This window comes from Crinia signifera, chromosome 6, assembly GCF_055691185.1.
Source record: "Crinia signifera chromosome 6, ASM5569118v1, whole genome shotgun sequence".
Taxonomy (NCBI): domain Eukaryota; kingdom Metazoa; phylum Chordata; class Amphibia; order Anura; family Myobatrachidae; genus Crinia; species Crinia signifera.
In genome coordinates this window covers 206886397-207024999 of record NC_139222.1, presented here as the reverse complement: position 1 = coordinate 207024999, position 138603 = coordinate 206886397, and the positions used below count along the sequence as shown (strand labels likewise).

At 45.8% G+C, this 138603-nt stretch overlaps 1 protein-coding gene across 2 annotated transcripts; it reads right to left on the bottom strand.

Moving 5' to 3' along the window:
- Positions 1-34246: 34246 nt before the first annotated feature.
- Positions 34247-134160, bottom strand: CCDC57 (coiled-coil domain containing 57). Of its 2 annotated transcripts, none has more exons than XM_083148677.1 (20): positions 134084-134160; positions 107713-108114; positions 103905-104013; positions 82726-82827; positions 80976-81133; positions 79151-79225; positions 65854-66054; positions 64481-64639; positions 62443-62605; positions 60977-61105; positions 51279-51468; positions 50995-51177; positions 50045-50145; positions 49728-49928; positions 48289-48345; positions 47883-48090; positions 46868-46989; positions 45382-45492; positions 42127-42328; positions 34247-34672 (listed from the first exon to the last, which is right to left on the bottom strand). In XM_083148677.1, the coding sequence occupies exons 2-20, from the start codon at positions 108111-108113 to the stop codon at positions 34533-34535; spliced, it is 3012 nt and encodes a 1003-aa protein (XP_083004803.1). In that variant the 5' UTR covers position 108114; positions 134084-134160; the 3' UTR covers positions 34247-34532. The 2 variants fall into 2 exon arrangements, with proteins under 2 accessions (XP_083004803.1, XP_083004801.1); XM_083148675.1 differs by lacking the exon at positions 134084-134160 and adding an exon at positions 114542-114960.
- Between the last annotated feature and the right edge of the window lie 4443 nt (positions 134161-138603).

Below are 138603 nucleotides of genomic sequence, written 5' to 3'. Positions count from 1 at the left end.
TGCAAGTAAAGTAAACATCAGAAAACCTTAAAAGTTTCCCTTTTAGATGTACTGTATTAGGGGACTAAGTAAAAACTGGACCCAGACTGACCCGGAACGCCGGGCCGGACATCATTGCGGAGCTTGTAGTGTCCGGGGGGGGGTGTCCCATCCAGGGGGTGTCTTGTCCATGGGGATGCCTGGGATAGCTTTCACCAAGGACATGGGGAAGAGGAAATTACAGCCTCCCCGTGTGGTCCGGACTGTTCCGGTTTTTGCTACATGCCCAGACCATACAGGGAGGCTTTATTCTCCCCCTCCTCCTCTTCCAGGTGACAGCTGTCACAGGCAGCACCCTGGACCAGACACCCTCTGGACCGGACACTACAAGCTCCGGAATGCAGTTGATGTCTGGTCCGTCATTCTGGGGTCTTGTCCGGGTGTTACCCATACCCCCAGTGGCGTAGCTTGGTTTGGGGCGCCCCAACATTAACGGCGGGGTGCCCCCCCTCCCCGCCGCCCCCCCCCCCCCCCCCCACATCGTCGCAGGCTTACCTGTCTGCGCGTCCCGGCTCCCCTCCTGGCTTCAATTAATAATTCTATGACAGACAGTTTCAGAGAACGGTCTGCTTTATGGGGCGGCCATTTTATCGTGGTCCGGCACACTATTCTATTCTCCCTCAACGACCTAGTGGATGGTAGGGCATAAAATACCGCCTGTCGGCTAAAAAAAAAAAAATGTTTTGTCGACTTCCAACCCTATCAACCTTAGCTATAGCTTTGTCAACCTATTTCAGACATTGACCTAACTGGTCAAGTGGTCAACACCTAATGCACATAGATGGTGGCCATTGCTGGGAAGGTTTCTGGGAGAACCCTTGACAGCTAAATTTGTGATGTAGCCCATTGTATACAATGGGCCCTACTCCATCTTCACATTTTCAGATGAACTTCACTGTGGGGTACAAATTCCAGATAAATCTGACAGCATTACATCAAATATAAACTTATCGGAGTTGCAACTACTGATGTAAAAGTTAGAGAATCGGTAAAAACCGGAACCAGACTGTACTCCAGAACACCAGACCGGACCATTCATTAAAATGTGCCATCCCAGAGCTTGCAGTGTCTGGTCCAGGGGGTGTTAGTGACACCTGTCACCAGAGAGAGCGGGACGGGAGAGAGTGAATGCTCCCCGTATGGTTTGGGGATGTAGTAAAACCAGAACATCTGAACTATACTGGGAGGCATACTTGCCTACTTTGAAAACTAGTTTCAGGGAGATTATAGTTGGTAGTAGAATATTCAACAGCGCCCCATTGTGGGGGTCATGTCTAGTTCCATAAATGGGGAGATTGTGAAAAGAGATTGTGAACACCTAGAAGCGTGGGTGTGTACTGCTACATCTGAGAGAAATCTTGTAAAATGATATATACAAATGTGGATGAGCCCCAAAGCAGTTAGTAAGAGCTACTATACTTGGTAATGTGCTGGGAAATGGTGACGATGATTCAATGTAAATGTATCTATCTCTCATTACATTTTTCCCCAAAAATGTAACAGTGTAATGTCAGCTAGGTGACATGGGGGAGATTGATAGACTAATGAGGGAGAGAGGGAGATTGCAGCTATTTCAGGGAGTCTCCTGCAGAATGCAGGAGGGTAGGCAACTATGATGGGAGGCTGTAATCTCAACGCCCAGTTCCGTGGTTTTCCAGAAAACACAAGTAAAATTATTTATTCCACCTCTGGATCTTTTAAAATGTGTAATTGCACTTGATGGGTGACCTGGAAAACGTGAACTGTTGGGGGTACTTGCATGACCTTTTATTGACCGGATACTGTTGGAAATGGAGGGATTACATGGCGGACATGCGGTCATGCATTTAGATGATACTATGGGGGAAATTTACTAAGATGTGTATTCTACTTCACATGTTATGTTGCTATAAGCAACCAATCAGATCCTGTCTACTATCTTCTAGAGGGTGCTAAATAAATAAATAAGAAGTAGATTCTGATGGGTTGCCCATAGCAACATCCTATGTGAAGTAGAATACACATCTTAGTAAATTTCCCCCTATGTGTTTGCGGTTATTCTCTGAAAAAGTGTGTTCATATATTATTTCAATGATACCCCTTGGTGTTTGCAGCTACTTAAGCTTTGAAATGAGGAACTGGGCAGGGAAAGGCTGTTCAAACACATCCCATGTATGGTAAAAGTTGGCGCTACCCTACAGAAGCATATGGGCTTCTTTCTGCAGCAGTGCTGTAGAAGGATCCCTCTCAGCATCCCCTGCAATTGCAACATCACTCTGCCCATGTGCAGCGGAGCTCCCAGGTCATAAACCCAAAAGTCCAGGAACTGATGCTCCTTGCAAAGGGCAGCTGTTATAGGGAGAGCATATGCGCTTAGTATCTGTGCGATGTGGCGGGATGTGAGACTACAGTGTGAGCTGAGGGAGAGTCTGGCTGAATGAAAATAGTGAGTGGAAATCTAAAGACTTGGTAATACATGATGTTCGGTGTCTGCCAATTCTTTCAGCCTCTCAGGAATTCTCAAAGTTTGTTAAAATTGTTAAAGGTGTAGATCCTTAGGGCCTTATTCAGGGATTTACGCAAATGTCGTCACAGTTGTGATTTATTATGTAGTGGCTGTTTGAAAATATGCAAATGTTGTAGTCATGAAGACACAGGGGCGTCTTAAGAGAGGAGTAGGCCCGTGTGCAGCCTCCTCGGCTGGGGCCTCTCTTTCTACCGGGAGCGGTGCCAGGAGCAGAAGTGTATGAGCGCTCTAGTGCTCAGATCCTACTGCGCATGCGTGAACTGCTGCTGTGTTGTGGAGTCTGAGGACTAGAGCGCTCAGACTCCACTGTGCATGTGTAGATTGCTGGGAAAATGGCCACCATGCCATTTTTCCTGCAATTTCTGCAGCGCTCCTGCTGATGGACTCCAGAGGGTAAATATTACAAAAATGGGTGCAATGTGTGCAGTTTGGGACCCACTGGGACTCAGGTGCCCAGGTGCACAACACACACTGCACCCATCATAGATACGCCACTGTAATGACAACCACTGGAAGCATATCAAACCACTCGCGGAAGCAAAATGTGCGCAGTGCACACGGCCCCTGAGTCCCAGGGGTGCCCACAATGCACCAATTTTTTAATACTTACCCTCCAGAGTCTGGTGATGAAGGCAGCAACATAATTTTTCCTGTCTGCACATGTGCAATAGAGTCTGAGCAATAGAGTGCTCAGACTCTGTTTTGCTGGGCAGCATGACGCTGCAGCCGGCAGAGAGGAGGGGGCCCAAAGGGAGGGGGCTGCACACTCCTCTCTTAAAGTGCCACTGCATATCGTTCAATATAAACAACCTTCTGAGTAACCCAAATGTGGCACAGTAGGACTGCTGGAAGTGAAATGCCAGAGTGCATGTAGCTGCTTACGGGATCACAGTCGCAAGCTGACACACCCCCTGAAATTAATTTTGATTTGCCACTTCCCGTTACCGCCTATAAACACTTCCTAACAGTCTCTCACTTTGCATATAAACCCTCTCTGAGACCACTGTTGTAAGACCATAGCGGCACATGCACAGTGTCACTCCGCAGTATGCGCAGTTGTAAAAACTCATTCCTCTGCATATATCAACATTGTGTCCATCTCTGAATCAGTGCAGTACGTGAAAATAAATTATGCATCATACGGGAAGGTGAATTAAGGCACAAAACTGTACAGAAAGCCAACTTAGTAGGGGGATTCAATTAGCCCCACTGATGCAGTAATTTAATGCATACTTGTCTACTTTTGAAAACTAGTTTCAGGGAGATTATAGTTGGAAATAGAATTTTGCACAGCACCCCATTGAGGGGGTGTGTCATGCTCCACCCAAAGGGTGTGTCTTGCTCCATATATGAAGAGATTGTGAACGTGGCACCTAAAAGCGTGGGTGTGTAAACTATGGTTTAATGTGATCAGACTTTTTCCAGATATCGCCAAAAAGTTACTGAAAAAAGTAGGCTTATTGTGGGTATGCGCACTCCTGCAATTCAAACTATCCTATCTTAGTGCAAATTCATGAAAATGGGTTACTTCACTTGTAATAATTTTTGCTGTCAGTACAAGAGAAAAGTGTATGACAAAATGGGGAAATCTGTCTGTACCCCCAAAAACCCAAACTAGAATAGGAAAACAGTATAGGAGTCTATTAGTGGTCATAAAATAAAAATTTGAGGTACTTAAATTGGGTCAAATGGCTAAGTAAACAGAAAGATAACCAGCGCTGGCTTTGTTTCTCAAATAATTCAAAAGATGACTGTTTCTTAGCAATGTAAAAATTTATTTAATACAAATTAAAAACATACATATACAGGTTACCTGCAGCTCTCCGTTAAGCGATGGCCGTCATCTGATGCCCCATCTGGCGTCCCGCTGTTGCCCTTGCGGCATTCAGCCCCAGCGACCTGGCCAGCTGCTACAAATCCCTGCAGGCCCACCATGCCAGCCTTGGTGCCATTCTCCTTAAAAGGCAGTGCCATGACTCTTCCTGGTCATCTGACACTGCAAGGCCCAGTCAGGTCTCACTTCCCAGCAGCCAATCAGCCCAGAGCAGGATGCATAAAGCCCAGCTCTGGGAACAGAGAACTGTCAGTGCTTTATTGTCTTTCAGCCTGGAGTGGGCTCCTGCTTAACGCTACTTCCAAAGACACAGTGCAGTTACCAGGTTCAGCACTCTCTGACCTCCAGGTGTTCATTAAAGCCAGCTCCTGCTAGTCTCAGATCCTTAAAGAGACAGTGCAGTTTCTTGCTTCAGCACCACCTGGCTCTCAGTTATCCAGCTAACCTGCAGTGCTGGGGATGCAGTTAAAATCCCGGCGGTCGGGATCCCGGCATTCAGAATCCCGACACATTCTCCCTCCGTGGGTGTCCACGACACCCCTGGAGGGAGAATAAATTAGTGTAGCGAGCGCAGCGAGCCCGCAAGGGGGGGCGATCCACTTCCCCCCCTTGTCGGGATTTTGGCTGTCGGGATTCCGGCGTCGGGATTCTGAACGCCGGGATCCCGACCGCCGGGATTCAGTACTGAATCCCAGTGCTGGTATCCCCAACTTTAAGAATTCCTGCTTCCTGTATTGCTGGATTCTCTAGCTTCAAGCAAGCCTGCACTCCTATATTGTTGGTGCTCCCAACTTCAAGCAAGCCTGGCTACTGCAGTGCTGGTGTCCCCAGCTTCAAGCAATCCTGCTTTCTGCATTGCTGGTGTCCCCAGCTTCAAGTAATCTTGTCTCCTGCATTGCTGGTGTCCCCAGATTCAAGCAAGCCTACCTTTCTGCATCGCTGGTACTCCCAGCTTGAAACAACTCAGACTTTACTCCTTCAGTCATAGACTTTATTTGTAAACGTCATCTGCATGAATTAATGTTATATTAACCCCTTCACGACATTTGACGTATATATACGTCATGGCCGGGAAGTACTTCCCGACCGTTGACGTATATATACGTCATGGCTTAAAACTGTCACTGCGTCTAGAGACGCAGTGACAGAGGGACGATGTCTGCTGTCCCTGACAGCAGACATGTCCGTGCATGCCCAGGGGGGGCGGCGATGCCGCCCCCCCGTCGGCGATCGCTGTGATTGGCTGTTCATTGTGAACAGTCATTCACAGCGTTTTCTGTGTCACCGGCGAATAACGTTCGCCGGTGACACGGGATCGGAGGTGATTGGTGCTGTAAAGTACAGCACCAATCACCGCGGGGTGTAAGGGTGACACTGGTGTCACCCCACCTCACCCCTCCCGCCCCCAAAGGCCGTGATTGGTTCGTCGGACCGACGGACCAATCACAGCCATGGAGGGGGGTTTAAACTAACGGTGACTGCACTGCAGACGCCATTCCGGTCTGGAATAGCGTGCAGTGCGGTCACCGTGCCCAGCTGCCGCCTATACTGACCAGAACCCATCCAAAATACTTACCTGATCATTGAGATTGCTTATGCTTGTGACATCTTGTGACATCCTGTGACATCTTGTGCTGCTGCGATTTATTAGATAGAGAGAGAGTTAGAGAGAGAGAGATAGAGAGAGATAGAGAGAGATAGAGAGGCCTAGTGCTATATTTTGTGCTGCTGCAGTGTGATAGAGCTATAGATAGAGAGATAGAGAGAGATAGAGAGAGATAGAGAGAGAGATAGAGAGAGAGATAGTGACAGATTGTGCTATATATTTTTTATATAACTGAAAGAGATAGAGAGAGATAGAGAGAGATAGAGAGGCCTAGTGCTATATTTTGTGCTGCTGCAGTGTGATAGAGCTATAGATAGATAGAGAGAGATAGAGAGATAGAGAGAGAGAGAGATAGAGAGATAGTGACAGATTGTGCTATATATTTTTTTTATAACTGACTGCTGCCCCCCCTTTTGTGCTGATCAGTATAAATTAACTGATCAGCAACTTTTTGGGGGCGCAGGTTTTTTTTTATATATAGATATACCTGTCAGTGCTGCTGCTGCAGTGTCATAGAGTGATAGATAGTGAGAGATAGAGAGATAGAGAGAGATAGTGACAGAGAGTGATAGAGAGTGCTAAATTTTGTGTCTGCTGCCCCCGCCTTTTGTGCTGATCACTATATCTGAGGTGATCAGCAACTTTTTAGGGGTGCAGAGGTTTTTTTTTTTATATATACCTGTCAGTACCACCAAAGGTTGTGCACCTGCTGCCCCTCACTGGTAATCAGTGTCGCATCACTGATCACCTTTTTTTATTTTTTGTGAGTGCTGTGGGGTCTTTTTTACATTTTTTTTTTTACACACACTGTGATTTTGTGTGTGTCCTGTGGCCACTGTGCGCTGATCAGTGACGTACATCACTGATCAGCTTTTTCGGCACAGGGTTGATCTATTTTATTTATTTTTTTAATCAAATTCCTGTTGCCTTTGAGCGCTGTTCAGTGACGGACGTTACTGACCAACATCTGTGCTCAATTTTTGGCGCAGGACCTTTTTTTTTTTTAACCCCTTCCATTTTTTTTTTTTAACCCCTTCCATTTTTTTTTTAACCCCTTCCATTTTTTTTTTTTAACCCCTTCCATTTTTTTTTTTTTGAACCCTTCAATTTTTTTTTTTTTTTATTTTTTTTTTTTGCACTACATACATACACACTACATACCCCCCGGGTTGAAATAAAGTTTGTACCCCCCCCTACACTATACACGTGTTGAAACATTTCACTACCAGTAACACAAAAATATAAATGGCATCCCAAATGTCATCCCAAATGTCGTCCCAGTCATCCAGGATAATGTATTCGGTGGAGGAGGCATATGCCATGCTTGGCTCTGACTCTGACACAGCCAGTGAGGCAAGCGGGGAATTTGAAGGATTTGTCTTAAGCTCCTCTTCCTCCTCTGATGATGAGGGACCCCCTCAAAGACGCCCCCGTAGAGCAGCTGAGACCCCCCCCCCAATAATTGATCTCGTATGGACCCCACCACCAGACAATTTTGAGCCCCAGGTTCCTGAGTTTTTGGCCATCCCAGGAATCCAATTTGATTCAACAGGTCTCAGAGAAATTGACATTTTTAAATTATTTTTCTCTGATGATTTTATAAATTTAATGGTGGACCAAACTAATTTATATGCCCAGCAGTTTATTGCTCAAAACCCCACGTCATCATTTGCTAGGTGGACCCCTGTAGATGCAGTAGAGATGATGACGTTTTGGGGTCTGGTGTTACATATGGGCATAGTAAAAAAGCCACAAATTAGGCAATATTGGAGTACAGATGTTCTGTACAGCACCCCATTTCACCGTATGGCCATGCCCCGGGCTCGTTTTGAGGCAATCCATAAATTTATACATTACACCGATAATGCACAGTGCCCACCCAGAGATGATCCCACCTTTGACAGGCTATTCAAAGTCAGGCCGGTCATTGATCATTTCAGTGCCAAATTTGCAGAGCTATACATCCCTGATAAATGTATTAGTATCGACGAGTCCCTTATACATTTTAAAGGAAGGGTTAAATTCCGCCAGTACCTTCCCAGTAAGAGGGCAAGGTATGGGATAAAAATGTATAAGCTGTGTGAAAGCACCACAGGGTACACCCACAAGTTTAGGGTATATGAAGGGAAGGATTCAAGAATTGAACCACCAGAATGCCCCCCCTCCCTCGTAGGTGTTAGTGGAAAAATTGTCTGGGATTTAATGCACCCCTTCCTGGATAAGGGTTATCACCTCTATGTGGATAACTTTTACACCAGCATCCCCCTGTTTAAGGCCCTTGGTTCAAGAGGTACAGCAGCTTGCGGTACTGTGCGCAAGAACCAAAGAGGCCTCCCCAAAACGCACATTGCCCAAGTAATGAGAAGGGGTGAAAGCAGGGGAATATGCACCGAAAATATGTTGTTGGTCAAATATAAGGACAAGAGGGATGTCCTTATACTGACAACAATTCATGGAGACAGTACCACCTCCATCCCTGTACGAGGTACCAGTACCCACACCTCAAAACCAAATTGTATCCTAGATTACAATAAGTACATGGGTGGAGTGGATCTTTCAGATCAGGTACTGAAGCCGTACAGTGCCCTGCGGAAAACAAATATCTGGTACAAGAAGCTGGCCGTGTATATCATCCAGATGGCACTGTATAACGCTTACGTGCTATTCCGTTCTACCGGCCAGAGGGGGACATTTATGCACTTTCAAGAGGAAGTCATAAAGAGCCTAACATTTGGGAATCAGCAGGCAGAGGGCCCCAGTACTTCTAGTACTGGCCCCCGTATTGTACCAGGGCAGCATTTTCCCAACGAAATCCCCTCCACTGCAAGAAAGGGCAGGACACAAAAAAGGTGCAAAGTTTGCTATAAAAAGGGAATAAGAAAGGAAACTATTTTCCACTGTGAAACTTGCCCCGACAAACCCGGCCTATGTATAAAGGAGTGTTTCAAAATATACCACACATCTATGGATTATTAGGTTCATCATTTCACCGTGCTTCGGGGGTCTTGCTAATGCCACATAGCACCCACCATTCATTCCACCAGAATCTGAGCTGCAAAAACCAAAAATCACTCCTTCCCTTCTGAGTCCTGCCATGCACCCAACTGGTATTTTTTGGTCACATGTGAGGCATTGCCGTACTCTGGAGAAATGGGGGCACAGATTTTGGGGTGCTTTGTCTCCTTCATTCCTTGTGAAAATGAAAAATTTTGAGCCAGAAGTACATTTTTGTGTAAAAAAATGTATTTTTTTCATTTTCACTGCCCAGTTGTACCAAAATTGATGAAACCCCTGGGGGTTTGAAATGTACACTATACCCCTAGATGAATTCCCTGAGGGGTGTAGTTTGCAAAATGGCGTCACTTGTGGGGGGGTTCCACTGTATTGGTAATGCAACATAGCACCCACCATTCATTCCACCAAAATCTGTGCTGCAAAATCCAAAAATCACTCCTTCCCTTCTGAGTCCTGCCATGCACCCAACTGGTATTTTTTGGTCACATGTGAGGCATTGCCGTACTCGGGAGAAATGGGGGCACAGATTTTGGGGTGCTTTGTCTCCTTCATTCCTTGTGAAAATGAAAAATTTTGAGCCAGAACTGCATGTTTGTGTAAAAAAATGTAATTTTCCATTTTCACATCCCAGTTGTACCAAAATTGGTGAAACCCCTGGGGGTTTGAAATGTACACTATACCCCTAGATGAATTCCCTGAGGGGTGTACTTTGCAAAATGGGGTGACTTGTGGGGGGGTTCCACTGTATTGGTGCTTTGGGAGTCTTGCTAATGCAACATAGCACCCACCATTCATTCCACCAAAATCTTTGCTGCAAAATCCAAAAATCACTCCTTCCCTTCTAAGTCCTGCCATGCACCCAACTGGTATTTTTTGGTCACATGTGAGGCATTGCCGTACTCGGGAGAAATTGGGGCACAGATTTTGGGGTGCTTTGTCTCCTTCATTCCTTGTGAAAATGAAAAATTTTGAGCCAGAACTGCATGTTTGTGTAAAAAAATGTAATTTTCCATTTTCACATCCCAGTTGTACCAAAATTGGTGAAACCCCTGGGGGTTTGAAATGTACACTATACCCCTAGATGAATTCCCTGAGGGGTGTACTTTGCAAAATGGGGTGACTTGTGGGGGGGTTCCACTGTATTGGTGCTGTGGGAGTCTTGCTAATGCAACATAGCACCCACCATTCATTCCACCAAAATCTTTGCTGCAAAATCCAAAAATCACTCCTTCCCTTCTAAGTCCTGCCATGCACCCAACTGGTATTTTTTGGTCACATGTGAGGCATTGCCGTACTCGGGAGAAATTGGGGCACAGATTTTGGGGTGCTTTGTCTCCTTCATTCCTTGTGAAAATGAAAAATTTTGAGCCAGAACTGCATGTTTGTGTAAAAAAATGTAATTTTCCATTTTCACATCCCAGTTGTACCAAAATTGGTGAAACCCCTGGGGGTTTGAAATGTACACTATACCCCTAGATGAATTCCCTGAGGGGTGTAGATTGCAAAATGGGGTGACTTGTGGGGGAGGTTCCTAACTTTTAGCACTTATGGTGCCTAGAAACCTACATGGTGCCTAAAAAAAAATCTCATAAAAAGGAGGCTCCAAAATCAAGTAGGTGCTCCTTCTATTATGAAGCCTGTGGTTTGGTCAACGTGCACACTAGGGCCACATATAGGATATTTTTGAAAACAAAAGAATTGGGGGAATCAATTTTTAGTCACATTTCTCTAGTAAAATCTACTGTATTCGTTAGAAAAATGTATTAAAATTGAAACTCTGCAAAAAAAAAGAAATTTTGAAATTTCACCTACACTTTGTTTTAATTCCTGTGAAACACCTAAAGGGTTAACAAACTTCCAAAATGCTGTTTTGAATACTGTGAGGGGTGCAGTTTTTGAAATGGCATCATTTATGGGGGTGTCTCACATACAAGTCCCTCAAAGTCACATCAGAACTGAACTGGTCCCTAAAAAAATCAGTGTTTGAAATTTTCATGAAAATTTGAGAATTTGCTATTCATATTGTAAGCCTCCTAGTGTCCAAAAAAATTAAAAGGAAGTTGAAATAATGATGGAAACATAAAGTAGACATATGGTCTATGTTAGTTATTAACTATTTTGAGTGGTATGATTATTTGTCTCACAAGCAGAAAATTTAACATTTTGCAAATTGCTAAATTTTCCATTTTTTCACGATATTTTGGTATTTTTCACAAAAAAACACAGACTGTATCGACGAAAATTTACCACTAACTTGAAGTACAATGTGTCACGAGAAAACAATCTCAAAATCACTGGGATAAGTAAAAGCAAAAAAAAGTTATCCCCACTTAAGTGAGACATGTCAGATTTGAAAAAAAGGGCTCTGTCATGAAGGCACAAACTGGCTCTGTCATGAAGGGGTTAAACCTGCTCCTGCTAGCTTCCATCCTTGTACATGCAGCCAACTGGGAATCTGCTCTTGTCCAGATTCACAAACAACCTCACCCCTGACAATATCTGGGTGATTGCAAGCCTAAAAACACTTATCCTACTCATAAAGCGCCCCAATATAGTTGTCCCATACCTTATACCCCATCTTGCATTTTTGACCACATTATTATATTATTATTATTATTATTATAATTTTATTTATAAGGCGCCACAAGTGTTTCGCAGCGCCGTACAAAGGAACAATACAGGGAGACAAAGCTTGGCATAACATTGAATAAATAACAAAAATACAGTACAAATAAAGAGCGCCACAGATCAATACACATTACAGCTTAAATGTAAGTAGTGAGGACTCAATCAACATAAAACTAGAGGCTTGAGGCCAATGATGGAGATGAGTATGCAGACGAAGATGGTCACTGAGTCATTATTGGCTATTTAAAAACAATGAAAGCTTCGAAGTGCCTAATCAGTGGGGTGTCCCAGGGGTTCTGAAACAAATTTTGAAATTTCTTCTTAAAATAGGGATTTTCTCTAAACTTATTAGCTACTCAGAGGCGGTGAAGTGAAAAATCGCATGTAAATTCTATGGAGATTTATTACCATGAATTTACTGCGGACAATTTAATAGAGGCGTATCGCAATTTTGCATCAGTTTTTAGTGCAAAAATGGGCTATCCCGGCTAGTTGAATTCTCCCCTAAAGTCAGAGATTGATAAGAGATCAGATGGGACATTGAGGTTTAGCAGCAAGTAATGCTGTGTACACATGGGGGAGATATATTGCTCAGCCATATATTGCTCAGTTTCTACTTTACATCAGCGACCAGAGATGGTCGCTGATGAAAAAGAAACTGCCGGGGGGAGCCCGGCAGTGGTAATCAGCTGGTCGCAGGAGCATGTTCCTGCGACCAGCGATCACCACAGGGGCAAAAACGGGAGCGCGCACCCGGCGATATATCGCCGGTGCACACTCCCATTGCGGGCAATATGGTCGCTCAGCGACCATATTTCCTGCGATTTTGCACAAAATCGCCCCTCTGTGTACGCACCTTTAGAGTTTTTCCCCCTATGTGTTGGGTATGGGATCCTAATGCTTACCATGTCACCAGTCATAAGACCATACGTGCCTACCTGACCCTCTCTATGCGGGAGAAAATGCTCTGTTCCTGGACTTCCCTGGTAATGTATGATTGCCATCACCTGTGGGGAGCTAGGTAAAAGGTGTTTCACCACAGGTGATGGCAATCATACATTACCAGGGAAGTCCAGAAACAGAGCATTTTCTCCCGCATGGAGAGGGTCAGGTAGGCAAGTTTGCATAAGACTGACCGTGGCAGAGGCGTAAGATCATCCCAGTCCTCCGGAGGCAACTTGGAAATTGGTGCCCCCCCCCCCCCTTACAAAAAGGTGTGACTTTTGGGTCATCTCATAGCGGTGGGTGCACCATTGCTTGCTGCAGCACTGGCCAAGTGGTGCTAGCAGGAGCCATCTTGTCCCCTATAACAGGTGTTAGCAGGGCTTCTGTGACTTGCACCACAATGCTCCATTGGAAGAGCTGTGGTCCTGCTATGAACCACACATGTGCTGCGTTACTATAGGCAGGTGCCCCTTTAAGGCTTGGAGCCCAGAGGTAGACGACTCCATTGCCTTCGGGTGTTACGCCCCTGGACAGTAGCATTCCAATGCTTATGATCACTACACCTAATAGGTAATTATTCAAGCTCTCCCCCTACTTCCCTAATCTTACACACATGCAGCCTAGCCCTAACTATCCACATTCAGTGCATAACTGGGAGCCTATCCCAAACCCTCCCTTCTTAGTTGCGATTCCCGCATCAATATTGTGAGCGGTGTCAGAATTCCGACACTGGTCTTCGTCTTCTTACCAGAGTCAGGATTCTGGCACCGATTTATTGACTGTGGGCATCCTGAGTGCCGAGATGCCAATTACATTCCTCCCCTATACATTATGGCATGGATCATAGGATCAACAGTAATTGCATTACATGGGGAAAAAGTTTAACACAAGCAAAATGTCAACACAAAAATGTCACTTCTTTTGGTGCCAACTATTAGAAGTTTATTCTTCTTGCTTAATTGATAACCCTATGAATTACCTGCATTGATGGTACAGCCAGTGTGATTTGAATTTTGCTATTAGCTATTTCTAACTGCACATATGAAGCATCACACGGTTTGGTCATGCCCTGCTGGTCTCTATATACTGTACTGCTGCCGCCTCTTACTCTGTGTGGTTACAATTCTAGTGCTCAACAACATTCTAAAAAAAAAAAAAAAAAATTATATATATATACACACATATATACACACACACACATACATATAATTAAATACAAAAATAAGCTCATTTTATACACCTGAGGAAGAATTAATCAGCCCATGATTGCAACAGCTTGGGAACATAGAGGGTGATTCAGTCACTGTGTGCATACATATTATTGTATGCAGGTGCTTATAGATCGAGAGATACCTGTACTCAACAATTATTTAAACTAAATCTATTCTAAACCAATCAATTCTGTTAAGTAAACAGTGCAGGCCCTGGTGTATAGTCACCACGGGGCACTGAACTCTGGTAACCCTGTGTCACTGGCTTCTCCCTACAGTCCTGCAGCTCTTCTGAACCAATGTACTGCCGTGATGACCCAATTTACATATATCACCGTCACTGGTCCAGGAAACCACATTATATTCAAACATATAGGATTGCCCTCTGAATAGATATGATATATCGCTAAGGAGTGCTTGTATGCCGCTTCACATGACTATTATTGTTTGCTGTTTGTTACTGTACGGCAGATCACTAGGGATCCCTGCTAACAAGGTAAATCGATCACTCTTGCTAGGTATTTTGTTAATGAAACATCCCTCATTCAGTTTGAGGTGTGCAGCAGTGGGTGTTTCCTAACCAATCAGCAGAGATGTGTGGGTGTTGCTAGGAGATAGGGTGATGTGATGACCGGGTACAAGTGGGCTGGCTTAGCTGCAGAAATGAAGCCAGCAGTGATGCAATATAAGCCTCTCTCCGCTGAGTTTTATTCCAGGTCATTCACCTCCAGCATCAGAGCCTTAAAGGGTTACTACAGTTCACATTTACAGGGGTTTTGTACAAAAACATAGTCTGATATCCACCAGTTCAATGACACAATATTAGCTGAATCTGCAACATTTCATCACAGTTTTCAATGTACATTACGATCCTGGGTAAAGAGCAATATTAAATAGCACGACTGTTGAGGGGAACACAGGCTGGCTTTGTTATCTCACCAGTGGACGAGCTGGCAGTGTGATGCATGTCACTATAGGCTGCTATAACTGAGCTGCACAGCACAGCTCTCAAGCAGAATAAGCCAATATTGGGCAATGGGCTGCTCTTCAGCAGCTGGGGAACAAGTCCCAAGTTGAACTAACCAAAATGTTTCAGCAGCCTGAGAGGCACAGGTTGACTTAGCATACCACAGCTAGTGAAGTGTTAAAGGTTGATGTGCCATTTTATATATGGTTACCCATATACGGATTCAGTATTAAATCCCGGCCCGGGCCCGGTGCCTCGCTACGCTCGGCACACTAATTTATTCTCCCTCCGGGAGGTGTCGTGGACACCCCCGGAGGGAGAAAGTGTCGGGATTTCGGCGGTCGGGATTCCAGCGTCGGGATTCTGAACGCCGGGATCCCGACCACCGGGATTTACACTGCATCCCCCATATACAACATCCATTTTAAGAGCTTAGTACATTTTTGCAGATAAGTCTATGATTTATAGTTTAACAGCAGTTATAGAGCCACAGTGTATCTAAGCATGCAAAATAAAAATAAATTAAACTGGCATTATACTTGTAAACGGATTCAGTATAAAATCACGACGGTCAAAATACCAACAGCTATTGACCGACGGTTAAAATACCGAAAAGGTAAAAATACCGACATATAGAAGGTAGACAAGTGAAAAAGTCAACATGACTTTCGGTCGACAGGTCACAAGGTCAACATGGTTTTTTCACAGTTTTTTTACCCGAATGTCGACACAGTCAACATGGACACAGTTGGAAGTCAACCACTGCGCTCGGCACACTATTTTATTCTCCCACCACGCCCTAGTGGATGGAAGGGCATGAAATACCGCCTGTCGGGTCAATAAACAGTGAAAAAACTGTCGACCGAAAGTCACCTGTCTACATTCTATATGTCGATATTTTGACCTTGTCGGGCTTTTAAATGTCAGTATTTTGACCTTGTCCGGATTTTAAATGTCGGTACTTTGACCCTGTCGGGATTTTAAATGTCGGGATTTTGACCTTGTTGGGATTTTGACCGTCGGTCAATGGTTGTCGGGATTTTGACTGCATCCCTTGTATACTACTCATTTTGAACGTGATGTAAGCAGTGTAACTCCTAGAGGCAATGGCTTTGCCTGCTTCAGGCTCCAAGCTCTGAAGGGGCACCTGTGTGGTTTTACAACAAAACCCATGTGTGACTAGTGCTCTTCAAATGGAGCATTGCAAGCATTCCAAACCAGGGCCGGCAACAGAAATCGGTACTTATGTAGTATCTGGGCGTCTGATTTAGAAATCGGGTCAGATCGGTAGCATCGCATCGCATCGCATGCGACCAAATCGTATGCAATGCGATGCGATGGTCCCGATTTTTCCATAGGATTCAATGTTAAAATAGTCCATTTTAACATAGATTTCAATGGGAAAAAGGGGTCCTTTTCCTTTCCCCACTATCCAAGTGGGCATGGAGTTGGATATAAACCTGTGGCGGGCGTAGCGAGCCACCGAGCCCGAAGCGCGGCGAGCGTAGCGTGCCCCGCGAGGGGATACAGAATACTTTTTAAAAAATCTGCGTCCGCTCCCCACAGGTTTATATCCAACTCCATGCCCACTTGGATAGTGGGGAAATGAACAGGACCTTGTTAACATTGAGTCCTATGCAAAATCGCATCGCTTGCGATATCGCATGCGATTCGATGCGATTTTGCCGAAAATCGCGTCAAATCGCATCTGATTGTATGCCTTAAGGTAAGGCATACAATCAGAAAATCGGCAGCCCAGATACTACATAAGTACCCAGAAATCTTGGGGTCCCATACAATGATATTTCTGGGGGCCCCCAAACGCCGTCAACCCCCCATGATAGTGCATAAACTGGACACATTGTGGCCAGCATTCTATCACACTGACACGCTCCCTCACCCCACGCACACCGCCTGCGTTCTATCTTACTGATGAACTCCCTCACCCTCGCAGGCGGGCCTCTATCACACTGATGTTACCTTACGCTGCGGCCTGCACTCTATTGCACCAAAGCGTTCCCTTACCCCGTGGCCGGCAAGCTGTATTACACTGACGTGCTCCCCTACCCTGCGCTCTATTACTCTGATGTGCCCCCTTACCCTGCAGTCTGCGCTCTGTTACACTGTGGTCTATTACACTTACTTGTTCCCTCATCCCACGGGTTACGCTCTCTCACACGGACACCCTCCCTCACCAGCGGCCTGTGCTCTATCACATTGACGCACTCCCTCACCAGCGGCCTGTGCTCTTTCACACTGACGCACTCCCTCACCAGCGGCCTGTGCTCTTTCACACTGACGCACTCCCTCACCAGCGGCCTGTGCTCTTTCACACTGACGCACTCCCTCACCAGCGGCCTGTGCTCTTTCACACTGACGCACTCCCTCACCAGCGGCCTGTGCTCTTTCACACTGACGCACTCCCTCACCAGCGGCCTGTGCTCTTTCACACTGATGCACTCCCTCACCAGCGGCCTGTGCTCTTTCACACTGACGCACTCCCTCACCAGCGGCCTGTGCTCTTTCACACTGACGCACTCCCTCACCAGCGGCCTGTGCTCTTTCACACTGACGCACTCCCTCACCAGCGGCCTGTGCTCTTTCACACTGACGCACTCCCTCACCAGCGGCCTGTGCTCTTTCACATTGACGCACTCCCTCACCAGCGGCCTGTGCTCTTTCACACTGACGCACTCCCTCACCAGCGGCCTGTGCTCTTTCACACTGACGCACTCCCTCATCAGCGGCCTGTGCTCTTTCACACTGACGCACTCCCTCACCAGCGGCCTGTGCTCTTTCACACTGACGCACTCCCTCACCAGCGGCCTGTGCTCTTTTACACTGGGGCCCTCCCTCACCCATGGCCTGTGTTCTTTTACACTGGGGCCCTCCCTCACCCGCGGCCTGCGCTCTATCACACTGATGCGAACCCTCACCTTACCCTACCCACGCAGCCTAATTCTAATCCTCACTCACTGCAGCTACACTCTTACCTCACCCCCAAAACTGCAGTCTAACCCACACACATATATATATATATATATATATATATATATATACACACACACACTAAACTAGCGGATTTGGAAGACAGGTCCAGACGAAACAATATCAAAATTAGAGGCATCCCTGATTCAGTAGCCAACTCGGCGCTAGAGGGCTACGCCAGCACTCTATTCCGCAAGCTTCTGCCCTCTGCCGACTCAAGAGATCTCCTAATTGACCGCATTCATCGCCTCCCAAGACCCAAAAGAAGTCCCAGCCGACCTACCCAGGGACACCCTACTACGGGTACACTTCTTTACAATCAAAGAAAAAATACTGAGAGCGGCCAGGGAATCAAGCAACACAGACACTCTGGGCGGCCTTCAGATATTCCAGGATCTCTCCCCCGCGACCATAGCAAGTAGGAGAGCATTTGCACCTATCACAACGGCACTCCGTTCCCACGATATCCGGTACCGCTGGGGGTTCCCGGTCAAACTTATTGTCTACCATGAGGACACCACCTACACCATTTCTACTCTGGATGCAGGAGTTAAACTCCTGATGGACTGGGACATATCGGTCTTGAGACCCCCAGACCCGAAACGCCCACGCACCTTTCAACAGGAATGGTCCGCTACTTGAGGACCTGACGAAGAGCCGGGCGACCTTGAAGTTCTGCTATGTGAACTCTGCTGTTACCACCCTTGCTTCCCCTTCCACCGCGATGGGGGACATGCGATAAGTATTGTCTATGTTGTTACTTACTCAAGCAAGGCCTTAAGCAGTTGCTTCACCTGATTATAACTTACTGTCTCAGTTTACCATAAAGTTTTAGTTAATTATGTTCCTATAGTATCTGGTTCTGGTTTCTAAGTTTGTTGCTAGTTCCTATTTTTGGTTTACTATACATTGCATGTGTATCAGTGAGTGGCAGCTCTCTCACCTTTAGGGAGCCGAGCCACCCCCTAACTTTATACATACTACTGCAAGAAATCCCCCTTCTCTTTCCCTAGCAGTAGTCATGCAGGTCCTATATACCGGACCTTTTTGTTTTACCTCTCCCTTTGTCCCTCCCCCTTTTTATTATGCCCATGTCTCCCCCCTTTATTACTCACTACTTCCCCCCCCTCCCCAGCCCTCCAGATGGGCAGCAGATGCCGATACTTTCTCACCAACACAGCATTCTCCCTTTGTCCAATATCAAGCTTCCTCTATCGCTCTATTACACCCTAGAATGCCTAACCTGTTTTCTCTAAACGTTAAAGGGCTAAATTCTCCAAATAAACGGAGATTAGCCCTGTCCTACTTTTATAAACAGAAGGCAGACGTGATCGCCCTGCAGGAAACTCATTTCGCTGCCTCTAACCCCCCCATTCTTAAGGACTCGAACTTCCCTATAGGATATTTTGCAAATGGTCCATTTAAACGGAATGGAGTCGCTATCCTAATCAATAAACATACTTCCTTCACTCTCCACTCCCAAATCTCGGACAAAAATGGCAGGTACCTAATATTGACCGGCCTTCTCGACGACAGATTGACTAACATAGTATCCCTATATGCGCCTAACTCAAATCAAATTCCCTTCCTACGTAAACTGTTCCTCCTTATACGGAAATCCTCTAAGGGCTCACTGGTGATCCTTGGAGACTTCAACCTACCCCTAGACCCCAAAGTAGATAAATCCCAACAACCTACCACCCACCGAACCCCTATGTCCGACCCATCCTTGGCTTTCCGAAACCTCCTCTCAGAATTTGACTTATATGATACCTGGCGTTCTACCTATCCAACTGGTCGAGAGTATACTTTTTATTCCCCGGTGTACAATACATATTCCAGGATAGACTATATCCTATGCGATAAATGGATCCTACAACACACGAAAGATGTCACTATTCTCCCAATCACCTGGTCTGACCACGCCCCTGTTATGTGGAAATACAATTTGAACCCACCCAACCCCACCACAAGACCGTGGCGACTCTTCCCGCACCTCTTAAAAGACCCCATCGCAAAAGACACTATATTGAACTCCATTAACTCCTACATGGCCTCCAACTCTCCCCAAGATACATCCATTATCAACCACTGGTGTGCCTTTAAAGCAGTCACGAGAGGAGCAGCTATACAAGCCGGGGCCAATCTAAAACGTAGAGCCCTTAAAACCCAAAAGGACCTAGAGGCCAAATTGACTGACCTCGAATCCCAAAATAAACACTCACCCTCAAGATCTTTGAAAAAAGAGATTGCAACAGTGCGCAGCCAGCTCCAAAAACTCTTCCTAGCCCATACCCAATTAGCTTTAAATAGACTACGACACAAATTTTACCTGTCAGGTAACAGATCCGGTAGACTGCTTGCCAGGAAACTACGCGCCCAACAAGCTAGAAATAGAATCAAATGTATTATTAGCCCCAATAAAGAAAAAATTCTTAACCCTAAAGCCATAGCGGACCAATTCGCACAGTACTATTCCCAACTTTACAACCTATCCTCTGATCCGTCCACACCACAGCCCACCACAGAGTCCATCTCCTCCTTCCTAGACAAACTACAGATACCATCCCTCACGCCAGACCAATTAGCCTCCCTGAACGCCCTATGGTCGCAAACAGAAATACAGCTGGCCATCAAATCACTTCCCAGGAACAAAGCTCCCGGACCAGACGGGGTTATTACTGACTTTTATATTACTTTCAGCGACCTATTATCCCCACACCTAACAAACCTTTTCAATGAACTCTCTTCAACAGGCTCTTCCCCCCCAGAACTACTAGAAGCCCGCATAGTGACCATTCCTAAACCAGGCAAGGACCCTGCCCTTTGCCAAAACTATCGTCCAATTGCGCTGCTAAACTGTGACATTAAACTTTTCGCCAAATTGATGGCACTCCGCATCAACCAATTTCTGCCGTTGCTGGTGCACCCGGACCAGACGGGTTTCGTGCCTGGTAGACAGGCGTCTGACAATACCAGGAGAGTGTTTAACTTAATTGACTCCCTGTCGTGAGAGCAAGATCTCCTCCTCTTGTCCCTTGACGCCGAAAAAGCGTTCGATAGGCTCAATTGGCATTACATGCAGGAAGTACTTACCCGATTCGGCTTCAGAGACCGTATCCTCACATCGATTCTAACGCTCTACAGCTCTCCCACGGCCAGGGTGTTCAGCAACGGCTTCCTATCAGACCCTTTCAAGATTTCTAACGGCACTAGACAGGGATGCCCCTTATCCCCCCTAATCTTTGTCCTCTCTATTGAACCATTAGCTATCACCATTCGTAACGACACCAATTTTCCCGACCTCCAAATGGGCTCAATTAATCATAAACTCAGTCTCTTTGCTGATGATGTGCTGCTTTTTGTTACAAATCCCACTAGAACCCTACCCTGCTTACATACCATACTTACATCCTACAGCGCAGCTTCCTTCTATAAACTTAATACCACTAAAACGGACACCCTCCCGATCAACCTCACCGGATCCTTAGCCCACCTACAAACACTCTACAAATATAACTGGCAGACAGACTCCATAAAGTATCTGGGCATCCACATCCCCCCAAACACAGCGAAGGTATTTGATGCTAATCTCTCCCCACTCCTCAGCACCTTGTCCACCCTTTCCAAATCCTGGTCAGGATATGATATCTCCTGGCTGGGTCGTATGGCTGCTTTTAAAATGTCCCTTCTACCCAAACTGATGTACCTATTCCGCACCATCCCCTACACTTTCCCTAAGAAATCCCTACGACTAGCCACTTCCATTATGACTAAGTATGTCTATGCATCTAAACCTCCAACCATGGCCCGCACCAAAATGTCACTTTCTAGGGCCTTTGGCGGACTGAACTTACCTGACCTATCCCACTACCAATCGGCATGCCTTTTGGCCCCGATTAAACAGTACGCCGAGCCTACTTCCCCCACTGCATGGGTAATTATTGAGCAACTCCGATCCCCCTCCATCCCATTATCTGAACTGATTAGAATCCCGAAACATGTCAGACCCCCACAACCAAACTTATTACCAACCACCAAAGCAACTCTGCAAACATGGGACTACCTATTATCTACCCTACCCTCTTCGATTACCTCCATCTCTAGTATATCCATAAACACAGTAGCGAAACTAATCCCCAACCTTAATCTCAGTACATGGAGAACCCGAGGTATAAACTCTTTAGGAGACGTGATTAATGCCCACCACATGCTCCCCTTTGACACTTTATGACAGCAATTCTCACTCCCACCGTCTGCATATCTCCAATACCTGCAAGTCAGACACTGGTGGAAAACCCATTTTGCTACATACTCCCCACCCCGGATGCTACATCCCAGATAGTACTCTCTAGACCCTTCTTGACTTCCTCCAAAGGCGATATTTCCTTTTGGTATAACATATTGATCACCCCTACTCTTTTTTCCAAAATGCCTTCCCATGTGAAATGGGAAACAGACCTAGGCAGGACATTCACTCCAGCACAATGGCGCCAGATTTTCCTATCCTCATACACTATGTCCAGGTGCCTGAATCACACAGAAATGCATATCAAGCTCACCAATAGACTTTACCTGACCCCAGATCGTCTACACACGTTCTGGCCTTCCTGCTCCAACCAATGCTGGAGGCTGTGTGGTAACATAGGTAATATCTACCACATCTTTTGGTCCTGCCCTAAAGTTTTGAATTAGTGGTCTGAAGTTTTCAATCTGATTGCAACTGTCCTTGACTGCCCTATTACGCCTGACCCATCCACGGCTCTGTTTCATATATACCCCCATGAGGTTCCATCAGAGAAAAGATACGTCTTAGGCCATATACTCATTGCCGCCCGAGCGAACCTGGCCCAACACTGGAAGCAAACTGCCCCCCCACCCTTCCTGCAAGTTAGTCTCAAAACAAACTATCATTTCCTCATGGAAACTAATCATATGCCATTTTCAGCTGTACCTTCTTCCCCTCACATCCCCTGGCTCCCCTGGCATGTATATGTGACAGAGGGGGAAGGGTATAAGTACTTTCCATCCACTTCCCACAGTGCCCTACCTCAATTCGGCCTGAACGAACCCCCAGAAGACCAACAATGAGGATCGCCCCCATATATGTTTGTATATATACATGTGTTCGTGGTTGTTTGGATACATAGAAATTTAACCTATTACAACTAGTGATATTTGAATAGTGACCTGCGTTATGCCATATAATCACTGTATTTAATATATGTACCACCATCCATCGCTCTGCGTAGCGATTTGTTTTCTGTTACATATTATTATGTCTCTTGTTTATATTGGACAGCTGCCCTCCCCCCCATTGTCCCCTCTTTCTTTCTGTACCCTATTTGAAAAAAACTGTTCTAATAAAAATTTATTGATGGGAAAAAAAAAAGTTACATGCTCATTGCCAGGGTGTTCTTGCAAAATTCCATGGGAGTACATGCTTGTGGCCCTATGCCCCACAACTAACACCCATACTATACCTCCTGTATACCCATCACACATCCCTCCTGTGCCCCACAATCACACAGGTGTAGGTGGTGTAGGAGTATCTGACCTGATACAGGAAAGAAGAAGATTGCTTGTCAGCACTCAGCTAATTCAGTCTGTGGCAGACTTTATAATCAATCTAAGCAGACTTTATAATCAATCTAAAAACCTCCTGGCAATGTAAGCAGTGTTTTCCTGTGAGAATTTTAGATTAAATATAAAGCCTGCCACAGACTTGATTTGTTGAGTGGGGTCTGTGCTCGGGGCTGCAGTGGAGGGACCAGGTGCTGCCCGCTCTTCATGCTGCCATAGCCGCTGCCTGTGTCATAGCTAGAGACGCGGAGGTTGGCAGCAGCAGTCCACATCAGCACATAGTTGCCGACTTTGGAGCTGTCAGCCAGCTCTGTTAGGCAGGGGGGCGGGGCCATCACCGGGAGGAAAAAGATGGCTTGGAGGCGGAGCCACAGATGGGTTATCCTGTTGAGGGCGTACCTAGGGTGACCAACTCATCCCTTTAATCCGGGACACATATTAATTACACAGGTTCTGTGGCAGTTTAAAACCAGGTGAAATGGAGTCTTGAGGTGTGGCAGTTTAAAACCAGGTGAAAGCCAGCCACAGAACCTGTGTAATTAATATGTGTCCCGGATCAAAGGGATGAGTTGGTCACCCTAGGCGTGCCTATGGTAACTGCGTCATTTTAGCCCCGCCCCCGCCAGACAATCGCGTCATTTTACCTGCGGACACCCCCGCTGAGGGGCGATTCACGGGAGATGGGGGAATATGCAGGAGGGTTGCCCCCCTGTCCGGGGGCCGGGAGGGGGACCCGATTTCCAGGACCCTTCCGGCCATTCCACGAGGGTAGGCAACCCTGCATCAGCAATGTAGCCGAGAAGTGAAAGCACCTATCCAGCTGGGTGCCTCCCTGCTTTACAGGACTTGCTGAGCAGATAGCGCCGGTTCGGATGCCAACCTTTTGTCTGTGTCAACCTACTACATGGTGAACTTGTTACTGTGTTGACCTTGTCAATGACGACCTTCTTGCTGTCTACCTAGACACTGTAGACCTTGCAATCTACACCTGGGCCATATCATCACTTCCATGACTTATTGTTCTTCTTTACACTTAATATACTTCTTAATTAGCTGTATGTTTGAGGTCATTATCCCGTTGTATGGGTTTTTGTCCACAATTCTTCCCATGAAGACCACTTCTGGACAGTCTATTCCGAACAATAGATGGATGTTTCTGGGTCCCACTGGTTTCTGCTATTTATGAGCTGATGGCATAACTGGACATTCAAAGGAAGTTAGCATGATGAGTCTTTCATCTGATGCACTATTTATCAATAGAGACCTTGTTGATGCAGTATACCTTCCTTTGTTGGGAGGGGGGGGGGGGATTTAATTAGTTAAGTTTTTTTGAATAGCTGAAAAAACTGAACTACTTCCATGTCCGACTATTCGGTTGTGGCCATTTTCACTGCTAATGAAGCCATTTTTCAGCTATGCCTTTTCACTTTTTTGGGGAAGTGAAAAATGCTGCAAAAAGCTGTAAAACGTAAAAAATCTCACCCGGAAAGTGGGAAAGACACATGGATCGGAGGCTACTAAGCCGATGCAGTGACTGTGTTTCAACCTATATAAGAAGATGATAATAATTGTCACCTGTTTGATATGATAAATTAATCATACACCTGACTAAAATCCTACAAAATCCCAGACTTCATGCAAGTGGACCTAGAAGAATTGATGCTGTTTTGAAGGCAAAGTGTGGTCACACCAAATATTGATTTAATTAAGATTTCTCATCTGTTCATTCACTGCATATTGTTAGTTGATAAAAATAAACTATTAACACTTCTATTTTTGAAAGCAATCTTACTTTTTAGCATTTTTTGACACCTGCCTAAAATTTTTGCACAGTATTGTATTGCATTGTTAATATACAGTAATTGCAGGATATCACAGTTCCTATTTTTTGAATGGGTGCTACTGTTTTCTCTGATATTGTCAAACTCAGGTTCTAATTCAGCATGGATCGCTAATGTGAGAATTTGCAGATGACTGTTTGGAATACGCCGCCACCCAGACAGAAAGAAAAAACACCCGTTGCAAAATTGTGAGAGAATTGAAAATAAATAGTGATAAGCGAGTCCATACACAATTCCCGAACCACTGAAGAGTTTTTGCTGTCTGTGCAAATGTGAGTAGGTCTGAGGTTTCCATTAATCAGTGACTCAGGCAGGCTGGAAGTGGTCATCGTTGATGTCACAGACCCTCCTCATAAACGCCTGGGCAGGCCTGCGTTATTTTTTAGACACACCAGGAAAATGTCAGGTTTCCATCCCCAAACACCAGCTTCCTGTAAGTCACTATCCACATTCCTGCTGAGTCCACATTACATTTATAATACATACACATTTTGATGATAATTCCCCATTGTGATGCGCAATGTGTATGTACCATACACATTGCACATGCCCGAGGGGAATTCGCGTCAAAATGCATATAGATTGTAAATGCAATGTGGATGGAGCTTGACTGTCAGAAAGCTGGTGTTTTGGGTAGAAATGCACAGTCATTGTATTATTGTTCAATTTGCAAATTGTCTAATTAGCGATCAATGCTAATTATGCCCTCAGTCTGCTGAGTGTGGATTCCATATTGAGATTATGGAAGCCTTTGTGGCCTAGGAACATGTTGCAAAGACTTAAAAATGTCAGATCCTCTAACCTTATCTCGCCTTGGTACATTAGTTTCAGAGGCAGAACCATTGGCGCAGCAGGTGCTAAGGGGCCCACTGCTGCCCATGTCACTCACTGTTTTTCCCTGTCACACTCTGCTTCCCCCTGTCACCCACTGCCGATTTGCATATTGGGAACTTGGGTTGCGATGGAGATGGGGGGCCTAAATCCTATTTTTTGCACCTGAGCTCACCACACACAGGTTCAATCACTGAGCAACTTCTGTCTGGTTGTTGCAAAAGATCTGAAAGTGAAGATGGAAGAGCTGGTATCTGCAGTGGCGTAGCTACGTTTTGGGCGCCCCCCCCCCCCCTGTCGCCGCCCCACCAAGCACCCCTACCCCGCCGCCCATGCAAACCCCCCTCAATCCCCCACAGCCTTACCTATCGTGCTGGTCCCGGCGGCTCCGTTCTTCTGCTGAGGACCACCAGAAAATGGCCGCCCCCATACAGCAGACAGTTTCAGAGAACTGTGTGCTATATGGGGGCGGCCATTTTGTGGTGGTCCTCAGCAGAAGAACGGAGCCGCCGGGACCAGCGCGATAGGTAAGTCTGCGGGGGATTGAGGGGGGGTTTAACTATAGCACCGCAGCCCCCGGCGCCCCCACATGCACAGCGCCCCCCCCCGCGGTGGCGGGGGCTGCGGTGCTATAGTTACGCCGCTGGGTATCTGGTTACCAATAGTAACATGCCCTAATTCAAAGATGTGTGCACACCTCTGATGTTTGTTAAACTGTGCATGTGCAGATCGGGTCTGTAATGTTACCTTTTGTACTTGATGAATTCATGTTTAGTTAAACTAAGCCAACCTTTATTATTTTTATGGGAGTCCTTTTGTTGCCCCTTTGATCCTTGGCTGTATACTCCATTGCCTTCCTGATACATTGGAATAGTTGCACCAATGTTTTTCTAATTGTAAAGTAGTGGGCATTGGCTAATCTAGAAATATGACAACTCAACATGGTGTAGGGACCCTTGCGCAGTAAAAAATGTGCATGGCCTCACAAAAAGGGGGTGTGGCATTACACATTATACCACACACCATAATACCCATTATAGCAAATGCCGTAATGACCGTTACACATTATTCTGCAAGCTGTAATATTACAGCGTACATCTACATATTATGTCACACACCATAATGCCCATTATACATAAGGCCACACACTGAAATGCCAATTACACATAAGGCCACACACCGTGATGCCCATTACATATTATGTAACATAAGTGCCGCTTACCTACACGATCAATTCCAGGGATTTCATGCCCGTTGTCAAGGTGTTTCATGCTCATCGCCAAGCGGGATTGCATATTTGTTGCCACAGGGGAGTAAAATGCCCGTTGCCAAGGGGGAGTGAAATTCTCGTTGTTAAGGGTGACTGAAATTCTCATTGCCAAGGGGGCTGAAATCCTGCTCGGCGACAGCCAGGCAGAGAGTTGTTGGCTGCCCGGCTGTCAGACTCAGAGCAGGACAGTCCGACAGGTCAGCGCCACGGCTATTTTGAAATTTTGCACTGCTTCGTGAGCCAATAGAAGCTTGCGATCCGGCAGCCAATCAGGAGTGGCAAAGGTGGCCGGACTGCGAGCTTTAAATGACTGGAGGCAGCGCAAAATGTAAAAAAAAAACAAAAAAACGTGACAAAATAGTTGAGGCATCGCACAGGTCTCTGCCCGGCCGTCAGCGCTTATAGATAGGCGTGGTCGGGTGCACCCCCGGACCACCCCTTAGATTCACCTATGGTAGTGGGGTTATTTGGAGATCCATATATGAAGTGAGTTTGAGGAATGGTGATATAAGGTGGGGGCTGGCACTGTAGTTACACTTTTATATTATAGTGTCCATGTTCCAGAAGGAATGGCTCTATCATCTTTATTTGATACTAATTATTAAGTTTTCATTAGACTGGATTGCTGGACATAGGAACCTGCACATGGGCCACCTCTTCTCTTAAAAACACACCTGCACGATAGGATCCTCACTTTGGTCTTTATTCAGATCTGATCACAGTACAAATTTGTTTGGAAAATTGGCAAAACCATGTGCACTGCAGGTGGGGCAGATGTAACATGTGCAGAGAGAGTTATACCCCTTTTACACCTCCGAAAAATCAGGGTCAGCGGCGTGTCATACCCGGATCATCGGCGGTGTAAATGGGGTATATCCGTGTCCATTTACACGCGTCCTTTACCCAGGTCCTGACCCGTGTAAATGCCGGTGTAAATGGTCCAACTGCGGGTCCAGGCACCCGCAGTGGGTCCACAGCGTGCAGCGCTGGGGAATCTGTCCCCAGGTGCTGCGGGAGGAGGTGGGTACCTGTCAGACTGAGGTCGGAGCCAGAGGGGATGATGTGCGCCGCCGCTGTCCCCGGGTGCTTAGAGGAGGCGGGTGGGTACTTATGTAATATCTGGGCTCCCGTTTTTCTTATGAGACCTCGTCCGCTCGCCACACTATATAAAATCAACTCCATGCGTAGTTGGATAGTAGGGGTATGAAAAAATGGGGTGCATTTAACATGGGAGCCCAGATAATACATAAGTACCGGCGGGTGTCTGCAACTGCTGAGGGGAGGTGGGGGTACCTGTCAGACTGAGGTCGGAGTCAGAGGGGATGATGTGCGCCGCCGCTGTCCCTGGGTGCTGAGAGGAGGCGGGTGTCTGCAACTGCTGAGGGGAGGTGGGGGTACCTGTCAGACTGAGGTTGGAGCCAGAGGGGATGATGTGCGCCGCCGCTGCTGTACCTCCCCCCGCAGCCGCGAAGTTCCAGTCAGCATCGGGGGTCCCTCCGGCGCATGGGAACTAGTACTAGTTCCCATGCGCCGGAGGGACCCCCGACACTGTCTATTCGCCACAGGAACTTTGCGGCTGCGGGGGAGGTACAGCAGCGGCGGCGAACATCATTCTCTCTGGCTCCGACCTCAGTCTGACACGTACCCCCACCTCCCCTCAGCAGCCGCAGACACTCCCCTCCTCCCAGCACCCGGGGACAGCTTCCCCCCCTCTACCCCCCAACATTTTTATTTAAGCAGTAGTAATAATATATATATAAAATTATAAATATTTATATAAATATATAATATATTATAAATATTTATATAAATATATAATATATTATAAACATTTATAGGTACTCATGTAATATCTGGGCTCCCGTTTTTCTTATGAGGCCACGCTTCGGGCACGGTGGCTCGCTGCGCTCGCCACACTATATAAAATCAACTCCATGCGTAGTTGGATAGTAGGGGTATGAAAAAATGTGGTGCATTTAACATGGGAGCCCAGATAATACATAAGTACCCATTTATATAAATATATTATAAATATTTATATAACTATATAATATATTATAAAAAAATATAAATATATATATATATATATATATAATGTGTGTGTGTGTGTGTGTTGCCTCCTGGCAACAAGCAATTTCACCCCCCTTGGCAACAAGCAAGCATTTTTAACGACATCCACAAGGAAAGGCAGGGCTGACCCAGGTTCATTGTAAATGGTGCAGACCCAGGTCGAAGTGCTGTTTAAATGGGGTATAAAGCAGGGTCAGACCCTGGAAACTCCAGCGTTCAAAGACCAGGGTGCGACCAGGGTTTTTGGTGTAAAAGGGGTATTAGATTTGTGTGAGTTATTTTGTTTCTGTGCAGGGTAAATACTGGCTGCATTATTTTTACACTGCAATTTAGATTTCAGTTTCAACACAAGCCACAAAACTTTAACTCTTTCTGCACATGTTACATCTGCCAACAGGAACATGGTTTAAAGCATTACTTTGCATTTATCTGCCCTAGGGCATTTTAAACTTACTCCAGCTAAAAAGGCAAATGCGTCATACCAGTGGCGTAGCTACGTTTTGAGCGCCCCCCCGCCCCGCTAAGCACCCCTACCCCCCCTGCCCCGCCGCCGCCCATGCAAACCCCCCCTCAATCCCCCACAGCCTTACCTATCGCGCTGGTCCCGGCTGCTCCGTTCTTCTGCTGAGGACCACCAGAAAATGGCCGCCCCCATACAGCAGTTTCAGAGAACTGTGTGCTATATGGGGGCGGCCATTTTCTGGTGGTCCTCAGCAGAAGAACGGAGCCGCTGGGACCCGCGATAGGTAAGTCTGCGGGGGATTGGGGGGGGATAACTATAGCACCGCAGCCCCCGGCGCCCCCACATGCACAGCGCCCCCCCGCGGTGGCGGGGGCTGCGGTGCTATAGTTACGCCCCTGCGTCATACACACAGGGCAATTGTAGCCTTATTTACAATAACCCTTTAACATTGCAGATGCCTGATCACACCTGGGATTTTAACATGGGTCTATCCCGGGAGCGACCCATCCTTTGTGAGGTGAAACTCACCACAGCAACCCGGCAATATGGATGATGATTTCATCAGGGGGTGGGGTGGTGATGGTGTGGGGGAGGAGGCAGCACTTGGAGCTGACACTTCCTCCTCCCTCTAGTGTGAACGGGAACCGGGTCTTCCATTCACAGTGCACTGCGACCTGGGTAAAACCTTTCTTTTAACCCAAGTCAGAATGCCATGCTGGAACCGGGATTTTTCTGTTATTCTTGCTTTTAAAACATAAATTTATCAAGTCTTGTTTTTTGTATGTACTCAAAATGTCAACACTTACAATGTCGACATTCACAATGTTGCCATCACAATGTTGCTGTGTGCAGACTGTCTACCCTTATTATCCTGGCAGGTTTTCCAGCAGTTTATGGAATGAATTACTTGTCAGTTTGTATTTGTTATATATATTAAAACAGTGATGGTGCAAACGGTGGTTCAAAAGCAATTTTGCTTAAATTAAAACATCAGTTTCCAACCTGCCCCCACTCATGCCAAAAAGTGGGAATTTTGCTTGATAATGTTGCCCATAATATCAGCTTTGTTAGCCAATGTAGGTTTCAGGCAACAGACAGTTGGTAACTGTAATGTTGACAGACCTGGCACTGTTTTCCCAGCAGAAATAAAAGCTTATCTACTGTACACACACTAGACTGAGAATTAGGGAGGTCAAAGGGGTAAGCGGTTATAAAGGTTTACAGCAGGGGTGGCCAAACAGGTCCTCGAGATCTACCAATGGTCCATGTTTTGCAAATCGCCTAGCTGGTGCACAGCTGGAGTCATTACTAACCAGGGCTGCCACTAGAAATTGTGATTGACAGATTTCTAGTCCAGGCTCCCCCTCACTTACCGTTAGGGTTGCCACCTCTCCCGGATTTCCTGGATTCTCCCGTTTTTGGTGGCAACCCTCAAGGAGGCTTTTCCAGTCTCCCGGATTCCGGGATTCTCCCGGAATCCGGGTGACTGAAAAAGCCTCCAGCCCTATTTGCCGCCTCTCCCCTGTCCCCAGCCGTCACTTTCAGCGCCACTGCACTTGCCAGGCCTGGCTCCGCAGCCTTACAGACGCAATCACGAGATGATGATATCATCTCATGAGTATTAACCTGTAGCCTGCTGCCCGCTGTCTGGTGATGATGTGCTGCTAGCCTCTGGGAAATGTGGACCTCCCAGCATGCCCTGCCTCCGCCCTCCGCTGCTGCCTGCATGCCGGACTGGACACCACGCTACTGCTGGCCTCCTGCTTGTAAGACGACCACTGGTGAGTTGACAGTGGACTTCAGCCTCCCTGCCAGCTGCCCCCCTGCCCACCCCCGGCCTGCCAGCGTTGCCCACCCCCGGCCTGCCCGATTCATAGACCATGCCCACTTTTGGAATAAGCCACGCCCCTTTTCCGGAGCGCGCGCATTACAATTATAGGGTTGAATCTCCAGGAATCGATAAACAGTAAGGTGGCAACCCTACTTACCGCCCTCCCCCCTCACATACCGCCTGGCTCTGCTTTGGGGGCGCAAAGCAAAACGCAGGCTCCCCCACCCCCCTTTCCACTGTGCTGCATGCCCTGCATGAAGCCCACTCCTGGAGCGTAGGCTTCTTCACCTCCGGACGCTGGCAGCCATTTAGAATATGGTACTGACTTGTGGCCTGGCAGCCACTTTGATTGGTTGCTGGGCTGCGAGCCCCGTTTGGATTACAAGTCAGTGCCATATTTTAAATGGCCGCCAGCGTCCGGAGGTGAATTTCTTAACATTTTTATTAACAGTTTTCTATAGCACACACATATTCTGGAGCACTTTACAGAGTATAGTTGTACATTCACATCAGTCCCTGCCCCAGTGGAGCTTACAATCTATATTCCCTACCAAATGTGCATGCATTAATTAATTTTGTTGGAAGCCAATTGACCAACCTGTATATTTTTGGATTGTAGGAGGTACCCGGAGGAAACCCACGCAAGTATGGGGAGAATATACAAACTCCACACAGTTAGGGCCATGGTGGGTATAGAACCCACCTCAGTGCTGTGAGGCAGTAATGCTAACCATTACACTGTCCAAACAATACCGGTAGAGACACACCAAGACTTTTTGTTGTAAGCTACTATTATAAAAAGGATAAATATATCCAGCACAACAAAGTACAATGCTGATATTTTGAGGACACTGTTCTGTTCAGGAAGAGCTGAGTAACTGAGTCTATGCTACTGTACGGCACAGCAATCTTCAACTGTAAACACAGATAGCTAGATTTTCCCTTGCTTTATTGCAGGATCAGGGTGCACAGTGGGTAACTGTGCACAAGGCGGAATTCTTTTTACTCTGTGGTGGCCAATAAAGAAAACCCAGTGAAGGCAGGCCAAGACTCCACAACCTCAGCTAAGCCGCTAGCATTGAAATCAAGGACCCTCCATTGATAATCCATGGGAATACAGAGCCATGTGGCAGGATTCCCAGTCCTGTAACTGAACAGAATACCACTGGCCTAATAAGTCTAAAACCATTTCAGATTTCTTTCTTTTCTCAGCCTAAGACACAAAGTTGTTAATTCTTTCATAAGATTATTGCTGCCCTGTCTTCTAAATTCTGGAAGGGTTCCCGGAAGCATTTTAATTATGCTATATGCATTGGATTGTGAGCTGCTATGAACAGGTCCGGTGCAAGGCACCGGAGCGCCCCAGGCGAGTCGGGGTGGGGGCGTTCCGGTGCCGGGGTGGGGGTACCTGTGTAAAAAACTTGCGTCCCCGGCATCCCTGCTGAGTGCTGGTGCGTGCAGGGGTGTCCGTGCCGCCGGGGGAACCTGCGGCGCTGTTATTGTGTACAAGCTGGCCGCGGCCGGCGGGGTCCCTACAGTGAATAGAAAATAACTAGCGCTTCCCGCGCCGCCGTGCGCATAGCGCTAGTTATTTTCTATTCACTGTAGGGACCCCGCCGGCCGCGGCCAGCTTGTACACAATAACAGCGCTGCAGGTTCCCCCGGCGGCACGGACATCCCTGCACGCACCAGCACTGCAGGGACGCAAGTTTTTTACACAGGTACCACAGTTAGCTAACCCTCCATGCTGGGGGTGAGGGGCGAACTGCCGCCCTCCAGGTGCCGGCACCCTAGGCAAATGCCTAGAGCTGCCTAGTGGTGGCGCCGGCCCTGGCTATGAATCAATATTTATGTACAGGTGTAAGGAGACTTGGCTCAACAGATATGCAATTTCAAGTGTGCTCCTGAACTGGGTTGTAAATTCCACCACCACTTGGAGAGATATAAAGTGCCAACCAATCAGCTCCTGTTATTTTGTAAAGACAGTCAGTAATATAAGTTAGCGCTGATTGGGTGCTACTTTATCTCTCTTAAATTTACTAAGATGGGAGCTCTAATAAAGATTGGATGTTGCCCATAGCAACCAACCAGATTATATCTATTATCTTCCAGAAGGTGCTAAATAAATTAGAAGTAGAATCTGATTGGTTGCTATAGGCAGCATCTCATCTTCAATAGAACCACCGTCTTGGTAAACTTACCCCATTATATTCTCTCTGAATGTGCAGTCAGTTTGCAATATTAGAAAACTAATTGATTTAGCTCCAAATGTGTTTGCAGAGTCCAAACTTATCCAAAGCTGAGTGCTGTAACAATCTGATTTAAAAGACTACACAACCTATAGTACAGAGTTACTTTATACAAAAGTGTTTCTAGTTCTACTTCTCTACAGCAGGCATAGATGTTGCTGCTGCTGTCTCTTAACACCAATAGGTGAACACATAATAGGAGGCTACTCAGTCAGAATGGAAGTAAAGTCTCCCAGTAGACCACATCATGTGGCATCCACTGTTCAATGCTTCGCCTCACAAGAGAACGGATTTATAATGGTGGGCCTCACCACTGGCCACTGTGCAATGGAGTGCTCATGTGGTAAGGATATATCAAAGAGAGCCTAGTTTTTACAAAACATTTTTTATTTGAATTTATAGAACAAATGTGAGCGACGCTGACATTTTTAGCAGATATTTTGCATATCTCTCAAAGAGATATTGGCACTCAAAGGGTTAAAGAGCCTCCCTGTTGGTTGATGTACAATGCGTAGCTCTTCTGACAGCCATGGTAAAAAAAAAACCATATATAAACAGTAAAGTATTTATATATTTTAATTATGTGATTGCTAATAAAACTATCCATTGGATAGAGATGTAATAGGGCATTTGAACTTCAAGACCAGATATTTCATTATTCTCTTATGTTATAGTTCCGGATTTTTGGGGTGTTGAGGGAACCTTGACTCCTTGTGTGTCTGGTAATCACTGGTCTGCGGATCTTCTCAGGACTTTTCTTCAACGTGTTCACGTGTTGACCTTTAGTAGCAACCACTGTGTGTAAGACATATACAAATTAGTAAGATCATTAGGCCATACATGCTCATCAAAAAACTAAGCCTTGGTGGGAGATAAAGTGGACAGAGATAAAGTACCAGCCAATCAGCTCCTAACTGTCATGTTACAGGTTGTCTTTGAAAAATGAGTTACTGTAGGAACTCGTTGGTTGGTATTTTACCTCTCTCCAAGGTTTAGTACATAAACCCTTAATTGGTATAGATATTTTATTACATGATAAAAGCTATGTGTTTTCTGAAACACTAAAAATGGTATAATGACAAGTACAGAAGTTAATGTAAGCGTTACAAAATAATAAAGATACATGTATAATCCAGAAAGTAAGACTGTTTGGATAACCCCTCCACACAGTTACTTCACCGCCCCCAATTTATGGCCGGGTGGTCTCCCTAGCCTTGTACAGAAAAAAGATATATACTCTCTCCACGACTGTAAAATGAGAAGTGTTATTCGATTTTTTAGCAGAAAGTGAGACCTGCCACAATTTATCATCAATTAAAGCAAGTGTATGTTAATAGGAGAAAAAGTGGTCTGACATGTTCAATAATAGGCATACCGATGTAAAAGATGAAGATCAACCTTGACACCCATTACTTGTCACAGTTCTAGGTGCGAGGCTATTGATCATTCACCTTATTATATCCAGACCTGGCTCCAAGCGGTTTCATCTTTTCATTAAGATCAAAGATTTCCTGGGTGGAGAACGTTTTGGAAGTGATGATGAGCTGAAGTTTAAAGTCAGCAACTGGGTAAATGGACTGAAGACAGCTGAGATGACAGATACTGGGGATAATAACACTTACCCCTGATAAAACACCGGAAGCAGAAAATTTAAGTTTTTACATTTCCTCTGTTTTGCCATATATATATATATTTTTGAATAATAATTTTTATTAAAGTTTTAAAATACATAGAAAAAAACAAAATATCAAGGGAGGGAATACAAATAAAATAAAGATGGAGTAGGGTAAGGGGGGCGGACATAATACAGAAATGACGGTACTTGTGTACTAGCACGGCACCCATTGCATTGCAGACCATAAGGCATGCGATGGCAGCCGATGTTATACAATTTTAAATTGTATACCATCGAATTGTATGGCATTGTATGCCATTGTATCGCATATACAATGGTATGCAATTTAAAATTGTATAAGCACCCTAATGGGGGCTTACAATGTTAAATGCACCCCCACTATGAACTTGAACCCGAAGCGTGGCGAGCGCGGCGGTATGCGTCCTACAAAGTTTTCATACCCTTACTATCCACGTCGGCGTGGAGTTGATCTTATATAGTGTGGCGAGCGCAGCGAGCCCGAAGCATGGCGAGCCCCGCGGAATACATGTAAAGTTATACGCGTCCGCTCGCCACGCTTCGGGCTCGGTGGCTCGCTGCGCTTGCCACACTATAGAAAATCAACTCCGCGCTGACGTGGATAGTGGGGGTATGAAAAGGTCGTAGGACGCGTACCACCGCCGCTCGCCACGCTTCGGGTTCACGTTCATAGTGGGGGTGGCGTGGGGGTGCATTTAACATTGTAAGCCCCCATTAGGGTGCTTACACAATTAAACATCGTATAGGGGGGCTTATACAATTTTAAATCGCATCGCAGTGCATCGGGTGTATGGCATGCGATGCGATTATATGTCGTGCGACCAAATATCGTGGGCGCCGCCGTGCTAGTACACAAGTACCGAAATGACATATGAAATATAAGCAAATAGCATTATAATAGAAAGTAACTAATACTAAACACCACAAAACGCATAGGAAATTGACGTGTTAGTATTCAGATAAGCCAAAGTCAATAAACATAAATATCAATTGGTAGGGCTAGAATTCGGTGAATGTAGTATAGAGAGATATAGATGAGGGTTGTCAGACAAGGGCTGAAGCTGTTTCTCCCTAAATTTACCCCATTTAAGCCATCTTATAGACAATGATGATGTTGCTGCAGAGTATTCGCAAACTGCATTTTCAAATAGGTAATGCTTGTGAATTTTCTCATCAATGGCTTGTATAGTTGGGATGGCTGGGGATTTCCATAATTGAGCTATGGCTGCTTTTGTAGCGATTAAAATATGTCTCAAAAGGTAACCGTCTCCCACGGACAGTCTTCCAGGGTAGAAATGAAACAAAGCAATCAATGGCTCAGCTGGAATATCTACCAGTAATACCTTTCGGATTAATAGAAACAATTCGGGCCAGAGGGGTCAGAGCAAAGGACAGGACCAGAAAACATGGGAGATGTTTGCAATATATACACAGTTTCTCCAACAGTATTGGGATACATTAGGCCAAATTTTGTGGAGGTGTTCAGGGGTAAGGCAAGCTCTTTGGGATAGTTTATAAAACATTTCCGAGTGGCCAACACACCTCGAGATCCTGAAACAAGAATGGGCAATGGAGTCCCACTCCTCCCCCGAAAGGGAAACACAGAGATCCCCTCCCACTTAAGCTGAGCGGGCAGTGTGCCCCTCCTAGACTCCAACAAAAGATGTGTGTACCACCAGGAAATGCCTCTGCTCCTGTGGGGGGAGCATAGAGGCTGAACTAAAAGCTTTGGGGAGGATAATTCCGTTGTATGCCTAGGTGGACAACCTGTGTTGGAGCTGTAAATATTTGTAGAAGTCCTGTTTTGGTATATTGTGCTGGGCTTGAAGTACTGAAAAAGGGGGCCAGAACGTGATCCAGAACATCTTTGAGAAAGTGGAGGCCGCATTCCGCCCAAGAATCAAAGGACAGCCCGGGAATTAGGCTAAAAATAGCAGATAAGGACAGTTCTGGACAGGGTAAGGAAAAATGTTGTGGAGGAGGAAACTAGTTTATGCCATGTGGAGATTGTAGTGCGGACCGCTTTGCCTACTTTCTGCTGTGGTGGAACATCAATTGGGGGCAACCACAACTAATCTTGTAGGTGGAAGGGGTGAATGGGGGCTTGTTCTAGCACAACCCAGGGTTTAGGATCAGTTTGCTCGAACCAATCTGCAGCCTGAGTGAGGATACAAGCAGCATGGTATTTTTCAATATCTGGGAAGGCTACCCCCCCCCCCCCCCCCAAAAAAAAAAAACTGTTTGGGGAGAGTGAGAATGCGAGAGAGTTTCCATATGTAGGTGGAGAAAATCCGATTAATTCTATTATATAGAGATTTTGGCAATAATCGCGGGATCGTGCGGAAGAGGTACATCAACTTCGGCAACAGTACCATTTTAGCAGCAGCGATGCGACCAAGCCACAATACTTTGTGTAGTAACCAATTTTTAGTTAGTTGTTCAAAGGCCTTCACCAGGGGGTCATAGTTACAATCTAATAAGAGAGTGTCCCTTGCTAAATTAATGCCTAGATATTTAAGAGAGCTGGCCTGCCATGCATATTTGTAAGTTTGTTTCAAGGATTTGACTACATTTTCAGGAATATTTAGTGGAGAGCATCTGTTTTAGAAGTGTTGAGTTTATAGTAGGAGACTCAGGAGTATAGTAGTAGAATCAGGTATTGTGTGAAGGGATAGTAGGTAAATCTCAGGCCTAGATAAACATAGAAGAATATCGTCTGCAAATAAACTAATCTTATTGGGGATACCACCGATTATTGGGCCATGTATTGTATCAGTGTTCCTGATTTTTTCAGCCAGAGGTTCAAGAGCTAAGGGAGATAGAGGGCACCCCTGGCGAGTGCCGTTAGAAATATCGAATCCCGAGGAGACACAGCCATTAACAGAAACTTTAGCATATGGGGCAGAATAAAGGGCTGCAATATAAATTTAAATCCTACCACTTAGGCCAAAGCGGTGAAGAACCGCCTGCGGGTATCCCCAATGCAGCCCTTCAAAGGCCTTCTCGGCATCCAGAGACATAACCAGCAATGGGTCTGATAGGGAAGCACAGTACTCCATAACCCCTGGAACCCTTCAAGTGTTTTCCTGGGCTTGCCTACCAGGCACGAACCCCACTTGATCAGGTTTGATCAAGGAGTGTGAGCATATAAAACTTTTGATTAAGGCGGGACAGGTTACCCTGTACCTCACTCAAAGAGAAAAGGTTGACCTCTTCTCTAGCCCTTAGCAAAAGCTTAAATAAAGATTTATTCTTGGGATCCGCTTTGTGGGCATTCTCAAGTTTGGCAGCCTCAAGCTCGGCTAGTTCAAAGCGCTTTTTATAATATCTTTTAAATCTGGCTTCCGTCTGAATTGCCGAGCCACACACTACAGCCTTGAGTGAACACCAGTGTGTGTAAAAAGGGACGTCTCCTCTCGGGTATTAGTGGACAAATAGGATGAGAGAGATTGCTGTATGGCTTTTGAAGCTTCTGGCTGGTCAAGGATATGTGTGCCCAATCTCCAGGAACCTGGAGGAAGTCTCCGTTCCCCAAAATCCCACGTAATAGCAAGGGGGGAGTGATCTCACCAGGACATAGGCAGTATTTCGGCTTTATGAATGGATGCCAGTACCCATCTATTGGCTAAAATCAAATCAATTCTGGAGTATGATTGGTTTACATGGGAATAAAACGAATAGTCGCTAACTGTGGGGTGCCTAGCGCGCCAGACATTAAAAAGCTCATATTCTGCCAGAAAACCACAGAAACCTTTAGCGGGTTGTTTTGCCATATTTTTTTTAAATGGGGTATCTAATTTGATGACATGCCAGATGAAATACACATTTTCTACCCTAAACACACAGGTTCAGTGAAACCTGTGTGTTTTTGGATGCTACACTGTTGATTTCAGGGATTTTGCATCGCCTGCCTAACGCAGATGAACCAAAAATCCTGATAAGCCTTCAGCATGCACCAAGTTATCGGGGCTAATAGGATTGCCCCAGGCAAGACTATTACAATCAATGATCGTGGGTAATAGGATACTGCCCACTGCATGAGAAATGCTAACATGAAGGAAATGATTAAGTGGGGAAATAGGTGTTTTAAAAATAAAAACACAACAACAAATAATGTATGTTATTAGCCAAAAGATCATTATTTTCTGGATTGCCCTTATTTTCTGGACATATCAGAAAAATGAGGAATGGACAGTACTTTTGTTAAATTGCATTGATAATCACAGCACATTATACGCTCTTTAAACAAAATCCTAGCGGTCTATGTTTGCACTATTGCATTGGTATAACTAGCCTAGGACAGCATACAATGCTATATGTAAGAAAGTTAAATTGTCATCTTCACTTGCAGCTGAGTTAATGTGCAGAAGACTACAGAGAGGTTTATGCTGGTATATGATTTACTAATACTCAGCAATGTGTGGCATTTCACCCAGACAACAGCTCATTATAGCCCAATAGCCTGATGTGAACACTGTTGACATTGTGTCTGATGGGGAAGTGCACAGATAACCCAATGACAGCTGTAATCTGCGTGATGCAATCATGCAGCAGGCCAATGAAACTCAGTCTATGTAAAGTGCCTTCGTGTTGCAAAACAAAGGTGTAAGGACCAGGACAAATATTGACAATGGCCTTCAACAAATGAGTGACTTCTCAATATTCACAGCACATCAGTATATGGAAACATGATAAGAGATTAACCTTGGGTAGCTACCACTTTGGTTGGCTAGGAAAAGAACACACATTGTGCTCCCACAATCTGCATTTTGTCCAATGAGCCGTGTCACAAAAATAAAGTGACTGAGCTGAGGTGCACCGTTATATGCTTTTACTGACTGGCAAAACAGAATGCATAATACCATATTTTAACATATACCAATAAAGGTTTCATTTTACCATTATTTATTATATGTTTAAGAGTTGTCCTTTCTCTGCATTTTGACAGTACTGGGAGCACCACTAACGTAAGCTATTAACCTAAATTAGGGGCTGGATTGATCTATGTTGGTTTTAAAAATTGATACAAAGATACTATTCAGATATATATTCTATTTGACAGGTTATTTGTAGAATCAAACCTTTTGGAACATAGAAGAGGCTAACTATGCAGTGTTGGGACCTTGGCCTGGTTTGCCCCTTTAGGGGTGTGACTGCCCCATTGCCCAGTGCTTTGGAAGCCCCCACCCCCTGCTGTCCTGGCTACTCAGAGACATAATCCATGGAGGTGATTGCAGCTATTTTGATGTCAACTGCTAAGATGGTTTCATTAGAGCAGCCCGCATCCCCCTAATGACACCATACAACTATGTGTTTATCATGATTTACCATTTGGACAAGAATTTCAATAAAAATTCATTTTTCTTATCTAGACTTTTCCCCTGACAATCATGGTAGTGTAAGTGAGGAAAAGGGGAAAATTATTCTAAGAATGGAGTATCACTTACTGGGTCACTGTAGTGATAGGGGACTATTTCTGGTTCCTTTTAGAAGAACCAATGATACACTTTACAAATTGAAAGTGCCAACATCCTATTTCCCTAAAGTAAAGTAACTTTACATTTTTTATTTTATTAACAATTACAATAAGGCTAATTTATATCAATTCTGAAGTTTAGTTTCTGCAGTTTGAATCGTTATTGTACTTTTAGAAGTATTTTATTAATAAACTACCCCTCCATCTGCTTCACATGGGGGCATTTTGTAATTTCAGTGATAGACTTTTAAAATTTATATGTATAAGTAAATTTCCTTCTGAAAAAAGTTGGTTTTGGTGTGACCGCAAACAGGGCTAAAGGCCCTCATACACTACATTTCATCTGTTTCCGGCGGATTCGGGCAGAGAACTCATCTCAAATTGGATGTGTATAACATGCCATCGGGTCCCGTGCGCATCGGAGTCAGAGACCGGACCAGCATGCTCGGATTCCCCTCCCGGTAGCGGGGAATAGGGGTCGCATGCGATACATCACATGTGAAAGGACCGAATACGATGTATCGAGTTAGATTTGGGTGATTTTTTTTTGTTTCTGTACAGGGTAAATACTAACTGCTTTATTTTTAAACTGCAATATAGATATCATATTGAAGTACAAACCCCACCCAAATCTAATTCTCTCTGCACATGTTACATCTGCCTCACCTGCAGTGAACATGGTTTTGTCCATTAAAGAATGAGTTTGCTTTTACGAGTGAACCAGAATCAGGCCCTATATGTATAAATCTCTAAGCATCAAATAAAGTCAATCATTGTGATGTATCTTTCATTTTTTTTTTTATACAAGAAAGCTCTAGGACCACTAAAATCATCATTGCTCAGGCTTCCTAATATCATAGATTAATGCTTGAAACACCTAAACCTTCCTTAACAAATACGCTATAGAACTGTGACAACTGAATCCAAGAACCATATTCTGGTCCACACGCAATGCTGCGAAATTCGTGGATGAAACACCGCCCGCACGGCTGACCCACTATAATAGGGGATCCAAACGCTGCCATAACAGGCTGCGATCCTCAGGAGTTTCATTCCTTTTAGAGACTTGATTTCAGTTCTCTTACTGAATAAAACAAAATGCATAAGTTCCATTCTCACCCTGATGACTGCTTTCCTCAGAGCTGATCAGTGAAGGGCTTGATCCCATATCCAATATTTTCCAAACATCCTGCAGCGATGTGTCCCCCTCTTTCCAGCTGGCTGGGGAATGAATGGCCCGAGTACCCTTCATGTGATGCCCACGTGGTGATGGAGAGGTGTTCTCTTTCCGTTTAGGTTTTGAAAAATCAGAGGCAGAAGACTACAGGATATTGGAGGAACCAGGTTTCAGACAGAAGTAATGCTAAAGTCAATGAATAAGATCTTGTGAAAGCACTATTATTGTTATCATGTAATTAACCAGACGGGATAGGGTTATACAATTCTATAAGGTAAAGCGGCAACATCCAAGACATCTGTAATGCTAGTGCACAGGTTCTCAGATTCGGTCCTTAGGACCCCACACAGTGCATGTTTTGCAGGTCTCCTCACAGAATCAAGTGAAATAATTAGCTCCACCTGTGGATCTTTTAAAATGTGTCAGTCAGTAATGAATGCACCAGTGCACCTGCAAAGTGACCAGGAAAACGTGAACTGTGCAGGGTCCTGAGGACCGAGTTTGAGAACCACTGTGTTGGTGTATAGTACAATACATGTGTGATCATTGGTTGGAAGGCCCAAGGGCCATATTACTAACAGCGCTTGTGAGCCAGCATAAAAGAGGCAAATTGCCTGGAGAGACACGCCAAGAAACATGATGATATATGGGACAAAGTGTGAGTTGTACACACGAATGAAAATAAAAAGCAGTGTGAGTGTTTCAGTACAGGCAGATTATATGGGTATGAGGCAGACTAGCACTGGCAGGGCTGTGAGGGTTATGTCAGTCAGACAACTGGAATCTGTGCCAAGAGGAACAGGGGTGAGAAAGAAAACTCACAATGAGCTATTGAAAGCAATACAACGGGGGAAAACAGTGAGACCCTGGACATGGGGCCTGATTCTGGTTCACTCACAAAAGCAAATTCTCTCTCTAATTGACAAAGCCATGTGCACTGCAGGTGTGGGGGTGCAGATGTAACATGTGCAGAGAGAGTTAGAGTTGGGTGTTATTTTTGTTTCTGTGCAGGGTAAATAGTGGATGCTTTTTTTTACACTGCAATACAGATATCTGTTTGAAGTACAAGCTCCACCCAAATCTATCTGCACATGTTACGGAATACAGTCACTAAGTCTACAAGCATTAGGTCAACACCACTAGGTCGACATAACTGAAGGTCAACATGCAGAATGGTTGACATGCAGGAAGGTCGACAGGGTCATTAGGTCAACATGCATTAGGCCAACATGGGGAAGGTCGACAGTGAAATGGTCGACATGGGGTTTTTCACTCTTTTTTTGGAGCCAACATGTGCCGACAGGCAGTATTTCATGCTCTTCCATCCACTAGGGCGTGGAGGGAGAACAACAGTGTGCCCGAAGCATGGCGAGTGGACGCGGTGCTTCGTTTCAGTGTCCATGTCGACATTCGGGACAAAAAAAGTGAAAACTCATGTCGACCTAATGACCCTGTTGACCTAACCCATGTCAACCTAATGCTTGTCGACCTAGTTGCGGTCTATCCAATGATCCATACCCCATGTTACATCTGCCCCACCTGCTGTGCACATGGTTTTGTCCATTAGAGAGAGAATTTGTTTTATTTGAGAGAGAAAGAATGTCACTAGAGTGGTGCACTTCAGGGAAAGAAAGTATTCTAAAAAGTAACTTTTAATCAAAGTAGCTAAAAATTGTAGCGAAATATAGACTAAAACAAGAACATATAAGACACAGACAGTGCAGTTAAAAAGGACACTGAGTCCTCACACAGTGTTCCCCGCTGTCTAGCCGTCCCCTTATAGATTGATATAGCAGGTTCTGTTGGTGCCCGTCACCGTTTACACAATATTTAATTAATCCTGTTATGTCACTTTTTGTCCTATAATATAATATATGTCAGGGAACTAATAATTTGTCCCGTAGGTAAAGTGATAGTTCAGGTAGTGTGTATGGGGGGGTGACAAGTGCTTTACGTGCATGTGGCAAGGGATACAGCTCCGAGCCTGTACTGTGAGGCTACGGGCATGTATTTCCCTGAGAGAGAAATTGCTTTTGCAAGTGAACCAGAATCAGACCCATGGACAGACAGCAAACCAGCCTGCTTTATCCACACATAACTTAAAGCTCACAAGATTGTTAATAAAGAAACATCACCATTGAGAAGATGATGTCTAAGCAGAGCACAGACATACTGTATTTATATAAAAAAACGTACTACTACTACTACTACTGTAAATTCTTGGAAGTATTTTTATCTCACTTTACAGCAGGTCCTTTCTTGTCTCATTATAATATGTGTGTCTAAGACTAAATTAATTACACGTTATAGAGGAGGAACACTTATTAATGAGCACAATTTGCTCAAATTGCGGTAATTGTTTTCCTGTAGCATAAAAAGTAGCAGACAAATGAAACGCTTAATATAAGTTGCACGGCTAAAATGACAGAAGGGTTTATCGGTTACTAAATCTGCTGAACCTTTTCTCTGTTCCAGCCTTTAGAGAGTCCACCTACGGAGGAGCATTTTGTATCAGTACTGGAAGTGAGGGGCAGTGTATAGTCTGTATGGGAGCTGTAGGTTTCAGCCTGCTAAGTAAGGCAAATGCTTTGTACATAATGAAGACTTACGGGGAGTACACATGAGGCAGCTGTGCTGAGCGATCTGAGCAATGCTGGATCGTTCGGCACACAGTGCTGCACAGTGATGTGTGCTGAGAAATCTGTCAGGGCCAGTGGCCCTGACCAGTGATCTGACTGGATTTATCCTGCATGCAGGATCTTAATCGCCCAGCGACAGCGACGCGCTGAGGCCGCGCATCGCAATTGCTATGGCTCTACACACTGAGCGATGTAGGGGCATGTTCTAAGCGATTTAGTCAAATGAAGTCAGATTGCTTAAAAAATGGACTGAAATAGGCCTGTGTGGAACACAGCATAGTGTACATATAGGCCATCCATGCAGAGGTGCTGGAAGTAAAGGAGGGATAGATTAAATAATCGCTCACATTCTGCAGAGCTAACGTGGACAGTCAGAAACAGGCCAATAGCTCATTCTCTTTCATTCTTTTCACTTTGGAGAATACCATTTTCTGGGCTGCCTCTTAATGACATTATAATATGAATTTATGAAGAAAGATAGAAATACATTCAGGCAATCAAGGAGAATGTGACAGAAGAAACACTGGGCTACAGATTATCTGCATTCTGCTGATTTACCTGCATTTTAGATAGCCCTACTGAGCTGTCACTGTGCCTTTGGATTTTAGATACAGCGCTGGTTTGATCCTTAGCAGACATGGGCTTCTGGTACTGAGCAAATTGTAATTCCTGTAAATGAGATCAGAGGAGACAACGTTATACATTCTAGATCGAACATATCAACAACTTTGTCAGTTGTAGGAGTCCATAGCATGGTCATAAAGCATTATTCTGTTCAAAGTACTTGGTCCAGTGCTTTATTAGTGATATTGCAAATGGAATTGAGGGTAAAATGTGCCTTTTTGCAGATGACACAAAGAGGCACACCAGGAGGGGTAAAACAAATGATTGGTGATCTGGGTAGATTAGAGGAATGCTAAATCATGCACTTGGGTCTCAAAAATGCAAAGACTAAATATAGTATAAATGGCCCTATAATGGAAACTACTGAGGAAGAGAGGGGTCTAGGTGTCACTATTTCTGGGGACTTAAGGGCAGGTAGGCAATGTAACAAAGCAATGAAGAAGGCAAGTCAGATGCTTGGTTCCATAGGGAGAGGTATCAGCAGTAGAAAGAAAGAAGTAATAATGTCACTGTATAGGTCATTGGTACGACCTCATCTAGAGTACGGTGTTCAGTTCTGGAGGCCATATCTCCAGAAGGATATAAATATATTAGAGACTGTACAAAGAAGGGCAACTAAATTGGTGCATGGCCTTCATCACAGAACTTACCAGGAAAGACTAAAAGATCTTAATATGTATACTTTAGAGCAGAGAAGGGAAAGAGGGGACATGATAGAAACTGTCAAATATATTAAGGGCTTTAACAAGGTACAGGTGGCAGACATTCTTTACAGGAAGAGGAGCAACAGAACATGAGGACATGCACTGAAACTAGAGGGAGGAAGATTCCGGGGAAATTTGAGGAAGGGTACTTATGTATTATCTGGACTCCCATGTTAAATGCACCCCATTTTTTCATACCCCTACTATCCAACTACGCATGGAGTTGATTTTATATAGTGTGGCGAGCGCAGTGAGCCACCGTGCCCGAAGCGTGGTGAGCGCAGCGAGCCCCGCCAGTCCAGATATTACATAAGTACCTGAGGAAGAATTACTTCACAGAAAGAGTAGTAGATAAGTGGAATAGCCTCCCATCAGAGGTGGTAGATGCAAATACAGTAGTGCAATTTAAACATGCTTGGGATAGGCATTGATATCCTTACAAAAAGAAAGGAGGATCAAATATGGTTTGAGGTAACATGTTTAAAAAAGGGGCAGACTAGATGGGCCAAGTGGTTCTTATCTGCCGTCAAATGCTATGTTTCTAAGTACGTACTTTATGTAAAAGAGTGGAAACAAGACTTTGGAAGGGAACAGTCTTTATAATGGATTATCAGTTCACAGAAACATATTCAGGAAAATATTTTGTGGAGTTTGTTTAAAACACAATATAAAATCCTGTTATTGCCAATGCTGAGGGGAACTATTGCTTTTATTACCTGGGATGTCAGCTGGTACTGTAGACCCTCTAAAGCTGAGAGGTGACCCTGTGGTTTTGGTGCTTGTAATTTTAAGGGGGGTGTCTCGAGAACAGGCTGGATTGGAGGCTTTGGAGCATTTTCTGCAAAGGGAAATAATGATGTGAAGCAAAATGGTGAAATACATCAAATACATCCAACACAAATAACGGTACTTGTGTATTATCGATCGCATGCCTTATCGCATGGCATATCGCATACGATTTGCATACAATACGATTTAGCACACCACCACTAGCCACGGCAGCCCGAAGCGTGCCCCGCGAGGGGACGCGGTCCACGTCCTCCTGACCTGTTCATACTCCCACTATCCACGTCGGCGTGGAATTGATTTTATAAAGTGTAGCGAGCCTCCGAAGAGTGGCCGCATGCTGAAAACGAGCCCGAAGCATGGCGAGCGGCCGTGGATTACTTGACATGTATTCCACGTCCGCTCGCCATGCTTCAGGCTCACCACGCTTCGGGCTTGGTGGCTCGCTGCCCTCTCCACACTTTAGAAAACGAACTCCCCGCCGACGTGGATAGTGGGGGTATAAACAGGTCAGGAGGACACGTACCGCGTCCCCTCGCCACACTTCGGGCTGATGTGGATAGTGGTGGTGTGCTAAATTGCATTGTATGCAAATCGCATGTGATATTTGCATGCGATGCGATCCGCGGGCATGGGCGCCATGATAATACACAAGTACCCAAATGACAACCTAATGTAAATACAGTCCCATACACAGCACTGGGTTACCAGGGAACCCATTAGTTTGTGCCAAACTTTAGTGGCCTTTATTGGATATATATATAAAGTAATAGGGACTTTAGATTACCAGAAAGCTGTCAAACCTAATATCTGTGAAATTACATCTATTGTATTTCAGTTAAATGTGTTTTATTAAATTTGCCTTTATTTGCTATATGCCACATGGTATATATTTTTGGCGATATACAACTGTCAAACCAACAATAACTGCTCAGGGGTCTTCACCTTCTGCGGAAGCCAGTTCAGCACGCAGTCTGTTCCCAATGTCAATCAGCTGCTGCTTTTCCTGACTGAGCTGGGAAATTTTCTTCACTGCTTCCTTTAGTTTGTTTCGCAGTATATAAGGGTCTGCAGGACCACCCCCTGACGTGAGGGCAGCTAGCTGCTGGTGAAGGGTCACAATCTCTTTACGGAGTTCTTTCACAGTTTCACTCTATAAACAAAAGCAGTAACTGACTTACCAACAGACTGTAAATAATTACTTTGAAGGAAAGGGTTAAACAATCTAGACATCTGTAGAAAAACATAGGGAATGTGTTGAGGATATATTCCCTACGGCTTCTAGCTAAATATACACCTGCAGCTTGCAATAGGAAAACAAGTGAACCTCAGGGTAGAGGACAACCCATACCTCGCTGAGAACCACAGGGACACGCTGGCTCGCCAGCTCCAACTTCAGTGCAGAAACCTAGATGTGCAACAAAGAAACATGCTCATTTTTAAAAATCATTTAAAATCAAGTCTTTGCAGTTCGTCTAATACAGCAGGTAATGTTACATTCCTAGATTAAAGCGAATGCAATTTTTTTTACCCTTTTACATATCATTCTTTAAAAAGCAACCAAAACTAAAAATCTTATTATACCTTAGCATTCATTTATGATCTTGCTCTTACTAAATGCTCTTTATACAGCTCAGTTGTAAGACTTCATTATAGCAACCCATAAATCAACAAAAGCTGGTTCTACAAAACAGATGTGAGCCAATATTAAACACCAATTAACTAGCGATGTGCAGGTTCAGATTTACCCGGATCTCGAAACGGGATTTTATTGGCTATCGGCTGTCACATGTTTTGACTTCAAATCATGTGACAGCTGGATAGCCAATAAGATCCCGTTTTGAGATCCGGGTAAATCTGAACCTGCACATCTCTACAACTAACTGCAGTTATTTATGACTAGAAACCTTTATTTTCTAGATGCGAGTTTAATAAAACAATAAATAAATTGTAGGAATCAGAATAGATAGATATTTAGGAGTTTATTCTCATGTGCGTATTATAGCTTTTAAAATAATGTACATGTTATTCTATATGAAAAATGGCATCACTTTGAATAAAACCCTTAGGGGGTTATTCTGGTTGATTTGCTCGGATGCGAATTCGCATCCTTGTGAGTCAACCTAACCCAACCCTGTGAATGGTGGTATGCCGGCCCACCATTCGCAAGGCAGGTACGTTCACTCTGGCTGCGAATGGGTGTTTTACATAAACATCCATTCGCAGCCTGCGGGGTAACACCCACATCATTCGATGGTCAGTGACCATCGAATGATGTGGAACGTGCACGCATATGTAAGGTTGCTCTGAGCAACCTTACATATGTGTGCACGTTCAGAAGGAAGTGGTCATGTCAAGTGCCCACCCCCGCTTCATCTGCCCATTACCATGAGAACGCCCAGCGTGCGTGTGGCCGCTGGGCCACACGCACGACATTGGCCGCGTGCGTTCGACCGAACAAACCTGAATAAGGTCCTTAGTTTGCTATAATGATCAATGTCTGAGTCACAGAACTTCAGGCTCCCATACACTAGAGAGATTTGATCCGATTCTGACCAAATCTCAAGTGCGGCACATAAATCTTTATGTGCATGCCAGAGCCGAGCGGGGGGATGCAGAGAGGCAGCAATAATCACTCTGTCCACAATTAAATGTGCCCATTTTCTGTAATGAATGCATATTAAGATGTCCCTAGTACCTAGTATATTTAAAACACTAAATTATGTAAATACTGAAATCAGAAGACAAATGTCAATTATAGGTGCATTATAGTTCAGCTGAGATCTTAACTTCATTCCCCAGTCCAACAGATTCAAGGTTTTGCTCTAGATTTCCTTTAAAGTATTCCTCTGCTTCCTTGCGGGTCTCCGTAAGCTGCAGTTCCATTTCAGACTGTCTGTGCTGGAGGCTGGAGATCGCGGCCTGACTCTGACGTGTCTCGCTGCTCAGCTGAAACTGCAGCTGATTGACCTCTGCCTGTTTCTGCTGGACCTAAAAAAAACATACAACAAAACAGCTGTAGATTGATATCATATCACGGTTATATATATATTTAAGTTCAGCAAATGTTTTCATTAGAATACTTCAGAACCCTGGTTAGAAGTTACCTTCTGTGTGAGTTCTCCAACCAGTGAGTCTAAATGAGCTGTTCTTGCCTCCAGCCTCTTAGCAGCTGCAGCTGATGCAACTTTGTCAGCTCTTAAAGCTCCTGAAAAAAACAATTTTGGGGTAAACCTAGTGCATTGTCACATTGGTAAATGTTTGGATTTGATGCTGTGTACCGAATTACATATTTACTTTTAAAAAGTCATATCATCCTTGAAGGAAATGTCAGCTGCTGCTTCCCCATAAAACAGATCCAATGGGTTTTTACCCACACACGTTAACTTGCTTAATTGGTTACATTCTAAAAACTCCTTTCCCAGGGGCTGAGGAAGCCAATGCAGAAACACCTCCTGGCATCAGCAGTATACAAGCCAGTGTCTGTTGATGTCACACAGAAGATATGGCATTGAGGTCAGGATGTAATCTGGGGGAGTCTCTATTCACCTGCAAGGACCGTGCACTTCAATACAAACTATTTCCAATTGCATCAAACCAACTAAATAAAACAGACAGGAATACCTTTCAGCTCTATTAAGGCAACTGTGGACATTTCCTTAGGGGTGATGCTATATAACTTGTCATTTCAAATCGAAACCGCCTCTGAACTAGAATTTTAAGGCGTATTTTCTGGGATAATTCACTGCCTGAAGTGGTCTACATAGGAGGTTGATCTGAAAAAGTGTGTCACCAACCATTGTTCTAAGAGTCATGTCCCACAAAGTGTCTTACTGGTTAAGACTCTCTTTAAATAGAACTGCAAAACATTTCTAGATTCCTCAGACTCAAGCTTGACTCATCTGCCTACATGCTTTAAAACATTTCCCAGGTTCGAGTTTGACTATTCTGCCACCTTAAAGGCTTTTTTTTTCATCCTTAACCCATAATTCTCAATGGAATACATTTACTTTATAAAACTTTGATTTATAGTGTATTCTGTTTTTGGTTTTGTTACCAATAGTTTCATTCAAGCTGCTGATGTGGTTCTGGATGTAGATGTTGTCTGGTGAAACCGGCTTTGCAGTGGGAGGTTCGTTAGGAGGGTCCTTCACTGACAAAGCTTCCTGGAGCTGCTCCTCCATTAGTCGGTTACCCTGTTTTAGACCAATGATCTCATTTTCAAGTGATGTTACATAATCTAAAGACACAAATACATGGTAGCAGATCATTTATGTGGTGACATTTATTATTCTTCAGGGTAATACATAGGGAGAAAGTGTTCTTTATTGGAGTATCTACCAGTAGAGACCACGTTCCCTTTAGCATCTCTGGTTGGAGGTTCTGTCCCTTCAGGTGGCGGGGGTGAAATCTGCTCACATAAGGACTCCATCTCTTTCCTCATCTGGCCGATCACTTCACGCAGTTCATTATTCTGCTCTTGCAACTTTTGAATTTCGACTGATGGAAAGTCTGCCATGCCTCCCAGTGGCTGCAAATTGCAAATACAGTAGCTAATAAATAAATGAATTCTGCAATTAAGGAACCATTGAAATACAGGACGCCTATTAGAGAATTTTGCTTAAGTGCTGGCTCCCAAGGGGGCTACATGGGGAGAAAATGGACATTACCTTTATATATCTCTTATATCGTACAAATGCAGCTTTATGAAATGCTTACTGTAGTGAAAAAAAATGGACCAGCCAATGTTATTGAAAAGGGGGTGCCTAGCCATATGAAGGAACCCTCTTCAAGTTAAAGAGTTCAATAATTTTACAAATTAAATGGTATAAACAACTTTTGGCCCACAAAAACGGTGAGAAAGTTGGAGACTGATGTGCAGTGGACATAGTTATGAGCAGTGTTCCCTCTAAGCTGTGCGCACGTGCGCACGCACACAACTCGACGAGCGTGCACACAGAGATTACAACAGAGCGCACAAAGCAGCAGTGGTCCCTTTTTGCAGTTGTGGACTCAATTAATGTGTGTTTCACCCATTAACTACATTGTGTGCTGTGTTTTGAATATTTAAATGTTTAATATAATTTTGATGTAAAGTTAACACAAATGCTGAACGTCATTTTCCAGTTATATATAAGTGACGCACAAATAATTAAATTTCCTTCCAAAGTTGCACAGCCAAAATCTTTTGCCGCACACAGCCTTCGTAAAATTAGAGGGAACATTGGTTATGAGGCTTTTAGCATTGACATTACCTGGAGCCAGACCTAGGTAAGTATTTGGGACAGTTAGAGCTGCCGGGGATCTTCACATCTAGCGCTACATTTCATCCACAGCCGGACCCGCAAACTCCTCCAAAAAGCCCGTTAAGGGCTGTAAACATTTTTACCACTACTTTTTTCTTTCTTTTAGCAGCTAAGCACTTTCACTATTACTGTTATTTATGTCACATGATCAAGATATACAAGCGCTTTTTCTTTCTATTAAATCATTACCTGGAGCCACATGATGATATTTCAGAAGAAATAAAAGCATAATAGAGGCCAAATAATACATAGTAAAATAACCTTATTTAGTCCATAGCCATGTCTACATGAGTCATGGTGCACATTGGAACATAACATTGTCCTAGTTGGCGCACACTTGTATGAGTGTACCTAAAAGACATAAAGGGGGTATTCAATCTTGGCCGGGTGTCACCTATGCAGATTTGACTTTGTTAAAAGTTTAATCTGCATGGTCAAAAAACAGCCCCGGGTTGTCGAATCTGCTGCCTTTTTTGCTGATGCACAGAGTTTCCGACTGTCTCTTTTCAGACAGTCAGAAAACGGACCTGACATTGAGTAGGGTGAATGTACAGTCAAAATAATGGCAATAATGTTTTAAGGATATTCATATTAGAATGATTTGGAGGCAAATATGTGCTGGGGACTCCTAATACTACATCAATTTTGCTAGATTGGCTCTAATTTTTGAGATACTCGTATGAGAAACAAATTGCTCAACTTCCAAATGTCAAACGACAGTAGCCAATAACTTATATAAAGAGAGGGAATATTTTAGAAGAGTGGTTCCCAACTATGGTTCTCAAGTTCCCCGAACAGTTCACGTTTCCAAGTCACACAGCAGTTACACTCATTACTGTTACAAGATCCCCAGTTTGAGCTAATTATTTCACTTGCGATTTTGTGTGGATCCCTGAAAAACGTGAACTGTTGGGGCTATTTGATGATCGAGGCAACCACTATTCTACAATAATTATGGCAGTAACACCAACAATATATGCCTGCCTCACCTTCCAGAATGTTTCAATAGAGTCCTATATGCATGCATTATGGCTAAGTTCCCAATTACCTATATCCAACAAGAGCCGATTTGAAAAAATAAAACGACATTCAATTTTGAATTCAACAATTCCAAAATAGTTACACAATAAGAGAAGAGAAAAGAAATCAGTTTAATTGGACGCACTCCTTATCCACATAGTCTTCAATGACTCAAAAATAAAATTATTATATCGTACCCGAAGGCATATGCTTTATTAATATAAATAACTCTATAGCTAGCAGGCCATCAATTTTATTTTTTTTCTGTAATTTTATTAATTATATACGGCCTGGTAGTCTATTTCCCCAGTGCGGCTATATAACTTAAATACTGCACAGTGCACATAGATATGTGCAATACAATCTGTAGATTGCACAGTGTGTATACTAGGGTGTAATATCAGATATAGAGGGAGAAGTGATAGGCTGAGCGGCAAACACAACTCCACTCCCAACTCTGATTTTAGTAAATGCGGATTAAGTAAAAATCTTAGGTAGTTTAGCTACACGTGAATACTGGGCATCCTCCTTGATATATGCAATCATAGAGGCAATCTGTCACAAAATAAATGTGGTCATACTAAGAATAAATTGTGGCGCTGTTGCTTATTAAAAATATATGCATCAAGCATAAGAATAGGACTAAGGAATGAACTAGTCATAAACCTGACAGAAAGATCAGCCACTTATGATCACAGGATACAAGTGCACAATAGATATCTTTATGCAATAGTTACACAATATCCATGCTGAACATAACCACTAATATAGTGATACTAATGTTTCAAGTAGTAACAGCACACACTTGCTACATGAGAGGATAATCTCATTGAAGAGACCCATCAATATTACAAGATTGGGACTAGACTGACACACACTCTTTTTGATTAAGGTGCCTACATAAGAATATTTACATTTTGGCACGTCTAATGTGATAAGGCATCTATAAAGCCTTCCATTGAATACAACCGTAAACGGATCACAGAGACTAATTTTAATCTTTCAAATTTTCTTTTTCTCTATATCTATCAACTTTTTTAAATAATTTTCGCCATTTCAATCCCTGTCACAGGGAAATAGACTACCAGGCCGTATATAATTAATAAAATTACAGAATAAAAATAAAATGATGGCCTGCTAGCTATAGAGTTATTTATATTAATAAAGCATACACCTTCGGGTACGATATAATAATTTTATTTTTGAGTCATTGAAGACTATGTGGATGAGGAGTGCATCCAATTAAACTGATTTCTTTTCTCTTCTCTTATTGTGTACCTATATCTAAATCAGTAGACAGCACCCTAAGCCAGCAGGGGAATATATATTAACGTCCCTCCTGACTGACAACCTTGCCATCCACAAATTGTTAATTCTTATTGAAATATATGGTGCGGGTCCCCCACACACACTCTCCCCAATTCCAAAATAGTGTAAATTATTTATATATCCTTGGAAACTGAATAACTTTTTTGTTGGGCTGGGCAATATATCAAGTAATAAAGGTTTAAAATTATTTGGCAAATGTTAAGAAAATACCAACATTAAAGATGTCCAAAAGTGCCCTAAACTCTGATGCACATGGAGGACTTTTAGTTGGTATGTGTTATCAATACGAGGAAAATATAGGAGACTACTAGGGGGTGATGGTGGCGCTGTGACGAGAACTGCCTCACTAGCAGCTGCTGCAAGTGGGACAACTGAAGCTGTTGAACTAAATGTTCTAATTTAAGGCTCTGCTTCTGTTAGTTGCTAGAACCTAACCTTGCTGGTTATTCTAAAAACTTTTGATAGCTAAAAAGAGTTATTGAATTGTTTTTCAATAAAAATATTGATGTTTAAAAAAAAAAACGTATATATGTAAAAATCAGTCCAATTGTTTGACGCCCGGCAAATAGCAGTACCCCGCTGACTTACTGCCCAACGCCGCAGAGACCCCGCTGCTGCACATAGCTGTGTGTCAGTGGTGCTTCACCGCTGTCACACACCTATGGATCGGATCAACACATTGTGGGTGCTAAAAAGCACCCACAATGTGCCGCAGATGGGTCTGATCCGACAGATTGAACCTGCAGCAGCGATTTCTCCTCCGGATCCATCTGGATCTGGCTAAATTGTCCCAAATCAGACAAATGTATGGGCATCTTAAGATCAGAAGATTTAGCAAAATATCTGTGGAAGCGCACATTTGATAGATATTGTCTAGCAGAGATTGTTTAGCATAGACTGACTGTAAAGGCAAGGCAATTTTGACTAGATCATAGACTATCATTGCTTAGAAAAAATCGCTTAGTCAAAATCTCCAGTGCATCTAGCCAAAATCTCTGCCAAAATTGCTTAGTCAAAATTGTCCATTAGCCAAAATCTCTCCGTGTGTACACCCCTTAACTTATGAAGAGAAATATCTGGGTTAAGGGCCCCACACACAGGGCGATATTAAACCGTTTTCTGAGCGATTTTACATAATTTATATGCATCGCTCAGAAAATGGCAGAGAATTGCTGTGTGTGTGTTACACACAGCAATTTAAAGCGCGTCCCCGCCGCATCGAATCGGGCCACAATTAATAACAGACAGGCTGGTCAATTCAGAGCACTCGCTCAGAAAATCGCCAGCATAGCAGGCAGTGTGGACCTTCTGATGAGCGAGTGCTCTGAATCTCACCTGCCTGTCTGCCTGCCGTCCGCCCGCTGTCAGTTGAGAAGAACATGTCTTCCCATATGCACGCCCGCCCGCCCGCCGATGTCCACCTACCCGCTAAGTAACCAGCGCACTGCTATGTGTTCTACTCTCTCAGCAGTCCCCCCTGCCTCCTCGAGTAAACAAGCCGCCCTCTGCCAGTACACCCCCTGCCCCGCGCTGCATATTCCCGGGACTCAAATATGTCAGCCACTCTCCCCCTCTTCCCCAACACCCAGCTGCCCCAACCATCTCCTCCTTCACCCTGTGACTTAATTGGTCCTGGAGGCGAGCGGCTCCTTCCTGTCTGTGCTGCCGCTGAAGAGATGCAGCAGCTTTGAGCAGAAGCCGCCAACATCCCGCCAGCCTCCCTCCAGTGCTGGGTACAAGTTGGTAACAGATGGGGACTCTGGCTACTGTTCAGGAGCTGCCTGCAGCATGACCACTACCACTACACTCCAGACACATGGGTCACACTGTATGTACATTGCAGTTGGACAAGTGCTTGTTTGTTCAACCAGTATCTGTGTATATATATATATATATACAGATATCACTCACCCAGGCAGTGTGGACCTTCTGATGAGCGAGTGCTCTGAATCTCACCTGCCTGTCTGCCTGCTGTCCGCCCGCTGTCAGGTGAGAAGAACATGTCTTCCCATATGCACGCCCGCCGATGTCCACCTACCCGCCTGCTCGCCGCTGTGTGCCCGCTGTCAGGTGAGGACATGGGAATCCCACCTGACTTCACATATGCAGGCCCGCCTGCCGCTGTCTGCCCGCTGGCAGGTGAGGAAGTGGGAATCCCACCTGTGACCTGCCCTCTGTTATGTACACCCTACAACACTTAATTACACCTCTGGCTTCATATGCACTAGTGTTCTTTTTATTTTGCACTCAGTTGTTAATTTTGTACATGTGTTTACTGCAAGCTGCAGTGTGGTAAATGAATTGGAATGCTACTGAGATAGCTTTATGTGGTGCCAGACTCCTGAGTTTTACTAGCATTTTAAATGTCTGACTTTTTAGGTAATGGATATAAAGGTGCCCATACACTGCCTGCGACGTCTCGCAGCAGTGTACGGACACCCGATGGACTGCAAGACTTAAGTGTATTTCATATACATATAATTGAAATTACTGTCTATTAGGGAAGCCAATCCCGGGGCATTTTTTCAATCCCGGTATTCGGGATTGAAAAATGCTCAATCCCGGGATTCCCGGGATCCCGGGATCGGCTTTCCTAATTAAAAGACTGCCCCACAAACTTACATTTGATGGTTGCCGGGTTGCCGGTTGTGGGGGGACGGGTCGTCCATGCCGCTGGCGTGCTGGCTGTGGGCGCTTGGGCTGGGCGAGTGGGCGCGCTGGGTGGGTGCTTGGGCTTTTGCGCTGTCCGGCACGGCATTACAATGCCGGGCGCGTCCTCTGCCTGCGCAGCGTGACCCCTGATCTCACGCTGAGAGGTCACGCTGCACACAGTGCTGCCGGGAGAAGTCGGGCTGCGTCTGAGCGATGCTCAGACGCTGCCCAGCATTAGACTGCGCGCATGCGCAGTCTAATCCTGAAATCCCGGGATTGGAAACTCCAATCCCGGGATTGAAATCCCGGCGTTTTGGGGGCCAAATCCCGGGATCCCGCCGATCCCGATCCCGGGATTGGCCACCCTACTGTCTATAGCATATAACATTATTTTTGTGATGAAGTGCAGTTTTTTACGTCACTTTCTGTGACACTTGTGACAGATTTGAAATCTCCCGTGCTGAATCTCCCATTATGAATCTCTGACACAAATCTCTCTGTATGTGGCTCATTGTCTGAAAGAGTGAAATCTCTTGTGCTGAATCTCCCGTTATGAATCTCTGGCACACATCTCTGCGTATGTAGGGCCCTTTAGAAACTACTGGCCAATCTTTGAATTTATAACACAAATAAATCCAGCTTAACTCGAACTGATAAGATTTCTTCCCCAATCCATTACAGTGCCATCAGAAAGAATTGCTTTATAGACCAGATAAGATTAACAGATATCATATCTTCCTATTAACTCACTTGCAATGTTGGATCGCTGCAGCTTCTAGAAGCAGTAAAATCTTTTGCTATGACACATCCACACACAGCACAATATTCAGGCATTTTCTGAGCGATTTTAACAAATCGCTCAGAAAATGCCTGAAAATGCATGTAAATCGCTGTGTATATAGCCCACACAGCGATTTACATGCGCGCCCCCGCCGTTCTGAATCTGCACAAGATTCAGAACGGACCTGTCTCTCAATTCAGAGCAGTCGCTGAGATGCTCCTGCTCATCTCCCACATGTGTGGCGCGGGGATGAGCAGGGCCATCTGAGCGACCGTCACTGAAGACGCCGGCAACAAGAAGCCCCGCTGTCACTCACCGCCCCACTGAAGCCGCTGCCGCCCGGAAGCATTCCTGCGCAGTCCAAGCAAGTATTGGCTTCTCTCACAGCTCCCTGCAACGCACCCCAGCACACAGCAGTGTCATATTACCTGCTTACTCCCGCTATAGTGCTGTGTGCAGTGGCTCAAGCGGCTGTGGTTCGCAGCGCAGGCAGTAATAGACAGCCGCCGGCGCTGCAGAGCTCAGCTGATACCAGCGGCTGTCCAGTAAAATGTGGATGTGCAGCGTAGCTGCGGTTCAAGAACAGGGCGGCGGGCAGTAGCTGGCGTGAGGTCACAAACAGATACAGAGTGCTGGAGACACGGGGTTTTGCCACTCACTGCAGGACAGGTCCAAATATATCTCTCTCTCTCTCTCTCTCTCTCTCTTCTCTCTCTCTCTCTCTCTCTCTCTCTCTCTCTCTCTCTCTCTCTCTCTCTCCCCTTCATGCCTTTTACTGTTAAGTGTGTCAAGCATATATGTATATGTAAATTGTGGGGTGCAGAACAAAGTGCCTATTCTTACCAACCACCCATGCTCCTCCACAGGATAACTGGGGCCGCATCATGGAAGAGATGGAGAGAAGGTCTAGACGCCTATGTTTAGGGATGGGGACCCCTATACCACATTATATATATATATATATATATATATATATACATACATACACAGTGCAGTTTGATGGCATGTGCGGCTATGACAGTCGTGACAGATTTCAAAATCTCCCGTGCTGAATCTCCTATTATGAATCTCTGACACAAATCTCTCTGTATGTGGCTCATTGTCTGAAATGAGTCACAAGAGTGAAATCTCTTGTGCTGAATCTCCCGTTATGTATCTCTGGCACACATCTCTGCGTATGTAGGGCCCTTTATACACTGCTTAAAAAAATAAAGGGAACACTTAAACAACACAATGTAACTCCAAGTCAATCACACTTCTGTGAAATCCAACTGTCCACTTAGGAAGCAACACTGATTGACAATCAATGTCACGTGCTGTTGTGCAAATGGAATAGACAACAGGTGGAAATTATAGGCAGTTAGCAAGACACCCCCAATAAAGCAGTTGTTCTGCAGGTGGTGACCACAGACCACTTCTCAGCTTTGGTGACTTTTGAAAGCTGGCGGTGCTTTCACTCTAGTGGTAGCATGAGATGGAGTCTACAACCCACACAAGTGGCTCAGGTAGTGCAACTTATCCAGGATGGCAGATCAATGCGAGCTGTGGCAAGAAGGTTTGCTGTGTCTGTCAGCGTAGTGTCCAGAGCATGGAGGCGCAACCAGGAGACAGGCCATTACATCGGGAGACGTGGAGGAGGCCGTAGAGGGCAACAACCCAGCAGCAGGACTGCTACCTCTGCCTTTGTGCAAGGAGGAACAGGAGGATCACTGCCAGAGCCCTGCAAAAGGACCTCCAGAAGGTCACAAATGTGCATGTGTCTACTCAAACGGTCAGAAAAAGACTGCATGAGGGCCAAACATCCACAGGTGGGGGTTGTGCTTACAGCCCAACACTGCAGGAAGTTTGGCATTTGCCAGAGAACACCAAGATTGGCAAATTCGCCACTGCCGCCATGTGCTCTTCACAGATGAAAGCAGGTTCACACTGAGCATGTGACAGACGTGACAGAGTCTGGAGATGCCAAGGAGAATGTTCTGCTGCCTGCAACATCCTCCAGCATGACTGGTTTGGCAGTGGGTCAGTAATGGTGTGGGGTGGCATTTCTTTGGGGGGCCACACAGCCCTCCATGTGCTCACAGGGGTAGCCTGACTGCCATTAGGTACCGAGATGAGATCCTCAGACCCCTTGTGAGACCATATGCTGGTGTGGTTGGTCCTGGGTTCCTCCTAATGCAAGACAATGCTAGACCTCATGTGGTTGGAGTGTGTCAGCAGTTCCTGCAAGACGAAGGCATTGATGCTATGGACTGGCCTGCCCATTCCCCAGACCTGAATCCAATTGAGCACATCTGGGACATCATGTCTCGCTCCATCCACTAACGTCACTTTGCACCACAGACTGTCCAGGAGTTGGCGGATGCTTTAATTCAAGTCTGGGAGGAGATCCCCCCAGGAGTCCATCTGCCACCTCATCAGGAGCAAGCCCAGGAATTGTAGGGAGGTCATACAGGCACGTGGAGGCCACACACACTACTGAGCCTCATTTTGACTTGTTTTAAGGACATTACATCAAAGATGGATCAGCCTGTAGTGTGTTTTTCCACTTTAATTTTGAGGGTGACTCCAAATCCAGACCTCCATGGGTTAATAAATTTGATTTCCATTGATCATTTTTGTGTGATTTTGCTGTCAGCACATTCAATTGCACATTCAATTGTGTAAAGAACAAAGTATTTAATAAGAATATTTAATTAATTCAGATCTAGTAGTGCCAGTTACATATCATGTCCCCAGTAGTGCCAGTTACATATCATGGCCCCAGTAGTGGCAGTTACATATGATGTCCCCAGTAGTAGTTTTTACCCCCCCCCCCCCCCCCAAAAAAAAAAAAAAATAATTATAATAATTTGGATAACTGATATTTGGAAAAGGGATAATGAACTTGTATGTATATATGTATATATGTATATATATATATATATATATATATATATATATATATATTTTACCTGTTCTCCTTGGTCTGTCAGTACTCCATTTTTCCAGCTCACAGCCTTATCCCTCTCCCAAGAGAGAGTGGTGACCAAGACCTGAAGATCTTTCATTCTCCTCTCCCTTTCCTTCAGTTCAGCCTCTAGCTGTATTAAAAAATAAATAAAAAATATATATCTAAAAAAACAAGGAATGTATCAAATATGTTTTAGAGTTAACTTAATGCGGTTACAAGTTTTGCACCCCTGCTGAGGATACCCCATGCGCACTTCTGTAGTAGTCACCATCACAAAACTCTGAAGTGGTCACTCCCATGCACCTCTGCAGTGGTTACTCCCATGCACCTCTGCAGTGGTCACTCCCATGCATCTTTGTAGTGGCCACCACCATGCCTCTATGAACTGATGAATCCCATGCACCTCTGTAATGCTCACTACAACAAACCTCTAGTGGTCACCACCACAAACCTCTAGTGGTCACCACCATGCACTTTAGCAACGGTCAATCCCCTGCACCTCTGTAGTGGTCACCAGCCACCTCTGTAGTTATTACTCCCATGCACCTCTGTGATGGTCACTCCCATATATATCTACTGGTCACCACCACACCTCTCGTGGTCACCCCCATGCTCTTCTGCAATAGTCAATCCCATGCACCTCTGTAGTGGTCACTCCAATGCACCTCTGTAGTGGTCACCCCCAATGAACCTTTATAATGGTTACTACTTGCACCTCTATAATGGGCACTCCCATGTTTACTCCCATGTAAAACTGTAGTGAACACCACCAAGCATGGCCAAAACCTCTGAACTGAGTCACCATGATGCACCTCTGTAATGGTTACTCCCATGCACCTCTCTAGTGATCACCCCATGCAGTTCTGAGCTGTGAGCAGCATAATAATATATTCACAAAACACAAGCAGCTCATTTAAATAATACATACATTATTGCTACATTTTCAAAACAAAGGGGAAAGGGTACAGATTTCAACATAATATAAAATACAATTCTTGAGAAACTAACTCAACACTACAATCATTCTTATACTCACAGGGCCTAATTCTGGTTCACTCACAAAAGCAAATTCTCTCTCTAATGCACAAAACCATGTGCACTGCAGGTGGGGCAGATGTAACATGTGTAGAGAGAATTAGATTTGGGTGGGGTTTGTACTTCAAACTAATATCTATATTGCAGTGTAAAAATAAAGCAGCCAGTATTTACTCTGCACAGAAACAAAATAACTCACCCAAATCTAACTCTCTCTGCACATGTTACATTTGACCCCTGCAGGGCACATGGTTTTGTCCATTAGAGACAGAATTTGCTTTTGCGAGTGAACGAGAATCAGGCGCATAGTGCACTAGGTCTAAAACACGCAAATTTTTAAGTACTGTATGCATTCTGAAGAAAGGAAGACGGAAGGAGGAAGATTTTTCATCTATATTTTTAGTTTAGTTTTACCTAACAGTAACCAGGTACCTGCTCCTTAGCTGCACTGAGACTTTCGATCAATGTCTCAGACTTCTGATACTGGGCTTTCTCTGCCTGTTCACAACGCTTTTGCCAGTCCAGCTCCACCTGCATTTTCGCTTGCTCAAACATACGTTCCCTGTCCAATGAACATGCCAGCTGCTGCTGGTACCTGGTGAGAGAAGAATGACCTGTAAATATGAAAATGCTAATAACAAGTGACAAAGCCATTCAAATAAAAAAAGACCATTCATTTAGAAATAATACGAAACAAACTACTGGAAAAAAAGGACCTGGACAAAGTAAAAACACAAATTCTCATACTTTCACCAGTGCTAGGCAAAGCCACCAAACTATAGTAACCTATTATTACTATTTTGATGATGGTAAGTATTAAACATTTATTTCTGCAAATTTTCTCTCTCATTTCCATTTTTAATAGGGGACGCTTTAGCCATCTTTCCCCTCTCGGCCCTGGTACCTTGTTCCCTCTCCTTTCAACTCAAACCCCTTCTTTCTGTCCTACCACCTTGTCCCCTATCCGCAAAAGCAGCTTTTTGCGGCGAAACACGTTGGCCCAGGCTCCTAACTGCCCACTGAATACGCTGCTGTCCACCATCACCATCCATCACCCAAAACCAACTGGAGATCCACACTTGCTTATCACCATCTGGCTCATTTTTGACCTGGAGTGAGGCACTCACCTTCTGAAGGCAAGCCGCCTATCTAATACCCACCCAGAGACATCTTGCGGACGTCTCAACAACACTTTCCATTCTGAATTGGGAGGCTTGCAACCCCCATATCAAATCTGGATAAAGTTACAACTGAGCACCGCTGTGGCCAAGCTTTAAAGGATCACACTATCTTTCGGGTACCCATTGAACTGTGGACATACAAAGATATCAATACCTTAGTGGATGCAGCATTTTACATTTCCCTCTCCCCCCCCTTTCTTTTACTGTGTAAATTGTATTTTATGTGTTTACATTGTAGCATGCTATCGCAGTATTAAAAATATAATTTTTTAATTATCCTCACTCTGTCATCAATAAGCGCAGTCTACCACTCTCTTGTACTAGTTTCAGAGAACTGTCTGCTAAATGGGGGCGGACATTTTGTGGTGGTCCTCATAGCAGAAGAAGGGAGCCGGGACCAGCGCGTACTACTGAAGACAGGTAAAGACTGCGGGGGATTGCGGCGGGGTGTAACTATAGCACTGCAGCCCCCGGCGCCCGCACATGCACAGCGCCACCCCGCAGTCGCGGGGGCTGCGGTGCTATAGTTACGCCACTGCTTGTTCCCTTTCCACTCTGTCCTCGGACCTATTCAATCTCCACTCACCTGAAAGCCATTCTCTCTGCCTGCCATATTGTCCCCTATCCTGGTAGAGAGTGTGAGTGTGTGTGTAGGGGGTGCCCAACTTTACCTATAAACATTGCTAAATAATTAAGGATACTATATTAAAGATTATAGTGTTGTAATCACTGGAAAGAAAGAGTGGAAGTCATACAAAAATGCAGGAGTAAAGGTGGGTAATGTTATGGTAATGAGAGACATACTGACAATGGTACTATGATAGTTACACAAGCTGTCAATATAGGTTTGATTATGTTTAGTACTTGGAGTAAATTACTGCTGCAGCTACTGAAGGTGTCCTGACAACATGCAACACCACAACCCTAAAAATTCGGCAACATACTAATTATTTCAGAACTGCCTTCTCCCAATCTTATTCAGGACTGACCGAGCATCTCATCTGCATTCTAGCAGCTGATGTAGTACTTGGGTAGAGAGAGAACATGGCTGTTTTATTGAGGATTTTTTTTTAACCCTATACAATAAACCAGTTTTGTGTTAGAGACCTGGACACATTGAAGTATAGAAGTGGAGCACTTTTTATACTCAGCTGGGAGGGTGGTCTAAAATAAAAATTCCAAACAAAGACAATCCCATGCACAATAAACTAAATGGTCAAACTGGCCTATTAGCCAAGTTGTCCAACCAATCTCAGTTGACACAGGACACCCATATGACTCCAACCTACCTCTCAACGTCCTTCTGGTATTTATTGATCTGAGCTTTGAACTTCTCCTCCCCCTCCTGCAAGGACTGGAGCTGGAGGTCCTTATTTACAGTGTCTTTTGATACTTGGGCGATGTAAGAATCCCAGGCAGTCTTCAGTGCGAAAGTCTCTTCTTTTAACCTTTAAATAGTAAGAAATATACATTTATGGGATAGAGCTTTATCCTATTAAAAGTACTTTAATAGGGGATGCCTATAGGTGGGGATAAATAACAAGTTGGGGTATGGGAGGTGGAATGTAAAGAAAAGGATGCTAGGGGGGATTGGGGGATTAATAAAATATTGAAATACATTGGTGTATATATGAGTGTGGGTTAGCAAAGAAAAAGGGGCTTTTTACAGGGTGGGGGTTTATAAAACTTCATTTTTGCTACTAAGTGTATGTGGAAGCTGCTATTGCTAGGGTTTAAGACCACTGGATAGTACATTGCCAATTGGAAGGGTGGGAGGATATTTCATAATGGATGCCTATGGACACCCATTGGAGTGCGCAAAACTATTTCTGAGCAGTTTTCTGGGAGAAAAAAAATGTTAGATAAGTGGTTAATAATGTTTATTTAAAATGGACAAGGGGACATGGGTTTTATTCCCACCATGGCCCTAACTGTGCGGAGTTTGTATATTCTCCCTATGCTTGCATGGGTTTCCTCTGAGTACTCCGGTTTCCTCCCACAATCCAAATATATACTGATAGGTTAATTGGCTGCCAACAGAAATGAATCTGAGAGTGAATGTGTGTGTGTGTACATATGATAGGGAATATAGACTGCAAGCTCCACTGGGGCAGGGACTGATGTGAAAGTTCAAATATTCTCTGTAAAACACTGCAGAATAGGTGTGCGCTTTTATAACAGTTATTACTGTTATTATTATTAATAATAGAAGTCTAAAGAATTTCACTTTGTGCTTTCCTTTTGTTCCCTTTGCTAAAAACACTATGAAACAAGAGCTCCACCTACAGTTTGATAGCTGGTACTACTCAATATATTCACAAGAAAGTTTATCCTACAATGCAGATGCATTTGTGCCCATTTTAAGCACCATACATACCCTATTCCTTTCAGTCCTGATTACAGGACAGTTGGGAGGAATTTAAATACTGCTCTATAATAAAATCGGCACAAGTAGGATTTTCATTTCCAGAGCACACATTTCCTACAGTACAACCTGGTACAGGCTTAAAACAGAGTGGTGAAAGTGGGTAAGTGATTTATGCTCTAATTTATCAACTTCGGTGAAAGAACACAAAAGGTTTCTGGATCCCAGTGATATGTCAATTTCTAACACTTTGCCCAGCTGTAGAAGATTCTGTGCAATGTTTGCATTGTTACTTACTTTTCAATGGTGCTGTCTTTTTCTGCCAGTATTGCTCTCTGATTGTGCTGTGCTCTTTGCTGCTCCATCTGCAGGGTCTCTACACACCTCTGCAGTTCTTTGATTTGTTTCTCCAGCTGCTGTACCAGCTCAGTGTGAACTTCCTTCATGGACCCCAAGGATGACTCCTTCTCACGAGCTGAACGATCTAGCTGCTCATGCCTTCAAATGAATCATTAACCAGTGGAGTCTTTAATGCGTCAAATTGTAAATGGCAATCTGCTTCATACTTTTTATACAACAGTAGGAAGTAACAATTACCATTATTTTCCTACCTGTTACCAAAGCACAGTGTAGATATCCTGTAATGGCTAACACAATAGTGTTTACACACAGTGACCACTAAGTATTAAGACAGAAAGTGTGAGTGTAAAGGTCACAAAGCAAATCAAAAACTACTGGATTCTAAAAATGTTTGTATACCAGCTGTGACAATTTCAAAGAGAAGAAAAAAATTCATAACTTACCCATCAGTATGAACTTCTTTCTTCTCTTTGAGTTTGACTTCTCTATTATCAACTAGGCCTAGATAATAATAATAAATAATAATAATAATTATATATATATATATATATATATATATATATATATATATATATATATATATATATATATATACACACACACACACACACACACAAGATTTCCAGTGCAGTGGACTCCCTTTTCATATGCTATGTCCATCAATAGTAATATTCTATGCATGAGCTATGTGCACATAAAATGGAAACCTGTAAAATGGAAACCAATATGCCCCTACCTCAAGCTGTCTAATATTGACAATAAAAAAAATCATACACCTTAGCAGAACCAAATGTAACATGCACAGGCAAACATATTGTGGGAAGAGTTAGGTAAGCGGGAACACAACATTGGAATGCCATGTCATTTTCCTCTTTTCCGTACGAGCGTATAGGCAGATTAAGAACAGCTTGGACTAGGCAGAATATGTCACTGATGACACTTTCACATCGCATTTGCCTTTTTCATTAAGTCCAGGTTACCCATTATACACAGGGCAACCCGTCAATACTAAATAATAGGCTGCAGCCTGCAGGGAAGAAAGGTTGGAGGGATTTACATTAGAGTGTGTGTGTGTGTGTGTGCGCAGAGGGGGGGGGGGAGGCTTCGGGAAGGTACGTTATATATTTACACCTGACCCTTGTAGAGATTCCCTTCATCGGGATGCTGACATCATTATTATGAATGCCAGCAATCCATATGTATTCCATATAACTAAAAGTTTAAGTATTTATGCATATATGTATGTATGTTTGTTCTTCATGGGCTCCTACATGCCTTGGTGGATCTGGACCACACTTGCTACACATACCCTTCATTATCCAACTTAAATGCTGCCAGGGTTACTTTAAAGTATGTTTTCTGTGTTTAAAATGCCTTTTCCACTTGTAGCCACAACGCAAGAACCTGCCTACAGCAGGCCCAGGAAAGGGTGTGGGAAGCCTCCCTCTTGTTTAAATATCTCTTCTGCTGTGGTACTTTCAGCACTTGTATGCAGACCAAACCTGTGCTAGAAGCACCGCAGCAGAGAGCACCGCAGCAGAGAACTGCCAGGGTTTTTACAAGATGCAGGGTGCTAGAATGAACACTATAATGTACTATAATCACGCTTTGATTAAATAAAGCTTTCACATTTGCCACCTCTCATTCACAAAGCCACTTAGGTGCCATGAGGTAGATATGGATTGTAACTGCTCCTATTTGCACATAAATCACAGACTCTGCTGCTATGTCTTGTGCTTAAATTTTACTGTATATATCCTTTGAATGAATTGCAAAACCTCTTTAATGTGCCGCTTGTAATCTCTTACTGAGCTATATCCATCCACTAATGATAACACTGTGATTACAAATCTAAAGCCATGGTTTATTGCTAATTGCTGTATCTGCCTTAGCACTCTGATATTATAGCACGCTGATACTATAGCAGGCTGTCATTGCTCCCAGCTCCTTAGATGGTCAATGTTTATTCAGCGCATTATCTGCGTTCTGTATATTCATGTGAAAACAAGAACACTGAGTCTTGTTTGCGTTTGGCTTCCCTAAGTATTTCAGTGCACACTGTTGGTGTAATGCTGTACACCGATTGTCTGGTCTGCCGTCTGCTGTTTTCAGCATGTTTTCTAATCTCTCTCTGTTCATGTATCTGGGTAATTGCTTGTCCTGACTTATTATGCACTAGTACCTCCGGCTGTGACATCAGTCTTGGCTGTAAATATAGATGTGCACTCAGTAACCTATATTTAAGTTGTAACAAATAGCCTTGTTTGCTGTATCTTGAAAAATGTGGCTTATCTGCCCCATGTACCCCACTGTTCAGGATTTCCCCTGGATTTGTCTGTTTGCACTGCTAATGTGATACAAGCACAAAGTATCCTGCACACCATTAGTGCATCTGGGTGCTATAGCAATGCAACAAGGATGTCCATCTGAGCAAATACTCAGGAGATCAGGGACCAATATGACAAAGTCATGCTAAGCTTACCACCATGCACCTCGTGCCACGGATGTGAGAAAAGAACAAACTCTAAGCCCTCTGTAAACCACAATCCTTTCTCTGGATGTTTTTGTGATGAGAAAAAGGACAAAAAAGAAGGAAATTACATTTCTACAGTCAGTGGCGTATCTAGCGTAAGGCAGCCCCCGCCACTGCTTGGGGGAGCGAGCCGCAGTGGGGGCTGCGTGGGCGCCGACACCCGCCCGGGACACTGGCAATTATTAACTAACAAAGTGTGCCACCTGCCGACAGTGCTGTAACAAGTGGAGGTATGGGCAGTGCCGTAACAGTACCCAGCGGTGTCTTTGGGGAGCCAGCCGGGGTCTGCGGGGAGCGACGCCAAGTCTCTGGATGCTGTGCAGGGACGGGTCACAGTGCAGTCAGTGCAGCGCCCGCTCCGCCTCCAGTTCCCTGCCTGCTGCCGGGATTGACAGACGCCGACTGTATAGAAAAACAGGACAGCTGAGCGACGGCTCAGCTGTCCAATCGTGTATCACACAGCCAGCAGCCTGCCCTGCAGCACAGTGAATGGCTGGGCGAGCAGGTTACAGAGCAGAAGGAGGCGGGATCCCGGCATCAGCGTGACAGCGTGTGGAGGGAGGAAGGAGACAGGTAAGAAGCTCTATAAAGCCTGTCTGCCCCATCAACAAGTGTCTCCCTCCCCGCACTCCAACCCATGCAGCCGGCATTTGTGGCCCCCATCCCCCCTTGCGCTCCCACACAAAGCCGATGTCTGGCTGCTCCAGCGCTCCGCCTGACATCTGTGGCCTCACCCCGGCACAGCCCGGTATCTTTTGCCCCAATCCATCATGCACCTATGTCCCCTCCTGCCTGCCATTTTCTGTGTCGCTTTCCTGACACCCCCCCCCCCCCCCACCACCACCACCACCTTGCAAAGGTAGCTGTTTATAATGTGTGTGGGGTGGAGAGAGTGTGTGGGGAGCAGGTTTGGAGTGCTTTTGTACCTGGACATTTTCTTTTTTTTTGGGGGGGGGGGGGGGGCACCATAAATAAAATTGGCTGGGGGGAGCAAATTTTATAGTTACGCCCCTGTCTACAGTACAGTGTCTAAGTCAACCATAAGGCTCAAAATGTTTAGTGCATACATAGCCAATGTTTTTAAATCTGCGCATGTACAGAACATTTAGCATATTCATGTATATAAAGGAACAATTTGAGCAAAAAAATGGCTTGGGGACATCAGTGGGTCACTTATCAGCAGGCTGGCAACAGAAATCTAGGGCCCAGTACACTGTTACTGTTAACTTTAGGCCCCCCGAGACAGACACACACACACACAAGAGGGGTGAGAGGTTGGGGTGGTTGGACTCTTAATTAATTTTTTTTAAAATTGGCGGAGGACATGCCATCATCCTTTTAAAAAGGTAGTAATATGCACTGCATACCCTTATTTTCTGTCCCTGACCCCGGCGTCCCTCTGATCTCTGAAGCCGGTACTGTGTCCCCTTTGACCCCCCCCCCTGTCGCCGGGCCTGCTTATCAGTAGATCCTATATATGTGGTGGGGCAAAAAGAAATACCATATCTAAGAGTACTGTCATCATACAGCTTTATCCCCACAATCCTAGCATAAAATAAGTCATTGAAAGTTTACAATCAACAAATAAGATATTCAGACTCGCAGATGTGAAAGAGCATTTTAAATAATGGGGCAGCAATGAGTACTCTATAAAAAACTATTATATTTAAGTGACTGTATCTTGGAGATCCTGGCTAAAATATGCAGCAATATGCAGCATACACAATGGACATTGTGCGAACAGGCCAAATAAACCCTGATAACACAGGAAAAATAGGGAGTAGGGTAACAAATGCCTTAGGGCAGTATTCAATGAGAAAAATTTGCCCTGTTTTATGGCGAATTTGTGCTTTTTTCGCCTTGGACGGAGCATTTTGCTCTCCAAAAGCGAGCAACCCTATTCAATGTGAAATATTCGCCGTCTTTCTAAGTGATTTTCGCCATCTCTCGCCGTGTAGCAATTCTCCATCTTTTCATGGAGAGCTGGAATGTGAACTTTTAAACTAAAAGGTTTTTTTTTTTAGTTTTGGTGTCAAAAAATCAGGATTTTTTTTCTGTGAAGGGGCATGTTATTTTTATTCATGTGCTTATAGCACATGAATATATATTTAATTTAAAAAAAATATATATATTTTTTTTTACACAGAGCAGCCAGCAGGGGGCCGGAGCGCTCGAGCCGCTCATTAGATATTCATATATTCACTGCATCCGATCATTACATATGGACGATCGGGTGCAGTGAATACTGGGTCCCCCGCTGGCTATAGGGGGGGCAGCTTGTACTGCCTGGGTCCCGGGGAGCTCACCTCCCCTCCACATATGTTCTGGGGCAGCCAGGGAGACTTTAATCTCCCTGGCTGCCACCGTCCCACGGCTCCCTGCCAGCTCCCTGCCGCGGACGCTCATCCGCTGCAGGGGTTAAGACTCGCCGCGAGTGGCGGCGAGTCTTAACCACATTGAATAGAGGGAGCAGGAGTGGCAGCGAGCCCTCCGGAACAGGGCGAGTGAAAAAATCTCTCGCCATGCACGGCAAATTTTTTACATTGAATACTGCCCTTAGAATCAAAGAAACATGGTGCAATCCATAGTCAATCAGCATTATGAAATGAAAGTGCCAGATAGTTATTAATTGGTAAGTCGCAAGTAAATACATGACATTAGGTCAACCGGTTGGCTATATTAAGATCGACAGTCATTAGGTCATCCACTTATGGTTGACAGGCCATAGGTCGACATGGTTTAGGTCGACAGTCAACAGGTTGACACAAGTAACAGGTCGGCATGAGTTTTTCAGCTTTTTTGGGTCTGTCGACTTAAGTTAACATGAACACCGTATAAGTGTATCTTGTTGTGTTGACCTTTTGACCATGTCAACGTAAGGTTGCCCTTTTTCATGTGTCAACCTATGGCAGGTTGACTTTTGGCCTGTCGACCTCCTGACCACATCCCATCATACAGAGTCAAAATCCAGTAAGTAAACATATAATCATAACATACTTAATATTTAAGTCAAAGCACCAAAAAGGCCCCAAAACCGAGGCAGCACAGACACAGTAGGGGAGTGCATGTGAAGCTGTTTAACTGAAAAAGGAGGACACTGCAATTAGAGAAGAATGAGAGGCCTTGAGACACTTTAGAAAGTCAAAAATAGCTGAAGCTGCCAATATGGAGCAATCACCAACAGGAACAGGAAACAGGAAAAAAAATTGTCCTGATAAACCCTCAATGTTATAGAGGTATTATGGATAAGTCAGAAAGGATTTAACATTAACCCCTGCCAAGCATGTAGAACCCAGAGCAGTAGATTCAGGTTTCAGAGCAGGTTGCAGTACTATGCAGGACATAGGGGGATTAACCCCTTCCCAGCGCTAAGTACCCAGAACAAAAAGGTATAAACATTGTAGCAGGTGAAAAATGTGGGTGTGGTATAGGGGTCCGACAGTTGGGATCCCGACAGTCATTATCCCGACGTCGGGATCCCAACTGGCCGGACCCAGACAGCATGGCGAGCGCAACAAAGCCCCTTGGACCCCCACAAGGGAAAATAACAGACGGCAGTCGGGAACCCGCCTGTCAGTGTTTTGACAGTCGGGATCCCGACGTCGGGTGAATGCCTGTCGGGGTCCCCCCACCGCCCGGCACCCAAAAATTTTGTATATAGTCAAATAGTGTCAGTATTTAAAATAAATGACCACTAGATGGGGACAAAATACACATTTAAAGTGGCTATACAAAAGACATACTACAGAATAATAATTATATACTGTAGATATCCATTTACTGAGGAGTATTTAATAAGGAATACTGAAAAAGAAGAAAAATAGCTGTCCCGGAGGAGTGAGATGCATCAAGCACCGGAAATATGTCTACGAGTCCAGGACTGTTGATAAGAAGAGTGGTAGGGGGTAGAAAAGGGAGGCAGGAAGCCAGCAACAGAGAGAATGCGTTCAGGGGAAAGCAAAGATAACATACAAGAAGGACAAGAAATCAAGTAGTAGGGAAAAGGATAAGAAGAATAGGCGAGCACACATGGGGCGACAAGTGCCCCGTGCTGAGTCATCTACTTAAGCATAGATCTAAGCACAGTCTAAGCCAGGCATGTCCAAAATATGGCCCTCCAGCTGTTGTGAAGTCCCATCATGCCTTGCCACAGTTTTGCTATTAGGGAATGCAAAAACTATGGCAAGGCATGCTGGGATGTGTAGTTTCACAACAGCTGGAGGGCCACCGTTTGGACATGCCTGATCTAAGCACAGTCTAATGGGGCATACACACAGGTGGGGCGATTTAAGCCTCATGACTAGATTGCTTAGAAATGAAGCAAGGATCCCTCCGTGTGTATATGCCCCATAGTGATGGCATTTGTAAGCTCCTCAGAACAGGGCACTCTTCCCTCACTATTCCCTTACTGCTCTCTCCTACTCAGTGACCATCTTTGCCTGTATACTCTCCTGCTGGTAAATGCTCATCTCGTGCCTATGGCTGCCAGTTCATAGTAGCATGTTGAGTACTCCCTGAATACATACATCTAGCGGTCTATCCTGCTAGATCACAGTGTTTTGCTTAGCAAAACACTGCTCAGCACAGATTGCACACATCTCGGGTGAATCGCTTGTGTGCCGAGATGTGTGCGGAGCGATCTGTGCTAAAGCACCTCGCTCAGCATGGAGGAAGTGTAGCCCAGTGTGTACGGGCTTAAGTGTTATGCCACGTGCACATGGGGCAAGGAGAGCTTTGTGCTGAGCGATTTAGTTAAGCACAGATCGCTGAGCTCACAGCGCTGCACCAGCAATGCAGCATTCGGTCACGGCCAGTGTTCTCAATTGAGAGAACACGGCGATGACTAGATTTAGACTGCATGCAGTCTAAATCTAGTCAGTCTATAGCAACGCGAGGGACTGCACATTGCCGTTGCCCATACACATAAAGCAATCTGTGCTTAATTTCAAAGCGTTCTAGTCAGATTATTTAGAAATAAGGCTGTAATGGCCCATTAGTTTAAAGAAGGGGTAACAATTAGTGTTGGTTAGGAGGTTGACAAACAGCCAACCCCAGGACCCTTAAGACGCAAAGGGTTTCAGCAGACTTCAAAAGCCCCCTCTTAGATGCAATACGGCGGAGACAGTGCTAGAGGAGCTCTCAGACAGATATAGGGGTCTCACGCAGGACCATCCAGCAAAGTATAGAACTGGGGAAAAGATCACCAGGTAGCTGTTATTGGATTTTCCTAGCCGGAGGAGAATGCCCCAACTGGATGATATGTCTGGATGAGTCTGGCTGTGGGGTTGTAGCACTGCCACATACACAGGTCTTCCTCTGGGACTGGAAGTCTGCACCTTAAGAGATGTCTCCCAGCGAGGTCAGGTAAGAAAACAGCCAGGGTGGCGATCCAATTCAACTTGAGTCAAATCAAGCCAGGGATACACATAAGCTGGGCTCCCTTAAATGATTCATGCCAGCAGCTGCATGGCAATCATGCAGCCTATCCAGACCTATGGCCAGAATCCGTCAAAAATCAATCCCTCTTGAGACGAGGATCACACCAGTGGGAGCCAGGACTTTTACCTTGTTGTACATTGCTGATCCCTGAGAAATGGCAGATTATCGGCATCTGGACATCAACATCCAGAATTTGCCTGTTAATTCTATGGGCCCCATTACTGTGTTCTCCGTTAATTATTACACAACACTAACCCCCCCCAAAAAGCTGCTATTAACCTTTAACCTGCCGCACCATGAACCACTCGCATTGAACGAGGAGAATAAGGAGAATCTAGACTGAATTCAAGTTTATATACAAAATTAGGGGCTTTCTACAAAAGGTGGAATACATACAAATGTGTGACAAACACAACACAATATAACTATCACAGGCATGTGACACCAATGAATGCCACATGCACAGATGGAGCTAAAAGTAAATGCTACTATTCTGCACGTTTATGATGTAAGGCATAACATTTCAAAAAGCAGCAGACTGAAAACACCACAACATTATGCAATCCTACTTCACTATATGTTGCAACAATGCCTTCAACACAATGTGTTTTAAATGTCCAGCGGCTTAAACAAATACTTCAACAGTTACAGCTTCATAAAGCAGGCAAAAGGTAAATGATAGTTACATGGGTAAACCAGATCGCGCCACACAGCCACGCCCCAAACGTGTTGGCAGTGACTGTGTGACGCGATCTGGTCTACCTGGCGAGTAACCTGCCTGTACGAGCAGAAGAGAAGTTTCCCGGCACGGTGTGGATTTCATGGAGGACGCCCAGCGTGGTGTAAGGTCCCGGAATGCTGACGAGGGGAGGCTGTATGCTAATCTTGCTGTGCTTAGTAGATATACCACCATGCGGTATTTCTAGTCCACACCAGTGGAAAGCTTTGGTACGAGTACCATTCACTGGGTTTATTTGTGATTTGCTTTTTAAAAAGTATTAAAATAAGCTCATTGCACTATGAGGCATCCCCTCTGTTCCTCTATCCTTTCAGAAATGTAATACCTGCAGGACACTGGACCATTTACATTGGGGAGCGACGGTCGCTGATACTGACCACACTGTGGATGTTCCGGGATCTAAACTCACAGAGTCATCATTTTTTTCATATAAAGATATTGGCATGGTTTTCTAAAAAACTGCATGGTTTGCACACACCTATATATTATAGTATAATACATACATGCATACATATTAGAAGGAATGTTTCATTAGTACACTGGTATATATGTGCCCCCACAGTCTACTAGGAGCTATTCAGGAGAGGGTAGATATAATGGGCAAATATATCGACAAGCAATCACACAAAGGACCTCATTCAGGTTGGCTCGCTAAAGCACAATCTTGCCACTGTTTTAACACTCCCTGATAGCAAATCTGTGGCAAGGCATGCTGGGATTTGTAGTTTCACAATACCTGGAGGGCCACAGGTTGAAGACCCATGGTATAGAGAGTTAGATTTGGGCGAGTTATTTTGTTTCTCCCCCCCATCAAATAGATTTTTATTGAAAATAAGGGGAGAGGAAATAGAAAATAAAATAGGGGGTGGGGAGGGGTTGGGGAAAAGTCAGAATAAAATACAACAAAGTAACATCATAAATATAATCAACCAGACACATAGCAGATATAGGACTTATTTTACCATCGGCAAGGGCTTTAACGTGTAGGGAGTGAGGCTGGCCATTCCTTTCTAATAGCTGGGTTAGTCTGGGCCTAATATAGCATCAAGACCATCTCTAGACATCGACTATTCCTGCCAGTTGAGCCATTTAGTCGCTGGAGAGTTGGACTTAGAAGAGTATGGTAAAGGTTTCCATTTGGTATGCATGATGTATTTTATGGATAATCTTCGCAATTGGCAGGGGGTTGGGGTTTTTCCAGTTTTGTGCTATCACTGCTCTAGTGGCTATTAATATATGTCCAAGGACATATCTAGCTGCGGTGGGGATCTCCTTTGGATAGGTGTGAAGTAGGGCTAGTGAGGGTGATATTGGGATAGATATCCTCAGGACCCTGGAAGCTAGTGCAAATACTTCTCTCCATAGCTGGTGGATTTTGGGACACGACCAGAATATATGAAAGGTATCGCCTATCTCTGCGCAGTCCCACCAGCAGTATCTGGAGATCGACGGCCATATTTATGTAACTTGGCCAGTGTGAAGTAGAGACCATTTATCAACTTATAGTGCATCTCCACATGATTGCTGCATTTAGACATTGAATGAGATGCCATATAAATTGATTCTCACTGTTTTTGAGTAAGCGAGAGGTTTAAGTCGGAGTCCCATTTCAATTGTGATGATGATTTAGTGTTCGGCTCAACACTGTTTGCTAGCGTGTACCAAAACTTAATGGATCCCCTAGAGTTACCAGCTGCGATCTTGGTCATTATGTCAGGGGGGGAGGAGCAGCGGCCCCGAAGAGCGAAGTGAGCTTGTTATCCAGTGGGCAATGCGGGTATAGGAAAATAATTCTGCAGGGGGAAAGTTATATTGAGTTTGCGAAAGGGGTATGTCACCCTCTACTAATATCTGTAATGTTGGTAATCCCCCAGGAGGTCCAACCTGTCAGTGACAAGTCTGGGATCATGGCAGACAGGGCCCGTAGTGATAGGGTTCTAGTGGGTAGGGAAATCTTTTTTGAGAGGACCAAGACCACATCCAAGGCTTTGAGTGAGTTCTTGATCGCACAGGGGATGTTATGAGCTAGTGGCTGGGGGTACATTTGTCTCTCCAGGTCTACCCAAGGTTTTGTATCTGGAGGTAAGGACCAATCACAAGCCTGAGCTATCAAGCTTGCCAACTGATATCTTCTCAAATCCGGCACTGCCAAGCCACCCAGTCTCCTACATTTTTTTTGCAGTTCAATATTGATATAAATTTGAAGTACACACCCCGCCCAAAATGTAACCCATCAAAATTCTACACACAATACCCCATAATGACAACGTGAAAATTGTTTCTGGGAGATTTTTGTAAGTTTATTAAAAATAAAAAACTGTGACTACTTTCCGGATGCACTGTAATAGGGCCAACATTGGTATTTCAGTCCATAATTATATTCCAATCCCCCACACCATAATTAATTATGCTTCTTAACTATCCTTTTTAACTATATCCTGCAAAGGAATGCAAACATTTGTTTTACTTAATTAGATAGCCACTAAATTATTCATTTTTTATTTTTCACCAAAATTAATTATTTATTATCTATATGGTGTGCCCAAATTAAAAAGGAGACTACGGTTGAATGTAAAGAATATTTCATTACAGTTCATGTGTAACATTACAACTACACATAATTGCCACTGACATTGATGCACTGATTCCAGCACATAGGAAGGGAGTGGGTGGCTTCAATGTAGAAATTCCTTGGTTGCTGACAGATCCAGTTTTCACCTGTGACAAATAAGTGTCCTGCACAACCTTATCACAGGTGAACTGTTAACCTGTCAATTTTTTTTTTAAGGGACCGAAGATATGGGAGTTATCGTGGCTGTATGGAAGATGTTTCGTGACCTCCAATTGAAATTTTGCCAGCAGGCTGAGGGTCTTATTGGCCATATGTGGCCCAGCATTGTCCTGGAGCAGCACTATACCTTTCGAGAACTTGCCTCTGCACTTTCAGCCTCAGTAATGTCTTGCAGTACTGCTCAGCATTAACTGTTCCACTCCGTTCCAGCCAGTCGATGAGGTCTTCTTTCTCAAAAAGAAACGGAGCATCACTTTTCCGGCCTTCAGGCTAGAGTTTGCTTTTTTTTGGGGGGGGGGGGCGAGGGGAGCCAGGATGCTGCCACTCCATGCTCATCCATTTGCAGGCAGGGTCGACGTGGTGACACCAAGTCTCATCACATAGGACAACCTTGGCAATGAGATCCGTTCCTTGCGTCACCTACTGAAACAAATGGGTCAAGCAAACACCCATTCTCTGACACATGCTTGGGCATCCACTCTGACAAATAAGATGTTCCACAGCCAAAATTGTGGCAAGGTTGGTAACAACGTGCTTTTATTTTGATAGCTGTTGAAAGTTAGCAAGTTTAAGCTTTTACTATGTAGAAAGTGCAGTACCTATCCTTGATTAGATTCTTGTTTTTGATTGGGAAGATGTTAAGAAAATCAAAGAAAAGTTGGAAGCCGTTTATGTGGATCTTTCACTTTCGATGACAACCATCAGATATTGGTTCAATGAATTCAAGCATGGACGTACATCCGTACTTGATGAAGAGCGTCCAGGTGCCCAACTGAGATGACTACCAATGAAATGATCAACAAAATCCATGATATTGTATTGGCAGATTGGCGAATAAAGATCAGAGATATTGTTGAGATTGTAGGCATCTAATTTTAACATGTGCACAATATCCTACTTGAACATTTGGGCATAACAAAGCTATTGCCAAGATAAGTGCCTTGTATGCTCACTGTGGGCAACAAGCGGAATAGAATGACAACTTTAAAGCAGTGTTTCCGACCTGTTTAAGCGCAATCCAAAGGCATTTCTGTGCGATTACGTGACTGTTGATGAAACATGTATCCATCACTGCATGCCATAAATGAAGGAACAGTCAAAACAGTGGACTTCACCCGGTGAACGTGAACCAAAAAAGGTGAAGATGGTTCCATCGGCAGAAAGGTCATAGCCACCGTTTTCTGGGATTCGAAAGGCATAATCTTCATTCACTATTTGAAAATGGACGATCACAGGGCAGTATTATGCTGAATTATTGGGCAGATTTAATGACATACTGAAGAGAAAACGGCCCTTGGTGAAGAAAACACACTTGTCCTAGATCGACACAGCGAAATTGGTGGAATTGGGCTCCGTATTGCTGTCGCATCCACTGTATTCTCTGGATTTGGTCCCCTGCGACTCCTTCCCGTTTCCAAACATGAAAAAATGGCTTGGCGGAAAGACATTCAAATCCAAGAAGGATGTCATTGCCAAAACTGATGCTATTTTACAGAGTTCGCCGATTCCTATTTTTTGGAGGGCTTGAAAAAGTTGGAATATCGTTGGGCCAAGCGTATCAAGCTAAAGGGCTATGTTGAAAAATAAATCAAAATTCCCCCCTCCCCAAATTTTTTTCTTGCCTAACACGGGTACATTTTTTAATCACCACTTGTACATTCCCTTAACTGTTCCTCAAAATGTTTTATCAATATAAATAATATGGCCGCTATGCGGTGAGATGCCAACTTACTTTCTTTGAAATATCTCTTCTTGTTTTTTCAACTGATGTTGCATGGATTCTAGTTTGTCTTCCAAATCTCTTATTCTAGAATGCAAACATACAATTCTAGTTATTTCTTATTAACATGTACAACTTCTAAAATAAGCTAGACATAATAATGCAGTACTATTGCGGGAACACCACTGCAAGAGTTCCTAACTTCCAGCTTCGGCACTGGTAAGTTGAAATCAATTATAGCCATCATCTGATGTAAGATGGTTTTACCATTGATGGCAGTGAAAGAACTAGTTGTAAGCACTGTCCCAACTGCCAATGGCACATTGTTGGTGGTCAACAATCACAATCATTAAAAATTTTAATTTATTCAAATTTAAAGAACATAATACTGATCTTAATCTATTGCGCACTGCTTAAATATGGGAATATTTTATAATATAATTTTTGACAGTATTACAAAAATACTTTACACCATTGGTTCCCAAACTTATTGGAATCAAGGCATCTTATGCCCCTTTCAGACCGCACTTTTAAAACGGTAAATTGCCATTTTTTTACCGTTTTAAAACGGTAATGTGTGCGGTCTGAAAGGTCCAGTCCCACTTAACCGGTTAGAAAATGCCGTTTTTTCTAACCGGTTAAAATGCAGGGTCCTACCCGTTTCTGAACCGGTATTTTAGCGCAAAAATCGGCTCAGAAACGGTATTTAGGACCCAGCCAATGAGCTGGGTCCTAAATTCAGCACAGTGAATACTTAATGAGCGCTCATTAAGTATTCACAGCACTGGAGCCCCCCCGCGCGTGTCGACACCCCCCGCGCGCGTGTCGACGCCCCCCGCGCGTGTCGACGCCCCCCGCGCGTGTCGGCGCCCCCCCCCCGTGTCGACTTACCCCGTGCCGGTATCTCCGTTGTGGTTCCCGGCACTGCAGCTCAGTATGCACGGAAAGCACTTATGAAAAAAGTGTCTTTCAGAAAATGGCTGCCACCCATACGGAAGACAGTTTTTTTAAACAGGGTTTCCTATGGGGCAGCCATTTTCTGGAAGACACTTTTTTCATAAGTGCTTTCCGAGCATACTGAGCTGCAGTCCACAACGGAGGTACCGGCACGGGGTAAGTCGACACGGGGGGGGGGCGCCGACACGCGGGGTGGGGTGGGCGTCGACACGCGCGGGGGGCGTCGACATGCGCGGGGGGCGTCGACATGCTCTCGGTCGACGCGCGAGGGGGGGGGGAGCTGCACGGGGGGGAGGGCTGAAGGCTGCACTGGCTTTGACCCTGTATTTGGAAAGTTTCCAAAAACGGGTCTGCCAGTGTCAAAAAATCGGCACTTAAACGGTAATATACCGTTTAAGTGCTGCGGTGTGAAAGGGGTTTTATCTGGCAGACCCGTTTTTGGAAACGTTTCCAAATACAGGGTCAAAGCCAGTTATGCGGTCTGAAAGCAGCATTAGAATATCGGAATTTTTTTCACAGCACCCCTAGGCTAAAAGTTTGTTACAGAGAAATTCAGAAAAAAATATTAAATTAAATAAGTGGTGCTTATATGTCAGCCTTAGCCCTGTTTAGGGCCAGTTATGTGGTGAGGGACAGGATTCACTTTTATCCACATATTCGCTTTTATCCACATATTTTATGATTGGAAGCTATAAGCACTGGTTTTGCCTATTACTTTGATCATAAATAATTTGATTTGGTCCTGTATCACCAACCCATGGCACCCCTGCAAGTGCTCCGATGCACCCATGGCACATAGTTGCGAACCTCTGCTGTATGCCCATCTCATCACCATAACACTGTACAGAAACACAAGTATATTTCTTTAAGTAGCACAAACCGAGCATCTTTAGCAGCTGTTAAAGCTTTCATTTCAAATTCCTTTAGTTTCAACGTCTCCTGCAGGTTCTGGTTGGCCGATTCCATTTCCTGTAATGATTCTGCTCCCTTTAGTTCCATTTTCCTCAAGACATCCAGCTCTTTGGTCAGTAACTTTACCTAAGGCAGATAACAATAACAACAGGGAAAAAAGAAAAATATGTAAGATGGTGAAATTATGCTACAGATCACTCTATAAGTAGAGAGTGTGATCTAATGATAATACACCATATAATCTGTATTATTATATACGTCCTAATCAATACCACTTGAGGAAAAATTTTATTGGGAAGGTAATAGTGCCCCAAATATCTTAGCAGTTCAGTGTGATTTGATCTTTCAGTATTGCCAAATCAAGCCAATCCGCAGTGGCAAAAGAGGCAAAATGTATCCATAAATAAACTTACAGGGGCAATGTAATACAGTTTGGCTTTGCCTTGTAAATAACTGCCACTTTACAATAACATCCAATCAAATACACTAACCAGAGTCTACTTTTATGGGCCCTATACATCAGCAATTAATTTAAATTTAATGTGTGGGCTCCCCCTTTTGGCGAATGCTGAATCCGATTTTTAAACATGTTTAATAATCTGGTATTATCTGCGGTTGTTTTTATGTGTGGGCATTCGTCTTCTTTTATTTACATTATGAAAATAAGTAACATAATCGATAATCGATTGAGGTGATGTATGGGCACTTTCCAGATATGAAGATGCAATCTTTAGATGGGAAAAATCTGCCGATCACTGAAATAAATCTGTAATGTGTGGGCAAGTCAAATAGATTGTAGAAACCATTTATCTGGCCAAAAAAAAAAATCACTGGATCTGGAAAACCATTAATTGTGATTGCTGATGTATGGGGCCCATTACATTCAAAATCTCATCTCTCTCTCAATTGATAGCAGCTGTTAGTCCAGTCAAATTAGCCCAAAGAAGGGCTGTGCCTTCCAAAATTGGGGGAAAGCTGAAAGTGTTTTTAATTCACTTGGGGAATCCCAAATAAGTGTAAACTGAGTTTGCACCATTTTCTGAGTGGAGCTTCAGACGCTATGGCGAAAAAAAAAAAAAAAGTTGCGGTTTAATTTTTCAGTTTTTCTAAATTAACTCAAAAGCAAAGCATTTTTGGGCAGCAGCCACTGGAGGAGGAGCGATAAAGCTGAATTTGCCCATATTTGACCGCCAACTTCGACCATACCACTTGCTCGATTTTCAAAGTGTTGGTACTTATTTGATGCAGAATTTAATGCTCTACAACTTTTAATAGTGACTTATGCCCAAAAATGTTGCTTTTGAAAAACTGAAGAACAAAAAAAAAAAAAAACGCTAAAAAATTGTGTCTTTTTGGTCATAGCATCTGAAGCTCCACTCAGAAAATGGCACAAACTCCATTTACTCTTATTTAAGGTGTTAATTACTCCATTTACTTTATTTAATCAAATTAAAAACACTTCCAGCTTTCCCCCAATTATTGGAAACCAAAATCCTAATTTGAATGGGCTATGTAGTCTAGCCTCACTAGAGTTTATAAACCATGCATGACTGACTCTCCCTCCCTCCAAGCCTTGTGTCCAACCCACCGAAGCTGCATGCAATCTTACCCTCTCACACACCCATCTGGCACCTGCTGCCTGTTACTGTCACCAAACCCTCTCACAGCCGTATGCTAAGCTTGTATACTTTATTATAATAGGCTCCATGCATTAATACCTTAAGTTCATGAGACAAAACTACAGTGCTCATCTCATCAAGACTTAAACGGAACTCGTGCTCGCGCTTCTTCATTTCACAATCAAACTCCAAAGAGAGTTCCTGTAAGGAAAAGATGAAATTATTGAAAATCTTTTGTTAAAAAAATAAAAATAAAATAATAATAAGACTGCAAATAGAAAGCCAAAAAGCACATCCATAAAGTTTCTTAGAAATACATACACACCAAGTCTCCCAGATCCGCAATCAGATTACCAAATTCTTTTCATCATGACTGACATAGTGATGCCTTTGCTTCCCAATGGTTCAATGTAAACAAACTTTGTTTCTTGTGCAATATTATAAAAAATTGTGTACAAATGTATCCTCAGGCTGTGTACGATATCGGGATGAATGATTGACTCTAGGTCAACAGACATAAGGTCGACAGTCAAAAGTTTGACATGAGTTTTTTTACAAAATTCTGAGCCATGTACATGTGTCCGGCAGGCGGTATTTCACACCCTACCATCCACTACGGCATATAGGGAGAATATAATAGTGTGCAGAGCGCAGCGAGCCTGAAGCATGGCAAGCGTAGCGAGCCATGAGAGGGGATGCGGTACATTTAGACAGTGTCCATGCCGACCTAGACACCCAAAAAAACATGAAAACCTCATGTCGAACTTTTGACTGCCGATTAATAGTGATCTACAATGTCTAGGTCTACAGTCATATGGTCGATCTAATATACCATAACCGCTGTTGACCTATGAAACATAAATGCATTACATGATTAGACTGGCGTGCCATCCTCAAGAGTTCATTATGGCTGCAAATATTCCAAAACCCCAAATACTTCTGGTCCCAAGCATTTTGGATATAAAAGACTCAAATGATCTTAATTTTTACGGAAGGTCAGACAAACTGTATTAAACTTTAATGGACGTTATAATAAATAGAACACAATTACAAATCTATATTAAAGCAGATGAATACCTGACCTAAATGTATCTTAAGGGGCCCATAAAAATGTCAGGAATCAGGGCAAGGCCCCATTCTGCCAATCACTGGGTCGAATCTCTGTGCAAGGACACAGTGAGTTTTTGTATACAGCACATCAGCAGATGCAAAAGTATACATTTTTGTGTCTCTGTCCTAGTCAGAGCCACACAGACCTTGTCGGCTGACTTTCCGTGAAATTAGATGATTTGGGGTGGCAAAAATGCGAGTTGCACTTACTGTAACATGGTGCTGGTGCAAGTACTTATACTAATCTGCAGTGGCAGGTATAAAATCAATGGGAAGCATGTTTTGCTGCTTGCTGAAACATGAACCACCAAATTATTACTGGGAAGGGTAGACTATGTAGACTATGGGGTGCTTGATTTGTTCTTTGTGATAGGCTTGCAGATAGATGTATTTTGTACAATATCTTAAATAAAAAGGGTCTCCCTAGTCAAAGGCTGTATCTCCCTATCATGAGGCTGTATCATAAGGCAGTGCTTCATGAGATCATGAAGCACTGCCTTATCCTAGTTGTATGCTGGGTAGAGCATTTTAGATTAAGGGTGGGCAACTGTTTTAGCTGGGAGGGCATGGAATACTTTGGTGAAGTGGTGATGGTTGCAGGTAGCTGCGCAATAATCAGATTTGGTAGAGCAGCGGTGATGTGAGAGATCCTTTTCAGGCCTCTTTTTGCGTTACCTCGGAGCTCCGTGCCTGCTTCGCATTCTTTTAATTTTAGTGCTCTGTAAAATACACTCTGGTAGTGCGGGGCATGGTAGGTGACAGTATGGACCTGTATTTTGTTCAGTGCTCAACAGATTGTATGTTGGTTCTGCAGGACATGGGAGGAAACTGTCCAGACCTGATGACCTGAAAGGAAATTTTGAAATCCCACACCCTTGGATTGATATCTATGTGTTTACCTTCTAGGTCAGAGGTTCCCAAACTGAGGCACTTTTGCATGTGTACAGTGTGTGTGTATCAGAGCAATGTGTGTAGTGTTTGCATGTATATATGTGAATATATGTCCAAAGTGCATGTGCATATACAGTGTGTGTATGTAGTTATGCCTGTCCGTACATAAGTGCAGTGTTTGTATGTGTGCAGTAAGTGTATGTGCAAGTTTAGTGTGTATAAGTGTGCCGTATGTGTTAGTGCGCAGTGTGCATGTGTATATGTGTGGAGAGAGCTGCTGCAGATCTCCGGCTGCTTGTGAGGTAAGCATGTGTATGTGCATGCACTGTTGGTATGTGTGCATTGTGTAAATGTGTGTGTTTGTACGTCTGAAGTTTGTGTGTATGTGCATACCCTGTGTGTATGTATGTGTTCAATGTTGTGTGTGAGCAATGCGTGTAGTGTGTGTGTATGTATGTATGTATGTATGTATGTATGTATGTATGTATGTATGTGTGCAGTGATTGTAAGAGTACAGTGTGTTTATGTTATGTGTGTGTGCTGTGGTTGTATGTAGTAAAAGTATCACCCGCATACAAGCCTGCGAATGGATGTTTATATAACACCTACTTGCGCAGTACTGCGAGGAAATTTGCCGATTAGCAGGGGGGGTATACGTTTGTATGGGCGGCGTTACATGGCTCGCAATGCAGCAAACAAAAGCACCTATACGAGCCATCCAGAATTAGGGCCTGTGTGTATAAATGTATGCGGCGGGTGTATGTATGCAATATGCAAGTGTGCTTTTCTGCGTATATAAATTGTGTATGTGTGTGCAGTGTTTATACATGTGCAGTGTTATGCATGTATGCATGTGGGCATATCCCCGGCTGCTTGTGAGGAAAGCATGTGTATATGTGTGTATGTATAGAGTGTGTGTTTACAGGCAGCGAGTATGTATGTATGTATGTATGTATGTATGTATGTATGTGCATTGTTTGCATGCAGTGTTTGTGCATGCAATGTTTTTTTGAGTGCAGTGTATGTTTGTGTGCAGTAGGTGGGCAGTGTGTGAGGGAGGGGGTGACGGTGCAGTGAGGGGTGGAAAAGCAGTAATAGGAGCAGTGAGGTATGATGGTGTAGTGAGCTGATGATGAGGGACCAGTAAGGTGTGAGGAGAGCAATGTGAGCTGCAGAGGACAGTGAGATATGGGAGGGAACTGTGTTAAGAGAGAGAGATGTTAAGAAAGGAGTATGGGGATATATGGAGGGAAGGAACAGTAAGAAACAATAATTTTTTGTTGGAGTTGCCCCCTAAATCTGCCTCTGTAAAGAAAAGTACATGTTGAGTGCATTTGTGCATTCTTAATCTCATTTGAATGCCTTCTTTTGTTTGAGATATTTTATTATTTTTACTGATATTATTTAGAATTAGTATTACGACTAGGGGGCGCATTTATCATTATATAGCGATCCCGGCGTGATGACAACGCCAGGCATTGCATTGCGGTATCATCCGATACCGCAGGGATTTATCATTATGGGGACGCAGGGACAGGGCTCCGATAGGAGCCCGTCCCTGCGAAGCCCTGACCCGGAAGCCGGGGGGGTCTGCGCATGCACGGTTATGCGCTGACCACCGCCGATCTCTCTGACCACACTGCCCTGCTCGGGCAGTGCGATGTGTAGCCATAGGCTACAATGGGCTATCGCATCCCCCATAGAAACCTATGGGGGATGCAGCCGGCGGCGCTGCAGGGGGGGATCGCAGCAGGGATCAGAGATTCCAGCTGCGGTCCCCTTTAATACATTTCAGGGATACATAATATTTGCGGTTAACCCCCGAAAATTGGTGTTTTCGGGGATTTAGCCGCAAATCTTACTTGATAAATGGGCTCCTAGGGCCTTTATTAAGATCTGATCGCAGTACAAATTTGTTCTCAAAATGGGCAAAACCATGTGCATTGCAGGTGGGACAGATGTAACATGTGTAGAGAGAGTAAAGGCTGCCATACATCTACAGATTGATTGTCAGATTGGGCTGGTTGGAACAAAATCCTGGTAATGGATGAGAGTTATGGGCCCCATACATCAGCAATCACAATTTATGGATTTTCAGATATAGGGATATTTTGGCCAGATAAATGGATTTTACAATCTATCTGACTTTGCCCACACATTACAGATTTATTTCAGTGATCGGCAGATTTTTCCATCTAAAGATTGCATCTTCATATCTGGAAATTGCCCCAATCGATTGTCATTTTAGCTGTTCATAATGTAAATAGATGAAGAAGACGAATTGGGAATATAAAAAAAGATCTGCAGATAATACCAGATTATTAAGCATGTTTAAAAACCTGATTAAGCAATCGATTGGCGATTTTGATTGGGATTGCCAAAAGGGGGAGCCCACACATCTACAATTCATTGTGGCAATCATCTCCATATCTGAAAATTGTCACAATTAATTGCTGATGTATGGGGCCCTTAACTTACAGTTGACCATTTGCTTTGGAATGCTGGAAAACTGCCAAAAACTGGCACTCATCCATTAGCAGGTTTTTGTTCCAACCAGCCCAATCTGACAATTGATCTGTAGATGTATGGCCACCTTTAGATTTGTGTTGAGTTATTTTGTTTCTGTGCAGGGTAAATAATGGCTGCATTATTTTTACACTGCAATTTAGATATAAATATCCTCGTCCTCTGGAGAACCAGTGCTATATCCAAGATGTTGATTCAGTTTAGATCAGGCATGTCCAACGTTGGCCCTCCAGATGTTGTGAAACTACACATCCCAACATGCTTTGCCACAGTTTTGCTATTAGAGAATGCTAAAACTATTGCAAAGCATGCTGGGATGTGTAGTTTCACAACATCTGGAGGGCCAACGTTGGACATGCCTGGTTTAGATCATGGGTCTTCAAACTGCGGCCCTCCAGATGTTGTGAAACTACAAATCCCAGCATGCCTTGCCACAGTTTTGCTATAAGGGAGTGTTAAAACTGTGGCAAGGCATGCTGGGATTTGTAGTTTCACAACATCTGGGAGGGCCACAGTTTGAAGACCCATGGTTTAGATTAACCATGCCCCCTTATTCCAATTCTCAGTGGTGCCGTTACTAACACTGCACTACACCCACTAGGGGTTGCTGCCGGGGCTATACCAGTCCTGTAGTCTAGAAGAAGCTAATCTATTTATCTAACCAGTGGAAAGAAAGTGTCTGCCCTCCACTCCTCTCCTTGTTTTTGGGTGGTCCATAAGAAGACAGAAGGGAAGAAAAAAAAAACATCTGCAAGGAGCATCCCCTGTGGCTCAAGATAAAAGTAGTAAAATCATTTCCTATGTGCAGCTTTGAATGGGCTTGTTGTAAAAATGATATAATCACTCATATATTGTCATAGGTCATTCATCTCTTACTTTTGGCAGAGGAGTTATTTTGGACCTGTTCTGGGATAAAAGTAACTTATTGTTTCATTTGGTATTGCAGAAAAGCAGCATTTGATGGTATCCGGATGGCTGGCAGACAGTTAACAGGTTGACAACGTATGGTCGACATGGCCAATGGTTTGACAATGGTCAACATGAGTTTTGTTGGGGATTTTTTTCCATACTTGATCATCCATGCAGACTACGATTGGGAGTGGTAAAGTATGCGGAGGTCCAAAACATTACGAGCAAAGCGGTAGACTAATTGGGGGTCCACATTATTTTTACATCAAAATAACTTGAAAAAAAAACGCATTTCGACCTTTTCCTATGTTGACCTTATGGAAGTCGAGTTACACACACGCCATTTTAGGATAGTATGGCCGCCATTTTGGTTCGCAGAGTTGCGCAAATAAAGTTTCCATACCCGAGTATGCGTGGCAAAGTGGACCAGAAGAGTAGCCATACTATCACACATAAATTCATAAATACATACTGACCCTAAGTAAAATAATAGTTAAAGGTTTAGAACGCCACACATAGCTTAGTTAGTCCTGCATACATCTGTCTGTATCGTGTTTAGTACCGTTCCGTTCAGTTCATTATGCGAAGTATTCCGGTCATTGCGAATATTCCGCAATATACACGGCTCGATAGTTATGGACATAATCCATAATCCAGGGACAGTTTCTGTTAAAAGAATGTAACAAAGGAATCCAGATGAAACCAGTTCTTATCACTGCTGACGCCGAAACCACAGAACAAAGGACTCTTAAAGTTCACTCCCCTGGACCTAGCCAAACCAGGTGTATCAGCTTACCCCCCAATCACAGCTGACCTGACATTCGACCCCTGACCAATGAGAACGGCCTTTGACCTCCCCTTTCTGACCCTATAAGATAGGCGACCCAGAGCAGCCAAAGTCTCTTCGGCACATCCACCTTTCCCTGACCTGACCACCGGACTATAGTTCATCCCTGAACGATAGTGAGCTCTGACCGGACTACACTTCGCATATCTGATGAGAACGGTAACGGTTGCATTAACGGTATTTATCCTTATTGTATTGATTGGCTGATTGTGTCTTGTATCTGTTTTCTCTCCCCTTAGCAGAGTCTGTTTAGTATTCATTGTTAGTATATTGTATTACTTGTTATACCTGTTTATTCTTATTTCTGTAACCCCCTTTTGTCCATTAGGGACTCAAATACAACCTTTTTACGGAGCTCTTATCTCCATATTCCTATACAGTGGTCGTTGTCTGTTTATTCGCATAATAGCGATAAGGTATATTGCGGACACAGTCCGATAAGGTATATTCGCAGATTAGAGACAAAGTACTGCGAAGGAATCTCTGATTAAGGTATTGGTTCTTGGTATACATAATACAATAAAGGGTACGCTACGCTTTGTTCGCACGTAGCTAGGTATAAAGGGTACGTTGGTTGCGGACTTATTACGTAACCAACGCTTTTCACTTATCGTCACTCTGGTTATATTTTAATTACCATTAACAATTGGGGGCATCGTCCGTCCGCTCCACATTCCAGAACTCAGTACCAGGCGTGCGACCCGACCTATACCAGCAAAAGGGTGGAAGTATTTATTTTGTTTCCATTGCTGGATAGGCCGAGTCCGCGGCGGTGCGGGGTTCGGGAAGTGCTAGCGCTGAACCCGGAGTACAATAAGTGAAAGCCACGTGTTTTAAAAGCATATCATACCTAAGTGTTTAGTAAACTGTACTTCTGCCTGCCACAAGTAGTTTAACGGGGTATAGTGTCTTGGGCTGCTTGTTTATTATAGTATATGTACCACGTGCGATAAGGTTCGCACACGTGGAGTCTGTGTTTATTATAGTACATAGAGGATCCCCTCTGTGCAAAGCTATAACTTTTTGTTAGTTACTGCAAAACCAGGGACTCAGCCACGTGGCGACAAGTCCTGGGCCTTTTTGCAGTAACGTAAAGCGTCTATTGTGTATTACGCAAGGTGCGCGCGCACGTGCCCATATCGGGAAATTTTCGCATCTTTGTACGTGATTTACGGATTAAGTGCGGGATTTATTTCGCATCTTGATACGTAACTTTCGGACGGAGTTAAGGGATTTATTCCACATTTAAGCGCAATTACTGCGTATAGCGAAACCCGAGTGCAACCTTGCAAATACACTATAGAACACGTGGGTGGCCGATTCATCGGCGGCCTGTGAACAGTGCATGTACACACGTGGCTGTTCATTGGTACTGCACATGCAGCACACATAGGAACTCAAAGGTGAACAGTATTTAACCACTAGCTTTATTTAAACAGTATAACAATATACTGCGAATGAGGCGGTGATTAATAAAAGAAAATAAGTTTTTTTTCTTTTTGTTCATTTTTTTTTTAAACAAGCAACTCAAGCATTATTTTAATAGATTCCTATAGAGTGTTATAAGGGATTTATACCTGCATAAGTATCCAGTGAAAAGCTACCAACTTGGGAAGATTTTTCTGTACAGAAATATTTCAAATATATGCATAAGACCAAGGTGTAACCAGCGCCCAGTGTGAAAAATAACTGAGGCGAACGGGTGTGTGACGACACGACTCAAGCGCAGTGTAGTCCAGAGTAGGACAGTCCAGGTAGGACAAGGTTAGGGTTCACGTGACGACGTGCCCATAGGAACTGCCCCTTCAGTGGAATTGATTCCGCTAGGAGGGTACAAGAAGATATATCGGAACGCACTTGTTTCCGATTAACTACTTTAGAAATCCGATTTTTGGGGGTATAGGAAAACAAGTTTGTTATACCCTGGAAAAATTGTGCTGCATCAAGCAAGTTGGCTAGAAGTTCGCTGCTAGTTGAAAAACTTGGTGATTGAGTATCGTACCTCGTATCCTTCGCACCTGCTTGACTGTGGGATGTTCTAGGAAGCTGTAGAAGTGAGTGTTTGGGGAGCTCTCAGATAAGTAATAACCCACCGATATCTATTAAGCTGTGAACGTTTATTCCTGTAACTATGGGTAATAACGGGTCACGCTGTGATAACGTGCATGTTAGGGAGGAAGCAAGCCGGCCAAAAGGATCGGCTGCTTTTATTATGTGCAGGAAGCACGGTGAACTCGCAGTTGTTTACCAAAATAAATGGAGAAAAATGACACAAGGCAGCAAGTTAGAATTTCCCAGTGTTGGTAGCTTCGATCCGGAAATCTTATCGGCAGTAAAAGATGAAATATGCCTACTCTCCAGTCGTAAGGAGAGAGTGAAGCATATAAATATTCTTAAATTGTGGCAGAAGGAAGGACAGGAACAATGGGGAAGCAGAGGTTTGGCAATACCTGACGCAATCAGCCACAATATAAATGCAACCGCCGCCACAATAGAAACAGCTCCCCCACCCCCATATGTGCCGAAGGGGATAATGACTCATAAGAAAAGTATAAGTAACAATGTATCCGTTGCTAACCTGTACCCTGTCTTATCCCCTTACAAGGAAGCCCGAGAGGAAAACGAGCAGCTGTTGGCACTGGCCGTCTCTCATGCAATTAATATGATTGAGGGAAAAGCTCAACCCGCTGTTGAGGCCCCAGCACAGGAGGAGGAGACGGCTGATGCCAACAGCATAGTATTGGACTCAGGTAATGATGCACCACACAGCACAGACACAATTGACTCCCAAGCAGGTCCCAGTAATGCGAATGTGGTACAAACATATCCTATGCGCACACTGGAGGTTCCCTATGGTAAGGCAGACAGAGAGGGTGTGATACCTACCAGAAAGATGAACATGCTAAACCCATGGACACGGCTAGAGCTGCGGTCCATCATAACAGATTTCCCTGACCCAAGGAAAGATCTGGCATTGTGCCGGAAATTTGTAAGGGATCTAGGAAACTCTGATGAGCCCACCAACAAGGATTGGAGAATCATGTTGAGGGCCTGTCTCCCCACTCACATTGACATCCCGAAATTCATTCAGGATAGTGGATTGAAAGTGGACAAGGAGATAAATGATGAGATCAACCAGGAGAATATACGCCTGATTAACTTACAGTTAGGAGTGTATTTTCCTGCAGCAGTAGAATATAGCAAGATTTTCACCATCAAACAGAAAGATGGCGAAACTGCTGCTGATTATTTTACAAAAGCCTTACTGGAGGTATCAAAGTACACTGGTGTCTCCGAGCCTAAGGACGACCCCCACCTGAGGGAGATGATTGTCTCTGTGCTGGTGGAAGGACTTAGGGAAAACCTGAAAGCCAGAGTCCAAACTTCTTTCCCAAACTGGCGTGGAATGACAGTGGATGCCCTACGGGAATCTGCTGTGGACCACGACCGCAACATTAAGAAGCACAGGGAACTGCAAACTGACAAACTGATGATGGTTAGCATCCAAGCCCTTACTAATGCCCCAAACAAAGCTGCATACCAACGAAACACCAGGGACACAGGTAGAAAGCCAATTATCTGTTACAACTGCAATAAGGAGGGACACATTGCAGCTCATTGTAGGTTAGGAAACCACAGGAGTTATCAGACACATAAGCGAGAATGGGAATCTCACAAAGGTGAGACACGGAGATACCCAGCCCCTAGACAATGGGAGGAGACAGACAGGTCACGCAACATGCCTCCTCCCCATCGTATGGCTGACACTGTGCTAAGGGCAACGCAGGTCAGACAATAGGAAACAGGTCATACCTGTATCCTACAGCCAGTTAGATTAACTCAACACCTTGGAGAAGAACCTCAGGTGAAGGTTGATATAGCTGGAGTAAGGCAAACCTTTTTGGTTGATACAGGGGCGGCCAGATCTGTTCTCAACACTCCTCTTCACTTGGGTTTCACTAACCAATCAGTAGCGGCAATTGGGGTAACAGGAAAAATACAACATTACCCACTGACGAAACCAGCAGAGGTTACAATCGGGCCTTTGCATACCAAACATTCTTTCCTGTTGGCTGCAGCGGCCCCGACTAACCTTCTGGGTAGAGATTTACTATGCAAAATGGGATGTGTCATCTATTGCACCCCCGATGGGGTATTCCTGGACACTCCTAAAAATCTTACACAAGAAGTGCAAGATATGCTGGACAGTCCTCAGAGGCTAATGTTGTGTTCCACTGTTGTAGAATCAAATCCATCTAGGGTAGCTGAAATTACAGCACAAATACCGGGTTCCCTTTGGACTAAAGATGGACAGGACGCTGGGCTAATGGCAAATGTAGCTCCAGTAGAAATCCGCTTAAAAGAAGGCAGGATAGCCCCAAAAATACCGCAATACCCTTTAAAACCTGAAGTTGAGCTAGGAATATTTCCAGTGATCCAACGATTGCTCCAACAGGAAATCCTAGTTAGAACTTCCAGCACGGCCAATAGTCCCATCTTTCCTGTGAAAAAGAGCGGGGGGAGGGGCTACAGACTAGTGCAGGATTTAAGAGGGGTAAACAAGGTAGTTGAGAGCCAATTCCCCGTAGTGCCAAACCCAGCTGTCATCCTAATGCAAATCCCACCTCATTGTACTCATTTCACAGTCATTGATTTGTGTTCGGCATTCTTCTCCGTCCCTTTGCATCCTGACAGCCAGTATCTGTTCGCCTTTACTTACAGAGGAGTACAGTATACCTGGACACGACTCCCCCAAGGATTCATAGACAGCCCCAGCATCTTCTCCCAAGCCTTGCATGATTGTTTACAATCCTTTCAACCCATGAGTGGTTCGATACTGATACAATATGTTGATGACTTATTGTTGTGTTCTGAGTCACTGGAGTCATCAGTGGATGACACTAGACAGCTACTGATGCATCTCTCAGAGACAGGACATAAAGTATCAAAGGATAAGCTGCAATTATGCCAGACCAGGGTTAAGTATCTGGGCCACTGCCTTACCCAAGGGCTGAGACACCTCACCGACGACAGAATCCAAGCGATTCAGAATATGGTACTGCCACAGACCCAGCATCAGATCCGTACGTTCCTAGGCATGTGTGGATACTGTCGCAATTGGATCCCAGGATTCTCTATTCTGGCATTACCACTGCAAGAGATGGTTTCCTCAACTAAGCCTGATCGGGTCTCTCATACTGAGGAATCTGAGCTGGCTTTCGAGGAACTAAAGGTGAGCCTAACAAAGGCCCCAGCACTGGGAATGCCAGATTATGGGAAACCCTTCGAACTGTACGGAACTGAATCAGGTGGGTGTGCGGCAGGAGTACTTGTACAAAAACATGGTGATGCCAACCGACCAATAGCGTACTACAGTGGCCAGCTGGACACAGTAGCACGCTCACTCCCAACTTGCTTACGAAGTGTGGCTGCAATAGCACAACTAGTAAGTAAGAGTGAGGACGTAGTGTTGGGACACGATTTAACTGTTCATGCTCCCCATGCTGTCTCTGCCCTCCTAAATTCTGCCCAAACACGTCATGTGTCCTCAGCACGGTTCACTAAGTGGGAACTGGCGCTGATGGCCCCAATAAATATTACCATCAAAAGATGCAACACACTAAACCCAGCCACATTCCTTCCTCATGTGCCCTCCAAGGCACAAAGGGTGGAGGGTGATGGGAATGTTGCTGAATATGGTAAAGCAGAGTTTAGTGAGGGTGAGGACAAACATGATTGCATGACCTACCTGAATCAGACCTTCACAGCACGTCCTGACATAAGCGACAGCCCATTAAGTGAGGTAGACATAACCTTATTCACAGATGGTAGCTGTCATAGACAGACGGACACGGGAGAGCTGTGCACAGGCTACGCAGTAGTAGATGGAGAAGGTATTGTGGAAGCTGAACCCTTGGGACCACCTCACTCAGCACAAGTAGCGGAACTGGTGGCACTGACCAGAGCATGTGAACTGGCCCAAGGAAAATCAGTCAACATATATACCGACTCCAGATATGCTTTCGGAGTAGTCCATGATTTTGGAGCCCTATGGCGCCTCCGAAATTTCATGACGGCGGCTGGCACACCAGTGGCGCATGCGACATATATTAGGAGACTTCTGGGAGCTATTCAGCTTCCAGACAGAGTGGCTGTTATCAAGTGCAAAGCTCACACATCAGAGAAGGACCCGGTGTCACTTGGTAACAGCCGCGCTGATGAGGCAGCGAAAAGGGCCGCATGCCCTGTAAATATTTTCACCCATCCTACCAACCTTTGTACACTGAACATAGTATCCACACCCAAACTGATAGACATGCAGAATTTGTGTTCCCCACAGGAAAGAGCAGTATGGAAGTCGAAGGGATGTGGCCAAGAGTCTACCGGACTTTGGAGAGATGGACACGGGAAACCAGTGGCCCCCAGAGCATACCTTCCTAGTCTAGCCGAGGCGGCCCATGGGCTGACACATCTTGGGAAGGAAGGTATGTGCAAGCTGGTAAAGGCCTACTGGTGTGCACCAGGGTTCGCTTCTCAAGCAGGTAGAGTGGCAATGTCATGCCTCACCTGTTTGAGGAAGAACGTTGGAAAAGCCATCCCAACAGAGCCATCCCACATCCCTCCTACAGAAGGCCCTTTCCAGGTAATACAAATCGACTTCATACAGTTACCACCCTGTAGGAATTTGAAATATGTATTAGTTTGTGTTGACATGTTTTCTAGCTGGGTGGAGGCTTTCCCCGCTGCCTCCAACACTGCTACCTTTACAGCAAAGAAAATATGTCAGGAGTTTGTCTGTAGGTATGGTATCCCAAAGGTCATTGAGAGTGACAGAGGCACTCACTTCACAGGAGAGGTCTTCCAAATAATGTGTAAACTCCTGGGGATTAATAGTAAACTTCATACTCCATATCGTCCCCAGGCGAGCGCCAAAGTTGAGAGAATGAATGGTACTATTAAGAACAAATTGGGTAAAGTTATGGCTGAAACAGGGTTGTTATGGCCAGAGGCATTGCCTATTGTGCTGTATAGCATTAGGACCACTCCCAGGACTCCGCTCAACTTGTCCCCCTTCGAGATATTGTTTGGTCGGCAGCCACACATCATGATAGACCCACAGGATGATCTCAAATGTAACAATGAGCTAACTGTACAGTATCTCCTAAAGCTAAACAAACAGCTAAGGGAGCAACAAAAGCAGCTGAAACTACTGAACCCTGATATGCCTACAGAGAATTGTCATAATCTTAAACCAGGAGACTTTGTTATGATCCGAAATTTTTTACGCTCAGGTTGTTTGATAGACCGTTGGGAAGGACCGTACCAAGTTTTGTTGACCAGCACTACATCAATTAAAGTCGCAGAGAGAGAGACTTGGATACATTCGTCCCACTGCAAGAAAGCCAGTAACCCAGAGTCCCAGTGTGCAGAGAGCGAGAGAGAAGAAGTGTCGCTAGAAGCATTGTTTCGGGAACACTGAGAAGCAGCCAAGGTCGAGCAACCTGAGCGAACAAAGGTCTAAGAGCAGAACAAAATAAAAGTCCCCTGGTAGAGATGATGGAAGGACTCCAAGCAAAAGGTTCACAGCTATGCATATATGTCTTTGTTTTCTTTCTGTGTTCTTTTATTCACCCAAAGATACTCGGTGGCTGCCACATCCTAGAGCGATCGGAGCGGAGTTCTGACAGTGTAATAATGGACCCAGATATGGGTGAGGTAGAATCCCTAAACCAGCTTGAAACTTTGCCCATGACAGGAGAAGGTAAAAGGTATGAGGGAAACGTAGTTCAAGGGCTATGTGATGAGTTATTGTCTGGTGAGTACTGTGTCTGTAGATATTGTCAACCTAAAATGGAAGAAGAATGCATCCAGCGATGTCAGTCGACAAGTAAGGCAACTACAGGCCGACATCCTTTGAGTGATTACCACTCACTAGTGGGTAAGGTCTTAAACCAAACAGAATGCTGGGTGTGTTCACAAGTGTTACATAAAAGGAGTAGTGTAGGCCTAGTCCCATACCCGCTTAATATTTCAGAGATAAGCGTATTAAATAAGGGGAGGCCATTGGATAAGAGATACCTGTATACCAGGTCCCCTAGTCTTAGATTACACCCATACCAAGTGGATAAGTCCCTGGTATGTATGAACTTCTCGAGTTCCAGAGCGATTGGTACTTGGGAAGTGACATGGCATAACCAGACAATAACTTACTCCCAGCGTCCAGATGGAGAGCCTATTGATAAAGAATTGTTGTTAAAAATCCGAACCAGTGGGAGACATTATAAATATGTTCACACGGTGAAGAAAAGTAAGATGATAGCCGGCAGAGTATCAGCCGGCTACTGTAATGTAACTCTACAGCCAGAAACATGTGAGGAACGAGTCAGGGAGCAGGGGACGGGGATGTTCTTATGGATAATGTGTGACAAGATCATGAAATACTCTGTCCCCTATTTTCTCCCTGACGATGTTTATTATATTTGTGGTAGGAGGGCGTACAAATGGCTCTCCATGAACTACGTTGGTATTTGTTATCTAGGCAGAGTGTTACCGGAAGTGATGACCCTCACACATGATGAGATGATGAACATACACAGAGGTATTTCTCCTCCTTACACTCATACCCATTATGACCAAATCCATAAAAGGGATTTAACCATCAGGAAAGAACCCCTAGCTTCCGAAATGATACACGAGTCGTTCGGTATCCAACTCCTCATTGCTTTAGACATCACCCATACCGCCAGAGGAGTCATAAATTTTAAATATATACAAGCATTAGCCAGCTTGGTAGATAACATCACTGAGATTTATGATGACACCTTTAGATACACTGGGAAGGAGTTGCAAGCGTATAAAAGAGAGCTAGTCCAACATCGAATGGTGTTGAACTATCTGACAGCTATGACAGGAGGATATTGTGTCACCCTCTCTACACAGTTTGGGGTGAAGTGTTGTACATATATCACCAACAATACTGAAGACCCAGAAGAAATCATCGATCATCGGATGGATGAGATTCTTCAGCTTAAATGGGAATTTAGAAGGGAACATAATATCAGCCTGGCAGAAATAGGTAACAAAGTTAGTGAATGGACCTCCTGGTTGAATCCAATGCACTGGTTCTCTGGTTTAGGAGAATGGGCGCAAGGGATCATAGCTAGCATAGGAAAACTCCTTCTCTGTATCGGTGGTGCCATCATAGTCTTTGTGTTATTGTTCAAATGTTTAAAAGTGGTGACCCGGGGAAAGACAAAACGTACCGAAATCATGAGTGTAAGAACGAGAGATACAGAGGAAGACCAGGGTTTGGTATATGACCCTAAAATCGAAACCACCTCCCTTTAAGGAAACCATATTTGTGAACGTGTATATGTTGTAACCACCCCTGTTTTTATTTTTATCCCAAATTGTACATTATCCTTCGTGACCCTGAGTAGGTTGTTCGATAAATGCGGCCCATCGTTTATCCATGATCCTGGATCGGCCGAGAGCAGATGGTTTACTCCCCTTATATGTTTAATTCATGTATCCCAATTTCTCTGTTAGGATTATGAATTTCTGTATTGTCGTGTGAAATGTTTTGTATTGTAACAGTTTTATAATTACTGTTAAAGGGTGGACTATGGAAGTCGAGTTACACACACGCCATTTTAGGATAGTATGGCCGCCATTTTGGTTCGCAGAGTTGCGCAAATAAAGTTTCCATACCCGAGTATGCGTGGCAAAGTGGACCAGAAGAGTAGCCATACTATCACACATAAATTCATAAATACATACTGACCCTAAGTAAAATAATAGTTAAAGGTTTAGAACGCCACACATAGCTTAGTTAGTCCTGCATACATCTGTCTGTATCGTGTTTAGTACCGTTCCGTTCAGTTCATTATGCGAAGTATTCCGGTCATTGCGAATATTCCGCAATATACACGGCTCGATAGTTATGGACATAATCCATAATCCAGGGACAGTTTCTGTTAAAAGAATGTAACAAAGGAATCCAGATGAAACCAGTTCTTATCACTGCTGACGCCGAAACCACAGAACAAAGGACTCTTAAAGTTCACTCCCCTGGACCTAGCCAAACCAGGTGTATCAGCTTACCCCCCAATCACAGCTGACCTGACATTCGACCCCTGACCAATGAGAACGGCCTTTGACCTCCCCTTTCTGACCCTATAAGATAGGCGACCCAGAGCAGCCAAAGTCTCTTCGGCACATCCACCTTTCCCTGACCTGACCACCGGACTATAGTTCATCCCTGAACGATAGTGAGCTCTGACCGGACTACACTTCGCATATCTGATGAGAACGGTAACGGTTGCATTAACGGTATTTATCCTTATTGTATTGATTGGCTGATTGTGTCTTGTATCTGTTTTCTCTCCCCTTAGCAGAGTCTGTTTAGTATTCATTGTTAGTATATTGTATTACTTGTTATACCTGTTTATTCTTATTTCTGTAACCCCCTTTTGTCCATTAGGGACTCAAATACAACCTTTTTACGGAGCTCTTATCTCCATATTCCTATACAGTGGTCGTTGTCTGTTTATTCGCATAATAGCGATAAGGTATATTGCGGACACAGTCCGATAAGGTATATTCGCAGATTAGAGACAAAGTACTGCGAAGGAATCTCTGATTAAGGTATTGGTTCTTGGTATACATAATACAATAAAGGGTACGCTACGCTGCGCTACGCTTTGTTCGCACGTAGCTAGGTATAAAGGGTACGTTGGTTGCGGACTTATTACGTAACCAACGCTTTTCACTTATCGTCACTCTGGTTATATTTTAATTACCATTAACAACCTTGACCTGCAAGGCCACACCCTATTTTTCTATGTTATAATTACATTGAAATTAGGCTTGCAAATAGCCTATATAGCAATTCCCACAATGCCTGATGACCATAGGCGAATCTAGAAATATGCTAATGGATGGTCCCAGAATATAGTATATTTTTGCGTGGGGCGTGGCCTAATTTCAGGGGGTGTGGCTTAATAGGGGCATAATAAGACTAGTAATTATAAAAATAAGACTCATAAACGCTGCAAACGCATAAACACAAGTCTATTCAATTATATGAGATAATGTGATTTATTTCTACCTCTGAGTCCTGCCCTAGTGCCCTGTCAGGCATGAATCATGCCTGACAGGGCACTAGGGCAGGACTCAGAGGTAGAAAAATCAGGAGGTAGAAAATCACAGGTACTCCAGGCCATAATTCTTTTTACCCCCACACAAACATCACCAGAGCCACCAGGCAGCCAATTCCTACCCTACTCCGTTTGAAGAATAAGAAAGAGGACTCAGTCTCCGAGTTGGGACCCCCGCCGCGTGATCCCTGCTGTGCTGGCTGCGCTGCAATGTCACGCGCTCTAGCCGCATGTGGAGGAGGAGGACGGCATGCTGCTGGCTGCTGCTGCGGCGGAGGAGGAGGACACATGAGCAGAGCACCGCCCAGGGTGCACTGCTCACGCTCCACAAAGGACCATGGGAGGAGCTGCGTGCAATCGGGCATGCGCGCAGCCCTCCCGTCCTGTCACTGTGGCTATGTTTGATTACTCTTCTTAAAAAACATTTAGGCTAGAGATGGGCAAAACGGGTCACTGAGCGGACCCGGGTCGACCCAGATCGGTCAGTGAAAAGATCTAGATCCTTTGGGCGGCTCTGCGGCTCACTTTGTGTAAAAAAGTCAGTTATTTATGGTTTGAGTTAGTGTACCATACCTCCCAACATGACCCTTTCCAGGAGGGACACAATGCTCTGTTTCTGGACTTCCCTCTTAATGTTTGATTGTTATTACCTGTGTGGAAACACCTTTCTTACCCATTTACCTGTTTAGAACAGGTAATAGCAATCATTCATTAAGAGGGAATCCAGAAACAGAGCAAAGTCGTAGGTCAGAGATGGGGAACCTTTGGCCCTCCAGCTGTTGTTGGACTACACATCCCAGCATGCCCTGCTACAATTTGCTATTTGGCCATGATAAAACTGTTGCTGGGAATGCTGGGATGTGTAGTCCAACAACAGCTGGGGCCAAAGGTTCTCTAACCCTGACCTAGGTGGTGCACTTAACATAGATTGTTCTCCACAGTATTAGCCCGTAGAATCTATGGTTTTACACACAGGGGAAATTGACTAATAATTGAATAGCCCTGCGTGGTAAACACAGTAGATAATTGAATATTGAATACGTTGGGTTTGCCCCCTTATATATCTCAGGGTCCCTTCCTGTGGGGCTACCGGTCTCTGTACTACTACTACAATTAGCCTGTAGCCCCTCCCCTTGAATATCTCCCCAATAGGCCCTCTCATCCGAGCCGGGCAGTGCGATGTGTAGGCATAGACTACAATGGGCTATCGCCATCTCAGAATGGCGGTAGCCCAGGGGTGCGAAGCCGGGCTGCCCGATGTTGGTACATCGGGCAGCTTCGCATCCCCCATAGAAACCTATGGGGATGCGGCCGGCGGCGCTGAAAGGGGGATCGCAGCAGGGATCGGAGATTCCTGCTGCGGTTCCCCGATGATACATTTAGGGGATACTGGCTTACTAGAGTAGAAGATACCATGTCTCTGGTACATGTACAGCTGCTAGCCATGGAGTACACGGAGGGTGTCAGAAGGAGAAGAGGAGCTTACAGCGGGATGCGGCTCCTTAAAGCGTTCTGTACATTGCACATTTTAGAGAAATGTAATGACATCATCTCCAAGCGCCAGGCCCGCGGTGATCCCCGCCAGGACCACTGATCGCCGTGCTGGGGACAGCCCAGCACCAAAGGTAAGCTGCTGGGCTGCCCCCAGCCCCCGTGCACCCCTCCAGCCATCGTCCTGGAGGTGAATGGATGCCTCACACCGGCATCCATTCACCTCCTCCGCTGCTGTCTGCTGAATATAGCAGACAGCAGCGCAGGCTGTCTGTGCCCCCCTGTCCAACCTGCGGATGCTGCGGTCCCCCATTGATGTAAATGGGAGCCGGGTCGGATGACCCAGTGTACCCATTTACACCGACTGCCCTCTACCCAGGTCATAGTCATGTTCTACCCAGGTCAGGACCTGGGGAAACAGTCGTTTGGTCGACTGAACTAGGTCGACATTAGGTCAACAACACTAGGTCGACATGCTGAAAGGTTGACATGGTTTTAGGTCGACGTGGTTAGTAGTAGTAGTACGTTTATTTATAAAAAACAAATGACAAGGTAACATACAGGGTGTGTTGAAAAAGTCGGCGTGGTTACAGGTCGACATGGTTTTACGTCAACATGGAACAAGGTCTACATGGTTATAGGTCAACATGAGGAAGGTCGACAGGTCATAAGGTCGACATGGGGATTTTCACTGTTTTTTGAGCCGACATGTGCCGACAGGCGGTATTTCATGCCCTACCATCCACTAGGGCATGGAGTGAGATTATAATAGTGTGGCAAGCGAAGTGAGCCACTGTGCCCGAAGCATTGCGAGGGTCCGATTTCACTTCCAACTGTGTTGACATTCGGGTCAAAAAAACAGCGAAAACCCCATGTCGACCTTATGACCTTTCGACCTTCCTCATGTCACCCTAACGTCCATGTCGACCTAAAACCACGTCGACCTTGTTCCATGTCGACCTCTTCCCATGTCGACCTTTCCGCATGTCGACCTAGTGACTGTCTGACCAACGCTTGTCTGACGAACAATCCAGTTCCCAGGACCTGGGTAGAAGTCCCGTGTAAAGGGACACGGCGTGTCCCATTTACACTGCCGCTGACCGGAGTCTGACCCGCTGAAGACCCGGGGTTTTGCGGCGGTGTAAAAGGGGTATTAATTTTGCTCGTTGCCAAGGGGGATTAAATTTGTTCATTGCCAAGGGGGACTAAATTTGCTCATTGCCAAGCCCCCCCCCCCCCAAATGAAAGTTAAAAGAAGGCCCCCTCCCCCTCCAAATTAAAGTTAAAAGTACTACACAGCCCAGCAAACACAGATCTAGTAAAAAAAAAAAAAAAACCTGTGCACTGCCTAACTAAAGTCTGTGTGTCTGTGAGAATGTGTGTTCATACTTCTACACAACTTTCTGTGATACTGTACTAGTAGAAGATGGTGAAGCAATCTTGCAATGCCTCTGCTGAGTCTGCTGTTGCCCTCCGTCAGGGCTTCAAAAAGAATCTAGATCTGCACATGACACAGCAGCAGCAACAGCACAAGCAGCCTTGTTTTTCTATTCACTCACAGTCCCCAATTAGAAGAAAATATCTCAGCTGCCAAAGGTGGCAGTGCTGAGCTCAAGCAATGCATTGTATTGTATGCAATGTAAAGTAAAGCGAAACCGATCCGGATCACCATTTTGGGATCGGCGGATCCCTAGTTCTTTGAAAGGAACCGTTCAAAAGAACCGGATCGTTCACGAACGACCCATCTCTAATTTAGGCAGCAGCACTTAAAAAATTATTAAAAGAAAAGACGCCGGGCAGTCTAATGGGTGGTCCGGGGCACCCACCGGACCACCCCCTCGATTCGTCTATGTTGATGACCTTTCTATCGGCCAGAACCTTAGCTGACATTTGTACTTTCAGGGCACATAGGCCAAAGGAAAGGTCTGTTGAGCAACCCTGTCCAAATATACTGCTATTAAATGTGACCTTTCTTTGATGCCACAAGGTTACAGAGATCAACGCCCTTGGAGTCTGAATTCTAGTACATTTGAACTCTCGTCACACAATATCATCAACAATCTATTTAGACAGGTTGCCAGACTGGTAACTGCAGCTGCCTAGCTGCCTTTCAGACTGAATGATTTACTGAACAGCCAAAGAGCTTAAAAAAGGGGGAGGTATTGGATGACTGGAGCGGAGATCAATAAGCTGCAGCACGCAATTACTTCAGCACCACACAGCTGTTCACATCCACATAATCAGATTTCAGAAATGATAAACCAGAGCAGACACCTTGCATAGCTCTGACAGAAAGTGGCTCAGCCAACAGACAAAGAGAGTATGGCACTTGGCACACATCTCACCTGTCTCTGTAGGGTCAGGTCTCCTTGTACCTCCTCTATCTTCCTCTCCAGCTGGCGTTTTACTTTCTCATACTCCTCCCGCAGAAGATCAATATTGTTATTTTTAGAGCTGTAATGCCATAAAGAGATACAGTTTAGCAGGTAGGGAAAACCTCCTTGGCTACAGGTCATTAGTAGCTGAATGGCTTAGTATATAGATTATACACATATTTGTTTACACCTACAATTAAAAGAAGAACCTTAGATCGTGATTTCCTAGAAACGGCGCATGCACTTAAACTGCAGGACCATCGCAACCACAGAATAAGTAGCGAAGGGGGGGGCAACACCGGCATAACAGAGGCCGTTGATGGGTGAAGGCGATGCCACATTTTCGGGGCTTGGTACGGACATCACCGATACTATGACACACGAAACATGGCCAGCATAAACAAAATTGCGTGCACATCGCAGGTCAGGGCCTGGCATGTGGGGTGACTTTGTCCTTTTCTAGACCCCTCCTTTGAGAAACTTCTCAAAATTACAACTCATAATGAATTAGGACCCCCTATTCTAACATTAAGTCCTGTAATATTAATAAATTCAAGGACATTACATGGTCAGTAGTAGGCAGACATCCAAACATTGCAACAACAAAAAACCTTCTTCCAATCTTCTAGGATGACATTAGCTAGATTTTGGCTGCAGAGGATGTTATCAGTTCAGCCACATGAACAGTGAGGCTGGACACACATGGTGAGTGATAAGGCCTATCGATTGCTATAGATTTTATTGTATTTTAGATATACATTTCCTAAGTAATTATTTCACAATCATTTAAAAACAAACCCATTAAAATTGTTCTAGGAAATGCAATGTACGTACATACATAGACAAATAAAGTAATACTGTCATTTCATATAGCACACACTGTACAAAGCAATTTCCCATGAACCCTTCAAACCTGTGTGACTGGTGAGAGGATTTACTGTAATGCAATAGATCTCTCCAGTTCTAGAAGAGGCAGATGACATTACTGAACTTATTACGTGCCCAGCCTAGAGGCACTGCTTGGGATTCGCACACAGGACAAATATAGGACTGTCAGGATAATGTATGTGCGGAAAGGTCAGCTAAAGTGACTATGTTAATAGTTTGGGGACATTTTCCTCAGGGATTTATGTGCATTGCCATGCATATTTTACATCACTTGCTTAAAACTATATTTCCTATAATCATGAACAACCTTTCTAACTGAGAATCAGGGCAAAACTAGGCTCAATTTTGTTTTATCTCTCGGCCTGCCAAAACTGGTTAGCTGATTCTCCAGAAAATCGCCACCCATGATTATTGGGTTACTTTCAAAACGGTCATTGTGATTCAGGACCTAATTTATTAAGCCTGATGAAAAAATAGAAGGTGCTGAGTGATAAAGCACCAGCCAAAAAGCCCCTAACTGACAATACGCTGTATTTGAAAAATGACTGGCTGCTGCGTTATAATTGGCCACTTGATCACTTCACTAGGCTTAACAAATATACCCCACAGTGCTCTAACAATATGTAGCCTCTGCTTCTACCTGCACACACAATTAATATTCCACAAACTAGGTAACATGGGCCATACAGGCCCTGGGTCTAAGAACACAGGAATTAGAACTAGAAATTAAATTTTACAGTAATTCAAAAATAATTTCAGAGCTTCAGTAGGACTTCTTACACTGCACTATAGATCTCACTTTGAAGTAAAACCCCACCCAAATCTAACTCTCTCTGCACAAGTAACATCTACCCCACCTGCAGTGTACATGGTTGTGTCCATTTCAGAAGGAATTTGCCAGAAGGAGTGAACCAGAATAATCCCCACAGTTCAGACATCGCCTTTGAGTGAACAATGCTGGAGCAAGCCTGGACCGGAAATACTCACATCATCCAAGTCGTGTGGCTTCCTTGTGTGAAAGACCATAAAACCTCTGCAGACCCACACCTTTATCCTTCCAGTCCTGCTCATTTCCACACACAAACAACCACTTTTGGAATTTTACCAGAACTAATGGTTTGTACTTAGGTGTGTGCTAAGACACCCAGTTAATAACTTGCTTCATTCGGTTTAATCCTAAAGCACAAGTTCTCAAACTCGGTCCTCAGGACCCCACACAGTGCATGTTTTGCAGGTCTCCTCACAAAATCACAAGTAAAATAATTAGCTCCACCTGTGGATCTTTTAAAATGTGTCAATGAGTAATGAGTGCACCTGTGCACCTGCTGGGTGACCTGAAAAACATGAACTGTGTGGGGTCCTGAGGACCGAGTTTGAGAACCCCTGTCCTAAAGTATCTGGGGTCTGTCCTTGCCCAGCCGATTTATGGCTGTTAGCCAGGAAGGATAGTTGCCTGCCGAGGGATGCAGTACAAGAGCTACACTAATTCTGGGCGAACAATTTTATGCCAACACTAACCGTTTACTACAATAAAAGGAAACATTACATTTTTCATAATAGGAAAAAAACTTCTTACAAAGCAACAGCATCAGTGCATAATCTAAAACCACTGGAGAAAACAAAACTATTCCGATCCACAGGCATAATCCATAATTCCATCCTTCTGGCTACTGATCAACTTTACAGGAGCTATTGCTGGTGCTTATCACTAGCCGATGTCATGCTTTTTGCTACCCAGGGTGGTACTTGCCATAAAATAGCACATTAAAACCTGATGCATAAAATCTTTAGAAGCAGCTTAAGCCTTGTTGGGCACTATATGCTTCCGCCCCGTGGCAGAGGGGTAAATTGCCCAAAGAAGTGTAGTAAGCCAGTTCTGTGCCCTCCTTACCAAGTCCCAGCACATTCCCCTGCACTTTAGCTGTCTTGATCATCAACTGACACAGCACCAAACCATGCCCCCTTAGTGAGGCAGATCTGAAAAATGCCTCCCCTTGTGCTGTGTGTTGCAGTATGAATACCGGCCCTAGCCCCATCTCCTTGCATTGTGTTACTAAAGCTAGGTACATACTGGAGCGAGCAATATCGGAATGAATCACTATCAGCCCGGATCGCCCATACAGACTGAAGCAAAATTAATGAAGGATAAATCGATCACTGCATGGTTTCGCTAGGTTTGATGTGCAACACATTAAACCTAGCATAATTGCAACTAATCTCGGGAATGCAAATACACACAGGGCAATGCGCTGGTCCGATCCGCCAGACTGGATGGAATATCACTCAGTGTGTACCCCGCTTATCACAGAGAGGGGGCTGAGCTCATAGCCTTCTTATCTCTGGCCTTGCACTGATGCAAGCAACACTGAATACAGGCAAATAGAAGTATTTATGTCGGTAACTGCAACAAGACAACTACAGTCTACATGTGACCCTCAATCAGACTCAAGGTGTGTAGGAACAATGAAAAGAATACTTATGGAAATCGAGAAACAACTATTTGTCCTAGAACCCATGACAACACCTTCAGAAGAGGCAGAACAAGAGCAGAGTAGTTACTTGCAAGGCTGGATATTACTCCTCTGTAGAGCAGATGCTCTTTGGCCAAATACACTGAGGCAATGTGTACTCTGTACTAAGGTCATACATATCTCACAAATAGCAATATAGATCATTTAGGCCAAGTATGTCCAAACTGTGGCACTCCAGCTGTTGTGAAACTACATATCCCAACATGCCTTGCCATAGTTTTAGTATTCCCTAATAGCAAAACTATGACAAGGCATGATGGGATTTGTAGTTTCACAACAGCTGGAGGGCCATAGTTTGGACATGCCTGATTTAGGCGCTACTGAACTGAATATACATACATACATACATACATACATACCTGTTTATTCGATCTAGATCTATCTGGTGTTCTTTCATTTTCCGCTGATAGTGGTTTTGAAAGTCATCATACTTCTTCTTCTCTTTCTGAATCTCTTTCTGGAGTTTCTCAACCTGTATCTTTAGGTCGCTGATTTCAGACTGCTTTGCGTTCTCTACAACCTTCAAACGATTGTACATGACCTCATACTGTTCCAGCTCACGGTCTCTTTCCTGGAGCACTCTGAAGTTGTGGGTGAAATCCTTTTTGAGCCTATCAAATTTACCATTTTGCTCTTGGAGGTTTTTCTGTGTGTCCTTATGGCTCTGCTGGAGAAAGAGAATCTGCCGTTGTTGAAGTGCTTTCCACTCTTGTTCCTTCTTAGCGAGCAGCTCGGCTAATTCTAGCTCTTCTGGCATCATCCTGTGGTGTGCAGTGGACAAAGCGCTGGTTAGAATAAAACTATTGAAATAATTGTAATAAAAGGCTAAACTCGAGTTGACATTTAATGAGATGAGATCTCAACTTTTGCGATTTCTAGAAGAAAAAAAAATTTGCACCTGCGATGTGCCACTGATGGGCTGCACGTACGACTTATCTTATGTGCAGCCTGTCCGGCCTCCGGCTCTGGTGCACATCGGATGTCATACACATGCGATTTTGGCCGATTTTACCCAATTTCTGCCTGATTCGCACAGTGTATAGACCTTAACACTGAGAACAATGGGTAGCTGGCTCAGGTTGGGATAATTTGGTCTACAGCATGATGGTCGACAGTCATTAGGTCAACATGGATCTAGGTTGAAAGGTCATTAGTTCGACAGGTCATTATTTCTACAGGTCATTAGTTCGACAGTCAAAGGGTTTTTTTCACAGTTTTTTTACCTGAATGTCAACACAGTCGACAGTTTAAAGTGCACCACTGCGCTCGCAATGCTTCAGGCACGGTGCCTTGGCACACTATTTTATTCTCCCACACGCCCTAGTGGATGGTAGGGCATGAAATACTGCCTGTCAGCACATGTCGGCTCAAAAAACAGTAAAAAAAAAACATGTCGACCTAGACACTTTCGACCTAGAACCATGTTGACCTTTTCCCGTGTCGACCTAATGACTGTCGACCATCATGCTGTAGACCAAATGACCACATCCCGCTGGCTCCACATCATCAAGTGCTGATTCTAGGGATTGATAAAAGACGTGGTAGCAATAGATCAGGACAGCTGAATGTAGAAATGTAGAAGGGAAATTGTTCAACGAAGGTGGAAAATTGTTGAAAATTATCAGAACAGAGGTGTATGTGGGTATGAGAAAGCTTTGTAGAGTTAGCAAAGCAGACAGATGAAAGGGATGGGATCTAAACAAAGCCTGGAGAAAACAAATCAGGGGCTATATTGAGGAGTATAGCAACCAATCAGATTTTTCTTATTATTGATTTTAGCACCTTCTAGAAGATAATAGATAGTATCTGATTGGCTGCCCATAGCAACATTCCATCTTTACTAATACTCCCATCTTAGTAAATTAACCACTAAGAATCCAAAAGTACTGGCTGACAAAGGACATTACAGAGAGTAGTTTGAGTATCCATGGTCTCCTTGAGATGCCAAACAGGATAATATCAGAGACTATGAAATGAGGTAGCCAGGCTGAGAAATGTGCAAGGAAATGCTGTAATGCACTACAGGTTGGGAATATGTGTAGAGAGTTGATTTGGGTAGGGTATGCTCAAACTGAAATCTAAATACCAGTGTAAAAATAAGCAACCAGTATTTATACTGCACAGAAACAAAATAACTCACCCAAATCTAAAGGGGTGCACACACGAGTCACTGAGGGAGATATTGACTAAGCAATTTTGCTTAGTTAAAATCACTGCTGGAGAGAAGCGGCAGTGATACCCAGCAGCAGCCCATGTGCACAGCCAAAAAGACACTGCAGGGTCTAGACCAGGCATGGGCAAACTATGGTCCTTCAGCTGTTGTGAAACTACACATCCCAGCATGCCTTGCCATAGTTTTAGCATTCCCTAATAGCAAAACTGTGGCAAGGCATGATGGGACTTGCAGTTTTGCAACAGCTGAAGGGCCATAGTTTGGACTTGCCTGGTCTATACAAAATATTCTTGTCTCTAGTGTCTATTCAGCCGGGTGATAGCGACGCCGCGCATCGCTATCACATACTTTGTAAACATGGGGCGATTTTGCCTAACCTTTGTCGATGTTGTCGAAATGGCTTAAAAAAAGAGTTGCTCCGTGTATACACCCTTTAACGCTTTCTGCACATGTTACATTCCATCTGAGGTGCTGCATGGTTTTGTCCATTTGAGAAAGATTTTGCAATCATGTCTGAATCAGGCTCTGTATCACAGAAATATACAGGAGGAGGGAATACAATTTGGATTTCAAGAACTTAAAGAATGTAAGTTACAAGAGCAGTTGGTAGAGCTGTGAATGCGCAGCAGAGGTCTGCAGGTGTGGAGGCCAAAGTGTGAATAGGCTGCAGGTGAGGAGGTGTCTGAGTTTGTCCAGATTTATTATAAAATTATGTGCAGGTTGACATATCTCAGGCGTTGATAGAATGTGACTGAATATGTTCAGCGGCTGATTAAATTGCGTGTCTCTGAAAGGTGATATGGCCTCCCCACACATTTCTCCTGAGAACAGTATGCTATGTAGGCTGTTTGCTACAGAGACAACTTCTTTGAATACAAGTCTTGCTGACAAGTGCCAAGAGCAATATATTTCCACAGCAATAGTCACTACATGTTGCATGAGAAATGTGAGACTGTACCGTTCCATCAGCCAGGACCTGGATGACTCAGATACAGTGTCTAAGTAGACAGTCAAAAGGTCGACTTTTACAAAGGTCGACAGTCAAAAGGTACTGTGGGGCAGATTTATTAAGCTTGGAGAAGAGATAAACTGGAGATAAAGCGGAGAAAAGGTAAAAGGAGATAAAGCACAGCCAATCAGCTGTGTTTGAAAAAGACAGTTGGGAGTTGATTGTCTGGTGCTTTATCTACTTTTACCTTTTCTCTGCTTTATCTCCAGTTTATCTCTTCTCCAAGCTTAATAAATCTGCCCCAGAGTGACAAAAGTTCGACATGGGTTTGTCACAATTTTTTCTAATTATTTTGACTTTTTCATGCTTTACCATCCACATGGACACTGATTGGGAATGGTAAAGTGTGCCCAGTGCAGAGAGTAACCTGGCCCAAAGCATGGTGAACTAAGTCATACGAGGGAATGCGCTACTCTAACTGGGGGTCCACATGGTGAGGTGTCAACGTTGACACACAAAAAAACCTCATGAATGTTATAATAACACCACCACCCACATGCAGTAGGGTAACTAGAAATTTTGTAAACCCCCCCCCCCCCTCCAAACAATATTACAGCTCCTCCTCCTGCTGTTGGGGATGACCCAGCTCCTCCTCCTCCTTCTGGGGATGACACAGCTGCTCCTCCTCCTTCTGGGGATGACACAGCTGCTCCTCCTCCTTCTGGGGATGACACAGCTGCTCCTCCTCCTTCTGGGGATGACACAGCTGCTCCTCCTCCTCCTGCTGCTGGGGATGACACAGCTCCTCCTCCTCCTCCTGGGGATGGCACAGCTCCTCCTCCCCCTGCTGCTGGGGATGGCACAGCTCCTCCTCCCCCTGCTGCTGGGGATGGCACAGCTCCTCCTCCTGAAGCCATGCTGTATGCTTTATTAGCCTCTGATTGGTCCAATGTCCTGTGCTGCGGATTTCAGTGTAGTCACTTCTGCATTGTTTAAAGGCTGGCTAATGGACTCCATTTGCTGGCACATCACAACTGCAATGTGTGATGAGGAGAGAGGATGATTGCCCCATGGATGTCCTGAGGATGCTCCTCAGCGACCCTGCCCTCTGCTGCTCCTCAGTGGAAGGAAGAGGAAGGCTGCAGGGAAGGAAAGGCCCAGTGCAGTGTAATGAGGTCACCATGTCTGCAATGGAGGCAGAGGATTCCATATGGATGTCCAGACCCATTGGAATCTGCATTGAAGTCTGGAGTGCTGTATAGGTTTTTATATACAATAAAGACCTGTGATTGTATCAGGTCCAAGACGAATCTTTAACAGCTAAATTGTAAATCAGACTATTACTCAGGGGTTCCCAAACTTCTTGGAATCACGGCTCCCTGGAGTATCAGAAATTTTTTCGTGGCACCCCAAGGCCAAAAGTTTCTTATTGAGTACAATATATATTAAATGAAATAGTGTTTATATGTGATCCATAGGTCCAGTTATGTTGTGAGGGACAGTATTCACATCGGTTTGTTCACATATTGTATGATTGGACGCCACAAGCACTGATTTTTCTCTATTACATTGACCATAAATAAAATTAATTGGTTCTGGACCACAATTCCAGGGCACCCCTGCAAGTGCTCTGAGGTACCCTAGGGTGCCACGGCACACAGTTTGGGAACCACTGCTATTACTATTGTATTATCTAATGGTGGCTAACATAAGAATGCCACAATCAATTGGAGAAAAAACATTGAAAAACAATCTGCTTTCGATGTCTATACTTTATATTGGAATGCCTTATCAAAATGATGATCCACATTAGTGTGTGGATAGGGCAGTACACTGCAAAATGAGCCTAATTTGCACGTTAACCACATGCAATGCCAATATGCAGTAGGCCGTATTTCAAGTACTGCGCAAGCATCTGAGTAATAGTGCGCATGTGTCCTGATAGTTACCGCAAAGTGATGTCAGATGTATTTGGACTCAGGTAGTAGGATTTTTCTGGAAGATAAAACGGAAGTAACAAAGCAGATGTGGGCATGCCACTGACAGTGGCTGGTCTAAAGATGACACGTGACACATGATAGGACTCCCATAGAGTCACATGATCGGACTCCCATAGAGAAATAACAGTACCCTACAGGATATAGAGACCGGACCAATGAGGAACGGGCAGTACACCCGGAAGTGGCTTCATGTACACCCGAGCTGTCAGTTCACGTCCGTACCGGAAGTGACGCGGACGGAACTACCGGAAGTGACGTCGCGGCTGACCGCGGACCCGGAAGTCCGGTAATCGGCGTTTAGCCGCGACGTGATTACACCTGATTGGGGGACACTTATAATAAATACTGGGATATGCAGGCACCCAAATCACACCTTGAAAAAGGATCCAGGCGGATCCGAAACGCGTCGGTGAGAGCGGCTGTGTGCGGACCTTGGAAGGCACTTACCTGCAGGCCTGGAGGCTGTATGAGACCCGGGACCCATACTGGCTTTACCCATGCCTGTTTGAACTGTATTTGCAACACAGTTCAATTACATCTGGTAATTACCCCTTTCAAAGCTGCTGCACAGAGTCACTTTATTTGTGTGCCATTCTATATTTGCTTTGATGTTTTTATCCGCTTCTGATGTTTTTACTTGTTGATCCTTATTAAATACAATCTATGCGATGATATTGTATGCAATTGTCTTACATGTGGAAATTGCTCTGGAGATGATATAAGGATCCAAGGTCATATTGGTCTACGACAGAAGCTACTGTGGACATATACCATAGGGAAGTAAATCATTCCCTCATATTATTTAGCGCTGGTAGAAGGGTTTATATCTCTCTTTTCTTGCACGTATTTGTCTTTCTGGGATATTGAAGAAAAATCCCATTGGATATTCACCCTTTCTAGCTGCTTAGAGGTTGCGCACTGTGGTATACGCTGCCCATTGTGATTAGGGTTGCATGTCACGTCAATAGATATTATGTGCTGCACATAATATTTATTGAATTGCATGAGCTATGGCATGTGGTTAAAAATTATGTGATCGGCGACTGGCAGTGGATTCGGGATTCTGGGGCTGGAGCGTATTGCTGTGAAGGAGTGCTATCGGAGTCGTCAGAATTAAAAAAAAAAAATTTAAACAATGGGAAGTTCTCTGATTGTTTTTTCAAATTCTGCCGCGGCTGCTGAGCCCCGCTGCCGCCAGCACTCCTACGCTACTCTGCTGCCCGCCGGCAGCCCACTTTCAGCACCCAATGTATCATTGCAGATGGCATGCGACATCGGGTGCTGGAAGAGGGCACTTTTGTCACCATAAGATGCGATCAGATGGTGCGCATAAGTGTATGTGCACTAATAGTCAGACATTTGTGCCTAGTTCCCCTCCACCGAAAAGACCCAGATGTGACAACATGTGAGGGCGGAAGTTGTTTGATCATTTGTATTTTGTCTAAACTAGGTTTGGTGCAGACTTTCTTTTATTTTTAGCTGCATTGGATGCTTTCCACACTTCAGGAACGGTGGCTTGCGAATACTATTCCCACTCTAAGAAGACATGGACCCAGTGCATGATAGGAAAGGTCCATCTGGCGAAGGGGATGTAGCGCTACCATATTTAGGCGCAGAAAGTGAAACGGTTACTGTCATATAGGGCCAATGCAATTGTCCATGGTGCATTGCACTGCCAAATGATGATGGTGCATGTGGGTTGCTGTTTTGTAGAACTGGCTATGGCATTGCCAAAAGACACAGATGCAGCTGTGTGTGATTCTAAATCAGGCCCAATATGACATACAAAGCGCTTTATATCTTGAACAATAAGCAGAAACCTAAAGAGGTGCATGATAACAATAAAATTTTAAAGTATTCCATAACTTTCTGCTTTGCATAGTGGAGAAATTAGTTACATTTACTATGCACAACATATCTAATTGTAGTATATTAAATATTTGAACATATAACGTCTATAAACTGTACAGAGACGTGATACAGTCAGAAAACATCAGTTTCAGTTATAGATGCAGCCAGAGCAGTAGTATCTGTATCCATTAGAACACCCAAACGTACGAGCTCACCTCTACAGATCGTGTTCCCGCAGTTTTAAAGTAGCCGCTCTGATCACTGACACATTCCTGTTTATGATTTCAGGCTGCACCGCCTCGTTCAGGCCTCGTCTCTATAGCAACCATAGCGCCGATGCAGGCCTCGCAAGCTACCGCGGGCCGCGTCTCCATAGTAACAACAACTCCAATCCAGGACAGGTCTCACTGTTGCTCCATGGTTGTGACTATATGCCCTTCGTGGAAAGGAGGTGATCCTTATGGTGAAGGGTAAATAGCTATATCACTAGAGAGCAGGCTTATTCCCCTTCACCGTAAGGACTTTTATGCCCCTAGTGGTCAGATCCTGCATACGAAGGGAAATTAGCCAGCTCTATAAAGATAATGCTATATTCCCTTCGCCATAAGGATATTATGGACCAAAAGATGTAAAGACCTTATGGCGAAGGGAATATAGCCAGCTTTACAGTGATAATGCTATATTCCCTTCGCCATAAGGATATTATGGACCAAAAGATGTTAAGACCTTATGGCGAAGGGAATATAGCCAGCTTTACAGTGATAATGCTATATTCCCTTCGCCATAAGGATATTATGGACCAAAAGATGTTAAGACCTTATGGCGAAGGGTATATAGCCAGCTTTACAGTGATAATGCTATATTCCCTTCGCCATAAGGATATTATGGACCAAAAGATGTTAAGACCTTATGGCGAAGGGTATATAGCCAGCTTTACAGTGATAATGCTATATTCCCTTCGCCATAAGGATATTATGGACCAAAAGATGTTAACACCTTATGGCGAAGGGTATATAGCCAGCTTTACAGTGATAATGCTATATTCCCTTCGCCATAAGGATATTATGGACCAAAAGATGTTAACACCTTATGGTGAAGGGCATATAGCCAGCTTTACAGTGATAATGCTATATTCCCTTCGCCATAAGGATATTATGGACCAAAAGATGTTAACACCTTATGGCGAAGGGAATATAGCCAGCTTTACAGTGATAATGCTATATTCCCTTCGCCATAAGGATATTATGGACCAAAAGATGTTAACACCTTATGGCGAAGGGAATATAGCCAGCTTACAGTGATAATGCTATATTCCCTTCGCCATAAGGATATTATGGACCAAAAGATGTTAACACCTTATGGCGAAGGGAATATAGCCAGCTTTACAGTGATAATGCTATATTCCCTTCGCCATAAGGATATTATGGACCAAAAGATGTTAACACCTTATGGCGAAGGGAATATAGCCAGCTTTACAGTGATAATGCTATATTCCCTTCGCCATAAGGATATTATGGACCAAAAGATGTTAACACCTTATGGTGAAGGGTATATAGCCAGCTTTACAGTGATAATGCTATATTCCCTTCGCCATAAGGATATTATGGACCAAAAGATGTTAACACCTTATGGCGAAGGGAATATAGCCAGCTTTACAGTGATAATGCTATATTCCCTTCGTCATAAGGATATGGCGAAGGGAATATAGCCAGCTTTACAGTGATAATGCTATTATTCCTTCACCGTAAGGACCTTTATGGTCCCATAGATGTTATGTACTTATGGTGAAGGGGAATAGGCCAGCTTTCTAGTAATAATGTTATTTTTGTCACCATAAGGATCCTTATGGTGAAGGGTATTTAGCCAGCCTTACTTTGTCTATGCTATTTTCCCTTCACCATAAGGACCCATAGATGTTAGGTCATTATGGTGATGGGGAACAGGCCAGCCATTTAGTGATACTGCTATTTTCCCTACACCTTAAGGCAGGGCTTGACAAATTTCTCTCAAAACTAGGAGCCAGCATGAAAGTAGGAGCCAGACACACTAAAACACTTTATCACCCCTCCTCCAAAAAATGTTTTTGCTTCATTCTAGAAATGCTGCATTTATAGCTCATCTCAATAATTTAGTTGACATTACCTATTCTGTTACCAACATTAATAATTACTTGTTTGACTACTAGGCAGGGAGTATTGGCCAGGGGAGGATTTAAAAAGGTGGACTGCCATACAGCGTACTCATGGAGGCTGTTTTGATGGCGCTGGGTTCCACAGCTGTGACTGCCGCACTGTGAGGGTGGCATATGAGGGCTGGTAGTGGCCGCAGCCAGGAGAATGACAGCAGCAGCGCATGATGGACTCTGGGCTACTAACACCGGCTGTGCACAGGTGCTCACCCCGACTCCGGCGGCAGACAGGGCGCAGCTCCAGATGACCCGCTCCCAGGAAACCATGGTGGGTTCCAAATCTCCCAAACTATACATCACTTCTCCATCACTGCATTGCTGACATCCAGCTGTGCCAGAGTGATGCTGCCAGTGCACTACATCCATTGCCCAAATAACTTTCCCTACTTTCTGGACACTCTCCTGCACCCTGATCCCTCTTTCTGTGTTCCCTGCATACATTGATAAATGATTGTCCCTACTTTTTGGACACTCTGGTCGGTCTTCCCTAATGATTATCCCTACTTTCTGGGCACCCTTCTGCAACCTGATCCCTTGTTCACATTGTCCCTTAATAATTATCCCCTTTCTGGGCACCCTCCCCCCTGTGGGCAGCTTCCGACTGGTCACCCCTTGCCCTCCCAGGTCCCATTGGCTGGTGCATTGCGCACAGAGTAGGGGCACCATCTGCCATGACACAAGCAGATAAAAGCCAGGGATGGGACAGCCTCAACGGCATGGCGGGCATTGTGTATCTCCCCGCTCACCTTTTCCAGTAGGGGTGCAGGAGGAGAAAGCCACCCGCCGCCGATGCCCGGCACGCACTCATCGTCTGCAGCCTGATCTGGCAAGCTCCCTGGGATTACTGGGCTGCACAGCCCCCCTGTCCCTGGTGCTCATCTTCCCTGCAGAGCACATGCCTTCCATAATGCGGGACGAGCACTACCTCTACTGGACGCCAGGACGGTCATGGACAGTGGCAGGTGGGGAGTTTGACTGGGGCAGTACACCTGTCAAACCGTAACGCAGGTGTCCTAAGGACAGAAACCTCCCGTGGAGCAGAAGAGCATCACCGCTGATACCATTCACCAGCAGCAGGGTCCTCCGCTCTAGCGAGCCGCCTGCTCATCATCCTCCGGGTGCTCCTGCAGGCGCGTGTGCTGGCTGGAGGTTCATAAGAGCCGTGCCAACACATCAGGGGCTTCCAGGGATTGGGGGTGTGGCAGGCCCCAGCGTCTGAGAGCGGAACGCTACTCAGAAGGATCCCCTTCCCAGATGCTGCAAGGAGTTCACCTACGAAGGGGCTACTATTGTCAGCTGGACCGTAACACTGGGTATGTGGGCTACAATGTTATAAAAGGAGCTTAGAGACACTGCCACGTCTCCACAGGATCTGGTCGCCAGGAAGGAAAATCTGGTCGCCATGGTGACCTGGCTCCCGGAGTTTGTCGAGCCGTGCTGTAAGGACCTTTATGGTCCCATAGATGTTAGGTCAGGGCTGGGCAATAGCGGCCCATCAGCTGTTGATGAACTACACATTCCAGCATGTCTTGCAGCAGTTTTAGCATGGACACATAGCAAAACTGATGCATAGCATCCTGGGATGTGTAGTTCATCAACATCTGGATGGCCACTATTGTCCAGCTCTGTTAGGTCCTTATGGATGGGCCCAGGAAAACACTGGGCGTTTCCATGGGAATGCAGACAGGCACTTGCCTTCTGGGGGTGGGCAGCTGATGTCACAGTACATTAGCCACCTCCCCATTCTCGGACCCAAATGCCACAAGTCTAGGTCAGCCCAGATTGACTTTGGTTTGCAAGCAGGGGAAAAAGTAATTTGATGGTTGGCAACCATGGTAGTTAAGCTACCCTGCAAATGGATGTTAATGCAAAACAACCATTTGCAAAGCTGCGGGGATGGTACTTGTTTCCTAGAATGGCCACAATCGGGCCGATCGCATGCCTTAACTGTAAGGCATGCGATCGTCGCGATGTCCCCGATTTTGTGTGAATCACTGGGCTATTTGCCGGTGAAAGACGAAATCGCATTGATCGCGGCCATTGGAATCAATGTAAAAAGCCCCAAAACCCCACATTTGTATAGGAAACCCCCCCCCTGATGGTTGTAAATGCCCCTCCATTGTTAACGCCACCCCACTATTGACGCCAACCCGAAGCGTGGCGAGCCGGCGGTACGCGTCTTCCGACCTTTTCATACCCCCACTATCCACGTCAGCGTGGAGTTGAGAATAGAAAGTGTGGCGAGCGCAGCAAGCCACCGAGCCCGAAGCGTGGCAAGCGGACGCGGATACCTTCACAGGTATCCGCGTCCCCTCGCAGGGCTTGTCACGCCGATGTGGATGTATGAAAAAGGTCGGAGGACGCGTGCGATGCCATCAACGAAGTTTTTCCGACAAGATGTCTGCGACAAAAATCGTTGTGGCCGTTCTAGGAAACAAGTACCGTGTGGATTGTGGCAGTCAGCTTTGGAAGGCTCGCCAAGCAGCGAATTTTCACTGCTTAGCGAATCAATCAGAATCATATGAATTTTAAGTTACATTTTATTCAGTATTATAGGACTTTCACCCATATCTCTACTTACTATTGTTGTATGGGTGTTTTAGGAAAGTGGGTAGCACCTTCAAATTGAATTATAAGGCATTGCTCCTTCAAATATATATTATGCAATGGAATATGCAGCGCTATATAAGAAACTGTAAAGAAGTAAATTATATAGGTCGGGGCGCAGACCCCGAAACGTTCTCCTACCACCATAAATATTTGCTGCAACTATTTACTCGTCTTGTGAGTGCCGTTTGTTCCTGCACTGGGATTGGATGTATTGAAATCAATAGTCTGGAACCGCAAGCAAGTTGATTTGTCATATGGAGTGCCGGGAGAGTTAGATCTGTGTGTATATATATATATATATATAAATGTGGAGTGAAGAGGGTCTCTTGTATGAAAAATTAAAACTGGAGCAGGATTCATTCTTGTATCTGTCTTTAGCAGCCTGCCTGTACACGCAGCACGATGCGCCAATACATCTGCTGCCTATACACCCAGCACCAATACATAGGCTGCCTGTACACCCAGCACGATGCGCCAATACATCTGCTGCCTATACATGCAGCACCAATACATAGGCTGCCTGTACACCCAGCACAATGCACCAATACATCTGCAGATGGGAGTCCTATGATTTAGCGCCATCCAGGATGCTTGTTATCAATTTACAGACAACAGCATTCCGGCATCAGGCAAGCGTGGCAAAGTATGGGAGCTGGAAGCCACGGCTGGCGGAAGACAACAGCTGAATCAGCCGCATGCTACCAATGCTCCTACCAACAGCAATATGCAGGGCCTCCGTGGTCCCCTCCACTGCAACTGTGCGACTTATAATAAAGTTTGCATCCCAGACTTACGTGATGAGACCAATCACCCCAAACCTGTGCCCATGTGGGTTCCACCAGAGCAGGGCCATGGGCAATTGCCTTAGTGCAACACAAGACCAGGTGTGACATTCCATGCACAATGACCCAGTATCAAACTGTCCACAATAACTTTCTATTACATTGGCCACATGTAGAAAAAAACATAAAAGTGATCTTCCATCATAATATCCCAGAGTTCTCTCTAAAGGGCCGTACACATGGAGAGATTTGTGCCTGAGATTCATAATGGGAGCGTCTGTGAGAGATTTCAAATCTCTCACAGAAAGTGTTTCGGCAAATTCAGGGGAATAAAGTCTCTTCATATTGAAATAATGGTTTGGAATAGAGCCTGGGGAGTGACATCTTCTTTGTGTAAAATAGAAAAATAATAATAGAACAAGCATAGGGTCCGCCGTCCGCCCCCCCCCCATCATATTCCACCCCGGGCTTTTGGAGTGGTCCTGGTTCCCAAAATACAGAGGAGAAAATGAATAGGGATCCCCCCGTATTTTGGGGACCAGCACCAGTCTCCACGCTTGATGGAGTCCCGTAGCCAAAGCATTACCCACCCTATCTAGTCAGCCCAGGCCGAGAGTTTTTGGTAAGGTGGGAACTCCCCTGGGCGGTGGGTGCAGGGTTGATAAAGCTTGTTTAAACAGTAATATTGTCTTTTACAGTAGGACTACAGGTCCCAGCAAGCCTGTCCTACATGCTGGTACTTGGGAGAACCACAGGTACCAGCATGTGGGGCATTAAAAGCCCACCAGCACCTATAGCTACCTGTAAAGGAAATATTAAAATAAAAACACAGATTTGTAAATATTTTATTAAACTGCATCTTGTCTTCACCCAGGGGAGCCTATGCCCCCCCGGGCTTCCGCAGAGTCTTCACCTGGGGCGGCCTTTTAAGCTCTTTTGCATGGCTGCTGCTTCCCAGGGCTTCAGCCTCTTCCTCTGTGTTCTTCGCCTGGGTGCGGGGCCTTTTGAGCTTTTTTTTGCATGGCTGCCACCTCCCTTGGCTGGTTCTTCTGGAGCTTTTCTCTGCTCCTCCACCATCGGACTGGCTACCTACTGTCTGGGGCTGGCTAATACAGCCAGCTCTAAGGGTCAGGGCATTGACACAGCAAGCCGTGATTGGCTGGCCACGACTGCAACCAGGGTGAATGGGGTCTAGGTTCCGTGAGTGGGGGAGGGAGATCTACACACAGCGGTTTATATGCATTTTTTGAGTGATTTAGTAAAATAAACCCTGTTTGTGGCGCCCATTACCTAGAGTGATACACTAAGTGTATGTGACCTGAGAGGGTCACCAGTGACCTGGTGTAGCTTAGTTCCACGGTGCCCGGAGCAAGGGCATGTTTCGCGTGCGCGCCCCCCCGTCGGCACATGTACCCTTGGAGATAGGGCCACACTGGCCAACTCACATGCCCTGGGGTGGTCTGGAACCTTCTGTTTCCGGGCGACACTTGGTACTGCGAGCAGGTGCTGGTTATATAGGCTGGGTGCGGGGCCTGGAGAGGAGAAGTTCCTGGTCCCGGGAGAGGAAGCCCGGGGTCGGGGGTCAGTGCAACAAGGAGGAGAATGAAGCTGCCCGGGGAGGGGCAGGAGGAGGAAGAGCAGCAGTGTGGCCAGCAGCGCATGAGAGGAGTGGGAGGGACGGAGCGGAGATTGACAGCTCCAGTCCCCAGCACCAGCGCCCGATACCCGGGCCGGCAGCCGCATCACCACACCAGTCCACGGAACCTTTCTGCGGTCTGATGATGCCAGGTGCCGTGGAATGGTGCGGTGATGCAGCTGTCAGGTATCGGGCGCTGCTGTCGGGTGCCAGGACTGGAGCTTTCAATCTCCGCTCCGTCCCTCTCTCTGCTCTGCTCCCACGTGCTGCTGGCCACGCTGCTGCTCTTCTTCCTCCTGCCCCTCGCTATGCAGCTTCAAGTTCACTCTCCTCCTTCTCGTCGTCGCGCTGACCCACGACCCCGGGCTTCCTCTTCCTCTCCAGGTACAATGGGAAGCCACTTGCAGTCTTGCACAGAGGGGAGCGGGCGAGCAGGGCGGGGGAGCTGGCGGCAGAGCTCCGGCACCAGATGACATGTCGGCGACCGGAGCTGGTGCTCCACTGGCTCCGCCCTAGCTACGCCTCTGTCTGTGAACAACGTGTAGATAGTTTCACAAGGGAGACTGTACCTGCACTCTGGTAGCTCTGGCCTCGTGCTGCGATTCCTGCTGATCAGAGAGAGGCAGTAACAGGATAGTACAGCTTCCTGGGCAACAGATCTGCAAGCGATTGGCACCCAAAGCTGGAGGACGTTCAGCAGGCTAAGCACCATCCCCTCTGTGTTGGTCTTCCCCCACTGGAGCAAAAAGATCCCCATTAAAATGGATCCCAAGAAATCCAGGCTGTGCTCAGGCCCCAGTGGTCTAATGGAGTCCCTGCCGCAAGCAGCATTGTCCACCCCAGCTGCTGCGGCATACTCCCATCATGCGCAGCAGCTGTTTGTGCTCTCACAGAGAACCTTACCTTCTCCAATGCTCTGGCCAAGCTGCCTGGGGGAGATGTCTGGCAGTGCTAGGCGCTGTGTCTCTCCCCCGCCGAGTACCCCTCTGACACAGGTCGTGGGGGAGTTCCGGCACGGCAGCTACATCACTCCCGTCGTCAATGATTGACAGCGGGGGCGGCTCAGTGTAAAAAAGAAAAGAAAAAAATATATATTTTTATTAGCTTCTTATGGGATTACCTCAAAGAGGATCCGGGATTGGAAAATTCTCAATCCTGGGATCAGCATCCATAGTTGTGTCAGGGGTGTCTCATACCCACCCCCACACTGGCCGACCCGCACATTTACTCACATTAGCGGAGCGGGTGGCTGGGAGAGGAGTGGGTTCGGAGGTGGACGGTGCCTCCAGGCTCATACACCTCCTCCTTAGTAGACAGCACAGCAGCCGGAGAAGAGGCAGGACGGAAAGGAGGCAGGCGGCCAGGCAGAGGAGAAGAGGTGGGCGTGCGGAGGAGAGTAGAAGGGGGCGGGCACAGGAGAAGGCTGCAACAGAGTGGGCGGTGTGGCCTGCGCAGAGTGACCTCTACTGTCACGCTACACAGGCCGCACGCAGGTGTCAGGATTCAGGAACAGCCGGGCGGCGTATGAGCGATTGCTCAGACGCTGCCCAGCATTACACTGCGCATGCACAGTCTAATCCCAAAATTGGATATTTTAAAATCCCAGACTTTTTTGGGACCAAATCCCGGGATATGGAATATGGAGAATCAGGCTTCAAGGAGGAGGAGGAAGGGGAGGGGGGGTAATAGGGCACACTGAAGGACACAGGGGAAGAAGACTGCAGGGGGGGCAGGTCGAAGAAATGTTGGGGCAATAGGGCACACAGAGAGCATGTGGGGAGTCAGGCTGTGCAGGGGAAGGGGGCAGGTCAGGGAGATCCTGGGGGCAATAGGGCACATGTGGGGAATCAGTCTGCAGGGGGGGAGGAGCATGTCGAAGAGTACCTACACACGGCCAGTAATCCTATGCTGCTTGAAAATGTCTAGTCACATGGGTGTGACGTCATCTGAGGACAGCGGGTCACATGGGTGTGAAGTCATCTGAGGACAGCGGGTCACATGGGGAGGACATCAAAGATCCTTTCCACAAAGGGAAACTAGCCGCTACCCTTCATGCTGGCACCAAACAAAAAATGAGGAGATGAGGATGGAGGCAGGGTTATAGGGGATAGGGATCAGGCATCCTGAGAAACTTTCAAAGCTTTGCTGATTGGTGCACAGTCCTCTAGATCCACCTTCAACCCCAAGGTCACCCTGTGGGTGCCATGGAACACGAAGAAGAAGAAAAAAAAAAAGACACAATAAAAAGGGGAAGGAGCAGATGGAGTGAGATAAAAAGGGGGAGAGAGGAGAGTCAGAGAAAGGATTGAGATGAGAGGGAGGAAGGTGATGGCGAACTTAGAGTGGATGAGGTGAGAGGGCACAGGCTAAGGGGGTCAAGAGTTTACACGAGAGGGAAAAGGGGACAGGGAAAGAGCGAAAAAATAGGAAAGATGAGGTGTGGTGAGATGAGTGGGGCGAGATGAGGGGGTGGGTGATGGTGTGAGCTGGTGGGGAGCAAGAGAGCGAAAAAGAGTAAAGATATGGGGTGTAAAAGTGAAATGAGAGGATGGGGGGGGGGTGTGTGTGAGCAGACTAGAGAGAGAAAGGAGGGGGATGGGGGGTGTGTGGAATCATGGAAAAAGAGGGAATGAGAGAAAAAAGCCAACAGGGCAGAGTAGGGTCCGCAGGAGCCAGGCACCTATACCAAAGCTTTTGAGAGGTAGGCTCCTCCCACTGCATCCCAGAATCCTCAGTTCAAACATATGCACAAACATCAATTTAACCAACAACAACATGATATATCATGAATACTGGCATACTTACTGAGCATAATGAAGGGATTGCTGTGTCACCAGGACCATTTCAGAGAAAGGGATTCGAACGGTGAGTTCTTACAAAAATCTTCTTTTTCACTTTCAATGGTCCTGGTGACACAGCTTCACATTGGGACGTACAAGAGCCGGTCTTTTGGGAGGGTAAGCTCAGATCTGCAGCTCTCATCACTGCTCGCCCGAATGATGCGAATGATTGGTAAAAGTGTGAACAGATGACCAAGTGGCGGCCCTGCATACTTGCTCAGCTGTAGCCCCATGGCAAACCGCCCAAGAGGTAGCAACAGACGTTGCGTTTGTGCGTTTATCCTGGCCGGAACAGGCCTACCAACCTTAGTATATGCAAAAGCAATAACCGATCTCAACCACCTGGCTATTGTCTGTTTAGAAGTGGGCCGGCCTATCTTGTGTACATCATACAAGACCAATAAGGTATCTGTCTTCCGAAAACCTTTTACCCTGTCCACATAAATGCGCAAGGCGCGCACCACATCCAAATTCCTCAATTTGTCCCTTTTTCTAGAACCCTCCCTCTGGGGGTTGAAACACAGGCAGAACAATCTCCTGATTCAGATGAAAAGCAGAAACTACTTTTGGAAAAAATTGGGGGTCTAAGAACGGCCCTATCGTCATGAAAAATAAGGAAGGGAGCCTTACAGGACAACGCTCCCAACTCCTCTTTGCAGAGGAAACAGCCAATAAAAATACCAAATTTCCACATAAGGAAGGTCAGCCGACCTTAAAAGGCTCAAAGGGAGGCAGTTGAAGACACTCCAGCACCAAAACCAAAGACAAATCCCAGGGTGCCACTGGTTGTTTATATGGTGATTTCAACCTGGAAACCCCCTGAAGGAAAGTTTGCACCTCAGGAAGTACAGCCACTCTCTTCTGAAAGAAGATCGACAGAGCGGATATCTGTACTTTAAGCAAATGGAGACTGCGGCCTGAAGAAAATCCATCCTGAAGGAATTCAAGCAATTTTGACAGTCAAAACCTTGACTTATGAGACTTCTGTCGCTCACACCACCTAATATATGTCTTCCAGACGCTGTAGTAGTTGGCCGAAGACACCGACTGCCTGGCCTTAATCATGGTATTTACCACTGCCTCAGAAAAACCTTTACAAAATGGCGGTTTCAATAGCCAAGCCGTCAAAGTTAGTCAAGCTAAATCCAGATGGAAGAACGGTCCTTGGCTTAGTAAGTCTGGCCTTTTGAGGTAGGCGCCACGATTCCACTGACAGTTTCCGAACACTCGAATACCAAGACCTCCTTGGCCAATGCGGAGCGATTAGTATTACCGGAATTCCTTGGGACCCGATTCTCTTCAGAACCCTTGCAATCATCGGAAACAGCGGGAAAACGTATGCCAGATACCCTGTCCAGGGAACGGTCATTGTATCCACAGCCAACGCCAAGGGATCCCTCGTCCTGGAAAAGAATCTGGGAACCTGATTGTTGGAAGCCATTAAATCCACCTTCGGGGTCCCCCATCGAGATGCAATCTGTTGGAATATCTGTGGATTCAGCATCCATTCCCCTTCGAGCAGCTCCTCCCTGCTCAAGAAATCAGCCTCGACATTCTTCACCCCAGGGGTGAATATCGCTGATAGGGCCGGAACATTCTGCTCCGCCCAACCAAAAATCTGGGATACCTCCCACATGGCCAGCTTGCTGCGTGTACCTCCATGATGATTAAGGCACGCCACAGCCATGGCGTTGTCCGAATGGACCTTGGGGAGACCCCTCAGCCTGTCTTCTGCCAGGGACAATGCCTTCCAAACAGCCCTGAGCTCCAGGATATTTATCGGCAGTGCTGCCTCCCCCGCAGTCCATAGGCCCTGAAGCCTCAAGTCCAGGACCACTGCTCCCCAGCCCGAGACTGGCATCACTAGTGACTACCAGCCAGTCCCAAGACTGAAGAGACCGACCCCACTGAAGGGAATCCACATCTGTCCACCATTGTAGGGAAGACCTGGTTTCTAACATCAGCTTCAAACTCAGTCTTCACGGTCTGTGTGTTCCCCAACCAAGACGTCAAAATTTTCCATTGGAAGGTCCGAAAATGGAACCTGGCAAAAGTTTGCCCAGCAATTTTAAGCACTTCCAAACCGAGGGACCCGGTGCTTCCAGAATCGACCTCACCATGCGAGACATGTCCTTGGCTTTTGTCTCCGGCAGGAATACTTGATGTAGAGGAGTATCCAGGATAACTCCCAAGAATTGGATCCTCTGAGATGGGACCAGTTGAGACTAAGTTTAAAAGCCAACCGTGAACTTGCAAAAACTGAATAGCCTCCGCTTTTCTGCAAGGTCTCTGCTAAATCTGCTTTGAACAGCAGATCGTCCAAATAAGGTATCACAATGATAACCCTCAATCGGAGAATGGCCGCCATCACTGACATGATCTTGGTGAAGTGGTGAATACCCTTGGAGCCGTGGCCAGTCCAAAGGGTAACGCCCGGAATTGAAAATGCCAGTCCCCTATTGCAAACCTTAGGCGTGTCTGCTTCCCCCGGGAGAATAGGGACATGCCAATATGCGTCCTGGATGTCCATGGACGCCAAAAATTCTCCCTGGTCCAGGCTGAGAAGCACAGACCGCAGAGACTCCATTTTGAAGTGGTCTACCCACAGGTGGAGATTTAAAGATGTTAAAATTAGGATCGGTCTGAAAGTACCGTCCGGGCTGGGCACTAAAAACAGAATGGAGTAAAAACCTTTCCTCCATGCCTCCCGAGGCACCGGGATCACCACTCCTTTTTCTAGAAGGGAGTGAGCCGCCCCCAAAAGAGCAGTTCGGAGTCGTGACTCCTTTGGGAGTGGTGTGGGTAAAAACCTCCTCGGAGGAAGAACTTTAAAAGGAATTTTGTACCCCTGTGATACAATCCTCCACCCCCAGGGCTGAGGAAACCTTTAGAATCATCACCCTGGTCCCAGGGAATGTCTGACGTGCATTCTCCTTCCTCTCCTGACTCCACAGTCAGTAAAGGTGCCGAGTAAGACCGTTTGGGAGTCCCCTCGGTATCATTATCAAATCTATCCAGCAGCTCATTAAATCTGCTAATACACTTTGCAGTATCCTGCATCACCTGTAACAGGCCCGGATCTGCTTGAGTCAGAGGCAAGGAGCCTGAGGACTGCTGAGAGGATGACATAGGTTTAGGGGAAGACACCACAACATCTCTGTCCAACAACTGCACTAAGGCATTCACTGACCTGCCCAGGGCACTAGCCCACGCAGGCTCTGCTTGCTCTACCCTCTGGGGTTCACTGCCCATGGGTCTCACAACTGTGCAAGCCGGGCACAATTCCCCCTTGGCCATCTGTTCAGGGGAAATTTAAAGTGCACAACCACTGCACACTCAATGCAAGTGGGGCTCCCTCCCCCAAAGCTACAGACTGTTGCTCTGACATAGTATTCCCGCGCTAGGGGGCAAAATGCGCCCCGCTAAAAGAGCCTGCTGCTTGTCTTGCTGGTGTACCCGGGAAAGCTCAAGACATCTCAATCTCTGCGGTGCTGGGCTTCCCTGGCAGCTCAGGGACTTCGGTGTAGCTCGGTCCGCCCCCCTTGAACGACGGTGGCAGCCCGGGCACGTCCCCTTTAGTGACGCGGCGGCCCGGCCCCTTTAGTGACGCGGCGGCCCGGGACCGCCTACAACAATGACGTCGGCGGGCCTGGTCCACCCCAATTGCGCTGCCCCTGTGCAGCGGCGCCCTGCCCACAAAATTCCTAGAGGGAACACTGACATGACACAGCAATTTCACATAGTGCAAAGTGACAAGCGTTTTATACAGAGTCAATGTATAACACAGCACTTATCTGTCTGAAGCTCTGGAATTCTCCTCCAGAAGGGGGTAGCGATGCCCAGGAAATCCACTCACTCAGCCAGATACAGCTCTTCAGCTCCACAACAGCGTCTCCCAAAACGGCGCCAAGCAGAGTGAGGGAAGTGACCAAATGTCCCTGTTGCTGCAGGGTCTGTAGCATTTTGGCGCCAAACCACCCCCAGCAGCCGCTCCCACTATAGGATTTCCTATGTCCAGTGTCTCCCCTTCGTATGGGGACCACTTGGACTGATCCTGTAACAAACTGCTGTCCTTTTCAATAAGGAGGTCATCTTGTAAGCTCTGCGTAAAATGGCCGCCACCATAACGGAGTGCCCGTCCCCCATTACCCTCACCTGCGTGAAGCCAGTTCAGGGACGCTCCGGAGCCCAGGAAACTTCTTAATAGAAGTTGTCAGCGCCGCACAGAGAGACCAGACAGCGGGGGAAATTTACTAAAGGAAATGTGTAAAAAATAGGTGTAAAAATAGGTGTATTTGTATCCAGAAATACACTTATTTTTGACATTTTCAATCCCGAAAATACGCCAATTCGTATTGATGTGCTATCAATACGAATTGTCGTATTTTCGGGATAGAAAATGTCAAAAATAAGTGTATTTCTGGATACAAATACACCTATTTTTACACCTATTTTTTACACATTTCCTTTAGTAAATTTCCCCCAGCGTCTCCTCTGTGCGCAGGAAAACTGACAGGACACGCTTCTGTCAGCACCTGCCGTGCTGGCAGTGTGAGGATTCTCATAGAATAATTGTAAAATTAATAAAATAAAAAATACCTATCTCTCTCTAATCTTCGGCTGCGCAGCAGCCTCTTCAGTATAGCACCCACTCCAGTGGGCACCTAAACGAAACTGAGGATTCTGGGATGCAGAGGGAGGAGCCTACCTCTCAAAAGCTTTGGTATAGGTGCCTGGCTCCTGCGGACCCTACTTTGCCCTGTTGGCTTTTTTCTCTCATTCCCTCTTTTTCCATGATTCCACACCCATCCCCATCCCCCTCCTTTCTCTCTCCAGTCTGCTCACCCCCCCCCCCCCCCATCCTCTCATTTCACTTTTACACCCCATATCTTTACTCTTTTTCGCTCTCTTGCTCCCCACCAGCTCACACCATCACCCACCCCCTCATCTCGCCCCACTCATCTCACCACACCTCATCTTTCTGCGGACCCTCCTACATCCCAATGTGAAGCTGTGTCACCAGGACCATTGAAAGGGAAAAAAAAAAAAAAAGGAGAAAAGGGGAAGGAGCAGAAAAGAGGACAGATGGGGTGAGAAAAAAAAAAAGGGGAGAGAGGCAAGTCAGAGAAAGGATTGAGATGAGAAGTAGGAAGGAGGTGATGGCGAGCTTAGAGTGGAGGATGAGGTGAGATGGGATAGGTGGGGTGAGCCGACGGGGGGGACGGGACAGACAAGGGGTGAGCCGACGGGGGGGTGGACAGACAAGGGGTGAGCCGACGGGGGGTGGGTGATGGCGTGAGCTTAGTGTTCCCGCTAGGCTGTTTTAGTGGGGCACTGCGGCCTGCACGATTTTTAAAGGGCAAAATGCGCCCTGCTGGCTATAGAAAAAAAAAAAAAAAGAGTAAAAAGAGCGAAAAAGAGGAAAGATGGGGTGGCTCCCTATTAATGGGCCCCCCATACATTAGCCTGACTTGTCCAAGGGACAAGTCGGACCTGATTTCCCTGGCAGCCTCCCGGGAGGAGTCACACATGATTAGGCATTTGATGTGCCAAGTTCTGCATATGATATATCGCAACTCCCGGGGAGCTACAGTGGGAGCTGCGAGGCAGAATCAGCAGGCGAGGGACGCTGGGGAGCTGCAGGGGGGTAGCCGGGTATGGTAACTTGACAAATAGGCAGCGGGGCATGCTGGGGAGCCGGGCAGGGGACACAGAGGCAGCACGCGGGTGGACGCTGGTGAACTGGCGAGGGATACGAGAGAGCTGGGCAGGAGGATTGGGGACTCACTTTGAAAGAAAATAAATAAAAAATACAAATAAATGGTCAGCCAGTGATTGGCTGAGAGCTCTCTCAGTTAATTGCTGATTGGCTGAGAAAGCTCTCTTAGCCAATCACTGGCTGCCCATTAATTTGTAATGGTTTTTTTTTTTTTCCTTGCAGAGACTAGTCCCCGATCCTCCTGCCCAGTTCCCTCGTTTCCCTCGCCGGTACACCGCCCCGCCCCCCCACTGCCTGTGTCCCCTGCCCAGCATTCCAGCGCCCCCCCCCCCCCCCCCCTATTTGACAGCTTACAATGCCGGCTCCCCCCCCTGCAGCTCCCCAGCATCTACCGCCACTGACTCTGCCTGTCTCTTCGGCGTCACCGCTCGCTACTACTGCCTGCCTCTGTCACTGCCCTTGCAGTGTCCCCCACCCGCTGATCCTGCCTGGAGGCTGCACATAAGATTTAGGAAATCTTATGTGCAGCCGGTCCGACTGCCGACTCAGAGGTGCACGGGACCGCGCATCAGATCGGAGGGGATGTCTAAACATAAGCAGGGCGGCAGAGGGGCTGCATGGAGGGCGGCATGGAGGTGGAAGGGGGGCGGCATGGAGGGAAGCAGGGGGTGCATAAAGGCAGCAGGGGGGTGACGGAGGGTGCAGGTGGGCAGCAAGAGGGTGCAGGTGGGGGCAGCTGGCGGGTGCAGGTGGGGGATGCAGGAGGGTGCAGGTGGGGGCGGCATGGAGGGCGGCAGGTGGGGGCAGCAGGAGGGTGCAGGTGGGGGCAGCAGGGGGGTGCAGGTGGGCAGCTGGAGGGTGCAGGTGGGGGCAGCTGGAGGGTGCAGGTGGGGGCAGCAGGAGGGTGCAGCAGGAAGGTGCAGGTGGGGGCAGCAGGGGGGCTCCATGGAGGGCGGCGGCATGGAGGTGGCAGGGGGCTGCAGGAGGGTGCCGGCGGGGGCAGCAGGAGGGGGCAGCAGGCGGGTGCAGGTGGGGGCAGCAGGCGGGTGCAGGTGGGGGCAGCAGGCGGGTGCAGGTGGGGGCAGCTGGCGGGTGCAGGTGGGGGCAGCTGGCGGGGGCAGCTGGCGGGTGCAGGTGGGGGGCTCCATGGAGGGCGGCAGAGGGGCTGCATGGAGGGCGGCATGGAGGTGGAAGGGGGGCGGCATGGAGGGAAGCAGGGGGTGCATAAAGGCAGCAGGGGGGTGACGGAGGGTGCAGGTGGGCAGCAAGAGGGTGCAGGTGGGGGCAGCTGGCGGGTGCAGGTGGCGGGTGCAGGTGGGGGCAGCAGGCGGCTGATGCAGGAGGGTGCAGGTGGGGGATGCAGGAGGGTGCAGGTGGGGGCGGCATGGAGGGCGGCAGGTGGGGGCAGCAGGAGGGTGCAGGTGGGGGCAGCAGGAGGGTGCAGGTGGGGGCAGCAGGAGGGTGCAGGTGGGCAGCTGGAGGGTGCAGCTGGAGGGTGCAGGTGGGGGCAGCAGGAGGGTGCAGGTGGGGGCAGCAGGGGGGCTCCATGGAGGGCGGCGGCATGGAGGTGGCAGCAGGAGGGTGCCGGCGGGGGCAGCAGGAGGGGGCCGGCGGGGGCAGCAGGAGGGGGCAGCTGGCGGGTGCAGGTGGGGGCAGCTGGCGGGTGCAGGTGGAGGCAGCTGGCGGGTGCAGCTGGCGGGTGCAGGTGGGGGCAGCTGGCGGGTGCAGGTGGGGGGCTCCATGGAGGGCGGCAGAGGGGCTGCATGGAGGGCGGCATGGAGGTGGAAGGGGGGCGGCATGGAGGGAAGCAGGGGGTGCATAAAGGCAGCAGGGGGGTGACGGAGGGTGCAGGTGGGCAGCAAGAGGGTGCAGGTGGGCAGCAGAAGGGTGCAAGAGGGTGCCGGTGGGGGCAGCAGGCGGGTGCCGGTGGGGGCAGCAGGCGGGTGCAGGTGGGCAGCAGGGTGGTGCCGGTGGGGGCTGCAGGAGGGTGTAGGTGGGAGCAGCAGGCGCGTGCAGGTGGGGGCAGCAGGCGGGTGCAGGCAGCAGGGGGGCGGCATGGAGGGCGGCAGGGGGTGCATAAAGGCAGCAGGGGGGTGACGGAGGGTGCAGGTGGGCAGCAGGCGGGTGCCGGTGGGGGCAGCAGGCGGCTGATGCAGGAGGGTGCAGGTGGGGGCAGGTGGGGGATGCAGGAGGGTGCAGGTGGGGGCGGCATGGAGGGCGGCAGGGGGGGCAGCATGGAGGGTGGCAGGGGGGGGGCAGCATGGAGGGAAGAAGGGGGTGCATAAAGGCAGCAGGGGGTGACGGAGGGTGCAGGTGGGCAGCAAGAGGGTGCAGGTGGGCAGCAGAAGGGTGCAAGAGGATGCCGGTGGGGGCAGCAGGCGGGTGCCGGTGGGGGCAGCAGGCGGGTGCAGGTGGGCAGCAGGGTGGTGCCGGTGGGGGCTGCAGGAGGGTGTAGGTGGGAGCAGCAGGCGCGTGCAGGTGGGGGCAGCAGGCGGGTGGCATGGAGGTGGCCTGGAGGGCGGCAGGGGGTGCATAAAGGCAGCAGGGGGGTGACGGAGGGTGCAGGTGGGCAGCAGGCGGGTGCCGGTGGGGGCAGCAGGCGGGTGCCGGTGGGGGCAGCAGGCGGCTGATGCAGGAGGGTGCAGGTGGGGGATACAGGAGGGTGCAGGTGGGGGATGCAGGAGGGTGCAGGTGGGGGCGGCATGGAGGGCGGCAGGGGGGGCAGCATGGAGGGTGGCAGGGGGGGGGCAGCATGGAGGGAAGAAGGGGGTGCATAAAGGCAGCAGGGGGTGACGGAGGGTGCATGTGGGCAGCAGAAGGGTGCAGGAGGGCAGCAGGGGGTGCAAGAAGGCAGCAGGGGGTGCAAGAGGGCAGCAGGGGGTGCAAGAGGGCAGCAGGGGGTGCAAGAGGGCAGCAGGGGGTGCAGGTGGGGGAAGGAGGAGGGTGCAGGTGGGGGAAGGAGGAGGGTGCAGGTGGGGGAAGGAGGAGGGTGCAGGTGGGGGAAGGAGGAGGGTGCAGGTGGGGGAAGGAGGAGGGTGCAGGTGGGGGCAGCAGGAGGGTGCAGGTGGGGGCAGCAGGCGGGCTGCAGGCGGGGGCAGCAGGCGGGCTGCAGGCGGGGGCAGCAGGCGGGCTGCAGGCGGGGGCAGCAGGCGGGCTGCAGGCGGGGGCAGCAGGCGGGCTGCAGGCGGGGGCAGCAGGCGGGCTGCAGGCGGGGGCAGCAGGCGGGCTGCAGGTGGGGGCAGCAGGCGGGCTGCATGGAGGGCGGCAGGCGGGCTGCATGGAGGGCGGCAGGGGGGCTGCATGGAGGGCGGCAGGGGGGCTGCATGGAGGGCGGCAGGGGGGCTGCATGGAGGGCGGCAGGGGGGCTGCATGGAGGGCGGCAGGGGGGCTGCATGGAGGGCGGCACGGATCAATACATGGCAGCTGGCGGAGAGCAGGCAGCGGCTGCAGGTACAGGGGATGTGTGCACCCCGAGACCCAGTCTGAAGTAGGGAGTGACGGGGACACAGCCGCCGGGTCAGGCTGTCTGAGGGGGGAGCGGGAGGGTGTCCCTGCAAGAAGCCCGGAGAAGCAGCCAGTCCCCCGCCCGCTGTCCTCCCTGCATACCTGCGTGTATGCTCACCGGTCCCTGTTCCAGAGCTGCCGGGATAGCGGCACTGACAGCCGCATGAGTACTGCGAGCTGGGTCCCCCGCTCATTACTTATGCGGCAGCTCTGGAACAGGGACCGATCAGCATACACGCAGGGAAGACAGCGGGCGGGGGGCTGACAAGCATTGGGACAGCATGCAGGGGGACGGCTCCCGGGGGACTCCTAAATCCCCCGGCGGCACACAGGGGACGTCAGACGGGGGACACAGTCCCCCCTTCCCTTCCAAACCACGCAGCAGTGCACTCTCTCCCCCTCCACCCATCTAACACACCAGGGGCATAGATGGGGGGAGAAGAGTGTAAACGTGTAATAAACCCCCGGGAAACTGTACCTGACGCCGCTGTGGGACTCACGACACGAACGTGCTGCCTGTTTCCTGCAGCGGCAAAACTGTGCTGCGTGCTGACTCCTCCCCCTGATGACGACAGCAGTCACATGGCCGTGACGTCATCAAACCTCCTTTCCACGAAGGGAATCTAGCTGCTACCGTTGCTCCATAGCATAGGGTGCACTGAGAACAGATTCCCCGATAGACATAAACAACTGTTCCCAGGCATTTCTTACCCTGTCTGCCTTTAGAAGTAGCTAGCTTTCAGCAGTGTCGGATTCAGGGAAGGGGGGTAGGGCATCGATGAACGTGACTCCCCGTCCCCTGTCATTTAGGAGATGCATATTACCACCTCTGCCTGATGGGAGGCTAGCTAGCTATTCCACTTGTCCACTATCCTTTCTGGGAAGTAATTTTTCCTCCGATTCAACTGAACTTACCTCCCTCCAGTTTCAGTGCGTGTCCTCATGTTCTATTTCTTCCCTTCCTTTGAAGAATGTTTAAAAGAGGAAGGAAAAATTCAGCGCTCAATTAATGATTTAAACACATGTAATAGTAAAAAGCATATTTAATTAAAACATAATTCATATGTACATCTGATTAAAAACAATAGTATTGATATAACCAGGGCTATTTTTCAGTAGGCTCCAGCAGGAACTGAGGCCCTTATTCTAGTTCACTCTTCCTGACAAAATATTTCTTAGATGGACAAAACCATGTGCACTGCAGGTGAGGCAGGTGTAAAACCCCACCCAAATCTAATTATCTCTGCACAAGTAACACCTGTCTCACCTGCAGTGCACATGGTTTTGTCCATCTAAGAAATATTTTGTCAGAAAGAGTGAACTAGAATAAGGGCCTCAGTTCCTGCTGGAGCCTGCTGAAAAATAGCCCTGGATAGAACACTAGGACCTGAATGAAAATAATTATATAGAAAACCTGATCAGGATAGTCAAATTCCCAAGATGGAGTCCAATTGTAATCCAAAATGGTCACTAGGATCTAATATGAGTCAACACGTTACTGGGAGGAGTCTCAATCCAATGGTGGATTTTATGATACCAAAGGGGTCCTCTCTAAAGTGAAATAGTGATTGGAAATAGGCCAAGATTACCACTGGAAGTATCTCGATCCAATGCCGGACTGGTAGAGCCACAGGGGGTCCTTTATAAAGTGTGCCTGTGCTTGCAGATATAAATTGCTCCAATGGGGGTAAAGGATTGATTTGCAAAGTCCAGATGGGTGAACAGGTAAATGTAGAGTGTCAGATCAGGTCACAGCAGTAACACCAACGCATTTCGCTGTCTCTTAATGGGCAGCTCTTTCAAGGACTTTGAAGAATGTTTACCTCCTGGACCTTGTGAAAACCCTTGATATATGTGAAAGTTTCTATCATACCCCTCTTTTCCCTTCTCTGCTCCAAACTATACATATTAAGATTTTTTTAGTCTTTCTGGGTATATTTTGTGATGTAGGCCTGTTCATCCTTCTGGAGATATGGCCTCCAGAACTAGACACAGTATTCTAAACAGTGGCGGAACTCCCGGAGGCAATGGAGTCATCTGCCGCCGGGCGCCCGGCTTAAAGGGATACCTTATTGGGTGCCGCTGGCTGCCGCATTTATCTTATGAAGCGGCCGGGCGCCGGTTGCGAGTGCCCCTCTCCCCTTGTGCGCAACGGCGCATCACCGCTCCTCGTCCTCCCTGAGTGTCACCTTCCTGCTGGTTTCGTGCTCTCTTCTTTGCGGAAGTCCCCTGACATCCGCTGGCGCCTGAGTGAGCAAGCCAGCTGCCTGTCTCAATGACCGCCGGGAGCCGGGACACTGAAGCAATGGGAGCTGCTGCCGGGCAATGGGAGAGTGACAGATAGTCACTGAAGATAGAAGCAGGGTGGTAGACGCTGCAGCAGCCTGGCCTGAGGGTGAGAGATAATTCAGTAAAAGCCTGCCCGACACACTGTAGTAACAATATCCTGTTGGAAAAGAAATTATATATATATATATATATATATATATATGGGTGAAGATGATCAGGCACTCCAATCACAAGAGGTAGGTGCCCCGGTGCCACCTCCACGAGGCCAAAGGGCCACAATATACACAAGGCTCCGACTGGCGGGGGGGGGGGAGCGGCACTCGGCGGTCTCCAACGTAGTAATGAACAGCAAACAATCAAATGATCAACGTTTCGGTTTATTAAAACCTTTGTCAAGATCAACATGCTATGCATTAAACATACCTTATATCCCTCTCCCCGTGTCAGCTGCCCGCCTCCGTCTTCCGGAAGACATCTGCGTCGCCAGCCGGCGACGTGCGTTTCCCTGCGCAGTTAGATGACTCATGCAGCCTGGTGTGCTGCTGAATGAGGGACTTCCGGCCTCAGGAGACGGGTTGCTAGGCAACCAAATCTGCAAAAGACAGCAGAATAAAACAAGTGAACGTGCAAAATAAAAACATGATGCAAGTCCTGAAAACTGTGAAAATCCCTCACAATACCATGGTGAGGTGCCAGGGAGTATCGCAACAAGTGGTCAGATCTGAAACTCCAGCAAAAAATTTTTATAAAAAAAATATTGAAATAACTGGATAGATATACTGACGCTAGGATGACACTCTGTAGAACTTTACTTAGTGTCCATATGAAAAATGGCTAGCGAGTATGCAGAACTGGCGACTGGGTGATGTTACTCATGCACATATGGGAACACAAATACATAAGTAAATAAATGTATGGACATGTGAAAGAGAAAATGCATAACAATCAGAAGAATACTTGGAATGGGATATATGATGCAATGCTGATGCCATGAGCAGGAGAAACATTCTCCATGTATATACAAAATACACATAAAAAATATGCATAAAAAATATATCACAACATGATAGTATATAAAAGAAAACACAGTTAAATCACCAATTCAGAGAAAACATGCCAGGGGAAGATTTTCATTAAGACCCTCCGGGCATACTGTCCTCAACTTATAAATCCATCTGGCTTCATGTTGAAGCAAGATTTTAGCTCTATCACCCCCACGCAACTTTTTGGGAATTTGCTCTATAATCTTGTAACGGAGTGTGGAGAGATTATGACCATGTTCCCGGAAATGCCGGGCTACCGGTTGTTCCGTATCAATTTTTTTGGCACTAAGAGATTGGCGGATGGATGTCCTGTGCATGGCCATTCTTTCCTTGAACTGCCTTGTGGTCTTTCCAACATAGTAAAGACCACAAGGACAGCGCAGGAAATAGACCACCCATTAATTTCCTGACTAAGAAACCAGGCTGCTATAGGTGTACGGGGTGCACCTGTTGTAGCTTTATGGAAACAGGGGAATTTTTCAGTCATCCACAAACAGGCAGAAAAATCCCCATTAGACAAGTAGTGACCTGTACCTCGACCCACGTGGTCTATTTCCTGCGCTGTCCTTGTGGTCTTTACTATGTTGGAAAGACCACAAGGCAGTTCAAGGAAAGAATGGCCATGCACAGGACATCCATCCGCCAATCTCTTAGTGCCAAAAAAATTGATACGGAACAACCGGTAGCCCGGCATTTCCGGGAACATGGTCATAATCTCTCCACACTCCGTTACAAGATTATAGAGCAAATTCCCAAAAAGTTGCGTGGGGGTGATAGAGCTAAAATCTTGCTTCAACATGAAGCCAGATGGATTTATAAGTTGAGGACAGTATGCCCGGAGGGTCTTAATGAAAATCTTCCCCTGGCATGTTTTCTCTGAATTGGTGATTTAACTGTGTTTTCTTTTATATACTATCATGTTGTGATATATTTTTTATGCATATTTTTTATGTGTATTTTGTATATACATGGAGAATGTTTCTCCTGCTCATGGCATCAGCATTGCATCATATATCCCATTCCAAGTATTCTTCTGATTGTTATGCATTTTCTCTTTCACATGTCCATACATTTATTTACTTATGTATTTGTGTTCCCATATGTGCATGAGTAACATCACCCAGTCGCCAGTTCTGCATACTCGCTAGCCATTTTTCATATGGACACTAAGTAAAGTTCTACAGAGTGTCATCCTAGCGTCAGTATATCTATCCAGTTATTTCAATATTTTTTTTATAAAATTTTTTTGCTGGAGTTTCAGATCTGACCACTTGTTGCGATACTCCCTGGCACCTCACCATGGTATTGTGAGGGATTTTCACAGTTTTCAGGACTTGCATCATGTTTTTATTTTGCACGTTCACTTGTTTTATTCTGCTGTCTTTTGCAGATTTGGTTGCCTAGCAACCCGTCTCCTGAGGCCGGAAGTCCCTCATTCAGCAGCACACCAGGCTGCATGAGTCATCTAACTGCGCAGGGAAACGCACGTCGCCGGCTGGCGACGCAGATGTCTTCCGGAAGACGGAGGCGGGCAGCTGACACGGGGAGAGGGATATAAGGTATGTTTAATGCATAGCATGTTGATCTTGACAAAGGTTTTAATAAACCGAAACGTTGATCATTTGATTGTTTGCTGTTCATTACTACGTTGGAGACCGCTGAGTGC

What these genes read in the sequence shown, in the direction of transcription:
- CCDC57 (XM_083148677.1), bottom strand. Translation starts at nt 108,113, where the DNA reads ATGATGCCAGAAGAGCTAGAATTAGCCGAGCTGCTCGCTAAGAAGGAA. An exon ending in ACCTGACCCTACAGAGACAG is followed by an intron (nt 82,828 to 103,904) that starts GTGAGATGTGTG and finishes TTTTCCTTACAG; the next exon opens with GAACTCTCTTTGGAGTTTGA. An exon ending in TACCAGAAGGACGTTGAGAG is followed by an intron (nt 62,606 to 64,480) that starts GTAGGTTGGAGT and finishes TTCTCTCACCAG; the next exon opens with GTACCAGCAGCAGCTGGCAT.